Source organism: Pyrgilauda ruficollis, unplaced genomic scaffold, assembly GCF_017590135.1.
Source record: "Pyrgilauda ruficollis isolate IOZ18807 unplaced genomic scaffold, ASM1759013v1 scaffold1, whole genome shotgun sequence".
Classification (NCBI taxonomy): Eukaryota; Metazoa; Chordata; class Aves; order Passeriformes; family Passeridae; genus Pyrgilauda; species Pyrgilauda ruficollis.
In genome coordinates, this window is record NW_024508100.1 from 15,930,654 (window position 1) to 16,074,832 (window position 144,179).

Consider the following 144,179-nt stretch of genomic DNA (forward strand, 5'->3'; position numbering starts at 1 on the left):
AGGCAGCAGACAGCAGATGATGGCAGAATCAGGTATTGTTGTGCACTGAGGCCTGGATTTTAGTAAAGCAAGAAACAGCAGTAACACTGTGGCAGAAAAAGGTTACTGATATTTTATTTTGGCATATCATGAATAAATAAATGTGAAATTGAAAGGAAAAGGTACTATCAACTCAGTGCCTGTCCCCCATCACTATATGAGTTCTTGCTCTTGGTGTGTTTGCTTGTATACTGTCTTTCTCCTTAATCCTCGTCTGGCTTTGAATCTCAGAAGTAAACTTTCTTCTCCAAGAAGAATATTTAAATATTTAGGAAAAAGCTCCCTACATCAGATGTTAATGAGCATTATAAATTATCTCTAAATCTTATTGCTAATTTTAATCTGAAATTTTTTTGCTAATAAATTTTCAGCGTTTTATTAGAGAGTAAAATTTACTGGTGGTCTATAAAGTTTGCAGATGTACTTATGTTGTGGGGTTTTTTTGTCCTTTGGGGTGGTTTTTTTGTACATGATATATTTCCAATACACTTACTAGTAAACAGCACCAGTAGCTCCGCACATATGACCAGAAAAAAAAAGAATAATATTTACCATTTATATAACAGGATGTGTTGGCTCTGCAAACAACCATAAACTTGAAGTTTTCAGTCCTGTGGAGAATTTAATCTTTAACTACTTAGATGCTTTTTATGTGAGGTTTGGCTAGGTACCAGGAATTTAATTTTCCCTTTCCCTAACATAATGCAATATGTCAGTTTCTGCTTATCATACACCTTGATTTCAAGAGTTCTATTAAAATCTCAAAGAAGCAGTACAGTAATTTCTCTGCAATTTAATATACAAAAGCGTTGTACACAGAGTCTTAACATCCCTTATTTGCAGATAAAACACTGTATTGAAAATTTGGATTCAGAAAGAGCTGTGGTTCCCTCAGAACCCCTCAGATGTATTTGTATCTACTTCACAGCTGTATGAGTTAATGACAGACTGACAGCAGGAACACTGAACTCTATATCATTGCCTCCAACAGAAGAAGGAAGGGAATCTTTTTGAACAGTGTATTATTTAAAGAATTTTTTTTTGAAACTAATATAGTGCTCTGATGTGTCTTTTGGCTCACTTAGTGTAATCCCTCTGCTAAAACATGGCACTGAAATCATATTATGTCATGTAATCATACCAATACAACCAGCATTATCCTAAGTTTTCAGAATTCACCCTAAATAATTCACCTTTTCTCAGCTTATATTTAAGATATTGATCAATGCAGTCCCTATAATATTTCATTAGTAATTCCACCTGTAATTTGCCTCTTATGAAATGCGATATGTTAGAAATACATCTTAGCCTTCAGATTGTAGTCTGCAGTACATGCTAATAATTCATAAATGGGACAGAGAAATTAGCAGATAAGCTTTTATGAAAGGAGATATAAAAGTATGGAAAAGTAAATACTGATAATTAGTTCTGAAAGCAACAATTGCTCTCTGGTTTGTATGATCAAGTATGATCCTCCTGCTTGTCTATCAAGGTGTAAAAATGAAGCATGGGATGATCAAAATGTGCTTTACCAGCGGTTTTCAGATTAGAATTTCCTTAGTAATATCTCTGTATTGATGTACATGTCTCCCAAGTAATTTTATTTTCCCTGTGTGATATAATATTTTCATAGTCTGTTTGTCTCTCACAGTGAATGGTAACCACTGCTCTCCTTTGCAATCTTTCCATTAAAAATGGAAAATCAGACAAACATACAACACCCTTATGAGCTTCTGACTAAGTCATTAACAGTGATAGCTCTGTCAGAGATTTCTCATGTTATAAGAAATGTTCTCATGAATCTTCACTATTAGTCTACCTAGACTGAAGTCTGGTCACTCACATAATCAATTTTTACAGACTATTGTTATTATATTATTTCATAAGAAAGTTACATTGAAAAGTTAATTATGGTAGTTTATGCTGCTTGCATTTCATTTACATTTACCTGTCACCCTTCAACATAGTACTTATAAGAGTACAAATGGGTGAGCTAGGTTTGTTAGTGTCAGTATTATTATAAGCAAAAGAGAAATTACCTTTATTTAAAAAAAACAAAACTGCAAGAACAACAACAGACCAAAACAAAACAAAAAAAACCCCAAAAAACAAAACAAAAAAAAAAAAACAAAAAAATCCCCACAAACCACAGAAAAAGCCAAATTGCCAAAGGTAGTTTTCAGCTACCTGAGAGAAAACTGTGAGAGTGCTTCTAACTGAAACTCCCAGATTAGCAGTATCTTTACTTTTTTTTATCCTTTGGTTAGTATACCTTTCAACTGAAATCTTCCCTGGAACATTTACACATCATTCAGATTCTCGTGGGAAGGCTGAATCATTCCATGCCCTAAAGAGATCAGTATTTGGTAGTCTAATTCCCCATCCAAAACTGATTCTTTGAAGTTTTCCACACACCAGTCCACTCAGGTTCCAGAGCTTCAGTTCCAAAGTTATCTCACTATCACTTTCAGAAGCAACAGTAAAGCATTGAACAAATTCTGTGAAAAAGAATTTATTGGATATCCAGTCCTTTCTTGCTGTGTGTAACCTTGACAGAAAGAAAATGATCCATCTTGTGCTCTCATGATCTTCTGATTGCCCTTTCATAATCAGGAAAGTCTTCCTGTTATTAGAATGAAAGACTAAGCTTTCATCTTAACACTGAAAGACTTCTCAGGTTAATTGCTAACATTCTCTCTGCTTTTAAAAATGTCTAATGCCACTCTTATGGATGGAACAGTAAGATCCACAAAGACAGAAAAGAAAATTTATTTAACATATGAAAATTCTATGTTTTTATTGTCCCTTGTAGGGATTAATTCATAGTAAAGCCCTGTGAAACTGGAACTTGTTGCAGTACCCTTCCAACATTTTTTTTCTATTATGAAGAAAAACATTATTTTTTAGGCAGTTTACTAATAATATATTTAATGTTTAGGTCTTCAAAGAATGGTCAGATCACAGCCAACTTGTAGTAATGAAACGAAGAGCTAGGATTGGATAGTAAATACACTGAACTCAAAATTATATTTTTACTCCTTAGTAAGGCAGAGATCTCATTTAATGGGTCAGAAAAGAATAACAGAAATGTTGCTGAGTTCAAGATCTCCAATACAATGAAATTGACCTTGAAAAGTGAACTTTCAACATTTAACAAAGCCATGGAGACATGCCACATATACTGTTCTAAATAAAGAATGCATTTTAAGCAAAGATAGTGTATCCACAACATCTTTTTGAAACAAACAAACAAACAAACCAAACTCTTTTTTCCCTGTTTACTGATTGTTTGCAGAATATCGAATGACATTCAGACACAGGTGATTTAAAAACAGCCAGGCTAAGGGTACTTCAGGAATGGAAGCTTCTAAAGCAAAATAGAGCAGATTGCCATTAGTATACATGTGGAAAATGAAAATTTCATGAGTGAATCAGGAACCCAGAAGTATGCAATATATAATCAGTACACATGGAAAACTGGAAAAAAATATAGATATAAACTGCATTCCAAAAAATGAGCCATTAAATTCAGCATTAGTTTCTAAAAAGGCAAAATTTTTGCCTTAACAATGAGAAGTCAATTTAAAGGAAACAATTAAGGAACAGAATTTGAAACAACTGTGAAAAATATAAAAAAATAAGCAACCTAAAGACTGCACTCCTCCATGCAGTCCTGTTGCTGTTTGTCTGATTACTTATATGCGGACAGACACAGCTGTGTATTTAAATAGTATCCCTATTACAAATTTTATATCTTAATATGAAGGACTTCATTTCTACCACACTTTTTTAATGCGTATTTTCATCTTCAGTTGGAAGATATCTCCTCATTTTAAATACCAAGTTAGAGAAGTTTAGAATACAATTTCCAGAACAATACTTATCATTAAGTAAGCATATTGGGTATTCAATATCAGGATGCTGTTGTCATGTCATAATTTTCCCTTAACAATCTGCTTAAGATGTGAGTGCAAGCCCTGAGACCCAGAGGAACTCTTCAAGAGTGAGCATTACACTAGGAGATATATAGACATACCAGGGAGGAGAGGACATTGCATTACTATTTCATTTTCCTGTGAATTAAACTTTCCATCAGAATTGAATAATTTGATCTATTAGAATGATTTTTAAAAGGATAGATATTGTTCAACAATGAGTCTTTCACTCCATATGTCTATTTCCTTCGCCCGTATCAGGATTTAAGTGCAAGTTTCAAGATAACATGCATACTTATAAAATAAGTAATTAAAGATGCTCAAAAATCATTCAGCAAGACAATGTTTCCTCAAGGGAAGATGCCAATTAAACCATTTGGAGATTATGTGTATCTCAATGACATGGAAAAATTAATAGGTTGGTTTGGGGAAGTCAGCTATGAAAGAGTGTAGAACAGCACTACAGTCTAGTAGATCTGGAAGTCAGTGCTAATACTGTTACCAGAGATGTTATAAAATTAGGTTTTGATAAGCACATTAGTTGCATTCTGTCCATATTTTTCCACAGTACCTTCAGTAATATAATTGCTAAAACCCTACTTAGAAATCAAATTAATATTTAATTCTATATTCTCACAAGTCTAGAGGGACCTTTTGTCTCTACCGAAAACCTGGGTGCTGGAAACATTTTGATGGCCCTCACTGTGTACAGTCTTAAGCCAATATGAATTTAGTAGAAACTGTAATGCAAGTGCTAGCTTTTGCCTGATATTGACATATTATGAGAGATGATTTAATAATTTTCATAAAGGTGGAATGCACAGACATAATGAGCAGGATATGCTTACTAAAGCTTTTAAGACATATCATCTTTCTAAATAACTTAAAATCACTCTTCTGTAAAAAGCTGAAAAATCAAGTACAGTAGGCTGCTTGAAACACTGTGATACACTCGTCAGTCAGGTTCTAGGAAGAATTGTTTTTGAAATGGCTTTTTAAAATGTGCAAGTGATCTGTGTACTGTCTATATTGTATGTTCTGTTTTACATCTTTTTCTGGAAATAATTAAAAATAATCATTAATGTTGCATAAAAATAATTTCAACATTTAGTTAGCCATTTAGTGCTATGCTATTAATACCTACTATAGACAGGTACTGAGTAATAAAAAACTGCTTAAAAATCTGAAATCGATTTCTAAATGAGTTTTAATTTTTTGATTGTATTTTTGGTTTGGTTTTTTTTTTGTTTGTTTTTGTTTTTTTTAATCTTTTCTATTTTTTCGGTATGGTCAAACACACAGCAGCTTACACTAGGCTTTAGGAAAGTGTTCCATCAATATGCTTTAGAGGTCTCCAAAGCACCCACTTTTCTGAGCAGCTAGTGAATGGAAAGCAGTTATATTTACAGAAGTGGGTCAAAAAGTTTCCATACTTCAAGAAAAATCTATATTACCCAGTTTATTCTGACATAAGAATATTTTGATGTTAAGGACTGCAACTGAAAATTTTAATTAGCTTTTGTTTACCTTCATGTTAGAATAGCTCTTAAGCAATTAGTGGATACATTTCCATAGTGGTGAAAAGATGCATCAGAGAAGATGCTAAGGATACCTTCACTACATTTCTTCTTTTTAATTCTCTAATGAGTGTGAGACAACACAGAACATTATAGTGCATAAAAAGACATTCTTTTGAAGCATTTCACTACAAGTTTGATATCCTGAATTATCTTTTAGCAAAAATTACCCTAAAAAGCTAATTTAAATATCCACTCTTTTGCTTCACGCTTACTCTTAGAGACAGACAGAATTTAAAATAGCTGAATGTGGTATTGTAGGAAATCTGTTGTCTGTGCAGTTCCATAGAAAACTAGTTATTCTTGACAACTAAAAATGAGACTATGTCTAGAAAAACAGATCTAAGATGTAAAAGTAGAGAGGTCCTCTTGTGTCATCCTATAATATCAATTGTGACTTGTTGGGTTTGTTGTCTTTTCTTTTTAAATTTGAATATGATCAAAGCATTTATGAAATTTTGAAAGGTCTTTCCAAAATATTTTAAGTATTTTTTTTCTTTTTCCTAAAAGTGCATTTCAATGAGAGACAATGAAAATAGTTTGTAAGTCTTCAGTAAAATAGGCACTGCATATTAATGGCATAAGAGTAGACCCTGCTGTATCACAGAATACACCACTCAATGATCACAAACAAAATAGCATTTACTTCGGATTAAATGCTATCACGCTTTATTTGGTCTTAATTTATCATTAAGTGTCTGCGTGTCTGTGATTTTTAGTATTGCTATGATTTCTATTAAAAAAAACACCAGCACATATGTCATATCAAAATAAACATTGCAAACATTTTTTGTAATATATAAATATTTAATCTATTTTTTTTACTTATTAGATAGAAAAAGAGCAGATAAAGCATAAAGGGAACCAGTCTGCCTGTGCTACTGTTTTCCTTTGCAATAACATTTGAAAATTACATCATCTGCATCTGTCTCATTGTAAACATATATTATAAGAATTAGTATGGTCTCAGAGTGTTAAGATATTTAATTGTTATTAATGACATTTTGGGGAAAATGTAATTGGTTATCATTGTTATTGTTCTTGTTACTGTTGCTCATTTATAAAAGGGGAAAAGAAAAATAAAGTAACACAGGAAAGAAAAATAAAGTAACATAGAAAAGAGCATTAGTTGCACCTCTTATACGTAAAAATTTTACTCTGATCTCCATAAAAAAATTGTTGCTGACCTTACCATTCTTGTAGGATACACTCCCTACAGATGGTAGACCCTGATGAAGAGAAGTGGGGTGGAAACAGAGACTATGAAGTTCAGAATTGTCTGTACTTTCTGCACAGGAAGAAAGCCTGACGTTACTTTTATCAATGCTTCTCCTCTGAGAGCAGAGGTGCGGAGGTGATATGGAACTTCCCAGATTAAATTTTACAAATCTGACATGAGTAGAGCTCTACCTAAGAACCACTAGTCTGTGCTTTTTGTATGTGGGGTGCTGCACTGCAGATATTCAGATCATTCTGCCATTTCAGATCATTCTAGCATTTCAGTGTTAAGCTAAATGAAGATGAATTGGAAAATTCTTCATTAGACTTAATGAAAAAAAAACCATAAACAAATAAAACAAAAGCAGAATGCTTGACTGATTCTAAGAAGGAAGGAGAAATTAAGAGGATTTTTTACATGTAGGCCAATTTTGTGTCTTACATTATTATTTTTTTTTATACATAATGTTTGAAGTCTGATATGAATATGCTATTTGCTTTCTAGACCATTCCTCATTGGAACCTCATTTTATTTCCTGAAACATTCTTCCATGTAAAGCTATCAAATCTATTAATTTTTCTTTTAAGAATATTTTGTTATAGTCAATTATTCAATCAAGAATTTCAGTCCTAACAGTCACATGCTATTGTATGATCAGTATGTATTGCAATGGCAGGAAAAAAAAACCCCATTTTTTCTGATACCTTGTTTTCTGTATAGTGTTCATTTGGAGGAATATATAAATATTAATAATGCATCATGGGGTAAAAATCAGTCAATTAATTCCAAAAAAAAAACCCCATTTTTTCTGATACCTTGTTTTCTGTATAGTGTTCATTTGGAGGAATATATAAATATTAATAATGCATCATGGGGTAAAAATCAGTCAATTAATTCCTACATGTTGATTAGAGAAATTAGGGTTTTGACATTTATATACTTGCTTCAAAAAACAGTTTTGAGTCTTGTAAACACAGAGTATCTTCACCTACATCCATGGTGTCTAAGAACCAAGGCAGACAATGCAGTTCACCTAAAATTAGATGTTTGGAAGCCAAATCATGAGTGTAACCTAAAAAACAACCCATATCTAGATAGTAGAGAAAGAGAGAGAAAAAGAAAGAAAGAAAGAAAGAAAGAAAGAAAGGGGAAGACAAAGTATTTCAGAAGTCCAATCATCCCACTGTGAGACTGATGTCTTTAAGAGATGGAATGTATCACCTTCTCAGTGTCATTTACCAGGGAAGGCAGGAAGCCAGCATGACTGATTGGATGTATGTGACTAGCTTTAACACCGCTAATGACAGCTGAGATGAAGCTCAGCACAATAGAATTAAACTACAAAATATTGCATAGGAGTAAAGAAGGTGTACTCTGTAGTCACTACATCATAGGCAGAAAACAAAGTAGAATCAGTTAGAGAAGAAGAAAGAAAACTTGGGTGAAGTTTTATATGTAATACATTCACCAGGGATATGTGAAGAAGGAAATGTTAAAGAGCAATTAGTTAAACAGAGAGACGAGAAAGGTTAAGAACGCATATGGATTTCAATCAATTAATCACCCTTATGTGACTCATACGAGTTGGCACTGGAGATATTTCATGCTTCCTTTGACATTCACAGGGCCTCACTGAGGAGGGCTTTCAGCATAGCTGAAAAGAGCTGAATTGGTTTACTGACATATATTCCCTCATCCTTGCTTCATTATGGTTCTGTATCTCTTACATTCCTATCAGATTGTTTATTCAATCCAGCAGAAAGAATGGCTTTTTAGCAGAATATCCTTTAGTATCTAGCTACTAAATACAGAATGTGGCTAGGAACACCACACTGATACATCTGCAGAGGGATTTGGATGGGCTGAATTGATAGACAAAGGTCAGTTGTTTGAGGTTCAACAAGGCTTGTCACAACATTCCCATGAAGCACTACAGGTTTTGGGAAGAGGATCTGGAAAGCTGCCTGATGGAAAAGGACCTGGAGGTGCTGGTGAACAGCAGCTGAAAGTGAGCCAGTGTGTGTCCAGGTAGCCAAGAAGGCCAGTGGCATCCTGGCTTGTATCAGAAATAGTGTGGCCAGCAGGAGCAGGGAAGCGATGATCCCACTGTACCTGGAGTGCTGTGTCCAGTTCTGGGTCCCCCACTTCAAGAGAGACATTGAGGTGCTGGAATAAGTCCACAGAAGGACAATGGAACTGAGCAAGGGTCTAGAGAGTGAGTCCTATCAGGAGCAGCCGAGGGAGCTGGGGCTGCTTAGCCTGAAGAAAAGAAGGCTCAGAGCCTTATTGCTCTCTACAATTACCTGAAATGAGGTAAACTTCCCAAATGAAGTGGGGATTGGTCTCTTCTTCCAAGTTAAAAGCAATAGGATGAGAGGAGGTGGTGCCAGGTTGTACCAGGGGAGTTTTAGATTGGACATTAGGAAAGAAATTCTTCACTGAAAGGAGTGTCAAACATTGGAACAGGCTGCCCAAGGAAGTGGTTGAGTCACCATTACCAGAAGTATTTAAAAGATGTGGCAGTTGCAGATGTGGTTTAGTGGTGGGCTTAGTAGTGTTAGGTTTGCAGTTGGTCTCAATGGCCTTAAAGGCCTTTTATAACCTAAATGATTCTGTGATTCTGCATCCTTTCCAAACTAGATGTGGTTTGAGAGGATAACGGAACTAATACTACTCCATCAGTGAAACAACAGAACGCTGACATTTTCAAATGTTTTCTTGGAAGCAGATGCCTAAATTTCAAATCCATGAAGACATCAAAATAATATTTCTAACCTTTTATTTTGGAGATAATGCACAGATTACTAGATACATGTGTCTTCACAATTTCCACTTTCTTCAGAGTTTTGGGGTATTTGACTACTTTAAGGTATCAGGACATTCACAGCTTTTCTTTTTATAACTTTTTATAAAGTTATATAACTTTGGTTTATAACTAATTGGACTAGATCCTTGATGCTACCAAAGGTTCTGGGGTTGGGTTTATTTTGTTTTTTAATGTTTTGAAGTTTCTGAAATAGCTATCTTTGACTGGTTTTAATTTTTTTTTTTCTCTAAACTTTAGAAGAAAGCTTGTCAGATAGACTTTGCAATGCCATTAACATAAGTCTGGTCTATTCTACTAGTCTCATTATTTTTAACAATCAATTATTATTACTGGTGTGTCAAAATCATGACACCACGTTATAATACATGCAGCAATATCTAGTTTAGCAATTTTCAGAGCAACAATCTCTCAACACCCTGTCAGTGTCCAAGCAAGTTATTTAGGTAGGCCACACAAGGAGGGTTTAGTGTCTTAATACTAAATTTACTTATTTAAATTTATTTGACATTACAAAAGATTTTGTCAGAGTCACACAGAAATGTAATAAATCAGAACACAATCACACGCAGTTGGATCACAATAGCAACCTGATTCTCATCAGCAGTCTAAAATATGCTCATCATTACGATACTGGTTGTCCCCAGTGGGAAGGAATACATGGGTTGAATAAAAATGAGGTCCATTGCTGTCTTCAAAGTTAATTTTGTTGTTTGCTCAGTTTCTATGCTCTTTGTTGGGCTCTGATGTATACATGTGCCTCGTGCTGATTGGGCTTGGTCAGTGATACTTACTTTTTTCCACCCCCCCAAGTACTTCAGAGGTTATTTACACAAGTAATTTGTCCACTCATGTGATATAGCCAGTTGCTTTACTCAACTTACACAGCTATGTATCTCAATCAAATCCTATCCCCTCGTCTCCTGGTCCCCTTTATGTTGTGATGTTTGACTTCCTTTACAACAGTTGTGGTCAGCATTGCATTCTCTCTTGAACTTCATAGGTACATCATTTGTGCTCAGGTGCTCCAAGGTAGAAATCATATGAGGAGTAGCTGAGGGAGCTCACATTGTTTAGCCTGGAGAAAAGGAGGCTCAGGAAGGACCTTTTTACTCTACAATTACCTGAAGGGGAGTTGTAGCAAGGTAGGGGTCAGCCTTTTGTCCCAGGCAGCTAGTGAAAGGACTAGAGAAAATGGCCTTAAACTATGTCAGGAGAAGGTTAGATGAAATAATAAGAAAATTTTCTTCAAAGGAAGGGTAATAAAGCATTGGAGTGGGCTCTCTAGGGATGTGGTGTAGCTGCCACGCCTGGAGGTGTTCAAGATATGACTGGATGTGGTACTTAATGCCATGGTCTATTTAACAAGGTGGGCATCGGTTAAAGGTTGGTCAATGATCTTTGAGGTCTTTTCTAGCCTAATTCTGTGATTCTGAGCCTTCTTCCATTGTTTGGGATTTCGTTGGTCACACAAATACAAGTTGCCAAGTTTTATCTGGTTTCACAGTTTATAATGAATAAACTGAATAGTCCTGAATAGGTATGGAATATACAAAGTTCAAGACACTGATTGATTTTCCAAAGCTGATTAATCAACAGGATACCAGCACGGTGCAGAAATAAACTAATTTTTGGTTCTCTGCACCATTTCCCGAAATTCACTACCTTATATCAGCAGAACATGAAGAACAAACTAGTATGGATTTTTAAGAAGTGTTTATAAAGTGTTATAAAGAGACTTAAATGAATACTACCATAAAAAATGTGATGCAAAGTTGTGATAAGGGACAATTAATTGCCTCAAAGGTTAACATAATGTTTTCACTCAAACTAGTAACTGAGATTGCAGATTTATGTGCCAATAATGTGCTGTTCTCGTAAACTTTTTGGGCTGGATCTTGACAGGAATGATGACTATTTTCCCCATGGCTTTATTTCAGAGAGGAAACATTCAGTTCAGTAACTGCTGAGTGCTCAACTGCTCAGTCATGCTGTCTAGAAAATTCCATTTCTGTCAGGACATGTGTCAGTAACTGTCAGAGCAATAAGCAGCTAGAGGGATAAAGAATCCAATGCTAGAAAAAAATACACACAATTATCTCGTGAAGTACTGTAATTTATTTTTATTTATGTTTTTTTCTGCTTTAGCTTTTTACTGCTATGCTGAACCTTGAAAGTACTATGATAGTGTCACAACTGGTGGCAAAGAAAAGAGGATACCTGTTTCAAGATGCATAAAGATAACGTGCATGACAGAATATGATTGTTACAACTTTATGTTACTAATGACAAATAGTGTAAATGACATGTTATTTCACACAGCACTGCATTTTCAATAGGAAAGTTGTTTAAGTTGCTGCTAAAACTGGTATCACACGATCATAGAACGGTTTGAGTTGGAAGGAACTTACAGATCATCTAGTTTCAACCCTCTCACTGATACAAAAATATCAGAATACAAGAGTTCAGCAATGACAATCCATTGTAACATTTCAAACAATATGTTAAGCTCCTATACAGAGATAGCTGAAACATTAATAAATTTCATCAAAGGAAATGAATTTTTTTCTAGTTTATAGGATTATATTTGTACACAAGAATTCTCTCAGTCCTGTTTCTGTCAAAGTTCTTTGCTTACTTCCTGACAGGAAACCTTTTTATATTACTTGATATATTATTACCCTTTGCTTCACACCCCATGCAATGATTATTAATTTTTCACAGCAGGCAGTTACAGTGCATTCTCCCAAGAATGGTTTGATACATAGATGTTAATAAAGTTCCCTGGCCCAAAGGAATTTTCCATTGCCCATATCACTACAAAACAAAAGCTTCTTGATAGAAGTATTAAAAGTACGTATGCAAAGTTGTAAATTACAAAGCGAAATAATTCATTCTTTTTTGCTGCACTCCTAGAAATACATACTTTTCATATTCTAGAATACAGTAGAAGTATATGCTGACTTTGCTGGTTGTAAGTGACAGGTGAATAAAGTATCATTTCTCAATCTGAAACTAACACAGAATTCCCTATTGTTTCAAGAAAGTAATACAACAAATACAGAAATAATCAACAAAAGGAGTTCTTCTCTTTCTGTGCTCTTTTATTCATAGATAACAATAAAATTGTGTTGTTTTATATAAATTTTTATTAATAATTGCTTTATTTTGGGGGGTTTTTATTTGTTTCCACTGATTCTTTCATTATAAGTTGACAACATGCTGATGATAACATTTTAAAAAGATCCTGTAACACTTTTCTTCAATTTTTTTGCAGTCTGAGATACTCTGTGTCGTGACTCACAAGCTTCATCTTATCTTCTATATCTGTTTGAAATATTGCTGAAGTGAGAGGCCAAGGGGAAGACACTAGTCTGAACTCTGATTTTGACCAAATAAGACCTCATACATTTTGGAGGTGAAACCTACTCAAGAGTATTTCTGAAATAAAATGAGACTTTTAGAACACCTGCACAGCTGTGATTCATTAGATGATTCAGTTATGGGTTGGCAGAGGAAGCAGAAAATAGATAATGATTGTGTGAGAGACTTATCTGAAAGCTCTAAACTACATCTGCCCTCTCTAATAGTTTAGGTGCATTTGGAAAAGAAGCAAAGAAGCACAAATGACCTACTAACAATTTTACTTTTATTTATTTGAAGAAGGATCTACCAGGTAGTGCCCCAGATAGAGACCACTGATCAGCTTAAATAGGGAGAAATCGACTCGTCTGTAAAACCTGGTGGTGTTTTTACCCATCTGAACTGGAAGTGAGATGTATGGATGTGGATACTCTGACACCTCAGTGTTAGTGTCTGTTTCTCCTGAACTGCTGGTGCTGGTCACAACTACAGCAGTCCTGATTTATATGTGTTCTGAGCAGTACCTCTGTGTTGTTGGATAGACACCATAAACTAAAACTTGATATCCTCATGTTGTATACATCCCACTTAATAACTAAATTTTAGACTTCATAGGGCTAATTATTGTCATTCTGCCCTTTAAACTTGTGAACTGCCAGATTTCCCTGTGACAAATTCATAATCTGTTGACAATGAGAAGATTACAACATTACTTTACAGGAACATGCTAAAATGCTATCTTTAAATCCATCTGAATTAAATGTTCCTGGAAACAATGTCCTATTGCATCTTTTCAGGCTAAAATCTGTGTCCACATAGTATTTTTGTCATTATTTTTATTAATCTTACTTCTCATGAGAGAAACTCCAGAAGTTCTCAGTATCAGAAATAGAGATTCTGTCTCCACAAGTATTCAGTGGGACCAAGATCTCACAGAAGACTTTGAGCAAGAGGATGCTCAGCAGATTTCTTGCTTACTCTGTAACTCTAGAAGTAACAATGTATGTTTATCTATTCACATAGATGATAGAAACCATTCAAAGATCATCTCAAATATTTTACCTTATCAAATATCCTAGGTTTTCTTTATAAACACTAAAGTTCTGCTTTTGTGTATTGACAAATACACAGCTTTCAGTACTGCTGTAAAACTACTGTGCAGTGCATGTTAAAGTTCTGCTTTGGACCCACTTTGACAAATACACAGCTTTCAGTACTGCTGTAAAACTACTGTGCAGTGCATGTTTCAGAGAAGGAGTCCATAATACATTCTCAGGCTGAGTTCAACTGGATTCCTACATTGCCCTTCTAATTTGCTAGGTCAGCTACATGGATTATTAAACTTATTTCAGTCAAATGCTTCCACAGGACAGCAAAACATTTTTAAACTATTTCAGTTCATGTAATTATTTTTTTACTAAATCTCAGAAAGTTTCACACAAAAGAAAAATAAGTTAGCAATTGTGAAGGAACAGTAATTTTTATTGAGTGAAAAGAGTAACTTATAAACAGTTGGAGGAATGACAACCTCTGTAGCTTCAGGAAGAAAATGATGGTTTTAATCATGGAATTGAATAAAAGAAGAATAAGTTTTTCCCTCTGTTTAGCATCATGTAATTAAATCATAAAAAAAAGTGATTTATCAAAAACCAAGTCTCTAGCATAGTCAAATGTTAATTATATTCAATAACTATATATTCAAGAGGCTGTACAAATTCTTTAGTCTCACTACCAGAGATGACTAAGACTTTTCAAAGACTTATGGTTTTTGGTCAAAAAAGGAGATTTAGTCAAAAATTTAGTTTTTCAAGGGAATGCTGATAAAATTTTCACCAGGAAAATCATCTCATGTACAGGAGTGAATATCCTGTGATACAGCCTTATAGAAGAATGGTGAATAGGACAATGCAGGATTGAATGCAGACATTCATTTGAGTCATGGCAAAGCAGAGATGTGGAGATTTCCCAATTTAAGTAATTGTCCATAAAACACAGAGAGACCTTATTAAATTTTAATGTGTTGTGCAATATTTAATAAGTTCTGTAGGTGAAAGAAGTCAGTTTTAGCATTTCACTAGAATGGTACAGAGGTAGCCCGAGATGATCTGTGTGTTCTTTATAGCTGCTTGCAGTAGCACAAGCACCTGCTGTTCTGTCTGTGAGATCAGCAGGGGATCAAGCTGTACAGAGCATCTGTTTCTTACCTTTACCTTTTTTCCTCCATCTGCCTCTTAATCCAATAGAGGAATGACCTGGTGAAACTGTTAGAGACGCTCACAGTGATTCCCAAGGAAGGTAATAACATATGATTTACTGTTTCCCTCTTTTTTTGTCCCATTTCAACATTTCTAGCAGATTTGCTCTTCATAGAGCCATAGTGGGTGACATAGCCTTCGGTTATTTTTCAATGTTATCACAAACCAGAATCAGAAGTAGCTCCAAGAGTTAAAAAAGCTGCACTAAGTTTTTTCCCCAGAGCTGCTTGGATGGTTTTGTTTGTTGTTCATTGTTTATGTGTAAGGTTTCACCTTGGCATAAGAATATCTGAAATGAAAACAACATTTAAAAAATGAAAGTTTGTCTTTTGTGAGCAGTTGGACAGTAGCAACATGCCTGGTCAGGCAAAATAATGAGATTTTTTAAAAATTATAGAATTAGAGCAGCGTTAAAGTAAACACTACCTATGTGAACCTGAAGTGGTCCGGCATTTGGACTGGATTAGTGTATGTCCCTTCCAACTGAAATACTCTGTTCTCTATTCTATTCTATTCTATTCTATTCCATTGAAGTGCCCTGATGATATCAAAGACTACTTACTGCCTGAGGAGGACAACAAAAACGAAATAATGTATTCATGTCAACAAAAAATTTTATAATTTTTTAAAGTCAAAGACATAGATTTTGAATGTGGGGTTGTTATTTTGTTATGGTTATTTTTAAAAGTGAGCGGAACTGAAAAAAAAATGCTCTAGTTTTAAAATGCTGGGTTTATGTAATTTCATCAAGACTGATGACAAAATTATTTTTTCACCTTACATTACATGCATGATGGACACCTATTTATTGTCTCTCACCTCTCTTTTATATTTTTATTGGCCTTACAAAAATTTGTTTTCTTTAGAATGAAAAAATATTTTCCCTCTTATGCAGACATTGACTGCCAGTACTTTTTTTATTAGGGTTCCAGAATTTGTTCTGGTTTAAGAAAAAATTTGTGTCTTTTCCTACATCTATTGAGCATTTAGCTGTGTTACTTATGTTAAGATTAACAGTAATGAAAGTATACTATTAGTTGCATAGGTAATAGAAATTATTCTGAGTATATAGTATAGCAAAACACAGACAAAGATACTGAATTTCAGGAGACTACATGGATAGTTGTCTGTTTCACCTTGTCTTATTCTCTATAGACTTAGCAGTTTAGCACATTCTGTTTTGCATGCATTCCTTAAGCTTTTAAAATAACTTTTTTTTTTTTTTTTCCATTAAGAGATGTTTATATTTTTCTGGTGGGGAAAAAAAAAGCCTATAACAAACAGCAAAAAACAACATTCCAAGCAAACTGATAATGTCATCTATGAAATTTGTTTTAAAGTTTGTAAAGCTTTAAACAAAGTGATTCAGATAATGAAGACAGACATATTCACATATACATATTTAAATGTGTTGATTTTATCTTGGCAGACAAGTTTAATTAGTTTTAACCATGTGGAGGTTTCACAGAATCATGGGAAGGCCTGGATTGGCAGAGACCTTAAAGATGATCTCGTTTCCCTTGCCATGGGCAGGGATGCTACCCACTAGATCATGTTGGTCTGGGCCCCATGCAGCCTGTCTGCAAACACTTCCAGGGATGGGGCATGCACAACTTCTCTGAGCAAATTGTTCCAGTGCCCCACCACCCTCACAGCAAAGAACATCTTTCTAGATCAAATCTAAATCTCTCCTCTGCTAGTTTAAAACCATTACCCCTTGTCTCTCAATATTTGTCCATGCAAAAAAACCTCTCCCTCTTTTTTCATAAGCACCTTTTCTTATAAGCACTGGATGGCCACTGTTAGGTCTCCCTGGAGCCCTCTCTTCTCCTGGCTGAAGAGGGGAAGAGAGAGCTCCATCTGTCTCAATCTGTCTTCATAGGAGAGGTGCTCCAGACCTCTGATCATCTTAAAGTTTTGGATTGGAAGCAGTGGCTCCAGGTGTGACCCTAAATTTTTCAATTACAACAGAGAAAGTATCTGATTGGTATGGTAATCTTTTTTATTCCCTGAATGCACAGGATTAATATTATATCAGTGGTGCCCTTCTCAATGAATTACAATGGTGATAATATTCCGCTACAATCCTGAATCCAAATATATGGGATCCATAGGTATGTACTGTTTATTTTCTGTGTTGTGTATTCTAAGTGACTATGAAGTTACGTCTAATGGGAATATGATCCACCGCTAATCAAAGAATGACATGCCAACATATGAGAAACTGTGAAAATCTAGATAAAGAAAATACCATTTAGAGGTTTAAAGACTTCCCAACCAACTTTAAGTCTAGCTAATGCCCACTTTTTCAATAAATCGCACAACAGTAAAATTTTTCTTTATGTTTGACTACAAGATGTAAGACTGACTGTAGTCAGTGTCTAAAGTTGGCCACTTAATAAGAATAGCAAAACACAGAATTATGTTTATTTTATCCTAAAATGATTTTTAAAAAGTGAAGTCTCATTCGTATAAATATGAATTTTTAAAGGACTAAGTGAAGCATCTTTGTAATTTGACTAAAGATGTAACAATATATGAAAAAAAAGGTGGTAGAAGCTTGCTTATACTGAGATACTGGAAGGATTTATGGTAGATCCATCTCTCAGTGATATTTTCACTGATGAAAAAGAAGTAAAGGAGGACTTTTAATATATATTATAGAAAACCTGTGGGCATTAAGGAAGTCAGGATGACCAAAAGCAGACAGAATATAACAACTATCTTTGAAATTATAGGATACTGAAGAAGAATAGGCCTAAACCAGACATTTTCTGGCAGATAAGTAATTCACGTATTCTTGGTATCTGGAAATCTCACAAAGAAAGAATTCCTGAGGTTTTCAATAAAATAGTTGTATGTGATTACACTGAGGTGTAACAATATTGTTCATCATATATTTGTTCTATATACTATATAGCTATATTCAGCTAGAGCTGGTGAGGTTATTTCTCAAAAGGTTTTAATCAAGAAAAATACCTTTCTGAATGGAATTGAACGGTTGTTTGGGAACATGTAGATTTTGTCAGAAACACCAATGAAAATCAGAAATGCTGATAGCCTGAGCAAGCAGCCAGCTGCTAGTTAATCTGATTTTCTGCCACTATGCTCAGCCACTGTCTTGCCAACTGGACCCCAGGCTGGTGGGTTGGCTAGAAATGAGGCAGAATGCTTGGCTTCTCATATTGCCTCATACTCAGCTGTCCTCCTTGGCTGGTGTGAAACCTGGATATCTCCTCAAGTTACCACCTGCCCAGACAGCTTTTCTGAGCAGTCCAAAGAGTTCCTTCAGTTCTGCTGCTATTCAGGACCCTCAGCAGTCTGACCTCCTTGTTAGTCACCCAGTTGTCTTGCTAAGTAGAGGAAAGGTCTCTGCTTATCTGTCCCTTAAGTGTCTGTTTTCTCTCAAGATGGAAAGTTGTGCTTCTGTCTGGTTGAGTATCTGGCCTGTAATTTGTCTAACTCTCCAGCTATCCAGGTGGGGAAATGTAGGCTGGTAGGCATTGAAAGAGATTGCTCCATTTCACCAGAAATTCTGTAACAATGGCATGTTTCTTCCCTGAGTAAAAAAAAAAAAAAATTGGCATGTAAATTTCCTATAAAATAGATGTCAGTTATATTTTTTTTTTCTAATATCTATAGTATATGTTATTACATAACCACTGAATGGGTTAGGTTAAAAGTGGAATGACAGTAGGACATGTCATCCAACCTCCCTGCTCAAGCAGGGATGACCTTAAATCACATTGCACTGGATTGTGTCCAGATGATTCTTGATTATCTCCAGTGAGGGAGACCCCACAATCTCTCTGGGTAATCTGTTCCAGTGTTCAGTCACCTGCACAGAAAACAGTTTCTTCATCATGTTCAGGTGAAACTTCCTTTGCATCAGTGTCTGCCCATTGCCTCTTGTCCTATTGCCTGGCACCTCCGAGCAGAGCCTGCCTCCATCATCTTGGACACACTCCTTTCAGATACTCATACACATTGTTGAGATGCCTTCTTAATCATCTCTTCTGGAGGTTGAACATGCCCAAAATATATATGTATATACATAAAGTACAAATAATAATAACAATAAAAAATCTACTTTTTATCAATGCAGATATGGTAAGATATAAAAAGTAACTCTTGTCAAGCAATACATTAAACTAATAAAAAAAAATAGAGAATATAGTCTATAAATTGATTATTTAAATATTAATTAAAATAGGATGAACAGTGATTATGAGCTATACACAATTATATGTGAAGGATTATTTATCAAAATGGTCATAAACCTCAAAGTTAATGCAGTATTCCTGATGCCACAAAATATTTTAAAGTAGGTGTGCTTAACTAAAAGGTAATCTGTTTATTGAGATAAAAACTAATTTTAAAAATAAAGGGTTTCTTACTTTGAAAATAAAATACTTCGCCAATTCAAAGAATTTTTTCAATTCATTCTTCAATCCTGTTAATGGCATTGCTTTTCAAACACATGCATTTTATGCATTTCTGCTAAGGAGTGGTAGCTGCATATTTTTTTATGTGTTATATTTACCATTTGCCATTAATTTTCTCACTTACCAAGGAAACAAAAGTAGAACATAGGTTTCCTGTGACCTTCTGTGAATAATGCAGATGTTGAGGAGTCTCCACTGACTGGAGTTCTGATGGCAGTTGTCATTTCTTTTTCATCCTCCTTGATTCCTCTTGAAACCAGTGTAACACTTGGTGAATAGAGAAAAATAGTGCACAGAGCTATAGCACAGATTTCATAGAGCTGCATTCAAAACAACTGAAATGTACAGAAATTAATACAATTAATTCCGTAAAACACTTAGAGAATTATGTGTAAAGATCTAAAGAATTAAACACTGAATTTGTGACACAACTACTGAAAAGTATAGAACAGCATTGAAACACAGGCATTTGGGACATAAAAAGTGAAAATATCTAAGTAAACTTTTTCCTTTCCTTTTTTTCCAGATATCTAGAACTTTCTGAAGGAAGCATACGTTTTCTCAAAATCATTGTTATATGTTATAGGATTAATTTTTCAGTATACTATGGCAAAGGTTTTAAGGCTTCTCTGAAATTTTAAAGTTTGGATTTCTTTTCCTCAATACATGAGCTGTTACTGAGGAGTCACATTCCTGGAGGAAATTTGCATACCATGGCTTTAAAGAAAAAGTACATGGCTGATGTCAACAGATGTTAACAGACTAATGAGAGATGCCTCTGCCCAAATTAAGGTGCAAACAAGACCATATGTTGAAGTCAATACTATGGATTTTATTAACAATGAATTTGAGACAGAGACAGAGAGAGCAGCGATAGTCATCCCCGTGAATCCAGCAGCATCCTGTTGGTCCTTCCTCACCCTGGGCTTCTTGGTGGAAGAGCTCCTGAAGTAGTTCACTTCACTATTTATACATCTTAGTTACTATTAGTAACTTTTCACTATTTATGCATCTTAGCAAACAAAGGAATTGGCTACCCAGACTTCTCATTCTATTGGTTAAATGATTCACTAAATTTTAATACTGATTAGTTTGTGTGCTTGGTCTTTCTCCTTTTGAGATGGTGCGTTTGCTGGGCTGGTGGGCCATGATTCAGTGGTTATGATCCCCCCGGATGGAATTACCTTTTGCCAAGTCAGTAGGAGCTGATTCAGCAGAGGTGACACCCAGAAAATAGCACCAGCTCTATCTTATCTCAAACTCCTGCTGGAGGGGCTTAACTCACAGTCCAAGTTCCAGGTATCTACTAAGGTATATTTGAGGTGGCTTTGGTAGTCATTTGTGGCTGCAGATGTCATCTGTCTGATAACTTGGGCTGATCTTTGATTGACCGCTGAAAGGTGTAAGAGCAGTTGCTTCATCACACAGTTTGACACAATGGGAATTTTTGTCTGGATGTGTTAGCCAAGATGTGCTAACAAGATCTCTGACAGGCCTAGTGTTATCTCCATTCTGTCTCTCCCTTCTGCGCTTATCTCATGGCAAAACCCTTCTGTGGTTTTAACAGTGTTTGAGACAGACAAGTGCTGTAAAATTTTATTCAGTGGATATTTGATAACTCATAACACCAGATAATTTATATTAGTGCCTTACAACATCAGTCATTTCTTTGCTAAGTTTTCCAGATGTGAAACTATTGGGTAATGGAGAATTAAGAAGAAAAAAAGAAACAACTACATAAAAAGAAAATTTATAGTAGATTAAAAGATATCATATAGAGACTGCAAACTGCATATTAAAAGAACTATTAACTGCATCCATTGCAATAACTCATTAGAAGTATTTTGTTCCTGCTAGCTCCACTAGAGTAACTGAACAGTTCTGGGTTTGCATTTTATGTGCAGCTGAAAGCTGGAATGTTTTTAGAACACTTGCTTTTGGATTCCAGGAAGAATGACTATCTGAGCTATAATGCTTTCCTGTGTAATGCAACCTCAACCAATTTACTTTCCAAAAGTAGTTTGATTTTTCCCTTACTGTAGTGCTATCAGATAGCAACATGCTCTCTGGGGACTCCATTCATGCTGAGATTGCACCAAACAGTGATTGCACTGCTGAATCAGTCTGTAATCAATCTTGCATCCTACAGATCTCCTTTAGTATTTTTTTCTTTGATCACTGTCTAATGGGAAACATAACACGTTTAGGAATAATGAAACTTCAATCTAATTGTATCTTTTCTGGAGAGTCTCTAGGCATCCTTTTGCAGCCTCTAATGAAATGACTCCAACAGTGAATGTTTAGCCACATAGTCTATAGAAAGGATATACAACTGAAAAGTTTTCTCCCAAGTGTGAGTATATGTTAACTATCAATAAGTTGACACCTTTCTTTGTGCACTTATTTCTCTTGTTTCTACAATTTTCAGAGTTTCTAATTATTAGTATTTTCTTCTGTCTTATATAAGAGGAACTTGTATTGTTCTTTTACACTCTTTTGTATTTTAGTGCTGTTCAATGAATGCATTAACAAATTTTTTTCAGAGCATTTTCACTGGACAATGAAAGTGAAAGATAATTCTAAAAAGCATTCATATATCTCTAAGCCATAAAAATCTTTCAATGAACCATATATGTTTTGATTCCTGTTGTTTGTTATTTTTGATAAATTTCCTACTTTGGCAAAGTATTAGATGACTAAAAAAAAATGAGTGATAAAGTAAGTAGTTAAATGTGTGTCAAAATCTATTATTAATTCAGATTCATTTTATTTTAAGTCATAAATGACATGCAAATTTCCAAACAAATCATATGATATTCAGTTCAGTGACAACACATGCACCATAGCATAAGGCAAGATAACCAAACTTTAATAAATATTCAGTTAATTTTCCAGTAATGGTTATATTGAATTGTCAATTTAGGGTAGAGAAGAAATATAATTTAAAAGAGACTATATAAAAAGTAGTTTCTCTTTTTCTCTCAGCTGAAAATGCAGTATACCTGTGTTCAAAGTAGACAGTTTTCAATGCCTTTGGGTTTTTTAGTGTGTTTTTGCTGTTGCTGCAATATGTCTTTGAGAGACTACTTGTTAGGATTTACAATAACAACACTGTTATTGTTTTTACGTCCCATCAGATTTTTGCTTCTTCTTTCTGATATTGACTGCTCCCAAAACTGATTTTTTCTTATTTCTGGCAGTTCAGAATGTACATAGGACAGATGGTAAAATGTCAGGGAACATATCCACATTTATAGTTATCTTAATGGAAAACGTACGAAGACAAAACTTTTAAGGTGAGTGAAAAAGCAAATTTCCTTTTTTGTGCTTGATGTCTGCAGTTGTGGGGAAAACATTTCCCTTCAAAGCCAACATTTCCAATGAACCTTTGAGATATCTGATTCTTATTCTTCCAGCAGTTTTCTGTGGTTTAATTTTACTGTGTACAAACCTCCAGAGCTAGTCTGTCTAACTATATAAAAATGCTTGAGGACATCTCACATCTGAAAAATTTGAGCACAGCACTAAAAATGTTGAGCTCTTCCCTGCTCTAAAACAGGTCAATGGAGTTTTGTTGATTTTACAAGCAGAAGATCTCAGAATAAATTGCAGAATTTATTAATAAAGAAAACATTTTGCATGTTTCAGACTTGAAAGAAATACCATCTGCACCAGGAAATTGCTTTCAGTAAGGTTTTATCAACTTTGCATAGTTAGTTGAGACCATCTATTTGAAACACTCTGAGGAAACAAGTCGACTTCAAGTTAACTGTTAGAAGTTGCAGTAATGGTGCTTTTTTTTTTTTTTGACATGCATTTGTTTGAAATATTTTAAATCTGAAATATTTGTCAGTAAAACACAGACTAATAAAATATAAATGTATATATATAGGTATGAATATGAGCATACATTTGTGTATATATATATATATCTATATATATATATATACACACACACACACACTCTTGCTTTTCCCCTCTCTAATGCTTTGTAAACATGTCTGATCTTAATATAACTTATGGAATCCTAGAATGATTTGGGTTAGAAGTGATGTTAAAGATCATTTAGTTCCAACCTCCCTGCTGTGAGCAGGGACATTTCTCACTAGACTGGGCTTCTTAAAGACCCTCCCAGCCTGTCCTCAAACATTTCCAGGGGTGGGGCACAGAAAACTTCTCTGTGCAGCTTGTTGCATTGTCATATCACCCTCATTGTAAAAATGTTTATCATCTGTCCAATCTAAATTTGCACCCTTTCAGTTTAAAGCTGTTGACCCTTGACCTGTCACCACAGGCCCTACTAAAACATCTCTCTGCATGTTCCTTCAATCCCCCCTCACTTACGGAATGGCCTCTATAAGGTCTCCAAAGAGACTTTTCTTCTCCAAATGGAAGAACATAAATGCTCTCAGCCTGTTATTTACACTTCCCTGTATCCACTCCCACGCCACAGATATGTATCTTCCCAACATTTCCAATTTTAAATACCTTCATCAACCTTCCTCTGCCACTGATTAATGTACATCAGTGTCTGTGATTTGGATGACCTTGACCAGTTTACAGACAGCACCCACTCTCACTCACCCTCCTCAACAACACAAAGATACAAAAGCTTATGGCTCAAGATAAAGACAAGGAGATGGTTTACTGTTTACTGTTACAGAAAAAACACAAAACTTGAGGAATTTAAGGCAAATTCAGGTAGATTTTGACACTAAGACACAGCTCCACATTTAAACCAATACATTTCTTTGCCCTGTTTGTCCAAACTTAACTTCATTTTGAACACATCTAACATCTCTCTTGTCATTTGCTCCTGGCATGGAGTAGTCTGATCAGATCTCTGCCCTGTTTCTGAGTAATCTTCAAGTAGCGGTGACATAAATGAATGCAGACCACTTCCAGGATGATCATACTCTCTGAATCAAGACTAAAATAAGTACTGAAAACTTTATTTATGCAGATCAATATGTAGTTTAGGAAGAGTGCTATTTTCTTTCTAATATCTATAATTAATCTGAACATGATATATATTGTATGAACATTAGTATTTTAAATAAATACTAATGGGACAGCACTGACTTCAGAGATTTTTATTCTGCTTCTTTTCTAGCTAAATATCTAATTGAAATGCTGTACTACCCTTTGAAAATATCCTCTCATGTCCTCCTCTCCATCTTACTTCAGAGACTGTACTGAATTTTCTTTCCAAGGGTTGTACCACAGAGTATTTCCCAGCTGCATGACATTCTTTTTGATAGCTCTACATGTTTTATATTGCTTAAGTAAGAAATTAAAATTTTTCTGCTGCATTAGTAAGGAATATTTGGTTTTTTCCTTGGCATCTGTGTTATAATTTTTTGGAAAAAAAGAATAAAAAAGCACCCACAAAAGCTCCTACTTTTAATAAACCCATTGACAGTCAGTTTCTCTAGTTCTTTTAAAATGAAGATGTTACTGCAATTTCCCTCATACTGTAACATAAGGGAAATGTATTAATATTATTAATACTCTGCAATACAATCTGTACTTTTTATATACTGCATTCCTTCAGATCAGTTACATTAACTTCTAGTTTACAACACATTTTTCACTATTTTTTGAGTCTTGTTATCTAAAAATTTCAGTAATATTCTTAAATACAAAAAAGAATCCCCCCCGTCCCCCATCAAAAAGCACAAAGAGGATTTTTTTTTTCAGCTTGCACAAATGGATGAATTCATGCCTTTGAAAGGAAATTCTTTCTCTCTCTGTCCCTCAGTGAATTACCTGAATCTCTTACTTAATTGAAACCGTTCAGATGCACTAAGTTGCACTTCCATCTGAATCAGTATAATTGAATGCTAGAAAAGATTGCTCTATGATGAAACCATTTCATTTATTACTGTAACGCATTTAACATTTCAATGCAATCGCAACATCTCATTTACTATATGCCAGAGCACTGGAAAGGTTTTTAGCTTGTTTTTGTTTTTCCTACTTATAGCAAAGTTGGATAGGAAAAAGTTTAGAGTCTTTTACAAGATATTAATGTTATTTATTCATAATGAAAACGTGGAATAATATCAAAGAGAAAAACAAAATAAACCTAAATATGGCTGGCTGTCTTTCTTTTTCCAAACTAATTGCCAGTATAATACATGCCTTGTTTCTGGAAATTACATAAAAGGATTGCTCTTCCAGTTAGGTGCAATTTCCTCATTGTTTCAATTTATCAAGAAATATTATTATAAAAAACAGGCTTCTTCACAGAGTTACTGATCTTCAGTGTAATCACAATCTTTGAACCTGATAAAGGACCTCACAGGGGACACAGAAGCCAATGTTTCTCCTGATTACAACTGCTTGACTTCTTTCATTTTCTTTCACAACTCTTGCATCCATTTGCGGTAGGAGAGTAAACCATGACAGAACTATAAACAAGACAGAAATATTTTAAACTGTAACTAGCAGGAAGATTCTTAGCAGGTTCTTCTGGAAGACCATAATTCAATTATGTTATATTGCATACTGAATAAATATATCTAAAAGAGCAGTATGATTTTTCTGATCTGAGACCTGATATCATTGTAATGCTCATTATGTGTAAAGCTATTTAAACTTCAAATTAGAAATTCAGAATTGGAAGTGCATGAAAAGAGCAGCTTTATATACTATACATTTCATCTAGAAACACTTCATTCTAAAAATAAGATATGGGAATACACCACCAAAAGAATTATATAAGAAATTGTTTTCTGGAAATTCAGGAAAAGCTTCTTATTTTATTTTATTTTATTTTCATATTCTACATTGCTTTTGGTTTTTTGTTTTTTTTTCATTTAAATAAGTAAAATTTTTTATAAATTGAAAATGTTACAAAATAAAATTCTGCATTAGTGTTTTTTTGAAAAAGGGGATGAAATATTTTTTAGTCTTTTATTTCTTAACTCTGCCATTAGTAGTCTGAGCAAACCATAATTCCCTTGCAGTGAGAAGGAGTAAAAGTCTGAAATAGATAAAATGGTACTTAGATATGTTACATAATTTGTCACAATTTTTTGATGATTTGACTGTTTCAGTTATAAAGTATGTCCAATATAAGGTAAAAAATGAAGTATTAAAAGTCACTGAAAGATATGTTAAAATATACCAAAAAAAACAAAGCATGAAAGAATTCTCAAAGTCTAGTTACAATTAAAATCACATGACAAAATGATGGCAAATTATTTTCTCAGCAAGAAATATTCATCTTGAGCTAGTACCCATCTAAAAATAAAATCATATTCACAGGATGTTGAGGAATATAGTTTTGTCAGGATCTTTTGGTTTTTGATTTTCTTAAACAAACAAGGCCTCCAAAAATGCACGCTAACATTATTTCAGCTGTTTTTCTTTATTAAAAGATTGCTTGTAGGAATAGAACTGATAATCACAGTTCAGTGGGGTTTTTGTCCAAAATCCTAACAAGTGGTGAGTTTCTGTTTTTGGTTTGGTTTTTTTGTTTGTTTGTTTTGTTTTTTCTTTCAGAAGCTGTTTTAACAGTTCTAATACTTAGCAAGAGATTAGAACATTAGATTTTGTAAACTAACCAATAATGTGCAATAAAATTAAGACAGCTTCTGACCTTGCAGGTGGAGATTTAACTACTTGAGAAGTTCATAAGCTTGATAAGCTTGAGGGCTGATCATAAAGATTTGGTTTTTTTATCTTTGTGAAGCCACCAAGTAAGAACTGATAATAACCTTGTTATTTGTAGATGAGTTGCCTGCTATGTACTTTTAATATGTAGACCATGAAAGTACTATGAATTTACAGTTATCAAAAATTTTCTAAAGAAATCTCCATATAGTTTAATTTGCAGTCTTTCTCTTATACACAAATATTTATTTTACTTTTTGCAGTCCCATGTCATTATTTCTCCACTTACTTTCATGTCCATTACAGTATAATCATGTATGTTTATATTACTAGTTTGTTTTCCCATGAGTACTTACCCCGAAAATCAAATTGGTTAGTAAACCATTCTAACTACTGGGTTCTACTGGTGTCTTCTGTTATTTTTCTTACCATTTACTGTATATTATGTTTTCCAGATATATTTCCAGCCATAAAATTTTAAGTTGGTTCATGTATCTTTTGACGTCACATTTATTTTTTGACATCATACTGAAATCTGATCAATTTTCCTGTATTTAAAATACAACAGTAATGCTGATCTTAACTTTGACAGTTAAAACAAAGTGTCTTTTTATTTCTCAGATCAGCACTGTGCCCAACAATCTGTTCCCTTTGGCATTTTCAATCCTTATGTCAAAGACTGTTTCAGAGTAATTAATGTGAAGTTTAACAGAGAACAGATTCATGTACCAATATATCCCAAACTTCTGAATATTACAGACTATAGGTTTTGAATATCAATCTGTACAAGGATTGTAAATGACTATTTATGATTTAGCCAATTAAAATATTTTATCTATGCACTAATGCAAGTCAAATAACTGATCTGCAAATGTCAATAGTTATAATAATGTAGAACAGCTACCATGTACTTCTGGAATAGAGATACCATGGTTCTGACATTTTGTACCATGTGATCCAAGTTCATGTAGTTATTGCAGAAAAGGTTTTAAACAATTGGTCTGTTAGGAGGATATGGGCAAAAAATGTCCCAGATTTTTATAGCTTAGATATAAATCACAGAAATAAAAATTAATATTAATAAGGACCAGATTAATGCATTTGCTGCTGGTAATGATTGTGTGTATTTGTGCAGAATATTGTTCATTTATCTTATATGGGCATGACTGCTACAAAAACCAAATGTTAATGTATTTTAAGCACTTGCTTTGAATAATTATTACTCATCAATAAAAGAAAGATACATATTTATTTAGCCCTTTTTTCTCACATTCTTTGGAATGTGCTATAATCACATTAATTTTTTCTAAATATGCTATTAAGAATTAAAATGTTGCATTTCCTTGATTTAGAAACACTACTGCAGTCACATGTTTGTTTAAGCTGAAAACCAGTGCACAAATGCAGTGATATGCTAGACTTTCATATTCTGTGGAATCCCAGGGCACAGGGAATATTTCTCTCTCTGCTCTGGGGTGCCCTGTCCCCCAGGGCAGCACTGACTTTGACCCTCATTCATGGAGAAAGTTTCCTGGACTTCAAGATAGACTAGATTCCACAAGTTTGAAACAGATTATAGAGAGTAGTGTAGGTGTATCACTTGGTGAGAAATTTAGGTTTTGGGATTTTTAGTATGTTGTGGAAGGAAGCAAGGTGGAGGGCACAGGGTGTTGTCCTGGGTTTCTTCTTCATGCTTCTTCTTCCTTCTTCTTCATGAGTTTGGGTGGCATTTTGTACCTGGGCGGAAAAGTCCACATTGTGTCCACATCCCATCTTTGGGATCAGTTATTGGGTTAAAAGGGAAAATAATCCAGGTGTCAGTTCTTAATTGGATAGTTTAGTCTTAAAAGACCTCGTAACAAGAGATTGTTAGCCATTTTGTGCCTTCTAATGAAAAGCAGCTGAACTCGTGGTTCTGAGAGTGTTTTACTGATAAGAAATAATAAACACCTGAGTCTGAACATGAAACTACTGTCTTAAGTACCTTCAATCCAGACCCAGAGAAACTGATAATATTCTGCTCTCTAGAGTTCTTGGCTTCACCTTGAAAGAGTTATGAAAGCATTTCTTTACGAGCTGGTACCAAAGATCAAGAAGAAACCCTTGTGTTGCCTAATGCAGACACTGTTTTGAGGAAGTAAGAGAGTGCCATCCAGAGCAATACCAAGAGAGTTAGGAAATAAATACGCTCAAGTGAACAAGGAAGATAATAGGGTCTGTGTTTGATGATCATCTGTACATTTTGAAGAAGAGCCTACATATTATGAGAGAATGTGTGCTTTTTCTGATGAATAAGAAACACAAATGGAAGCAAAGTTCTCTTTTCTAAGTTTGAAAACGAAGGGAACTTCAACTGCCACCTGGTGCAGACAAGAAAGTCATCTGTTCCTTAGGCAGTATTTCATAACAAAAAGCTCTTGGTGCCCTAGTTAGAGGCTATTCTTGATCTGAATTTCCAGTCATGTACCTGTGCCCTTTGCTGGATTAGACACATTCCTGGATAAACAGTCTCTGGGATCAATTGATTCAAAATATGGGATGTCTTAGAAATAAAAATGTGGAAAACACACTTTATTCTCCATAGCAGCTAAGAATAGTAAACACTCATTTCACCTCAACCACTTCACAGATTTTTTTTTACCATGTGTTTGTTTACTGATAGCATTAAAAAGAAAAATAAATACTTCAGAAAACATACAATTTGCAAGGATTTTCCACACAAAAATTATGTCATGAAATTTGAAAGGAATTTGTACAAAAGAGTACATTTCCACATTCAGATGTTGAATGCTGGTCTTTAAAGATGTATCTTTACAATTTATATTATTGAAGGACACCTCCTACTAAAGTTTCTATATACCCCAAATTTGGATTTAGTTTCGGACACACTTTGTGTTTGACTCTTAACCCTTTACAGGAACCGCAGTTTAAGCGGTTAACCATATTTAGACCTTTCATTGTAGCATGAAAATTTTCTCTCTAGTTACTGAGCTACAGCCCAGTGCTTTCATTTGAAGAGCCCTGAGAGAAAGCATAGACTGTGAGTTGTCCAGACTGGCTCTTCCTTTGCACAGATGTGGAACCATGCAAGACAGAAACCAAATGAATAAAAAAGCTAAAACAACAGAAACAAACTAACAACCCCCCAAAAAACCCCAAACTCAACAATGTCTAACTACAGTGATTTTTTTGCAAAACTATGGAATTGCATTACATTTTTATGCAAGCATACTCTATGGAAAACTAACCATAATTGTTAGCAATTACAAGATTTTGTGGTTTGTTTTGGGGTTTTTTTTGGTTTTTTGTGTTTTGTTTGTTTGTTTGTTTTTGTTTGTTTGTTTGTTTGTTTTTGTTTTTTTGGTTTTTTGTTTGTTTGTTTGGTTGGTTTTTTTTCCCACAGGGGAAAAAGTACTCTTTGATTGTAAATCTCCTTTCCAAGGATGACGAGACCTCATTTTCACTCTCCAGAATTTCTGTTGCTAAAGGAATTTATTTACTTTTCATTAAGGTTTAAAGGGTACTATTTCTTAAGAAAATTAGAACAAAATTCTAATTATGTAAGTTACTATGTTCCAGTTTATCTTGCATGGAATGGAAACAGGCTTTCTTTTCAAATATCATATTTATAGCAAAGTTTAATGTGGAAAAAAAAGGGGATGCATTGCAATTATTTTTTTTAAGAACTGCGTTCCTTATTTCTCAGTCATAATCCTTTCTGAAATAAAGTGATATTTCTTAAAGCAGTGTCAAGTATGTTTTTAAATGAAATTCCTTTACCCCACATTATACAGGAAATCAGACCAAATACTTTTTATGTTATAGAATCCATAAACTTGGAGGGGGAAAAAAATACCCACTAAAAGAAAGAGAATAAAAAGACATAAAATTTTGTAACAATATTGCAATCTTAATTTAAACATGCAAGTATAAAGACAATGTCCAGAAGCTACAGAGAACTGCAAGTGTGCCTAGACTTGAATAAGGTAGATTACATCAGATTTCTCTGTCCTTGCCTCAATTTTTCTGTTATGAACATTTTTTTTGTCCCAGTCCATTTAATACTTTTTTTCCTAGAAATTCTTCTAAAAGAACATATATATTTACATTCTTCTAAAAGAAATGTGAACTATGTACTAATAGAAGTCCAATGCGATTTCAGCAGATGCATACACAAAACTGGATGTCATAACAGTTTCTTCTCCTATCTCAAATCTTCTCTCCAGACATAAAATCTTGGCATAGCCATAATACACACTGGTAATTTTTATTATCAGTTTATTTGGTTTGTACTTGTCTGTTGTGATAAAATGTGGGAAAATAAAGTGTTCCAGATACTCTTCTGGCTTAAGCTAAATTCTTGCTTTATCAGACTGGGTACAAAGCACTCACTTTGAGAGCTGGGGATGGTTTTATTCACAGTGGTGCCTTGTCTCATAAAATTAATTGCTCAGACATGTTCTGCAGTACACTAAGCAAATCCTTGATGGCTTCTAGAGGCTTTACAATAGCCTAGGAAATGTCACACTCTGCTGTGGTATATTACACTTGTAATAGTAGCGTCAGTAGTAATAGAACTATAGCTGTAGTCATTATAATCAAACTGTAAAGGTAACGACAGTGTGGAAATATATTTTCTTTCTCCCCAAGGACAGTTTCAGAGGACTGTTCTACAAAGGTCTCTATGGATGTATCTGAAATGACTGGTGAGCTTCCTCCTATAAAATGTTGTGACTATCACAGCAGAGAGCTGAATAAGCTATACACAGTGTATGCTTACCAAGGACTTCTGGAATCCGTTTCCTTACGATGTCTGTAGTCTCTACAAGAAGACAGAAGTTCAAGCACAACATTATTTAAGGGAGGAGTCAACAAGGCTGAAATACAAAGCCCAACAAAACATGATTTTAAACAATGCTCACACAGACTGTAAATTAGAACTTTAAAAAATCAGTCTTCCCAAAACAAAGAATATACCATTCTAGCACGGGTTGGATCAGGTCATTGTCTGATGTTTTAGCTAGAGTATTTGGAGCTGACTCGGTATAGAACACTCCCCTAAGTAGTTTTGCGATTTTTCTTCCAAACTTACATTTATACAGTGCACAATCTTTTTATTTTTTTTTTTTTCTTCTTCAAAAGACAAGCTTGAATACATAAAGATGGGTAAGTGATTTTGTGAAAGCCTATGAGGTGAGGTTCAAAAAGACTCTCAGGCATGAAGATGAGCAGTCTCATAATGATTAATTCTCTGCCTGGCTCAGCAAATTCTCAAAGCTGTTTATGGACACTTAAGTTTCCAGCTGTCACAGAAATCTTACCATTTTTTACATGCACAGTGAAACAACGTCAACAAGAATGACAAAGAATGCTTTTTTCTTCAGCCTTGCCTATTTGTGATTAACTGCTTTTTTAGGAGATGTGCACTGATATAATTTCAGACCAAAAAGAATCCCAAAGTTCAAGATGTTGAGTAAATAGTTATTGATTTAGCACAGTCAGATAGCTCCTATCCTTTCTACTCATGTCTTGGAAGCAGAGGTATGTATTTTGCAGCAAGCATTTGGCATGACACGACCTCATTTTTATTTAAACCAATGAATCTTAGTTGGCTTTAGATGAAATATAGATCTAAAGGTGCCTTACTCTGACAAAATGACTTCAAAAAAAGACAGCACTTCCAATGCTGAAGTGACTTTACAGTCAAAACCTCTTATGCTTATAGACTCTCAGGTACGCAGGCAGCTCAGCAGCATTGTTGCCAATTTTTAAATGTGACTTAAATTCCAAACACAATGAAAACTCTGAAGGGTCCTTTTTTTATCTAGCCTTACAGACTTGGCTAAGGAATGAATGAAGAGAAGAAATTAAACCCATAAAATAAGGTCCTTTACTTGTGAAGATGAAAACCAAGTAACAATGCCTTTGACTTAATGTCCTGAAGTCCAAAAAGGAAAATATCAAAACATAGAATAAAAGAATAAAAGAAAAGTAATTAACAAAAAGGGACATTATTAATGAATTTAAAACAATCAATCTACGTGCCTAATTTTAAAGTGGACTATTTTTCCCCTTATTGTAATACAGTTGTTTTTTTGGGTTTTTTTTCTCCTGGGGACTGAAATAATAATAATGCATTATGTACCAAGCACTAAAAAGATCTTATTGTTAAATATATAAAGCTAGCATATTTGGGCATCTTTAAGAATTCATGCTCTAGAAATACAGTGATAACTAGAATCTCCCCTGCTATTTTTGAGATTTTATCTGATACAGAACACAGAGTAAAAATTAATGAAAAAAATTATTTCCAAATTTGCAAAAAATGGCTCAAACCAAAGTCCTCTTCCTACTCTTTCACAAGTAATATTGGACATATTCATTATAAATCTAGGTTTCCATTTTCAAAATACACCTAATATAGTAATAAAAAATTTATCTATTATGAATTATTATCGTAGTATGTATTTTCCCTCAGCATTTTCAAGAACACTAAAAAAATTGCAGAGATGCCAATGCTTTTCTCTGTATTAACTTATGATACCAATTACGTGTTAAAGAAGTCAAATCTTTATCTGCTATGGCAGCTGTGCTGTTTTTGTAGCTGGGAGTGCTTACCAGTGCACCTCTGTCATCACTCTCAACATGTCATCCAAACTAATGGTGCATCAAAATACTTTTGATGATGCTGTATGAAATTGCTGTTTAAAGGAAAAAACCACTGATCTTTTTAAGGGACAGAACCTATGAACACTTGAAAACATGCAGGTTATCTCAAAATGGATTCACAAAATATTTCTTGTAATTAATAATGTGAATTAAAATCTTCCTTTCATATATTTATTTGGCAGAATAATGAGGTTTTAAATGGATCTATATTCAGTATTTCCATGAAACACGGCTGTAAAAGGGGAGGCTTGATATAGGCTTGCACATGAAGGACAAGTTGCTATAGCTGTAATCATCAGTATTAATATTTTCCTTTGGGACACAAATTAGTAGGAAGGATATGGCAAAATATCCAGTCACTCACCCACTTAGAAGTGAAAGGAAATGGAACTGATAGTATAGGGGTATATGTAATTGATTTTCTACTGCAGTGAAGAATAAAAGCAAAGAACTGATAGAGCCTGTTCATGTTTCTTGGTACTCTCATTTATTTTCAGCAGAACCAAATTTCACAGCGGAAACTGGATGAGAGGGACCAATCTGATTTTTCCTGATGCCTCTCCATGTGTGACACACGCGGTGACAAGTGGCCGCAGGGCTGTGCCCGCGCTGGGAGCGCTGTCCCCGGGGAGGCTCCGCCTGGCAGCCGAGCGGGGCACACAAAGCTGCCGCGGCCGGGCTGCCAGCGACCCCCCTTGCCGGCGGGGCAGAGCCCCTGTGCCCGGGGAAATGCCCGGGAAATCGGGCTGTGGGAGGAGCTTTAGCACATAAAACCAGCGAAGGCACCGCCATAGGCCGGGGTGGTTTTGTGGGCCTGTAGGAGGGACACGCAGCCGCCGCTGCTCGGCCATGGCGCCCGGCCCGGCCCGGCAGCGCCCGGCCCGGCCCGGGAGCCGCGCAGGCTCCGCGCAGCTCGCGGCGCGCACGCTCCGCCTGCCGAGCTGCCGCCCTCAGCGCCCGGGACAGCGGGGTCCTGACACCCTGCTGCGCTCTCTGTCTCTCTTTTCTCCTCTTTGCTCCCTTCTCTATCCGCCCTTGGTAGGAGCACTTACTTCCTTTTCAATAAACAGTTCTCAGATATAATATTGCCGCGTTTGCACTTTATTTTTGTCCGAGAAATCTATCGAGAAAAATCCTCCCTAGCTCCCCTTTCACAGCAGGGCAGGACACTGAAAAGAAGTTAAGATCAAAAGTCTTAAAAAGTACTGAGGTTCCCAGGCTATTAAACATTATCGAGGTCTAACAAGGTGCTAGTAGAAAAATGTACTTTGTCGTTTTACTTTTGCTGCCGTGTACTTTTTTTTTTTTTTTTTTTTTTTTTTTTTTTTTTCTGTAAAAAGTCTAGCCCAGCAACACGTCTTAAAATACATGCATTCTCCAGATTTCGCTTTTGGGTGTGTTAACACTGCTCTCAAGTTTTAAGACTACTGTCAAACTTCATGAATTTCCACAATTGTTTTCTGCAAGTTTCCAGATAATTGCAAGTATTTTGTGAAATGTTTGCCAGATAACTGAGACCTGATGACACAAAGACTGTATAAAGGTTTTCTGTAAATCTTTAAATAGGAGGTTTTAAATACTCACTGCCCAAGTTCATAAGGAATTTTTCTGCATGTTTGACCATTCACTTAAATACCTACATAACTTTTTTTTTTTTTTTTTTTGACACGTTCTTGACAGGAAACTTCCAGTGATGATAGAATAATAGCAACATTTATCTAAAGGGATGTTGCATGTACTACAATAGTGCCAGAATAATGATTACAGGTGTATCTTTTACTTTTGCCAGAGATCTCTGGTTTTGATGTTTTTGTACTTCTGATATGCAGGGTGTTGTTTTGTGAAAGATCCACAAACATCCATGAAACTGTAGAGAGGACTGTCGTAAGCTCTTTTTTACCCTCTGTGACAAATTTTCCTATGTGTGATCTGTGATGTAGGATGAGGCAGTTTGTGCAAAAAATTTATTATTGTGAGGGTCTTGAGAGCTCTTCTTCTGGAGCCAGCTCAGTACCAGCATGGCCATGGAGAGTCTGGTTCTGCTGATTGCTGAGGGGAGAGGCTCAGTGTTAGGCTGTGGTCAGAACTAAACCCCTGCCAAAGGAAGCCAGACCTGCTCCTGGCTGAGGCTGTGGGACAGCCCTGGCTGGTGAGGCACAGCCCTGCCATCCTCACGAGCATCCCCCACGGCTCCCAGGGAGCCTGCAGCTCCTGCTGTGTGCTGACAGCTGTTTGCCGTCTTTTCCCATAAGTCCTCCTTTAAATGGTGCTCTCAAGAAATCGATGTGCAGCAATGTTTCATTCCACAGCCTCTGCTGACATTAATATTCATTTTGTGACAGAGCTCTGACCTTGTGAAATGCCCTTCAGAAGGTTAATAGGAATCTCCAAAGCCTCTTTGGGTTTAAGTACAAAACCTGGGATTATCCCAGTCTAAATCAAGGCTGTGGATTAATGAACATAATTTGAAGTTATTAATTGTAACATTCTGGCATCTGTTCTCTTTTAATTTAACTTTGCTATTTTTTTAAAAAAAATGTTTCCAGAAAGTATATTTAAACTAAAAATAATTATCCTCTTTGCATTATGACTTCACCTTTGTAAACTGCCCATGTAAAATGAGAATAAGGAAATAATCATGATACATTTAGCTCTTTTTTCTTTTGTTTTTTGTTTGTGTTTGAACATCTTGCATCATCTTTCCAGCATTATTTTCATTCATTTAATGCACTGATATTTTTAATACAACAAAATTACTGTTTTTGTATTTTTGATCATCTCAGGAAGAATTTCATTGTAAATAAAATTTCAGTTCAAATTTAGTGTACTCAGTGAATTACATACTTTCTTTGCCTTTTCAGTTACAATTCCAATGTGTTAGGGAACGGGGTGTGAAAGTGGAACCAGTTGTATCCTCACCGATGCTGCAAGAGATATGCAAAAAATGAACGAAAAACCAAAGAGGAAACAGTGGATAAAAAAATGGACTCTTTAAAATAATTATCTGGAAAACAACATTATTAAAAAAAAGTGGGAGGGAAAATGCATATATCCATAATAGTTTTTACTTTATGAGTGATTTTGTTAGCAAACTCTGAAATAATAGTAACAAATAATGCAACTAAGAACACATGTTTCTATATAGTATTCCCACAGGAATGGCTTCCAGATTAAGAGAAACTAAGTAAATTTGAACTCTTCACATTGTGAAAAGGATAAATAAAACCAGATATACCAGGAGAGCATAAAATTATGCAAAGGAAGTGAATAAAAAAATCCTGTCCAGAACTAGCTAAAAAACTTTTCAGTTCAGTGGAGTTATCAGAAATTTGTTTAGAAATAAATTTTAAAATAAGGAAATATTCTGAACTGTGAACTGCTTGTCATAGTTAATTATGAATTCATCAATGACTATATCTCATTTAGCAGCTGTGAAACCTTAAGCTTAGAAAATCCCTAGGTCATTGGCTACAGTACTCTCAGATGTTATCTCTGAAAAAGTATATGTCATATATTTAATGTGCTTAGTTCTGTGGTTGGTTGCTAAGATTTTTTTGTGAACTCCACTCCATTTTTCTCATGTGGGAACTAAAGTATCTGGACAAGCTGTATTATCACAAAGCCTACCATACAGACACTGTATTTCTGAATAAAATTTCTTAGATTATGTGAGATGTCAGGCCAGATATATTATTTTGAATGTTCTCCCAGTTTAACACAGGTTCATGAAAAATCCATTCCGTTTTATGCATCTGCTCCTCTTATCCTTCTTTAAAGAAATTTAGGATAAAGTTGATGGTAAGCAAGTACTAACATACTTTCCTTAATAAAATAAATGAATAAATAAATGATAATGAAAGGTTATGATTGAGTTTCAGGAATACGTCAGTCTGGTGTAAAGAACTTCATGCTTGCTATTAACTAACTGGATGCATGGAGAAAAACAGTTTTCAGCTCATTACCTTACAGGTGTCTTCAATTTTAAACCCCTGTGAGTAAAAAAAGTTAAGACCGAGTCAGAGACTTTTCAAGCATTCACTCCTGAGCTCATTGAAGCACATCTGACCTAATCTGTCACCACTCTTTAGGCACAATAGAAAGATAAGAGAATTACCTCGCTTTAAGTGTTTTAAACTTTTACTGTATTTGTGGTCAACTTCTGTGGTCTGTGGTCCTTATGATAAACTTCTCTATATCCTTCTTTATATAGTTGAACAGCCTCAGAGATATGAAAAAACCCAACATTTTTTTTATTCCTTGCACCTCCCTCCCTGCCAGAAACTAGAAGCACTGAAACTGGGTTACAGGATACCATTAAATTAATGGTTAATAGTATGGAAAAATCCAAAAACTGCATTAGTTCCATATGTAGTTGGGATATGTATATTTTTTATTATAGATTTGTTATTAGCATTGTTTTAGGAGGTCACAGGTCAATGAGATGTCAATGTAAGAAAGGATGACTAAGTACATTTTGTAATCCAAGTTTCATTGTACTGACAGCTATTCATTCCACATTATATGGATACCATAGTATCCATAGAGACTTCCATTACCTAGTGTACCTGTTGTTACTCAGTTTCCAGAATACATAAATTATGAAGCAAAGAGTACTATAATAATTCAGGGTCTGACAGTACTCACATTATGAAACTCTGTCATGAGAGGACTATTAATACTTCCATCAAGTTTTAATCTTGTTGAAATTTACCACAGTGTTTCAGCCTGTGTATGAGTATGTATTCACTGAATTTGTTAAAAATTCAATCATTAGAAAGAAATAATTCTGAAATTAACAAAAACTTCTACCCAGTTTTCTAAGGATCAGTAATGAAATATTTCATTTAGAAAACACTGATTTTGTGAGAAATTATGAAGGTTGGAAAAGAGCAGTTTATATCAACCGTATGTTTAATGAGTGGTAGTTTATCTAGGTTTGATACAGAATCTGACTCTGCTTTTCTGTTATTTCCAGTGGGGAAATACTTTTCTTTACACAAATAATTTTTCTTTCACCAAGGAATTGGTGTAACTTCAAGATCTCCTAATTGTTATTAATTCTTATTTTGCAGTGAAAATGTTTTATGTATTTAGTTTTTACTTCTTATTGGCTGAATAGTCAACAATGCTTTTTTGAGAATTTATTATTTTTAATTGAAAAAAATAAAGGAGATCCACAACTTTGCCAGTATGACAATTTAAGTAAAAAATATAGCCGACCAATTATCAACAACAGCAGCAACCAAAACAAAACAAAACCTCCCCCACACACACAAAAAAAACCCAAACAAACCACCCAGCATTTAAAATGGCAAATCATCCTGGTTCCCTTTTAAATTTTTAGGAAAGAGTTTAAGGACACTAAGAATCGGCAATTTTAGGTTTTATATAGGGCAGCAAGAATTAATGGAATAGTTTAAGTGTTCAGAATGATTTGGGATTATGAGACCAAAAGGTGATAAAAGGACCTTTCTATTGCAAAAGGACAAAGCTGAACCAGGAAGATGGTACATTTATATCAGCATTAAGAATGCATCCCATTAGTTCTAAAGTTTGTGAAATCACTTTCCTTTGAATCTCTCAGGGATAATTCACCTAAATTAGCATTAGCTTTAGGAGAGAGCTGTGATCTGAATGCTCCTCTCTTAGTTTACTCAAAGAGGAAAAACCTAGGTTTAATTTATTTAGTGACCTTTGTAGATTTCAAACTTGAATGATTTTCTTTCTTTACAGTCCTTGGTAGACTCAAGGCAGGAACCACTACTTTTAAATGGTGATTGCCTTATTCACAGAAATAGACATAGAGCCTAGGGGCTCTTTTATGCTTTTCTGACAGACACTTCAGCAAACATAGTGCTTTATTAATGTAAAATATTCCTTGAATTCTTGAAACAAGTAGTTCTCTATTTTCTAAATCATTTGATGTGATGAGAGCTCAGGGTAGCCTAATGAGGTAGACCTATTAAAAATGCAATGATAGCTGTCAAATTCTTTTAAAATTACTCTGAAAGAGAAGATAATGATGACAATTCCACTTCTGAATACCTGTATTCGATTAATTTAATGCTGTTTTAAAGTAAAATGCAGGGTAGTCTATGGATTACTGTACTGTTGTCCTCATGCTGCTGACCAAAAATCCAGTTACTAAGCCTGAAGATGATCTTAGTTCTCAAGCTTATGTATCTCAACAAATTGGCCTAGAATTCTTTTTAAGTCAACAATTTTCAGATGATAAGTGGTGGATATAATCCTTTCAGAAATAAAGCAACACATGTCTAGTCTTCCTGAGAGACTCACTCTTTCTCTTTAACTTCTGATGATAACGAGTAAATGCAACTTTCCCATAACAGACAGGTTAAAACAAGGGTAAAAGAAAGATCTAAACCACAGTTTCACATTGCCTTCCTAGTGCAGACTTAGACAACTAAATTTACAGGATTTACAGGATTACTTTTTACATGAAGAGAGCTTCTATGGCTTGTCTTACCATGTGTTGGGTTTTATTTTGTTTGTTTCTGAAGTCCAGACTTTGGCACTAGTCTTTGATCAGGCCTTCTTAAAGGCTGTACTCAAATCTGTGTACTGTTCTAAAAGATAAACATTTCAGGGCTCAGGATTATGACACATAAATCCACCTTTTGATTGGATACAAACAATTGGAAAAAAATATCCAACTAATTGATCTTTAATAAGAAGTCTGAGTCCCATAGAGATGTATTCTAAACTTGCAGACCCTTGCCAAGAGCATATTGTGAGCTTACTTGGTTCCGGCATGTAATATTAAGAAAATATTTATATAGATGTATGTATATACATGCATATATATATGTATGTATGTAATAAGCTGCTAAAACAGGAGAAAGAACAAAATAGGCTGTTACAAATATTTATTTTAAATGTCCGCAACAAGGTGCGACACCTGTGGTGAGACTCATCACATTCTTGTCATGTATGAAGTACAGTAACATGGAAACAATTAAAGCTTCATTTTTTACTTATTTATAATTTCAAAGCGGATCTATGTTCTGCTACTTTGATAAATAAATTGAAACAATATAATGACAAAGAAAATGCATCGATTATAGTATTACTAAGGAAACAATCTCAATTTTCTGCTAAAGAGGAAACTTTATGCTTTATTCACTTACAAAATACAGAATGATTCTCAACTCAAGAATCTTTCAATTTTTTTAATCACAAATCCTCTAAACAAAATTTTATTGAAGAGATCAAATCAAACAGCAAGTGACAAAAAGTAAGAGACTACTCACTGGAGTTTTTGTTCAGCAGTGAATTAAAGCTCGTAATTATCAAACAGTAGGCAATTGACTTATCTTTCTATTAACTCATTTTGTCAAACAATAAATGAGATATCTCTGATTTTTCTTCATTTATTTTTGAAATCAAATTTTTTTAAGATGATGAAACTTTTTGCAGGTAAGATTCCTGTAGCTCCTTGATTACCAAAGCGCTGTCATTTCTAGTTCACAGCCTTTCTTTCTTACATCTGAACTCAATCTGTGAAAGGAGTTTTTTGCCTTTCCCTACACCCCACCACTATTATTGGCTTTATCTGCAGTATCTGTAAATACACTTACTTGCTTGGGTAAGAGAATGTCCTTGTTTAAGCAATATATGATACACGAAATTGCAACCTTCCAACAGTCTTCAGAAAAATATGCCTTTTTGAAAATATCATAATGCTATATATTAATTACTTAATATTAATCAATATTTCTGTATTGGAGAAAGGATTTAGTGAACAAGAAACACAGTTATGTCATGTGGGTTTCAAAAATATATTGCAATTGTTGGGTTTTACCCAAGTTTTCATTAAAAGATGTAGAGTGGTCATCAGATGTAATTATTTTCCTTTTCATAAAGGAGTGTTCTCCAAACTACATCAGGAATCCTCTGTGTCTGCCTAGCTTTCTGCAGCAGATAACAGGAAATGTAAAAAGATGACACAGAGATGGTAATTGATACTTCAGTGTCCTGACAAAATGCATTCTGCAGACTGCTGTAAGTGAAACTTCACAGTTTTCTTTCACTGATGTTGGTGTGAATATTTTCTTCAGGTCTGCTCCATGTCAGTTGGCACCTCCTGTCCCACTATTTCTTCAAGGATCACTTTGAGTTTCTGGTTCAAAGAAAAAGTAAAAAATGGAAAATGAAAATCAATCAAAACCATTGAGTTTCTTTTGGTTGCATGGCAAAACTGTGAAGCTGGCCTGATGTTTTTCTGTAACCACAGATCATCTCACTTTATTTCAGAGCTGGAAGTAACTGCATGCTAAGTAACAATGAGATTCAGTAAATCCCTAAGTATATAAACCCAAATTGCATATCATACTGCAAACTGATCTAAGACTATGTTTCCAAAAGTTTGCATTTCTCTATGTTTGCGGTGGCACTTTAAAGGCCACGTCCTTCAAAAAATAACCCTGTAAGAATAACACATGTTCAGAAAATATGTAATAAACATTCAGCAAAGAGATTTTTGTAATGAAATGTCTGCAAAGAAAAAGTTAACATCTAATGAATATGGTGTCACTTGTATACACAATACCAGAAGAAAGAGGAGATGCTAGAATATCACTGATGTTAGAGCAGTAACAGTTATATTCTGTTCTTTCCAATAACATGGAAAAAACTGTTTCAGGTTCCTAAGTAATCTTCTGCAGACTTCTAAAGCCCAGTATGGTTTAGATAGACACTGGGATACAGGAAACACCAGAAATTACCCATCTTGCTCTATACCTCATTAATGAATACTTTTCTTGGTCTGATAAATGTTAAGTTTTAATATATATATTACAAAACATGTTTTAATAATATAATAAAATGCATATCCATAACTAATAATACAGTATATATGATTGTACTAATAACATGAAACACTTTGTAGCCATTAGGTCTGATTTTAAGTAGTTGTTATGATAATTTAATTTGAGATTTTCAGATAGGAAATTAACTTTTTTTCCTAGCATTCCATCCCTGTCATGATTATGTTGTACTAATCTTTTCTGCAGTTTTAGCTAGCCTCAGCTGATAAGTATTTAGCTTAAAGAAGTTATTATTCTTATATGATGGATAATTTTGTATCCAAGTTAGAAAGTTATGGTCTGGATGAGCAGACAGCTGAACAGATAAAACATAGCTTGGAGGACCTGTCTTGGAGGATAATAGTTAATAAGTCATTTTCTATCTAGTGGTCACCAAAAACTGAAGGGGTTTGTCTTTATCAAAGACGTGAAAAAGGTAACAATGTGTACTCATCATTTCTAGATGACACCAAATTGGCAGGCAAGGGGTAAAGAGAAGAGGGGAACCAGTTGATACTCTCTATGGTAAGACTGCTGTGTAGGGGAACCTAGAGACGCTGAAAGAATGGGCTGCCAGTGAGTAAGCTCATGAAACTCACACAAACTGATACTAAATCCTGCTGCTGGGTAAGCACAATTCCCCCTGCCATGTCACACGCTGGGGCCTGACTGACTGGGCAGCAGCTCTGTTGCCCAGGAAGAACCTGGTGTGCCCTGGCATCAAAGCTGGAAGGGTCCTGGGCTGTCTCTAGGAACCCAGCCAGGAGGTTAAGAGGAGTGATTACCCACTTTCCTCATAGAACTTAGCCTGCATCTAAAGTCCTGTGCCCAATTTTTGGGCACCCCAGCTGTAATGAAATTGATAGACTGCATGAATGCAGTAGAGGGTTTTCAGGAGCTGCTGAGAAAGATGGGATTGTTTAGCTGAAAAAGACAAAGCTTTGAGGGGTCCCTACAGAAACCTGACTGTTGCCATCTTATTGCAAAGGTTTTGTACAAAACAATCTGTTCTGCACTCAATATGTTATTTCTCATTGTGTCCCCCGCGGCTCACCTGTACCTCAGGTGTCAAAATCCGTCAGGTCCAGACGAGGCAGCTTCTCCTGCTGCTCTCAATGCTACGCTGGGCTCCATCTCCGGCTGCACCTTGCCCTGCAGCCCACTCCCAATCACATCGGGTAACTGTGGAGATGGCCACTATACAATTTTAGAGGGCTTCTTTTACATGTTGTCGGTGCAGCTCTGACTCTGCCTCTCAGAGCTCCATGTTGCTTTTGTTCCAGTGCTCATGTAGCAGTGACTTAGCAAACCTCCCCTCGTACTCCTCAGGAGCCATGCTATTGCTGAGGCACCGGCTGCTGCTGTGGCCATGCCATGTGCCACTTCTGTCACGCAGCTTGTGTCCTGCTGCACACACTGCCATTCAGGAGGAAGCCAGCACCATCCTGGGTCCTTGATCGCATCAGGATCACCAATTGTTGCCATCTTATTGCAAAGGTTTTGTACCTTCTTGGCGATTTCTCATAGGCAGCGCCTCACAGCACTGACTCCTTCTTCTTTTCAGCACAGCCAACAAAGCCCATTTAACTTCTCAACCAGCCAACCTACTCTTTTACAATACCCATTCTAATTAGATCTAGCTGTGGCCTATTAAAGGCAGGCCTGTTCTTAATTCTTGATAATTAGCGCAGCTGTAACTCCTTAGGGGTGAGATTACCTTCATCACTATTTTTATTCTCCTACATTCCATCCACCTGCACCTGTGGAAGGGCTATCCAAAAGAGAACCAGGCTCCTTCACAGTGGTGGCAAGAGGATATGAGAAATTTGCAGAAATTGAAACAAGGAAATGGTCCAGCTGGACATAAGGAAAAACATTGTCCTTAAAAGAACGAGCAAGCAGATAACCATACCCCTCAAAGAGGTTCTTCAGTCCCCATCCTTGGGGGATGTTTGAGAGACAGCTGGATCAAGTACTGAGCAATCTTGTGTTATCTCAGACTTGGTCCTACTTTATGGTAGAGGTTAGAAAAAAAAGTTGTCCTGAATTCTCTTTCAGACTCAGCTCCCTTTCAACTGAATTATTCTATAATTCCATTATTGCTAAAGTTTTTCTAGTGAAATATTATTCATGCTGAACTTAACTGGATGTCTTAGTTTGATTTCACTGGGGCTAAATGCTGGAATGGTTTTATTTTATTCTAATATGAAGCATTTGTGTGAAACCAAAACACAACTCTCCTCCCTCTCCTTCCCATTCATTTCTATAGAAATACTTGATCCAACAAAAGTAGACCCTGTGGAACAATGTAACAAAAATGAAAAAAATTGCACATAGAAAAGGCAAATTTTATTAGAATTAGTCCCATAACTCAACAAGAGTTGCAGAGGTGTCTACAATATCTTGCTTTTTTGTAATAGTAAAGTGTCTTCGCTGTATGACAACACACAAAGCATACTTTCATGGTTATGAAGTAGAATTACTTCTGTGGGGTTAGGAACAAACTGATAATAAATGTTATGTGCCTACAGATTATAGTCAGTTCTTTTCTTGACTTTATTTTTTATTTGATTTTTTCCTCAGTGAAAATAGATTCCTCACAATGGTGTGTGTAAATATATGTGTTTTATAGCTTATTTGATAAAACCTGAAGATTTGTTATGATTTAGTAATCTGACCTCCTGCAAACCATAGGCATGTTTACAGTAATAGATGATAATATGTAATACAAAATTGAACTAGAAAATGGATGCTTTTTTTTTTAATACAGATTTGCCGGATGTACTCCCATTTCTTCACATCCTTAGTACCTGACATTTCTGTGATGGTAAATTTTATGTAGTTAGCAGCCTCCTTTTCAAAGTCTTGCTGTAATGGGCAACATCTTCAAAATACTTTGCTCAGCAAGCAGGTAATCTAAGATTTAAGGTTCCTAGCATAGGCAGGGCTAAAGTATCAACTTTATAGGCTTCTTCTGCAAGTGACCACAAGACATTAAATAGCCCATAATCAACTGGTGAAGAACACATTAAGTTTGAATATCAATCAAAGTACTACATATAGGGTGACAAGAATTAATTTTATTCCTATCACACAAAAGTTTATGACAGATGCTGTATATAACAGACTCAAAGCCATCTATGTGTAAATAGCATTAAAAAAAAAAAAAAGGGGAAAAGAACTTCCTCATCAAGCAGGATGAACTTGTCACAGCAGCTGTCACCAGATTCCTGAGTTTTGTGATTTTCCTGAGGTCAAGTTTTCATAGTCATGGCTTCTGGCATTCTGTGATTTTTGCTTTGGTTGGTGGAATGAGCTGGTGTACAGTTGCACACTGCAGGCTTTACAAGGAGCTTTCAGATAACAACCTTTAGGACTGAAATGAAGGTGAGCAGAGAGCAGCTTCAGTGACAAGGCGGTAGAGACTCAATGGCTCAGGTCAGTGGATTCTATATAGTAGGCTATTGTGGATAACAGGGAAGACTGAAATATAAAGAATGTAGGCACATATCACATTTTAAATTCCAAATATGTTTGCTATTAGAAGATTTTTTATAAAAAAAACCATCCTGACATCATGATGTGGTTATATAAATATGGGAAGGAAATACAAAACTTGTAGAGTTGATAGATTAAAGAAATATTTGCAAAGCTGGGACTGAAATTGAAATATGTATTGGAATATTTCTAATGTTTCAGTCATGTTTGTTTTCACATTGTTACTTTTGGTCTAATTTTCAGATACAGACATTCACTTCAGCATACAATTTATTTTCAGTTTTGCATCTCTGTATTCATGAATACTCTAGATGTGTGCATTTCTTTAAAATCAATAGGTTTGAACATACGTGATCATCTTGGAGGTTTTAAAAAAATGAACATATTTTCTTTTAGAATAAAATGTATTCAAGATGGTGTTTTAAGAAGCTTCTGAAGTTCACATTTCAGAATATAAAAAGATCTATATAACTGCATTTAGTAAAACAGTAATGTTTCAGTACTTCTGGTCACTTATGGAATTTGATTTCCTTGAAGTTGTATTCACTCAACTATTCATAAATAAAATCAGTGGTTATGCTTTCAAAATTTTGTTTCACTCTGACAAATAGACTACATCATGAGTTTCAAACATTAGTATATGTTGGCATAAAAAGTTGTCCTATATTAAACAGATTAAATTATTTGAAAAGCAGCTATCTCTAATAATTCTTAAAACTAGAATGCTGGGCCTGTCACAGGATGCCAAATACTTCACAGTATACCAATATATTGGGGTACCTCAAGTATCTGAAATTCAGGAGCTGCATGTGATTTTATTATGCCATTATGTTTAATAACAAATATTTACCAGGAAAATAAATTCCACATAGCAAGGTAGTACATTTGAGTCCAATAGCTAACTAAAAGAAATCTCAAGACTAGCTGCAGCTTTGTTCTGAGCACTAACTTGTGAAAGAAATCCTTTTTATCACCAAAAATTTTAAGTATATCAGATACAAAGGATCAGCTTTATTTATTCCTTGTTTGTGGCCTGATATACTAAACCTTTATTTTACAAAATTGAGCCAATTACAGAGAATATATTATTATATTCTTAGAAATCTTTGGGGGTTTTTATTAAAAGTACAGTTGGTCAATGAGTTAAAATCATATTATTGTGTGTCATAATATATAATATTTTTTCTTGAATTTTTTTTAACTCAGGTTCAGTTAACCTTTGTAACTTGTTCAATGAGAAAAACTAGTGATCTGTATCACCATACACAATTAATGGTTGAGCAGCCTATAATAAATGAAAATGCCATCATAGCCTAGCAATTAGTGCATGGATCATCTTCAAAAGCTTACACACTTTTCTGTCTGCAGCATTTAACTTTGCTCTGTGACTAAAATTGTATTCAAAGTGAATGGCAATATTCAATTACCATGGTAGCACATTATGGGAAATTGTCACAATTGTGAGTAATAGCTCTTATGGAAAACAATTAATTTGGTGTCCTGTTGCTAGGTCAAGTATAAAAGCTAATTTCCTGGAGGAAAGAAAGATGTTTATCACCATATCTTCTTTGATGTTTTAATCTGAAACACGAAGTGCTTCTTTTATTGTAAAAAGTTTTCTTGCATATATTAAAAAAGAATTATGAGATAAGAAAGAGGTAGTAGCAAAAGTTTCACTGAAAATATGTGTGAGGAGTACAGGAGAGACAAGTGCAAGAAAAGGTATATTTCTTTCCAGTTTTATCACAGGAAAATTTTCCTACATGCATAGAAATTGACACTAGGCAAAACTGGTTGAACTATACAATTTTATTGAAATAGAGCAGTTGAACACACAAAGAGTGACATTTCCCTTTCCTCTAAAATACAAGCCAAAGTAGAGCTCTTTCCTGTGCCAGGAAGCACTAAAAGGAACAGCATTTTTTTTTCTATTTGAGTCCAAGAAAAAGGAAGAAAGAAGAGCATTTATTCTCTACCACCATTCTACACTTTAGTATATTTCTTGATATATATTTAGTATTTAGTATGTTTCTTTCGTGTATTTCTTTACTCTGATTTCCATTCCTTCTTGAAGAGACAGTTGAGGGCTTTTTGCTGTATTTTTACCTCTTGATCGAGCCACTGATCTGTTACCATTTTCATGAATGGGCATATAGTATCTCTAAGTTACAAAACTCAGGGTGTTTTTTGAGACTTCTATTAGTGTAATACATTACCCATTTTGTTTTCTTTAATGTTTATAAATAATTTATTCCAAAAATACAAATATGCAGGATGACATATTTACATGATTAATATATTCATGAATATTTATACCACATAATTCCAGATGCCTAAGTTATATGCCTGAATTAGGATAAAAGTTTCCAAACAAGCCCATTTTTATCATTTGAGCAAAGCAGGAACTTTAGACAAGCATTCTTAATAATATCTCTCTCCCTCTCCCTCCTTCTCCCTCACTGTTTTACACCTAAGTACTCCTCAATACATTAGCTTACTACACAAATTATATCAAGCTAGTGGAAGGAAAAAAAAAGAGAAAATAATTACCACATGGTTAAAGGTTAAAAAAGTATTACCCCTACTTCAAATTATAAGAAACTGAATGTTAGGGAAAATGAGTCTAAATACCTGGATGACATCCCCCACAGCTATGATATAACAATTGTGTTAAGATCTGAGTTTTTTGTTTGGGATCTTAAGGCTTAAAGGTCTTCTTTCTCCTTAGAATTTTTGAAACGACAGAATCTACATTTAGATTATTTTCTCATATCCACATGCTGTAATAACTTACCTTTGCATTCCTTAATTTATTGTGACATCTCTTGTTTTAAACTTGTGACACCAAACTAGGCCTGACTGTACATTTGTGAATTTCAGAGACATGGAGTTCAGACAAGAAGTAATCAAAACGGAACTGGAAAAACAAAGTGATTTTTTTTCCCATGGCATTTGGCATAACTAAAATAAAAATTTAAATGGCCCATATTTATTAGTGTCTAGAAATTATATCTCTAAGTGAAGACATGCAGCACTTTGACAATCACATTTTCATGATTAAATTTGACATGTTCAAGTTTAGCAAGTGCAATAAAGCAGTCATTCTTCTAATATTACCTGATTTTATTTTCACAAACACTTACATACTGGGAAATTTTTACTTATTCTTACAAAGCATATAGAACCCAACTGTGCAGGGTCTGGATGTCTGCGGTGTCAGAATGTTGCGCTGGAATGAAGTTTAAAATAATTTTCATATTTAAATAGATTTTTCTGTCACTATTTTACCATTTAGAATGGTCATATTATTACATTACCAAGGGATACAATGGAAAATGTTACTTTGCAAATTTGCCTGCCCATCTTGAAGTTCATTTAGTGCCTTTACATATCCCCTATTTAATATCATAAATATTTAAAATAAAAATCAATAAACTAGTAATGATTAATATCTATTCAAAACTATAAAATGCAATTTTATTTTATTAGTTAAGTATAATAAAAGTTAACTTTTCGCACTAAATAAAAATAACTCTTGTTGATTCATAGAGTATAGAAAAAAAACACCTCATTTCAAAAGTGGCCAGCTATGATTCAAGCACAGATTTCATGTGGCTTCTGCTTTGCTCTTTGTAAATTTAGTTAAATCAACTTTCTGTTTTCTGTATAACATCATTGCTTCTTGTAAGTTTTGCAGAAAGTGGACAATTTCCTTAGCAGAATTTTCTCTTGACTCCAGAAATTACATCTTTCAGTCTTTTAGGAAAAAAAACTTGATACCAGAAAGGTTTTACTTCATGTTTTGGATTTTTTTTTTAACTATAAGTGCTATAACAAAATGTATTGCTGTGAATCTGCATTTCTCTCAAAACCAAGCAATTTAAAAAGAAAAGTATTTAAAATTTGAATATAATGGTCATATAATCTTCTTTCTGCTAATATATATTTATTCCAAAAGGAATAAAAAAATCTCAAAATTTTCCATGTGCATTGTAGAAGAATTCTAAACAATACATGTTATTCCTTTAAAATATACATACTGCAGTGAAACTTTTTATCCTAAATTTCCCTGTGTTTTCAGAAGAGAAGTGATGAATAATGCATTATTCTTCATGTGGCAATGTTAGTAGGCCTCAGAAAATATGTAACCATTTTATTACTATTCATTTATGCATACAGTTAATCATAAACTACAAAGGATTGTTGGTTTCAAACCCTTAAGAAAAATTTATGAGGTCAGTTTTTAAAGAATTATTCCTCTGGGCTGTAATTAGTATTTCGTAGCATGTGCAATGTGATGTTATCGTAGGAGGCAATTTGAACATCTGTATGTATTATTTGAAAGGTTCAATCCCAAAGAACCTTCTTGCTTAGTGACGTTAGGATGCACATTAGACAAAAAGTGGATAAAGCAGAAGGAGTCATTTCTATTGCATTGGAATACTGAGAAATATACAACAGCTTTGTTTTTCACTTTGCTTCTTAACATACTAGAGCATATAGGACCATAGGAAAAGGCTTTACAGTGAAGCCTCATTTACTCCAGAAGACAATTTATGTCTTTAATGAGTTTTTCACAGCTATGGAAGGTTACAATACAGATTTTTTTAAATAGCTAAATATACCTGTGCAAAAATACTTATCCACACCTAACATTCAGGATTAAATATATTGTACATTGACGTTGTAGACCACTGCAAACAGATCTATTTTCATCTAAGTAAATTCTTAGGAATTGAAGATTAAAAATAGGGCTGGTGCATTTCAGAAATTATTTCTTCGAATAGACTATGGAAAAATGTTAATAATTTTATTTACTGAAAAATATTAATTTTAAGAATACAAAAAACCCATAACCTGTAATGACAAAGTTGTTAAGAAAGTCCAGCAGTATGAAAATTGTACAGAACTAGAGTCAATCTTTGATAATACTTCACTTGTTTAAGTACAGATCCTCACAATACATAGTGTTGGTAGAAAATGAGTCAAGTCATCTCTTCTGTCACTCCACAGCAGGAAATTTTATACAGCAAAACAGGACTCAAATATTTGATCCTTGGAGATAATATTCTGGGGTTCAATAATTATGTCCTGTAGAAAAGCATTGTAATCACAGTTCCTAGTCCTGCAATATCCTGGGTTCTCCCACTTTTCACAAGCTTAAATGCTCACCTTATTTTAGTTTAAATTACTACTTCAAGTTATATAATTAATTATATTAAGTAATCAGTTATTGGATTTGTTTAATTTGTATCACTACAGTTGTTGGGTTTTCCCCCCACGGAAAGAGTTGTAGGATGCCTTCTTTCAGTATACAAATGGCAAAATACTAACCAGATTTCATTTATAGGTATTCAAATTCATCTCCAAAAGTCCTGGAACCCTTTTACTTCTATAGTGCATTGACCCTGGCTGGATACCTGACATCTACCACAGCACCTCTACCACTATGAGAGGGGAGAAAATATAACAAAGGGTTCACAAGTTGAGAAAAGGACCAGGAGACATCTCTCACCAAATACCATCATAGGCAAAACAGGCTTGAATTTGGGCTATTAACTGAATTTATAACTAGCAAAATCAGAGCAGGATAATGAGAAGTAAAATAAGACCTTAAAAACACCTTCCCCTCACCTCTTCTTTTTTCACAGTTCTATCCCCTCCCCAGCAGCACAGGGAGAGAGGGAATGAAGGCTGTGGTCTGCTCAACACAAGTCATTTCTGCTGCTGCTCAGGGACAGGGTCCTTCCCCTGCTCCAACATGGGGTCCCTCCCATGCGAGAGAGTTCTGCATTAACTTCTCCAATGTGAGTCCATCCCATGGGCAACGGTTCTCCACAAACGGCTGAAAGGTGGGACAGTTTTTAGAAGTTGGAGTCCTTCAAGGACAAGCTGTTCCAGTGTGGGTGCCCCATGGAGTCACAAGTCCTGCCAGGAATTCTGCTCCAGCATGGGCTCCTTTCTCCATGGGTCTGCAGGTCCCTGCCAGGACCCTGCTCCAGACAGGCGTCCCACAGGGTCACAGCTTCCTCTCAGGTATCCAGCTCCAGCCCAGGGCTTCTCCATGGGCTGCAGGTGGATCTCTGCATCCCCGTGTTCCCCCATGGGCTGCAGGGGCACAGCTGCCTCACCATGGGCTGCACCAGGGGTTGCAGGGGAATCATAGCTCCGGTGCCTCTTTCTGCACTGACCTGGGTGTCTGCAGACTTGTTCCTCTTACATATTCTCACTCTGCTGTTCCCTGGCAGCAATTACAGATGCACAGTAATTTCTTTCCTCCTTTTTAAATATGCTATCACATAGTCATTACCACCATTTCTGATTGGCCCAGCCTTAGCCAGCAGCATGTCCATGCTGGAGCCAGCTGGCATTGGCTCTGCTGGACATGGGGAAGCTTCTATTAGCTTCTACTCCACCCTTTTTTCCCCCACTACCAAAACCAGGCCATGAAAATCCAATACAATATTAATAAAGATGGTAGATAGTAAAGAAAGAAAAGAGACTGTCAGGTGTTTCATAAACTTGATAAAACAAAAAGCTGTTACTGTTTTCAAAAAATGTACTTATGGTATTTACCTAAAATCTGGGTTCAATTTGAAAATGGGTTCAGTATAAAATCACAGAAAATCAAAAATCATTTTCTCATAGTGATGTGAGAAAAACTCTGAATTTTTCTTTTCTGGGAACAGAAAATTCTTTCTGTCGAATAAAAATAAGTTGTGTTTATGGGCACCACTGAAAAGAGTCTGGATCCATGAAACAGCAAAAAGCTTTGGGAAAATTATAGAATTCAAAACTCTTCTTTTTCTAGAAGCAATCCTTCGTATCCTCACTCTTCACATATGCTTACAAATACTGTCAGTAGGGATAAAATTATTGGTTGCTGATGGGAGCTTTTAAAATCAACTATTTAATGTGACTAACATGTGTTGAAAAACTGTTTATTCAAGCACCTCTTTTCCTTTCCTCCTCAGCCTCTTTTACTCCTTCCTGCCACAAATTAGAAAACACATTACTTCCAAAATTCCTACATATCTGAGACAAGCATTATTGTCTGTGTTGTGATGAATGTGTGTATATAAACACAAGCCTCTGCATACATGTGTAGAAGGAGACATTTTTGTGTGTGTCAAATATCAATGTCTTAAAAGATTGATCAAGTATTTAACACTTCAAAGACCAGCTGCATGTGTGAGCACTTTGTTGGAATGTACTGATTATGAAGTGGCGTGTGACGAAAGCAAGCAGCAAGGTGCTACTTACACACTTACTCATATTTCCTAGGCTAGGTTGCAGAAAACAGTTTTATGGTCTCAGTCATTCTAAAGAGCCAATGCTTATGTCCTTCAATAAAAACTGCTTATCCCTGTGGAAAAGAGCTGTGCATTTCAGTTACATATGAGAAGGAAGGTTTTGTTTTGTCTGCTTGCTCTCTTCTTCATGGAGGAAAGAATTCACTTTGGGATGAGCTGATTATCTATAAGAACATATAAATGAAGGGCAAAAGTACAGTTTTATAAATAGAGAATTTGGGACACAGATTTTCCAGAGTATTCATTACTATCTGCAGTTACTCTTTACAGAGAGATTTTGCATAGCCAGTCCTGAAACCTATTCACACGTTGAACAGAAATTGCAAAGTAAATTTCAGGTATTTTTTATTTAGTTGTAGGATATCAGGACAAGCATATCCTCCCTGTGAAGCTAGAAATGAGTTCTACTTATTTTATTTGCTCCTTATCAAGTGTATGATTTCATTTGATTCACTCTGGGTTTTTTACCCAGTGGAATCCCAGTGGAGCACTGCTGTTAACTGACATGATTGCCCATAATATCTCAATTATACCTGTTATACTTATCATGTCAAAGACTTCTAGCAGAGTCTTTAATTTGTGAATCATTGACAAAATAGTCCTTAACAGCACCTTGAAGTGTTGAGCTGTTACTGAAGGAGTAGTCTTTATCCTTAGATGACAAGACAGAATCATAAAGGTCAAAATCTTTTATAGAGGAATAAAAGTTGTTCTTTTTGCCATTAGATGAAAGACTCAAAATGAAAACTTAAAATTAAAACAGGGATGAGGCTTCATAACAAGGAATTACCAGGACAATTTAGAAAAGAAAACAAGAAAGAGGTAATAATTATTTTAGAAAGCTGGGTGAAAAGCTATTACAATGTATTACCTTCAGCAATGTCCAATAACTGTAGAATTAATTTAACCACTTTGTAAATATAATCAAAGGACATGCCTAGGAGAATGAAAGGTGAGAATAAGAGGGCTTCCCAAACCACCAATATAGCCCAACCACTAGTCTGAATAGCTCATTGTTAACTCTTGCCTGACACTGAGAATAAGTGTGGTGAATGGCCATAAAATATGTTATTCAGTAACTATTTTACCTATAAAATTTGGTTGATTTAAAAATTTATCATTAGGTTTTGTTCTATTTTCCTTTTCTTTTGTATTAGTTTACAGATTTTATTGATTTTTTTTTAAATTTTTCAATCATGGAAAAGTCACTTTCTACTTGTTTTGACTATGTTCTATTGAGCTCAATCCTTCATTTCCAAGTATCAAAAGAAAATATTTTTTGAAAAAAAGCTTTAAAATTTCTAATGCACCAAAAAAACCCTTTCTGAAATAAATCACATATTCATTGACAATGATGAAATATCAAAAGCCATGGAAGTATGACAGGGTTCAAGTGAGCTTAAATTGAATGTTCTGTCAAGGTTTGCTGCAAGCCTCTAAAGCAAACCTCTAATAAATCAGCAAGATAAGAGCTGGAAGTACTTTCTAGAAAGGCAGAACAGAAAGTAAATAATAAGCTTAAAACAATAAAAGTAAATTGTCTGTTTTCAGGTAAAGAAACTATCCAATATGTTGTATGCAAAAGCGTAGAAAAAACATCTATAAGTACTGTTGAAGTTTATAGATACATTTGTACTCTGTCCTTAAATACTTTCCTTCAAATATGTGAGCTAATCCAAAGAAGTAGAAATTAGTAATTTGATTGAATATAATTAAGTCACTTCAATTTTATAGTAGCCTCAGAAGACTCCAAAACCTCTCTGGAAACATGTGCCACTGCTCAGTAACTCTCATGCTGAAATAGTGTTTCCTGATGTTCAAACAGAACCTCCTGTGTTTCAGTTTGAACCCATTGCTTCTTGCCTTGTCACTGGGCACCACTGAAAAGAGCCTAGATCCATCTTCTTTACTTCCTCCCATTAGGGACTTGGATCCATTGATGGCATCTACCCTGAGCCTTCTCTTCTCCAGACTAAATGGTCCCAGCTCTCACAGCCTCTCTTAATTTGGCAGGTGCTTCAGGCCCTTCACCATCTCAGTGGCCTTTTGCTGGACTCCAGTATGTCCATGTGTCTCTTGTTCTGGGGAGCTCAGAACTGAGCACAGCACTCCAGGTGCTTACTAGGGCTGAGTAGAGGGGAAGGAATATCTCACTTGACCTCTTCGTAATGCTGGGGTTGCTCAGTGTGCCATTTGACACCTTTGCAGCAAGGGCACACTGCTAGCCTGTGTTCAACTTTGTATTCACTAGAATCTCCCCATTGTTTCCTAAAAAGCTGCTTTCCAGCTGGTCTGTCCCCTGATCAACATGTATTAGTGCTTGGAGTTTTTCCTCCATAAGAGCAGGACTTGGCTTCCCATGCACAATAACTTAATAAGGTTTCTGCCAGCCCATTTCTCCAGCCTGCCTCTGGAGGGTAGCAGGACCCTCTAGTCTGTCACCCACTAATCACAGTTTTTTGTCATCAGAAAACTTGATCAGGTTACATTCTGCTTCATTATCCAGACCACTAATGAAGGCCTTTTGAATGGGATTGGCCCCAGTGTTTAACTCTGGGGTATGCTGATAGTTACTGGCCTCCAACTAGACTTCATATCACTGATCCTTACCCTCTGTATGTGGCCATTCAGCCAGTTTTTAATACACCTCACTTGTTTGCTCACCCAGCCCATCCTTTATCAGTTTCTCTATAAAAATATTATGAAATGCAGTCCTGAAAGCTTTACTGAAATCAAGGTAATCAATATTCTCTGCTCTCCCTCATCTACCAAGCCAATTTATTTATTGTATGTTACCAGGTTGGTCAAGCACGACTCTTTTTGGATCCATGCTGACTACTATCATCTTTTTCTCCTTCACTGTCATGGTTTTCCAGGATTAACTACTACATCACTTTCACAGTGACTGAGGTGAGGCTGACTGATCTGTATTTCCCATGGGTCTTTCTTCTTGCCTTTCTTGAAGATATAAAAGATAAGGCTTTTGCATTCCTCCAGGTTCTGGTTAACCTTGGCTGGCCACCAGGTGTCTACTAAGCCAGTCTAACATTCCCCTTTCTCAGCTAGACAGGGAAGAGAGAGTATAAAGAAAGACTCCTGGATCAAGAAAAGGATGGGGAGAGATCACTCACCATTTGCTGTAAAGGGCAAAACAGACTCAACTTGGGGGATATTAGTTTAATTTATTGCCATTTGAAATTCAGACTAGGGTAATGAGAAGGAAAGATGAATCTTAAAACATCTTGACTTCCTAGGGTCAGCTGCATTCCTGGCTTCTCTGCCTCTTATCCCTAAGTTGGACAGGGGAATGAGGAATGGGTGCCATGGTCAGTTCATCTTTGTCTCTGCTGCTCCTTCCTCTTCACCCTACGCTTGCTGTCTGGCATTGGATCTTTTGGACTCAAAGGAAGCTTCTGGCACAGAAGCCACCTCTGTATCTCCCCCACCCTCCACTAAAAGAGCCTTGGACACAAACCCAATATTCCCAGTTCTCAGGCATGTTTCACACTTGAACATCTTTCAAAGATGGCCAAGAGCAGCCTCAGAATGCATCACAACTCCCTGTCAAGCACAGTTAATCCTACTACTACCTCCTGTGTTTTGCTGAAGCCTGACTGGATTGATGCCTTCTAACATAAGCCTTTTCAGTTCAAGTGCTTGTGTTCCATACTGTTTTACTCCTTCTGACTTAATGGTAATATGAAGAATTCACTTTTTTAAGAGACTGATCTATATTTTAGTCCCTGTGTTGCAGATGTATTGTTGTATCAGCAACAGAAAGTTGTCTAGGGAAATATGTAAAAATAAAAGGCAAATGGAACTTGGGAGAAGGGAAAAGGGAGACTGAAAACAAATTAGTACAAAAGTGATAGATATTGACTTGATAATGTAAGTGCCTTGCTGAAACCAGTCTAAAACCTCTGTGACTGTGAGGTTTTCTTAACTTTAGACAACATGGTAACCATTACAAGTGTACTTGTTGAATACTTGATCTTTAAAGCATGTTCCTAGCATTTTGAATTATGTTATCCATCAGGTTGATCAGGAGAGAGAATGAAAAACCACTCAAAATATTGTCATTTAATGCAGTTACTGTAGCTGTGATCATCTCTGAATCACTTGGCAAATTAATTCAGTCTGCCCAGAATGATCTTTCGGCATACAAATCCATAAAAATTAAAACAAAACAAACAAACAAACAAACAAAAAAAAAAAACAACCAAAACAAAACCAAACCCAAAACCAAAGAAACAAAAACCCCCAAAGCACTGAAGCCAAACCAACCAATCAACCAACCAACAAACCAAAAAAAAACCATGAGAAAACCCACAAAGTTCTTTTCTATAGTCTGGTGAATATTTTAGCCTGGTTCCTAAACAAGTAAATAATATTAATAGGTACTTTAAATTTTTTTTCTGTATTTCTGTCAAAATATTTTATACAAATCTTTATTTTGTCTCAGTCTGAAAAATTAGGGCAGGATTCTGGAGGTGTAACTCTGCCCTTAAGATCTCTCTCCACAAACTTCATAAATGCATGACTGAAGTGGTATAGGCGAGATTTCAATCAACAGCATCTAACTTGAAAGTTATGGCTAACGTTTTGTAGCAAGTGACACTGATATATAAACTTACTAAACCATTAAAGATTAAAAAAATAAACTTTTTCTTTTCATTAAAAATTAGCACTTTCCTAAAATATCAGCAATGTGTCTTCAGCAATTTAAAAATGCACAAGTGCTTTACATCTTTTCTATGACAGAGAAACTATTGCGAATTAAGAACCCAATTCCACAGTATTACTTAGTATACTAAATCTGTTAGCAACATCAATTCTTTATTATCACATTGATAAGCATTGATTTTGCACCAGATATTTGAGAGAGACTTCTTTATGTATCAGATTCTTTGTCCAAAATGATTATTTGCACATTTCAAAGGTTGAAAGGTCATGTTCAAATTGAGTTAATGAATTTGCTCTTTTACTTGAAAAGTAAAGTATTTTGCTATTGATCTTTAAAGAGCAATATTTTATATCTAGTTATTTGGTATATTTATGGAGGAATGTATTCTCATTTTTGTCACTCATAAGAAAGTAAATTAATTGATGGTATTTCTCTACCTTGAACAAATCTGAATATCTAACAGTCAAGAAAACCAGCAACTGAAAAGTAATTTCACTACACACATGGTGAACATGGTCAGTGTGTGCTGTCTTCTTTAGGGGGTTGGTTTGGTTTTTGTTGTGGGGTTTCCTTTTTGTTTTGTTTATTGTTTGTTTGTTTGTTTTCATTTTTAAAATATTTTAAAAATATTCTAAAATATGCATAACTATCTATATCCATCACTCTTCTGTATCCAACCCATTATTTTTATTAAAAATTTAAAGCTACAATATTGCACAGAGTCACACAATATGAAGAGCTCATATCACAAGATATTGCATTTCTCCAACTGATACCAAGCTCAGTAAAGTATATTTTGTGACAGTGAAGCTCTAGAAAAGTGCCCCCATTTCTTTGAATATATGGAGTAATTAAGGTGTTAATATATTAATATTTCACTTAACTTTATTTTCATTGTTCAGTACTTAAAATTTGTGACATATTTTATGTGAAAATTAGTTGGATCCTCCCTCCATACAATGGTTGACATGTTACAAGCTTCTTTAAGAAGCAAAATGTGTTTTAAGACCCTATTCATATCCAGTGTAGGGTTATTTTACTGCATTAATTGATTTCTTTTCAATTATCAATTACATTAACTAATGATAAGATAATTTTTTGTCCTTCTTACACATTTTTTTACAGCTGATAAGTCAGTTTTTAGGGGTCTGATATTCAAAATACTATTATAAAGTAGGATTACATCAAAAATGTTTTTCCTAGATACTTCTTAACTATTGATTCACTCAGAACCCTGCTTGAAGCATCCTATTTAGATGTGATTCCATATTAATCACTATCTTAAATTTAAGTCTGTCAACTTGCTGTTAATTTAGTTTATATGTTTTTTTGTCAAATCACTAAATACAGCAGATTTCAATGACTCTGTCAAGGATTATCACAGGTGTATCTTTCGTATATCTGTACTTAATACCGCCAACCTAGTCTGTATATGCAATGTAAGCTTTGATCAAATTAATTTTGTTCCAATCTTTTGTTATCCAAATAATTGGATTTATACTTTTTTTTTCCCCCCAAACTTTTGTCTTTTCTTTCATGTACTTAAGTTGGAAATAAACAAAAATGCCTCCTCTTCTACCATGTGGGATCAGGATGTATATTTTGCACCAATGAAATAGCAGCAGTATGAAATTATTCTGATTGCTATCAGAACGACATACTTATGGGTATTTTGTTTATTCTTAATAGAACTTTTATGTTACTTTTTCTGAAAACACATTTATGAATGAATATGATTTAACAGATAGATAGGTGAATCCAAATCACAACTTTTTTTTGTGTTCTTATGAGGAAGACCACTTAAAATAGCTAAATCCACCAAAAATTATTTTAAAAATATGCAGGGGTGGTTAACTAAATCTGTGGAAGCATTTTAACTTGTACCTCCACCACTGAGAAGAGGAGGAATAAACCTGTAATTTTACTTACCTAAATTTTTTGTAAACAGCTTGAGGACCTTCCACAGATAGCCAACTGCAACAGCTTGTAGACCTTCTGCAAGAAATAAAATAAACCAACCAGGGTGCTGTAGAGGAAGTAATGTTGTAGGATTTTTTTTAAGCTATTTGCCTCTATTTCTGCTTTATTTATAAGGTTTATATAAGTAAATTACTTGTCTGGAGTGCTGCTCTTGGAGCACACTGATTCTCTATGGGAAGAAGCCTATCAAGGCATTTTGCTTTTGTAGAAAGCATTTGAGCTTTAACTCGGGGGATGAGATCTGCAATGTTAAAAAGTTTTGCTTTCTGAAAGAAGAATCAATCTAATTTAACAATAGTGACAAACAAGCTGAAAGAAATTAAGTGCTGTGGAAATTACCTGGTCAAACACTGACTTGGAATAAATAGGCATACCCAGAGTAGCTGTGGTTTTGTAAGTGGAGGTAAACTTCCTTCTTTAAGCCATAAAAATCACAGTGGAAATACACTCCAAAACAGCTCAAAATTATCCTCCTTGGTGAACTCATCACATGTTGTTTCTGTCACTGCCAGGGAGAGGAGTCCTTCTCGTGCTCCAACATGGGGTTCCTCCTGTAGGAGACAGTTCTCCATGAACTTCTCCAGTGTGAGTCCATCCCGTGGGCAACAGTTCTCCACAAACTGCTGCAATGTGAGACAGCTTTTAGCAGGTGCAGTCCTTCAATGACAGGCTGTTCCAGTGTGGATGCTCCATGGAGTCACAAGTCCTCTCAGGACATATGATCCAGTGTGGGCTCCTCCCTTCACAGGTCTGCAGGTCCCTGCCAGGAGCCTGCTCTAGCCCAGGCCTCCCACGGGGTCACACAGCCTCCTCTAAGGCATCCATCTGCTCTGGCTTGGGTCTCACCTGTGGGCTGGATCTCTGCATCCCTGTGATCCTCCATGGGCTGCAGGGGCACAGCTGCCTCACCATGGTCTGCACCAGGGGCTGCAGGGGAATCTCAGCTCCTGTGCCTGGGGCACCTCCTGCCCCTCCTTCTCTCCTGACCTTGCTGCAGAGTTGTTCCTCTCACATATTCTCATCCTGCTCTTCTCTGGCTGCAATTACATTTGCACAATAACTTTCTTTTTTTCCTTCTTAAATATGTTATCACATAGTCATTGCCACCATTTTTATTTGGCTCAGCCTTGGCCAGACATGGGGGAAGCTTCTCAAAGCAGCGATGCCTGTAGCCCCGCTGCTGACAAAAGTGGCCATGCAGACCCCATATAAAGGATGCTGCATTCACAAGATCACAGAATTCCCAAATAAGCTGAGTTGGAAGGGGCCCACAGGGATCATCAAGTCCAACTCCTGGCCTTGCACGACACCATCCCCAAGAGTTATAACATGTGCCTGACAGAATTGTCCGAACATTTCTTGAACTCTGTCAGGCTGGTGCTGTGACCTGGGAGCCTGTTCCAGTGTCCAACAGCTCTCTTGTAAATATTTTCCCATGAAATCTTACTTGTTACCTCTTTATGTCCTCAGCTATTACAAGCTCATTACTATTAGTGAGAAAACACTTAATTTTTTGGGGTGGGTAAAGGGCTGTAAATATGTCACTTTTCACAGGAAAATCAACTTTTTAAAATCCAAATACTACATTTCAATTACTTAAGCAAGTAATTTAATTATATTAGTTCCTTTCAATATTTATATGTATACCCTCAGCTGCCAAAATGCCTCAGGAAATCATTGTTTGTAAGCAAGGTACCTGTCTAATGGTTAATATCTGATTGCAATAAAACTTTTCAACCAAATCCAAGCATTTAGAGACTGAGAATCAGTGTTAGCAATCTAATGAAAAACATTCCAGGAACTTAGCCTACAGACTTTCCTGTCAAATTTCAATCTTAAATGAGAATCTTGGCCATTTTTAAGTAAGAGATATGAATGAGGTGGGAAAGATATTTTTGGAACTTTTCTGACTGAAAAGTACACCAACAATAAAAGAAAAGGGGTTACTGTAATTTTACACTAAGATATTCAATCTTTTCTCAACTACTCTCACATTTTTTTAAAAGTAATCATATTAAAATCAATGCTCAAAGATCAGTTTTCCACCATATACTTACATCCCCTTTTGAATGGTAGCAATCATCATCTTCCTTCCTTTCTTCCCTCTTGTTTTCGTACTACAATAATTGATTCCGTAACGAGGAAATTTCATCTGTTTTACTCACTGCGATCTAAAAGACTGAAAATTTAAACCTAAATGTAAAGAAAATATTGCTCTTGCCATGGTTACTCAGTCTTCTGGATTTTGCTGAAAAATATTTAATGTAGGAAATAGCAACAGAAATCATAGATAAATAAATCAGCTCCTCTTCCTTTAGATAAAATCTAGTTTTAAGATGTTCAAAATTGTAAATACTTTTAAAATAGTGTCAATAAAAATTCAGTTGTTTGAAATGCAACTTATATATGTGAAATCAACAGTAAAAATTATAATGCTATGTGAAGATACACCTTAAAATATAGTCTGTCATGTAATTCCAGTGTAAACATAAAGCACTCTACATCCTTAGCTGAAGATGTTTAGCCTAATACTTTAGCCTAATACTTTCCCACTGTTATTTAAAATCTCAGCTCTTTCAGTTTGTATTCAGGATGCTTAATTTGTAGAACTCATTTGAAATCCTAAGAGTTAGGCTTGCAACATTGCTATTTAGGATTCTATTTAAACATGGAGGATAGTAATTTAATCTGCTTAGAATGGGAAAACATTTGTAAAAATATACAATGAATATAAATATATATATATATATATTTAATAGCTAAAGTTTCCCTGTTTTGTAGCTTGGTTGATGGAAAATCAGTCAAGTCAGATTGCCACAGTATGTTAGCAGTCACACACCATGGGGTTTTTTTCCCTAAGTGCATTGTGCCTTTATTTACTTCTGCAGAGCAGTAGTACAGCACAGAGTCCCTGTTGTTGCAGGTTTTCTCAAAGACTCTCAAGGCAGTGGTGCACCATCCTTGTTATAACAGATGGTCTTTAGCTGTAGCTGCGCACTTTGTGGAGCTGGTACCACAGTGGAGGGTTTGCCCCGAGCATGTCCTTACAAGACTTCGATGGCCTACCTGTCAGCCATTCACCATGAGTTTAATGGGCATAAAGAAAAGGCTTAAGGCATTCATGTTGTTCATCGTATCTGCCAGATGTCCAGAGCAACGGAGCTGAGCCTGCAAGAACATTGCCGTAGTATTGAGCACTTGATACTGATGTAAGATAGCAGTATCCTAGACTGACAAATTATTCAAAGACTAAACTTATTCAATATCTCAAATCTCACTTTTTTCTTTTTATCAAAAAGTTTAATTTAACATTTTAAAATGCAAATACATATGAATATACTTATACTGATATATTTTAAGATTACAATATTATTTACAGTAATATCCATTTCTAGCAATAGTAAAAGGTAGTTAACATTATGCTTTTGACACAGGGAATATAAAATGACATTGAAAAATATATTGAACCTAATTTTCATACCTGCCTACATTGCCAGATTTAAAGGTATATGTTAGCAATGTTCCATTTTTCTCTGAATGACTCAGAGTAAAAGATTTGTGGTTTTAAAATTCCAGTTCAAAAGTGAAATTAGAATTCAGATTTTCTTATTCTTCTATTTCAGTTGTTAAGCAGTTGTGTGAGCAATTAACATGTAACATGTTAATACCGTACTGCTTAATTGCCTATTTCTGATAGATTTGGGCACCTTGAAGGTTTAAAATCCCTGTAGAGTTGGAAGGGATTTCCCATTCTAGTGATTGATTTAACAAATGGGTGAAATGATTTCTGACTGTGGGTAAGTGTGCTGCATCAGGGAGTTATGCAGAGTCTAGGGTTTTTTTCAGACCGCACTAAGAAAAACTGGGCAGTAAATAGCAAAGTAGAATTGGAAGCTGGAATAAAAATATAGATAGTGAGTAAATCACAGGTTATCAATTGCTGAGAGCCCCATTGTTTCCCAGCACCAGACAGAATCCAGATTAATTCCCATGATACACTCTACATACACCATCCATGGAAAGGTTCTTTGTCTCTCCTGTGCTGTGATCTTGTGTAACAAACCAAACCACGTGTCTTCTACTGACAGGTAGGAAAGCTCTCTCATTCTATCCACTAGAGTGCAGTGCAGTCCATCCACTATGGGGTTGTTGCCTAGTAACAAAAGGAAAAAAACCTTACAGCAGAATTAAAGTGGTAGGATAAAAAAGCAATTATTTCAGGAAAGCTTTCAGGTGCACAAAATATGGCATTGCACATGCACAAAATCAAATTAATACAATTTTTATAAGGTTAATTAATTATTACATCTAGCAGGTAGATCCAAGAGGAGATTCAGTTGCCCCCTTGGGTCTGCCCCTTGAAATAGTTCCAGGGGCTTCTTTACCTTATTTCTTGTTATGTCCTCTAAGATTCTCGTTGCAAAACAAAATATCCTTATTAGAGGTTCTCTTCTTGAAACTAAGACTAAACAGAATTTCAGCAATGTGTTAGAAAGGAATTAGATAAACTGTGAAAAAGGGTATGAAAAGTGCTGGAAGTTATATTACTAAATATTAAGAATCTATAGAGCTACAAATATGAAAAAGGCTTTAAATCTTTAGGCATCAGGGTACTCCAGCATATTCCAGAGGAGCATATGTGGATGTAAATATCAGTTACTCAGGCTAACATATGAGCTTCTCAATATCAGATTAGATTGTAGAAAAAAATTCATCACCCAAGGTTTATAAAGCATTGGAACAGAGTGACTGGGGAGTGGTTGAGTTACCATCCCTGGAGATATTTAAAATGTGTAGATGTGACTACAGGGACATGGTTCAGTGGTGAATTTGGCAGTGTTAGATACTGGTTTGACTCAATGATCCTAAAGGCCTTTTCTAGCCTAAGTTGTTCTGTGATTAAATATTCCCTCTCAGGTCCTGCATAAATGCTCACAGCTTATCAAATTTGCTTTTTTACTCTTAAAACCTTTCTTTGATATTCAGATCTGGTAATATGGCTACAGAAAAAAACCTAAACCTCCCAACATGTATTTGTCTAAGGGAATATGGACAAAGAGGACAAAACCGTAGTTGTACATAAAGAATAAAACATACATACAGCACAAATTTTTCTATGCTTATAGAAAGGAGGAGAAACTACCATGAGGAAAAAGTATTATTAAATTATTAAACATTAATATTACCAACATATTTTTATAATTTTACATTAGTTTTTAAACCAATGTAAATAATTGCAATATTAAAGGTAATAATATTGGAGCAATACAACATTACAATTAAATGCTAATTCAAATTTGACTGTAATTAGATATCCCTTGTTTTAAGCAAAGCCTTTTTTTAAAAAAAAGAAACATGCAACAAGGAATAAAAAACAGTCTTCATTTTTCATGGTTGCTGCAGTTTAATTTCTCAACAATAATGTCATTATTTGAAAAAATTAAATTATAAGACTGAAAATATGAAACAATTTTCCTCAGCCTGTCAAACTTGAAATAAGAAAAACATTTAAGAACTTTTCAATAAAATCTAATCATTGATATTCAGAGAGGACACATAAAAGGGCAAAAAGCACATTTTAAAAATATATTTTAATATTAAAAGCCCTGAGTTTTAAAGGAATTTACATTTTAAAAAAATACTTCTCTTATACCAATAACTGATTTTCTGAAGGTGGTTAATATACATTGACTTAAGCAAAATTTAAAATAATAGCTGAAAAATCTAAGGGTTTTTTTTTTACATACTTATTTTTTTACCTTCTTTTAGAATGCAATTAAATGAAGGCATTGACTTGTATTATCAAATGTGATTTGAAAGTCTCATTTCTGCACCAAAGGAAAGGTCTATAATTTAAACCTTATACTGTAGAAAAAATCTGACTAATTTATTCATCAGAAAGAACTGTGACCATATCTACTTAAAAAGACACAGCATCTTCTGAAATTTCCTTGGGAACACACATAGCAGTTATTTCATCTTTCAAGAGCTCTGTTCTTAGGCTTTGGTCTTGCAAGACAATGGGGGGCTAGTTACATGAAACAAACTGACTGAATCATCTTCAAATAATTTTTATAATTCTCTTACAAACTTAACCTTAAACAGTGATGTGATTTTACAAAGAAGAGTGGAAAATTGTGTGTCACACTTCCTTAAAACAGCTGAAGGCTTACTGCCAGCAAGAACTGTGATCAGAAATGTTTGACAGGCTCTGTGGTTAGGGAGCATTTGCTAAGCTGTGTTTCCTTCCTTCAGCGTTGTGTTTCAGTATTCATAAAGTGACAATGCAGAGGTGGCTTTGGGGGAGAGAGAAAAAAAGATGGAAAAAAGACAGTAAGTTCTAAAGAAACAAAATGTAAGAGAGCTTCCATATTTCCTTCTACAAGAAACAGGCATTTACATTTACACACATTTTTGTCTTCATGCTGTAATCAATACTGTGCTGAGAAGCTATTAATAAATTAGCTAATAAGTCAGCTGATCAACTTGGCAACATTAAAATGTGTTGTTATAAAGAATTTTAGTTGTAGAGAAAACATTAATCCAAACCTATTTTAAAAATAAGATTTATCTTTACATGGGTTTAGCATAAGAACCATAATGCTTCTGAATGCTGTCCACAAGAAACAAGATAAAATAACAAGGCTCATTTTTAATGAAAATTGTTAAAGGTTGATCTATGTTTTGGTGGTTTAAAACTATTGTATTTATTTATTTACAGAACTTATTTTATTTCTTCTGAGTTCCTTCTGTTTTCACCCTCAGTCTTATGGAGAGGGCTCCCTTCTGCTCTCCCCCTACCTAGTTTCCACACTTTTGAGGTGGTATTCTATTCTAGGAAGGTGTATGGTGTTTAAAATGCTCAATGAGTGGGAGAAAAGTGTCTGGATTGTTTGGACTAGATTTGGGGAGAGTTAAGCAATTCATGACAGAAACACAAAGCACCCAATACACATGACAGTGGGCAGCCTGTACCTACACAGTAAGGCATGTAAAGTCAGGTCATCTCCTGAAGACTGGGGTTCTTCCATTTAAGGTAGCTCTATGAGTTATTTTGCTGGCAGAAGAAAGCTCGGTCTAGACTTCCAAAGCAAGCTGTGTCTGCATATCAAGCTGGTAGTAAGTCTGTGCAAATACACTGGCTCTCAGTAGGGCTTGTTATTGTAAGCTTCCAGTTGCACTGCCCACAGTTAGATTGTGCTGGTGTACCCTGAAGCATCAAGGTAGCAAACTCCTGTCCATTTAGAATTCATAGCGTAGAATCGTCTCCTGAGGATGTCTACAAAGTAATTGTTAGCATACATCAGGTTGTTTTGATCAATTTGCCTTCAGATATTTTTTAAAAGGAAAAGGCTGACTACCTTTTTGTCAGATGGCAGCGTGTCCTTATGTGAAAAATTTCTTGCTTTTTATAGCACTATTTCATTGTTAAACAGATAGAGAAGAAAAATAGTTTTAGATATGGCAAAAGAGAGCCGCATCAGTGAGTAAAAATATAACAAAAACTTAAGAAAAAACAATGAAATTAAAAAAGAAGATGTAGAAAGGAAACAACTTTTGTTATATTTGAAATGACAGCATAAAATAGACCTTGATAATTCATTTTTCATATTAAATTGAAGGGCTTGAGTTATACTAACATTCGCCTGAAATAATGCCAGCTATCTGGAAAACATTAAGATCTCAATATTGCAGCAAAGCAAATAAGGAAGATTTTCAATGAACGACAAAACCAGGTATATGGTTTTTTCTGCCCATTTTTCAACTATCCCCAAATTACAGTTTTTGGAAAATAAATTGGATATGTCTGCAACACCCTGAAAAGATGGCTCATTTAACTTATATATTGAATAACACCTGTTATCCCTAGAACAATTTGGGTATAAAATTTGTGGGGATTTTATGGTTCTGTTTGGTTTATGGGTTTATGCAAGGCTAAGTGGTAACTATAATACTTCATGTAGAGATGTAAAGTTTTAGTCCTGTTCTTTGTAAGTTAGCATGAGATACAGTTTATTTGATATCTGGAGCCTAGCAGAATGTCTTTGTATTTTTTTTTTTCTTTCAACTGTACTTCTAAATTTTTTTATATCATGCTTTGCTCATAGTATGACATCAGCAAGGAATTATTCTCTCCTTGTTTCATCTCATAAAATATAAAATAGTTTATGAATTTTGTTGGAGTACATATTAAGATATACATGTATTGGTTATAGCCCTCATCAAGAGCATGTTCTTAACTCATCATCACAAACTTTGAAAAAAAAACCATGGTGTTTAAAAGGCATAGAGATTTTCTTTGAGAAATAGACTTTTTGAAATATGTCATATGGAAATAGTAGTTTACCTGTTATTTTCTTTGGGGGTCACAGTGCTTTTTAGCCCATGTCAGTCTCATTGATAAATTTGACAAGACATTCTCCTTCAACCTTGGAGAAATCGACATGGGAAGAAAACACTAAGTTTCAGATTATATTGATTCTATAATTTTTGGGTGTACCAGGATGTGTTGACTTTATTTAGAAGTATTTTATTTCTGTCTTATTAAACTCCATCATTTATACTAAAGGGGAAAGAAAAAAAAAAAAGGCTTTTAAAGATTAAAGTTGATGCACAAAAATCAATCAATGTCATTGTGATATGATCTTTCTTGAATATCTGAATCTGCAGCTAAAATATAACTTGAAATAACATCTACTATATGCACAGCTTCTTCAATGTTTAGGAATTGGTACAATTACAACTAATACAGTGATATATATGTTAGCTGCTCCACCATCAATTCAAGAAATATTATTTTTTAATACTAGAAAACTTCTAATGTATTTATATTCTTTAAATAATTATATGAATGTTTGTTTTCTCTGAAAGGTTGCAGCATTATAGCTAGTTTAAAAATATAACAAAAATCTCTCCAAAGGTCAGCATGTCATTTTTATTCTTTTTTTTATGCCAAGTGTCTGTGGGTGCATTCCCTTAAGGGCCAGTTCCTATTTCTTTTCTCCAGCTTAACAAGTGTTGGGTTTTTTTCAGCATAGATACTTTATATATTATTGATTTTCAACGAAAAATATCAAGTGAACTGGCCATTATATAGGTTTTCTGCATCTAATTTCTTCAAAAGAAAGGAACAGGGGAAGAAAGTATAACTAGAGACAAGGGTTTCAGAAGTAACCGGTTTCCTCAAGCAGTTCATAGAAAATATCCAGCATGTCACAGACCTAGTCTTATACAATCTAGGTTCTCTGAGGTCATCTGAGGAATATCTCTGCTGCCTTTGTATTGAAAGTTCCCAAATAGGACACCAAGTTAAAAGCAGAACACACGTCTGATTGATTGCTCAAGAATTGCTAATCAGGCAATTCTTAAACTTTGTTTATAATGGATTTTTGATTTATTAATAAATATTTGATTTCTTAGTAACATTTTCACAGAGCCACCACCAGCCTGGCTGAGGGATTGGTCTGTGTCCTGTTGTGGGTCTCTTGAGGACAGTTGGAGCCAGCTGGAACCAGCTGTGCCTGGCACAGGGCAAGCCCAGCCTCTCTTCACAGAGGCTGCCCTGCAGCCCCACTGCCAGGGACACCCAATATACAATCTCCAAATTAAAACTACGCTGGTTTTCTATAATTGCTACTGCAGTTTTCTGTAACATATTATAAGTTCTTGCTTCATTGGATATGGGACTTTCACATACAATATCTTTAGCTGCTGGTTTAAACAGGCAGTGGTCTTTCTTATACACATTTCCAAATGTTCCCTACTTTTTTTTCCAAAATAAGTATCAGATTACTTAGGTCACAGGGAAAGATTGTATTCTTCCTAACCCACATATATACCAAAATTGTGATTTTACAAAAATTGCTATGTGGCTGCCACCCTTCTGTTAGACCAATAATCTAGAAGGTAGCTAAACTATTTCTTGGAAAAAAAAACTCCATTAAAACATGTGCAAAGCTTCCCCATTAGAAAGTAGGGCAAAAGTTCAATAGTGTTAGAAATGCTGGAGGATTTTAGGAATGGTAAAGGGTCTGCTAAAGTTTATTTCTTTATTGGCTTGTAACAAGAGTATTAACTCTACAAGAGTATTAAATCCTCAAGCCTTAGGTGTGTTGAGTACTCGCTATAACCTACTCATTAGTACTCTTTTTTTGGTGTGGAAAATGCATGATCCTTTCCTGATTTGTTAATTTATAAACTTTTTTTGTAACATTACCTCATGAACGTTCCCACAGATTAATAAGGCGGAAAGATTAAATGTGGTAATCTTGGTCCTCTAACATGCAGCAGGAATGTATTTCCATGTTAGTTGGCCCTAGGCTGTGAAACTTGCAATGCTAATTGTATTGCATGGATGAAAATGTTAACTTTCTAGCACTAAAACTGTATTTCTGACTTCTAACATTCTTATTTATCTCATGTAGGAGGACTTGTGTCTCATCAAACATGAATGAGGTTTGTCATAAGGTTCTGTACTCTCAAAACAGAGAGGCAAGACACAACAGAGCTGGGTTAAGGCCAGACTGAAAGAAAGAGGATAACAAAAATTAGATTATTAATCAGGAGTGATGACTTTAAAGTATCAGATTAATGTTTTATTTTGTTTTGTTTTGCCTTTGAGGTTTTTTAAAGTATTAATATGCAGATCATAAATAAATTATATAGCTAAAACCTTAGTCGGAAAAAAGTAAGTAATAATTAAATTTATATTGAAATTATGAAACCAGATAAATAGCTACTTTTCCCTAATAATATTAGGTAAATTTACTACATTTATTTCTTTCCAGTGCCCATAGGAAAATGATGTGAAGCATGACTGGTCTGTTAAACAGATCATGTCCCAGAGTGGGACATCCTTCTTTCAGTGTGAGCAATATATCAGCTAGTTACAAGAATTATAATACTCATAAAAACCTCATGAAATTAGAAGTACTGGTAAAGGCAATGTTTTTTACTGAAAGCCTATATTAAAAACAACTGACCTTTGATTCCTAGATCCTGCTGCAATAGGTATTCCTGCTGCTATTACAGCTTATTTTCTAAGAAAATTAAAATATCTTGGAAATATAAATTAAAGCTGGTCATATTGAAAATCTGAAATTCATCCCTAAAAAAACCATAAATTTATTTTAATTGATTAGGTTTAGACTCATCCTTAAGACTGATTTTAATGAAAATCTTAGCACTTGTTTCCAGCCATATCTGTACACAAGTCTGAGTAATGTCCTTTGTCCATATGAAGATATCCTAGCAGACAGCATGTTCTGTGCTATTCTTGGACTGTGTTTTGTTCACCCATGAGTTTAGCCTTGGTTGAACACAATCATTCTTGCTGACATGGACCTGGCTATGGTGCACCACATACAAGCCAAATTTGCCCAAATTGTGGAAGTGATTTGATTTAACTAGCAGTTGTTACCTTTCTGTTCTTTCTTTTGACAGGCAGATTTGAAGCTTTATAAAATACTCAAGATGGAAGGATCAGGGCCTACACTATGCTGGATCACCCTGTGATAGACCTAGCAAAACAAAAATGTTATCATTTCTTTGTCAAAATTGTGAGTTCTGAGAGGACTTGGAGGGACAGACTTTAGGTAAGCATGGTCTTTCCTACAATTAATAATAATATATCTGACTCTAATGTATACAAATGTATTTTTCAGGAATGCTGGCCAGAAGCCAACCAACAGATACATCTCTGAGAATTTTTAAAAACAAAGTTTAAAGCACACAGTTAAATCTTATGAACAAAAATGAATATGTAATCCCAAAATAATAATTATTAATGAATTATTCTTTAACTGTTCAGTAGTTTTGTTGACTGATGATGGCCCCTGTGAGTTAACAGGAAAACTGACAAGTAGATCTTTGATTCAACTAATGCCATGGGATACTAAAGCTGGGGATCTGAGGGATGCTACTAACTAAGAAATTTAGAAGCTCCTCGGACTTCTATATTAGCTGCTGTGGGGGTATCTTTCTTTGTAGCAAAAGACCCAGTTAAAGTAGAATAAAAATAGTAATGAAAATTATTGAATTGATTTTATGATTTAATTATAAAAGACTAAACAGGTCTTAAAAATGTAATTGTCTTAAAAGAAAATAAATTATTATTTGCCACTCCACACAAAATCTTCAGATGGTTTAACCTCAGCCAGCAACCAAGCCCCATACAGCCACTCATTTTCTCCCCACCAGAAGGACTGGGAAGAGAATTGGAAAGGTTAGAACTAGAAAACTTGTGGGTTCAGATGAAGAAAGTTTAATAGGGAAAGCAGATGTCGTGCACAAGCAAAGCAAACCAAGGAATTAATTCACTGTTTCCCATGAGCAGGCAGGTGTTCAGCCATCTCCAGGAGAGCAGATCCCCATCCCATGTAGTGGTGACTTGGGAAGAAAACACCATCATTTCAAATGTCCCCCTGCCCTTATTCATTCTTCCCCCCAGTTTATATACAGAACATGATGCCACATGGTCTGGAATATCCCTTGGGTCAGTTTGGGTCACCTGTCCTGGCTGTGTCTCCTTCCAACCTCCCATGCACACCCAACTTCCTCACCAGCAAGGCAGTGTGAAAAGCACAAAAGGCCTTGGCTGTGTGAAAGTCTTGTTCAGCAATAACAAAAACATCTCTGTATTATGGGCCCTGTATTCAGCACAAATCCAAAACAGCCCCATACTAGACACTGTAAAGGAAATTAACTCTACACCAGTCAAAACCTGAACAGTTCTCTATCCTCAGTGAAGAATTATTTTTTGTCAATTTTGTATCTATTCATTTAAGAGAAAAACAAATGTTTAACATTGGAAAGCACTGACTTCCTTCACAGTTGCACGGAGTTCTTCTCTAAGTTCTGCTTTCCATTCTCACTGTAGCATGTAGCAGGTTTTCCAAAAAAAATATAATCACTTGTGAAATTGTGGGGATTGGGAGTGAGAAAGCTAGCTCAGGAATGTCCTGGGAAAGTACCACTGTCTTAAGTCAGGGAAAATTAATTCCTTTCCCATGATCCAAATGCTGTACTCCCTTTCACGCCTTTCCTTTTTTCTGTACCCTTTGTATCTTTCGTTAGTTACTCCTGTAAAAACTTTTCCCCTCCCATCCGCCTTGACGTGTATCATGCCACCTTTTGCCCTCCCCACGAACTTTCCCAGTTGGGTCATTTTGTGCCCAACCCCTCTTACTTGCTGCTGTGCATAAAAACTGTAACTTTCCCCAAAGACAGGGGACTCGCCCTGGTGTCCTTCAGGCTAGTGGTTACCCTGTCCCACTGTCCCTCTGATTCACTGCCCATTCCTCAGTTTACCCTCCATGCTTTCCTATCACTTTTGGACCTTGCAATAAATCAGTTGAAATTATCCAGGACTCGAGTTGCCCTCCTTTCATCTGGTGAAGAGAAACATCTATCCGGGGTCTAGCGGGTGGACTTCTGGCATGAAATAGTACTTAAGGCATGTTCTACTTCTGACAAAAATCTGTCACAAACTAAACATAGCTAACATGTCTATATCCCATCCTTGAAAATATAATACATTTAATGTGAGTTTAGTACTCTCTTTGTCTTGCAAGATGTATAAATTTACCCGACATGAGATCAGCTGGGACTCATTAAAAATTACTTTCCATTAAAGCATTATTAAGATCCAAAGAGTCTGTTTCACTCTCAATAAATTGTCAGTTATTTTCCTGTCATGATGCACATTGTCTCATCTTGGAGTTTATCTGGGAGGAGACATTCAAGAACAGTGAGCTGCATTTATTTTTATTGGAGCTAAACGAAGGACTGTTGCAGAGTTCTGAGTGGTCCAAGCTTTGTGTAGGGATTCTTCTTTATTCAGGACAACATTCAAATGAAAACCAGAAAAAAAGATTCAGTGTTTGCTTCTAGCCTCATAAGAGCAAACTGTGTTGGTTCTGTTTTGTTTTTCTTCATCTTTGCAAAATTTAAAATGCATGTGAGATTCTACTACGAGTAAAAGGTAGAAGAATGTCAGCAACTGATAACAAGAAAGGGATGCCTACACCCATCTATTCTGCTAATTTAAACTTACTTCCCAATAGCTTTAGCAGAATATCAGAAAACTGTTGCAGTCTAGACACCCATAACAGAGATGCACAAAAAATACAATGCAAAGAAAAGGCAAACAAAACAGTCAAGCATAAACATGCCATAATTTTTTATTGCTGGTTTTCAGAAAAATAGAAACCACACAAAGCAAAGCAGCTTAAAGTTTTCATACACATAACTATATGAAACTTCACTGACTGTAGTAAAATAGACAAAATAGATAGAGAAAGAAACATCAGTTAAAGTATTTTCCATATACATACATTTCTTTGAAAGGTTCAATGAACAGAGGTAGAACACTTCTCAATTGCTGTGAATATTTTCTAAAATATCTCTGCAAGAGATCTTGATGGCATTATAGACTGAAATACCTGACATTCAAAGCTAGAAGCAGTGTAAAATAATAATGTGAAATATAGAATTAATATATATAATATTGAGATCTAAATTTTTGCCATATGTAAGTGTCCTGTTAATTTTACTTTCCTTGAAAAAAGGGTGAAATATTTAGATTCTTTTAGTCTTCTGATATTGGTACTGCATACACACTTTGTTATTGTAGCATGCTTATAATTTTCTTTTTATTAGAAAAACAACCAAAAAAAACAACCAAACAACCCCAAAGAAAATCCAAGAAAGCAACAAAACCTTAGGGTACTGCATACTATGGGAAAATTATTTACTTTGAAGAGTGAAGTGGCTTAAAAATGTATCCAAACTTTACTGCTTTGTGGGTTTAAAACATTTTCAAACCATATATAATTAGGCATCTTAGGATAGAGGTTGTATATTGTCTGGACAATGTGATTTTCAAATATCAATTTGTTTTGGAAACTACAATTGTCAAGTTATTGATCTCATCTATATAATATTAACTATAATTCTCTTGAATGAGAAATTATTCTGGGAGTTTTCACTGGTAAAAAATATTTTAAAATTTTTATCTGTGTTTACTTGTTTACTATTAATTAAATCTATGAAACTAGATCTATGAAAAGGGGAATTGGTCTAAGTGTTACACACTTGATTTCTATGACGTAGTCAAATTCATCACAAATGCATCATAATCAGGATCACAATGTCAAGGGAAAAAAAGGTACTGTCAAGTGAAAGCAGTTTTCAGCCTTGTTCTAATAAGGACTATTTATTTTACTTTATACCTGAAGGATTGGATTTTGTCCTGGAAGTTGTTACAAAAGCTCATTGATGTTAGTCAAGTCATTCAAGATATTTTTAACAGTGTAGAGTTAATTTTCATGCTTTCTTGTTAGGCTTCAATTTAGAGTTTGATTTATTGAAGTGTAAATTTTGCAGAAACTTTGAGTGAAAATTGTCAGAGCTTGTATCTGAAAACCATTGGTTAGAGCTATAACTTTTAAGCATTTCTTTGAATCTATGCTATCTAATCTTCATTTTGAAAGGATGTCACTTTCTAATATGCAGCATTTTGAATGGCATGTTAGTTAAGTAAATTTTCTATGCAAAAAAAAACCCTAACAATCAATGCTCCTCCACCCTCAAGATAAAAACCCAAAAAAACCTGAAAACAAAAAACAAAACCAACCAAACAAAAAAAAAAAAACCAAAACAAACGAAACTCCAAAGAGAAAAGTGCTCTTTCTTTCTTTCTTCCCTCCTTCCTTGCTTCCTTGCTTCCCTCCTTCCTTTCCTTTTGATCTGCATTAAAATGTGTACAGCTTAGAGCATGAAAGCACATTAACTCTGTTTACTTTCTTAATTATTATCCTGACTGGAAAGAGAAAAAAATTCTTCTGAGAACTAAATCTAAAGAACTTGACAGGACAAGATATTGAAATATCTTTGAATGAAGCTTTTGTTGTATTTGAGCCTTTTTTTTTACATCTGCTTTAAGAAAGGAAAAAAAAAAAAAAAATTCAGTAAAACAGCAAAAAAAAAAAAAAAAAAAAAACCAAAAAAAACCAAACCCTGGCATATTTAGGGAGTTTATGTTTTGAAACTTTTTCACCACACATTTATGCATGGAGCTTTTTTCACTTTATATCCTGGAATCCAGAATTTAACATATGAATGCAAATAACTAAGCTAAAAGAGAATATTTCTTTATTCACTATCTATAATTGAAATCATGTCTAAATGTGCAAAGTGGAAGAGTTTGTCTTTGACTCAGCGGGAACTTGAACTTTGGAGAAAAAATTTCTTAGTGGTTAAAAGCAAAACTTGTTATTTATTATTAATCCTTTTTTATCAATTGCTTTGACCTCTTAAGAACATCTGCCCAAACTCTGAACCTATAGCCTATCATTAAATATTTCATTTTGGGGAGTTTTTTCTTATCTTATATTAGCTGAATTTTTAATTAACAGCTGTTTATATCCTGCAGCTTCAATATTCCCCCTGAATTGTTTTGGTGCAAAGCTCCAAAATAAATTATTAACAATTTTTAATTGTAAATTCTTAGAGAAAACTGTGTCACGTGTTGTCTCTGTATCATTGCAATTCTTTGAATGCACTCTATGCAATTCATTCCTTTCCTCAGCTCTTCCATGCTAGGTAGTTGTTTCTTAGTAATAGGTTGGAAAAGACCTCCAAGGTAACTGAGTCCAACCTTTGACCAAAACCATGCTGTCAACCAAATCATAGTGCTAAGTGTCACATCAGTCATTTCTTGAACACTTTTAGGGATGGTGACTCCATCACTTCTTGGGAAGTCCATTCCAATGCTTGGCAATAATTTCAGTAAAGAAATTCTTCCTAATGTCCAACCTGAACCTCCCCTGTTGCAGTTTGAAGTAATTTCCTCTCATCCCATCACTGGTTGCTTGGGAGAAGAGGCCAACCCCCACCTTCCTACACCCTCCTTCAGGAAGTTGTAGAGACTTAAAATGTCTTTCCTAAGCCTCCTATTTTTCAGGCTGAACAACCCCTGCTCCCTCAGCCACTCCTCATATGACTCACTCTCTAGAGCCTTCACCAGCTTCATTGCTTTTCTCTGGAAATGCTCTGGCACCTCAAAGTCTTCCTTGAAGCGAGGGGCTCAGAACTGGACACTAGACACAGCTCTCAAGGTGTGGCTTCACCAGTGATGAGTACAGTGAGATAGTCACTGCCCTGCTGTTCACAGTGTCTTTGATGCCTTTGGACTTCTTTGCCACCTGGGTACATTGCTGGATGAAATTTGATTGTGTCTGTTTACCATGTGGAACATTCCATCCTTAAAATAATTTAAATGTAAGGAAAAGCAATCAAATATAGAATTTTTACATGTTCCTAAGAATATCATTGCTGTTAAGCATGTAAAATATTCACTGAGAGAAATCTTAAAGAATTTAACTCAGTTTCTTGTGAAGCCATTTTTCTAAGCCTTTACAAATTATATGATGGAAATTGTTTACAACAATGTACAATTCTAAAACCAGTAAAAGAGTTTTACTCTATCCAGGCTTAAAATATAAGTGCCTCATAAATTCTATGAGTTTTCTTACTGAAAATTTTTCTTATCATTTTGATGACAGAATGCTCAGTTTGAAAATTTCTGGGTGGTATTTTGAGACAGAATGTCAAGGATCCACCTTTATTTTGTTCTCTGCTTGGAAACTTTAAAACACCTCATGTCATTCTGCTAGTGCCATTAGGACATTAATACCTTGAAAACAAAATTATCTTCATCTATCCTGATCTGACTGATCTATAAGTAATTTGGTCACCTAGCTGTTACTCAGGGCACTGCCTTCCTTTTCCACAAGAGCTTTCCACATCTGAAAGCAGTCTATGCAATAAATTCCTTTCATCAGTTCTTCCATGCTGAGTGAGCAAATATGTACAAGAGCTTTCCACAACAAAAGCAGGAAGTTTTTAATGGACTTTTAAAGCATCTGCATCTAGCAAAAGGAACTTGGAGATTTATATTTTATTTCCACATAAATATATTGCATTGTGGGGCTTGGGATTCTTTTTAATGGTTATTCTGTAAGGCCTGTTGTGGGTGACATCAGTGGAAAGGTCAAATATCACATGCTATCACCATGATTGTCAGTAGCAGGAACAAGGGAGGTTTGGGCAGCAAATTATTCAAAGCTCTCCAAAGACTATAATCATAGTAGACACAAGCTCTGATGTGGGAAGCACAGTTCAGTGAACATGCTTCACAATAAAGATTTTTTATTTTAAGATACCTTTATTGGTGGAGAGACAAACAAAAAAGACTGTTTCCAGATAAAATGTTTTTGTGACACTTCTATTAGTTTTTCATACATGTCATAGCTAGAAGGTCATTAGAAATTGCCAAAAGATTATATTAATTTAACATGTCAGACTAGACATATTGGATTAGAAGGCTCCACCACTCCTACCTCTCAAATAACTTCACCAAACATTTAAAATACTTTAAGAAAGGTATTGTCACTAAAATAGATTAAATCTCAAACTGCATTGTTGTCTGTTAAAGAGGAACATCTAAATTACATGTTGCACAGTTAAAATTATAAAGTGTTTCCTTCCAAGATGAGCATAAAAGACAAGTAGATACATTGCAATGATTTTTCTTTAATTTGGATTGTTCATTAAAAAATTCTTCAAATTAAAATGTACCCCTTGAAATGTGTTCAGGCTGCACACTAAAACATCATTAGTGATATGTGCCCGTTTACAATCTTTTTTGTTTCACAAGTATTTATAGTTGGCTTGGGGTTTTTTACTTTTTCCAAATTTCTTATATATGTACCATGTAACTGCCTTTTTTCTTTGATGTAACTTGCTCTTTATGAAGACTATAGACTGCATAATTAATTGTGAAAAAGTTTTTTGTCACTTAACTCTCTAGATTTTTTTTTTATTTTTACAAGAGCTAAAAGTCACATAAACTGTCTTTTACTGATAGTGAAAAAAAGATTGCAAGCCAAACTACTTTTTGTCACTTCACGTCATTTTGGATTTGTTTCAGGACTTTGCAGACCAAAATTGAGTGTTGCCACTAATTTACAGAGTTTTTAGAGAAGTATAGATTCTGTTGCCTGGAGCCATACATTCTAATTCCTTTTGTCATTAGGGGTTTTTTTGGGGGGTTGGGTTGGGGTTTGTTGTTTTTTGTTTTGTTTTGTTTTGTTTTATTTTGTTGTTTGCTTGTTTTGTTGCAGGTTTTTTGTGTTTGTTTTTTGTGGGGTTTTTTTGTTGTTGTTTGGTTTTGTTTTGGGTTTGAGTTTGGGGTTTTTTGAGCAATACACTGTTTACTATTACAAGAAATTGGAATCTCAAATGGAAAAGTAGAGTGATCTTTCTCTGTCAGACCTGTGAAGTGTGAGTCAATGCCATGCATTTGAGGAAGATTAAAGGTTGGGTATGTCAGACAGGCAAAGTCATTTCAAGAGGATAATCCTGCATAATTTATGAGAAAAAATGCAAGACAGGTTTTGTGTATATGCATAAACAAGTAGTTAGCTCAATCTATCAAAACAATTGTAATCCCATTCATCAGAGGTGACACAGTGAACATACACTCAGGTTTACTGTGCAGCATAGCTCTGGTGATAGTGATTTTAAACATCTGCATTTTCCATTGATGTAGCAGTACTGGCAGAAACACTTTATGTAAATGCAGTTAATCTAGAGAGGTTGTATAAAAAGTGATTTGGCTGACAAGAAACAAGCTACTTGATTTAAAAACCCAAAATTTGTTCATTGTAGCTGTTAAGCTACAGGATGGGCAAATTTTGAGAAACAAAACAACATTTTGTTTTGTTTAAACAAAATAGAACAATCACAAAGAAAAAAGAAGCCTACATGAACAATGAATACACCTTCATCAATTTTCTCTCTTTTCCTTTGTGAAGGAAATATTGTAGAAAAGCTGTTACCTCTTCAATTTGTCATTTTTCCTCCTTGGCTGGTAAGCTCTTGCTGACACAAGAACAATTATGAAATCTGATTTAAAACCTCAGATTGTCCATGGATAGGATTTCATATGTAGTCAGTACAGCAATAGCAGGATTTCTAATTTTTTAGTGGCTATTTTATGCAAAATATTTGATTGGCATTATTTCTTTTCCTTTTTCTTTTTTCCGATATCAAAATTATTTTTTGTCTTCTGTGTCAGAGTCTATCTTTAGTCTCAAGAAGTCTAGACTACTTATTTAGTATAGTTCCCAGTTTGGCATACATTGAGAAAAGGCATAGACAGAAATGGACATTTCTGCGTTTGAGTCCTCTTTGTTTTATTTTATAATTGTGATCATTTCTTCCCCACACACTTCCTGGTACTAAATATTGGTGATACTCATAATAGGGTGTTTTTTCGTTTTTTTTACTGATATCTCTCACATCGTCTTGTAGCTGCCTGTGAAGCACAGCAGTCTTAGACACAGTGTAGGTATGGTAATATGTTGCTGCTGTAGTCCATGACAAGAGGATCAGATGTCACTGCACCTTCAGGGTGCTACAGCACAATGTTATCCATCTCACTCGTTTTCTAGCCTTAGAAGCCCAGCAGAGGTTTGGCTTCCACTGTTCTGCACTGATTGCAGCCCATCAGTGTCCTATCCCCTGAGCTGCTTGAGACAGGGAGAGGAGGCAGAAGAGTTAGGAGTGAAGAAGTGGAGTTTGATAAATGTTTCCCAGGGGAAAGGTGTTGAAGTTTTTGTCTTTGTACCTCACCATTCTACGTTGGTTTTAATTGGCAATAAATTAAACTTACTTTTTCCAGGCTGAGTCTGTTTAGCATGTAGTGGCAATTGATAAATGAGGTCCGTGTTTATTTTTGACACATTTGCTTCCTTTCTTATTTTCTTCCCCTGTGCTGTTGAGTACTTGTTGAAGCCAAGTGTAAGGTCTTGCACCTGGGTAGTGGCAATCCCAAGCACAAATACAGACTGAGTGGAGAATGGATTGAGGGGAGCCCTGAGAAGCAGGATTTGGGAGTGTTGTTTGGTGAGAAGCTCAATATGACCCAGCAATGTGTGCTTGCAGCCCCAAATGCTGACCTTGTCCTTGGCTGCATCAACAGCAGCATGGCCAGAAGGCCAAGAGAGGAGATTTTTTTTTCCTCATGTACTTCCTGCAGCATGTATCTGCCCTATTCTCCCTTCAATCCCAAAACCATAACTAGATTTTAAGTATATTATAGTGCTTTCAGCTATTCATTCGGCAGAGACATATTTAACCTGTAAAACTATTTTCAGAATGATGTGCTAGGTACATTATAGCAAAATCTGGTTTTGCAATATATATTGTAGGAACTGTAATTTTTATCTATTTTATTCTAATAAACAATTAATTACAATCTTTTTGAATTAAAGTGACATAGTACTTTCTCATCCTGTCCTTAAATTCAATTGGTTAAAAAAGAATATTTAAATGTAAGATTTTAATTATTTTTAAATCTTCAGCCTCTGTAGTACATAACAGAGTAATTTTGCATTCCAGTACAAAGACATTTTTAACTTCTGAAAGGATAGAAAAACTAGTGAAAATATACTGGTTGTCCCCACAAAGTACTCATTTCCTTTTCTTCATGCTTGTACTGAAGGAAAATAAGAGCTAATACTCTAACTGGTACTAATTAGAAACTTTTAATAGGTTTTCACATAAATAGAGGCATTGAGTGTATTCATTTGGGTCATTAGCCTTGCAAGTTTAAGACAATAACTTCAAGAGTCTCTGGCCAATATCACTCACAGTGTCTTGCTTCTAAGTAGATTCAATAAGCTGAGGGAAACTGAAATTTTGGTTAATTCTTTTTTTTTTTTTTCTTTTCCTTATGTAATTCAAGAGCTAACACAAATACATTATTTTGCAAGGTAAATTACCCTCTCTGAACATTACAAACATTATACATTGAGGATACTGGCTGATGGCAAATATAAAAGCCCTGTGAGATGCATTCTGGCTGCTGGAGAGCAGGACCTAATGATTTGGGGGCTTGTGTGAAATAATTTAGTAATACTCTAGGTCACACGGTGTGATTCTTGGGGATGGTCCTGTGCATGGCCAGAAGCTGAACTCAAATGATCCTTGTGGGTCCTTTAAATTCAGCATATTCTGTGATTTAATGAGTCTTTGCTGTACCTGAGCACTGGTCCACAGTATGACCTGACTGACTGAACTTAATATATTTCTTCACTCTTCTAATAGGTTGCAAAATCTAATCTCCAACAAGGCAGATATTTGTGAAAAGATAGGGAAAAAATAGGATAATTATTGTGGGAAGTATTAAGGAAAATTAATTTGAAGTCTGACTGGTGATTAAGTTTTGCAGTGCCTAAGGCCAGTAAGATCTTTGAATGTTATTCTTTTAGATCTAAGAAAACATCATTCTGCTGGGAGATTTTTTTTTTGGAAGTTACCTGCAGCATACTGAAAACTATTTCTTTTTAGCATAAGGATTTTCTCATCCATTCCACCTACCACAAATTGTGTAAATTAACTATTAAAGTCTTCCAGTTTCCACAGAGTTTCTTTAAACATGCCAAACTAGTAACTGCAATACCTACAAAACACTTTTCCATCATTGTGTCTCTTCTAAAGAAGGCAAGAGAACCAATAAAGTAAGTAACAGAAGAAATTAAAGTCCCCATGGGGTGGGGGAATCTTACCTGATAAGACCACATTTGGAGGTTGCATCTAGCTAGCACTCAAGATTAGTTTAAGCCTTCAAGGTGCTGAAATAATTCTCAGGTTAAGTTGCATCTAGCTAGCACTCAAGATTAGTTTAAGCCTTCAAGGTGCTGAAATAATTCTCAGGTTAAGTCCAACAATTTTGTAAGTGCAGTAACAACAGGGATAAATCTTACCTTCCAGGTTTAATATACCATATAGAACCACTGATTCATGTCCTTTAGAAAGGGAAACTAGCAGGTATCCAGCAGTAACTAACTGCTAGTAACTAGCAGATACCCTCAACATAAAGCAGATCCAGTTAAAACAGGATACTCAATGTCAAGTTCTGAAAATCTCCAAAGTTGGAGATTCACAACCGCTTCAGAAAACATGTTCCCACGTCCGACCATTCTGAAAGTGCTGTCTTTCCTTTTATTGACCCAGTTTGTCTCATGTTCCAAGATGACTTTGATGGTCCTTCAGTGAAGTTTTTCAAGGTGGCTTTCTTGTACTGGGGAGGTCAAAACTGGACACAGCACACTGCAAACAAGTGAGGAGATGAACACACCCTTTGTAAAATAGATTATTATAGGATTGGCCTTTCTGTCTGCAGGGGCATACCGTTGATTTGTATTCAATATGTTCGCAACAACATTCAGATATTTCTCTTCAAAGGCTTTCTAGGTTTTCATCTCCATGCCTATACTCTTTCAAAGGATTAGTCCATCCCAGACTTTTGTGTGTACCATTGTGGAATTCTATATATTCATTATTGAACTTTGTCAATGTCTCCTATATATTAATTACATAGAATGATATATTCTTTCTGGAAAAGGGATTCTGAACTACATTTTGTGGATCTTTTTGTAGTATTGTATCTTAATTTTATTTAAATCAATCAAAGTGAAGTGTGGAAGTATTTTAAAGGGATTATGTAGCAAATAATATTTTTTGTGGTATTCCTGAAAGATATTTCTGTTCCAAAGTCAAACATGTAACAGCAATTTGCCCATAATGATGTTCTTAACCAAAAATGCTGATTGAGAAATATTATTTGTAGAAATGGAAAAATGTTCATTTACACTTCCAGATGATTTTTCTCTATGAACAAGCATGAAAGAGATAATCATTACATGAACTGGCACGAAGATATTTTTAGACAAAATTAACTGGTAGGCCTTGTTGACGGGTTACATGATGTATTTGGTTTGTGTGAACACAATTTTCTTGGGTTTTCAATATTTTAATTAAGCATAAGATGCTCATATTATTTGTGACCTTTTAGGTATTTATTCAAGATGAGAACTAATCTGTAGTGTCAAGGAGATGTTTAAAGAGGATCATGAAGATTATAAACATAAGAAAACATTGTTTTTGCTTACATAATGTAGTGGCAATATCTCTTCAATTAATATGGCTGGATACAGTAACACATCTCCCTCTCTACTGTGCTCTTAGGGAAAGAATTATATCCTTCCTTCCTTCCTTCCTTCCTTCCTTCCTTCCTTCCTTCCTTCCTTCCTTCCTTCCTTCCTTCCTTCCTTCCTTCCTCCTCCCTCCCTCCCTCCCTCCCTCCCTCTTTATTTTCTTAGCAGCAAGGTGGAATCTATTAAATTAACAATATTCTCTCAAAACCAAAGCCCTGATTTGTTTTCAAATGCCAGCCATCAGTGTCTTCAAATAGCTTTTCTTGGACAAAATTCAGAAACAAAATTACAAGTGCTGGGCTTTGCATTTTGATGTTAGGTAAGATTTCAGTTCATTAAAGTCTTTTTCTGCAAAGACAGGGCTCTTGAAAAAGAATCCAGTTCAGGCCTCTCAGGCCTCTTTACTCTCACTTCCATTTCTTTTTCAGGGAATATAAACATTCTTCTCTAAATCCAGTGATCTTATTACTTTCACCAAGCTTTTTGATCTTTCCCTGTGGTATTTCCCTTTAGTCTTCAACCGTATTTAAACAAGTCTATTCAAAAACTTATGCTTATATGTCTGGATAAATCTTGGGCAAACCCTCTATCAGGGACACTGGCTTGAAGATATTTTCGTGTTAACTCTATTATCCTATTTAAGAAAAATGACAGCTCATTTAATGTATGTTGCAGTTATCATTCCAAATACTTTTGACTCCAGACTTGTGACTTATTACCTGACTCCAGACTGTAGCAGAACTCTTATTGACAACAAAGAGAGCTGTATTTATAGACTGAAAGCAGATGGCAGGTTTTATTAGGATTAAATATCAATCTGAACTCTATGGTAAAGTTTGTCCCTATTCCAATACAAGCTACAGTTAATTTACGAAATTCAGTTCAAATTTTGCAAGAAATTATGATACTTAGGTGTTGGAATAAATCAGCTGAGATTCCATTTTCTTCATGCAGAAAGCCAATTCTTTATTCACAAAACTCATATTTATAGGAAATGTCAGAAGGCACCGCATTAAACTTAATTGGTCAGCAGTACAGTGAAACTCAGTTCATTGGACAGTAAGAGGCTATTGTATATGTCTATCAGATTTTCTTTCTCTAAATATATTTACATTTTTCCTTTGTGGATACTCATGGGACAAATCTTATTGTTTACACTGGTGCATTTGTTTTTCACCCTCAGAATAGATTGTTGTATTAAACAAACTTCTCATTCTCAAAATAGCTTCACATGGGAACTTGCAAATTGCTTGTTAGCTGCACTTAGAAGAAATGACAGGCTAGCTTTGGCAATTTTAGCAGAGTGAGGCCTGATAACGTCAGGCTTTTCTTTTATAACTCTTCTATCTGTCTATGACATCTCACCCTTTTCATTAATTTAAAAGGGCTCATATGTTCTGATGCTAAAACAGCTCAGTCTTATGAGGGTATTACCTTATTAAGGTTATCACTGGTTATCTGTTAGACATGGGATAAGATACAGAAAAGACTAATTACAATCAACAAAACTTATCAAATTCTATCTTGTCATTGACACAGGATTTCGCAGCATGAGAAAACATAAGAATAATATCTAATGTCTCTTAAGGAAATGGAAATAAATGACCACTCTTTTGAGCTCCAAATAGTTGAGACTCAGGAGAAAGTTCATTAGCTGGAAATGTTGGTGTTTGACATCACTGAATGTCCTCCTGGATCCTGGAACAGGGAATAACTGAAGAAGGTTAGTAGGAACACTATACCATGCTGATAAGGTAAGGTTTTTGACAGCAAATTGCCTCTGTAGTTTGCAGACACAGCTATGACTCAGCAGTCCTACTCTGTTCCTGTTCTGGCCACGAAGGCTGCATGGTGATTAGATTATTTCTCTTTCCACTGAGCCTCATTTTCTTTGAGGTGATTGGTGTCCAATTGAACGAACATGTGACCACTTCAAACCTGCTGATGATAAAACACAAGCACACCCTCTCTTCAAGTCAATAAATCAGTTAGGCTTTGCTGTTGCACACTCAAATGGGATTTAGATTTGATAGTCTTTTTTCCAAATTTCTAATGTAAATATTGCATTATTCAAAAATTTTTGTTGTCTAAATTTCTAATGTGTATATTACATTATTTGGATGTTCTTGAGGCACTAAATTCCCCTTCTTTTCATTTTTTAAAAATTGGATGCATGTCTTTGGTTATGAAGAAAGAGCATGAAGAAACATCAAGGCAAAACAATACATGTAGCAAACAAGAAACTGACAGTAATCAGGAACAAGTCAGGTACAACAATTAAGAATATTTCAGATAATACACATAATTAATAATACATGTGAAATTAGGTAATAAGGAATCTCTGAAATACTTTATTATCACCCCAGAGTCTGCGAACATCTGACAAACCTCAATTTAATGAGGGCTTGGATAATTATTTCTTTATAATAATTCCCAAGTTCACTCTAAAAATAGGTTCAGCTGTCATATAAAAAGGGCCAAATGGCCAAATCAAAGTGACTTGAATCTAGCTTTGATGCAGAAAACATCTGGGTTTATTGGCAAATTCTCCATCCAGGTAGAGCCAAGGTCTGGCCACTGCCCAAGCTCCAACTGGGAGGGAAGTCCCTAAACACATTTTAAAACAAGGATCGTAAGAATAGCAGTTATGAGCAAAGGCCTTGGGGTTAAAGACTAATCAAACCATCCTGTAGCTGGATCCCTCCAAAGTTTCCTTCAGGATAGAGATGCTTCAAACCCAGCAAACTGCTGGATTACTTCTGTAATAATAATTGGGGAAAAGCACTAGACTAGCAGTTTGGAGGAGGATTTCAATGAAGCTCAGATATCTTTTCTTGGAACTCTGAAAAATACTTAAAATTATGAGACAGCATTGGGTCAAGCCAGAGAGCCAGTGCAGGAACTAGCCAGAGAGCTACCCTGGTCTAAGAGATGCATAAGCAGCTAGAGAACAAAAAAGAAGGATCCTGAAACAACACGTATCTTTTAGATAATTACACAAAGAGATGTTAAAACATATAAGAAGCTGGCTATAAATACAATAATAACATCTTATGAATAATGCCTATTATAAAATCATTAAATTCACATCATGTAATCAATATATCAGTGGTAACCATCTTAAGAAGTTGAGATAACACCTTTCTAAACAGTCATGTACCTATGATAGTAAAATGAAACAAAGGAAAGCAGCTTGACTAAAGCAGCTTGCAGTCAATAACAGCAATAATGTAGAATCATCACTGACTCTTCTGTGTTATCTATGGAAGATAAAACAGCAGAGATTGTAATGAACAATGCAATCTTCTACAAAATCGACAGTGAACACACTGTATCTTTTTTATCCACAAACAGGTGTTTGTCGGTGTTTCATCACAGCTGTTTTAGTCTGAGTTGTCTTATTTCTTAAAAAAAACCCCACTATATATCTTACAATGTAGTAAAGTAATATTTAACTGTCTTAGATTGCAATGCAAGGTGTAACCAGATGTATTCTATCAACACCTGGAGTCATCCTCTCTGCAGGAGATATCTTCTGTTCATGGGCCATTGAGTGTCACTGCCTGACTGATAAAATTACATCATCCCATTGTGAGATGCTGCAGGGGGAGCATTCCTACCTGGATATAATCTGAGATTTGGAACACCACAGCAGCCTTTTTCCACTGGATTCCCAGAGGAAGACCAGACACTTCTATGCTACCACTGGGCCTTCAGAGAAAAAATACATCCTTCTACAGGATCACTGCTACAGCAGAACCACATCTGTTACTCCAGGAGGGCTGCAGCCACCATTTATTCAGACTGCTACCAACACCCTGACCCGCAGGGTGCCAGGGTGTACTCTGACTTTGTCTGCTTGAGCAGTAAAATTCTTTTTCATGAGCTAATTATTTCTTTATTTCTAAATTTTAAAGAACTCTGAAGATAAAATTCAAGGTTATAGGACTTAGTTAAGAACTTAAAATTAATTGCTTAAATAATCTTGGGAGAAGAGGAGAGCCAAGGACTGAGGCAGGGGCAGGTGGAGCAGTGGTGATGGCGATGATGGTGGCTGGGACTGGCAATAAGTCAGTCCTGCTGGCAGTGCACAGGAAATAAGCATTCAGCTGCTCACAAAAATGAAGATGCTGCTCAAAGAAAAGCAGCTCTGGAGGCTGCACAGAAAAGCAAGATTGAATGTGAGAAAAAAACAATGTCTGTGGTTGAGCAGGTCCTGGAAGAGGACATTACTGAAGAGTTCCTTCTAAGTTATGGAAAATGTATTACTCTGTCTTATTACAAAAACATTGTTGATGAGCGATCTATCATCAAACTGTGTGGTTATCCTCTATGTCACAATGAATTGGAAAATGTGCCAAAGCAGAAGTACAGAATTTCAATAAAAACGAACAGAGTTTATTATATCACTGAAAGAAAGTGCTTTTGAAGCAACTTTTGCTATAGAGCATCTAAATATTTTGAAGCTCAAATTTCCAAAAGTCCAGTGATGAGAGAAGAAAAACCAGAAGACATAGAGCTGCTGAAGGAGGATGGTCTTCAGAAGAGGATATCTTCAGATCCATGTGAATCTGGTTCTCATGACACAGCCAGTGACAGCAGTGCTGATACCGAACAAGGATTTTTTAGTTCTGTTCTACCAGGATGTCAGTCAAGTTCAGCCAATTCTGCACAGCAATTGCACAGAAAAAGCATCTTCAAAAAGAAGCATGCTTAGAAAGCCCATGCAAACCCTAAAACTGAAGATGCAGGTGTCTTATATCTAAGAGGCCACTGAACAACTCTCTCCTTGTAAATTAGACACTCAGGAAGAAAGACACACTTGCTCTGTTCATAATGAAGTAACTGCACCACCTTCGGACAATACTGCTCCTGGGAAATCAAGTGCTTCAGAAATCTTTAAAAGTACTTGTGCATCATAGATAATTTTTCTAGTTGTGGGCAAAAGAGGAGCAGAACATCTTAAAAGAACACTAGCTAGCTCAACATAAAAAAACCCTGAACTGAGGCATCCTGTTAATTCCAAAGGCAGAAGTGATTAGGCAAATACTTATGGAATGGAAAACTGAGGAAACTTTAAAATTTCTTCACGGCCCAAACTATACTTTGTGCTCATCAGAGTGCATAGCATCTGTCAACGAGGAGACTGAAGAACTTGATGAGGATGACTTAGATACAGCTGATGATCTCAACACTGTTGCTGCAGGGGAGTTTGAAACAGTTTGAGCTACTCTTTACCTTTCACAGGCTCAGGTGGAATAGTCAAGCCTGTGCCTAGTTCTGAAAAGTTAAAAGAAGTTTACATGAAAAGAAGTTTATATGAAGCTAAAATAAATTTCTATGAAAAGTTAAAAGAGTTCCTAGAACTCTGAGTAAAAGAGTTCTATAAAGGAGGGTGCATTTTGGCTGAAGAGGCAGCAACACAAGCACAAGATGGGGGAACATCCAAGCAAAGACAAAGATGATCAACAGGAAGATCTCACCTTCCCACTTGTTGATTCAAATGCACAAATGCAGATTGGGAAGCAATTCATCCTTAAAAACTAAGAAAAGAATTATCTGCAGTTTTGGGCCCTGTTCAGATTGCTTCAGGTGATGTTTACGCAGAGCTAAAGAATCTTATCAAAACTTTCCAGTTAACAAACAGAAGTATTAGTCACAAAATGCCTGAATGGACTCTCACTGCTATTGTTTTGTTATCTGTATTGTCACAAACAACTCCACTTTTCAAGAATATTCAGACAAGCCCAATGTACACACAGTTCCTGACTACGTTACTGGAAGAACTGCATTTCAAAAATGAAGATCTGGAAAGTTTAACAAGGATATTTAGAATGTAACTTGAATTGTCAGTCAGCTTTAAGCTACTTTGTGTGTCTTAAAACCACGCTGTTTAACCATGAGTTTAATTTTCATCATTTTGTAAGTAGGTACAGTAACTACAAGTTGTATCAGCTGGAGCAGAAAATGTGTGAAGCACATTTCATCAGGCCTTTCTTTTATAATTCTACCTGTCTATGACATTTAGACCTGTTCATTTAGGTCAGATAAGCGCATCTCTTGTCTTACCAGCAGCTGAGTTACGCAAGTGCTTTTACAGAATTATTAGTAAGTTACAGAATTATTAGTAAGATAATGCCTAAAAAAACTTTTAGGTCTTGAATGTATATAAAATAAGTAAAAGTTAGCAAGCAAAATCCAAGTACAGTCCACATAATCTAAAATAATAATTAGTCTATTGCCTGTTCATGACTGAGCATGTTTTAGCTATTTATATTTTTAATGCTCTCCAATAATGTACAACAAAAAGAAATTACAAGAGCTCTTCCACGTATAGAAAATGAAGTGAAGAAGAAAAATACATAAAATATGTTATAATATTCTTTAAAAGGAGGCATAAAATATCTCCAGGAACAAAAAATTAATAATATAATCAAATAATAAGTACATAGCTTTCTCGAGGCTATGTTCCGCTACTCATATTTTATATCATTTGTGTTACACTGGTAAGCAACATGAGACTATCAACTCCCTGATGGCTGGGAGTAAGAAAAATAGACCCAGACTGTTTTAGTGCCAGGGCAAGAGACAATGGATATAAATTGAAACATGCTTAAATGGAGAACAACTTTTTCATTCTAGGAATGGTCAAACACTGGAACTGGTATGCCAGAGAGGATATGGGGTCTCCATCTGTGCTGATTTTCAAAACCCAATTGAACTTAGTCTTTAGCAGCCTGGTTTAGCTGATCTTTGAGTGGCAGATTTGAACTCGACTGGACCTCCCCAGAGGTTCCTTACTACTGGAACCATTCTGTGATTCTATGAGAACTCATTGAAAAAGAAAGGGAATGAAAGTATAAAGCCATTACCTCACTTCAAAATAGACCTCTATTCTAACATGAAGGCAATGAATGAATGCATGGCTGTATCCATGACTAGTTTTGGAGGTCATGGTGTTTACATCAAGAGTAATTCCAAGATCTTCAAATAGGTAGTTGAATTTAAGTAATAAACACATGCAAATCTACTTGAATATAAGGTTTCCCTTTTTTTCCTCCCATAATCTAGGGGGGGAAATAAAGAGTACAAGACCATAACTATTGAACTGAGCCTCTAGAGTTCAGAATGAAAACACATTGAAATAAAATACACATGCTGCTGATACTAGAATTATCTATAATAATTTAGATTAGAGTGCTATCTTCCTGAGGCAACAGGCTGTTTGTACCAACTCTTGTCAAAAATCAGGATTCATTTGTACATTTTTGATTAGTGACACATACTAGAGTTTCGTTTTATTCTTTGTACTTAAATTGCATTTTGCCTAGGGCATTCACTTAAGATAGAGTTCATTAAAGTATGTTATTCCATTTTGTCTTTTGTGTAGACTGCAAAAAAAAAAAGCTATGCTCAGAAGTGAAAGGCTTTGATACGTAATTTATTTTGACAACTATACTGTTATAGCAGCAAGGTAAGAAAAGCTATTTTAACAGGGGTTACACAAAATCAAATTTTTCCGTTTGCATTACAACAAAGATTGTATATCTGAAAATATTTTGTTGATCGTATATTGAAGCAATTATTGTAACACTTGGGCATATATTTGAAAAATAATTTAAATTTTTTTGGATAGTTTTTCAATATGCATTATTTTTAAAAAGCCAGTTAAATTTTTTCAGTCTGGAAAAATTTGGAGGGTTACAGTTAATTACATATTTTTCAGATGGCAAAATTCCTTAAATTTGGTCAGAAATGGTATGCAGTGTAATTAGCCTATTCAAAGGAAAAAAACCCATTTGAAATGGTTCTGAAAGGCAGAAAATTTATGTTTGTGAAGCAAAGTGGCTTTTATTTTTAAAATGTACTCTCCTACAGCTTGTATAATTTGATTCTTAATGATCTGAAAAACCATTGTGAGGTTACGCTCCATTCACCACATTCAAATGGGGAATTAAGTACAAACATTCAAAGCCTCAATGTAAAATTCCATTTGGAAAATCAGGAATAGGAATACGTATAGTCTGTGATCTATTTTGAATATTTTTTAATTATTAAGGCACTTAATATTTTGTTTAGTTACTTTCCCCAAAATCTCTAAACTGATAGGCAATATGACAGACTGGGCAGATATCCTGGAGAAAAATACAAAGAATACAGTTCTGGGTGTCATAATTTCAAGTTATGCTAGAGAGCCCCTGAGGGAAAAAACTCCTCGCTAATACACGGGTCTCAATAGTGGTAAGAGTTCTAGAGCTGCTTGAAACAGTGACCACAATATAAGTGAGAGGGCCACAAAAAGAATCAATAAAAAAAGCAAGCAAGAAACCTAAAGGTCATATCAGTTCATATATGGGGCTTTCAGGCCATCACTTAGAACTAGAGACTGAGCCTGTGAGCCTTGATCAACCAGAAGGAGATGAGGTTAAAGGCTAAGTGAGGAGAAATTACAAGCACAACATGGTTTTAAGCCATGGGCAATAGACACAGGTTACAGTTTGGGAGCTCAGGTTACCTCGAACGAAAAGGTTTCTACTGGGGTGGCAGCACAGCACATGACACAGGGTAGTGCAGAATCTGCGTTCTTTGAGGTTTTTAAGACTCAGCTAGCCAGTCACAGTGACAAGATCTCATGTTGACAACAATTCTATTAGAGGCTGGGTGTTGCATCAAACAACTTCCAGAGATTTCTTACAAACGATATGCTATGATTCTGTGAAGGAAATCAAAACTAAAACAAGCAACAAAAAAAAAAAAAAAAAAAAAAAAAAAAAAAAAAAAAAAAAAAAAAAAAAGCCATGGATGGATAACTTAGCTGTAAATTAAAACAAAGGAGACTCTCTCATTTTAGTGACCTGACAGGTCAGGTCAGGCAGGTTGTTAAGGTTAGTCTGGGATTGCCTTGGTTTCAGCTGGTTTTGTGTTTGGATTGGTGGCTGGTGGCCAAGTGATCTGTGAGGCCAGCATTTCCAGCATTTTATCTACAATCCTCTAAGGTTCCTTGACTATTTCTTTCAAATCCCAAAAAGGGGAGGGAGTAAAGCAAGTAACAACAGTATCTATCTTGTATCACTGCTGGGCGGTAGGCATTGATTTTCAGACAGACTCTGTCTTTTTTACAGGCAGTTACAGAATGCACAGTGGAGTATCACTATCATTAAAATGATTAACTTCTGTAAGATTCAACCGATTTTTCTTTTATTTCTAATGAATTTCACTTTTTCTTGGCAATTTGACACAAATCATTGTATCCCTTTGGCAGTGATTCTTGCTTACTAGGTTAATCATTACAAAGGTAAGAAAAGCATTGTTACGATTACACTTGCTACTCCCTTTCTAACACAGAGAGGAACTTGTTTCTTCTCTGTTCACCCATGGGTCAATGGCTTTATACAGGAAACACTAAGTCTCAGTTCAAACTTATTATCTTACAAAATTGTTCATTTGAATGAACAGACAGTCTCAAAATGAGCTTATCAGAAGCAATTGGTGAAAAGTGACTGTGTAAGCCTGTCCATCTGGCTGGAAACACAAAGTAAACCTTGTAACAGCATTTATATCTGATTTACATCCAGACGGACTTCTCTTGTACTGCATTAGGTAAGAACTAACAATTTTAAGTATATGCATAAACAAGTCTTAACTAGTGAGTTTAAAACCACTCAGCTTGTGTTGTTTCCTCCAAGTCTGCCACCTTAATTTCAAAGATAAAAGTATAGAGTACTTCAACCATGAAATGAGTGAACTGACATCAAGAAATAAAATTTTCCATTCAACTTCTGCTATGAATAATAAAGTGATTGAATTTCTTTTGATGTAAGGTACGAAATTGCAAGACTGAAAAGCCTTATGCAGTTATAGAGGTACCATTCCTATTTTTATCAAAAGATGGGATTGTCAGAAAAACTGAGTAAAATTCACTGAGCAAGTTTTTTGGACAACTTACTACAAATACTGTTATGGTGCCCCAAAATCAAAGAACAAGTAGGCATCTAGATCTACTTACAGATATAATCAGGAATTTCAATCTCTTCTATCTGGTGTTGGAAGATGCTTCTCTCACCAAAATTTTTCTCATCATTTAGCAGTTCCAGAATGCATAGAAGAGTTTCTCTGAGTGATGATTTTCAATGTAGAAAGGATGAAACCTTGAAAAAGTGTCTTGAGGTGCATTCAGGTAGTACATCTTTAGTGACAAGAAACTTTATACAACATTGCATTACCAACACTATTTGAAGCACAGATAATTTAAAAAAACCCCAAAACTATGCAAGCTATTACAAAGAAATTTATCACAAATCATTTTATTAACATGCCTGAAATAAAATGTGTCATACATGTGTACAATACATTTAAAGGGATTTTCTTTACTATATGCATTTCTGTCAGCTAATATTCCATGTCACTAAATTCCAATATTTATTTGTAAACAAACTGGTCTTCAACTGATCTATTAATAATAAGAAAAGCTAAATATAGGCTCGTGAAAAACCCCAAAAAATACATGTTTTTTTCACAGTATCTTGTGTAAAATAATCTCAATAAATATAAATATTGCAATATTAGTTAGGTTTTTTTGCTCATGCAGAAGCAATAGAAAAATTTCAATATGCCTTTCCAAATTAAAAAATCTTTTTTTCTATAATGATAAAATACCTCAAGTTGGCAGTGCTTGAAACATTCTGAAAAATAACAAATCAAAACTGACATAGTTAATGCAAAGAAAAGAAGCCAAAATGGGATATGCGGATATGCAATTTCTTTTTTGCTGACTTGTACAGAAGCAAACATCACTCTGTAATGATGCATGATGACACAAAATAACAGGGGATGAGAAAGAGGAAGAGGACAAATGCTGGGATGGAATTCCTCCTGCAGCATTACCAGAAGATTCAAAAGATTCAACAAAAGATTCAAAACCACTCACCACTCAGTGATGATTTTTTTTTTTTTTTTTTTTTTCCTAGGAAGCACAAATCATCTTAACAGCTCAATTGCCAGTGTTAGGGAACATGAAAATGATAAAGTAATACTTATTAACACAGTGAGGTACCATGAGTTGAATGAGAAATGAATAAATAAATATATCGCAAAAAGAAGCAGATTCATGTACATATGTTAGATTGGTAAGCAAAATATATAAGTAAAAATTTTGAGAACACTCTATCTCCAAAGCCAAAACCAACTTAATTTTAATAAATTTTTACAGGTCTTTCAATATAAATTTGGCCATAATTAGGGGTATGAATTACATGGTTATGTTCCCAAAAGCCCATCCTTGTATGCTTTTTAAGGATATTTTACAAAACTGTGGAAGTGACTTTTATGAAAGAATATTTTCCTAGCAGAATAGTTTCCTTCCATGATTTGGAGGTAATAGTTAAGGACATTTGTTTGCAGGTTTTCAAAGCAGCAGAAAATACTAGAGTTTTGCATCCTTTGCTTACTTGGATGCAGCTCTGAGGTCACATCTACAATTTCAGATGTACATCAATTGGTAAACAGCAGACAACAAAGTGAGTGTGTTGTACTATATAGGTAGAGGAACTATCCAGATCAGCTGTTGTGATAACATGAGAATCAGGTTAATGTCCTACATTGCATAGAAACTTTTATTTTATGTGCTATATGGATGTGAGTCCAAACTACGCAAGTAAGGTTTTCTTTGGTACTCACTTATATGGGTGAAAATTATATCAGAGGAAAGTTTGTATGACAATGAAATTAGAAAGGTTTTAGAACTATAAAGAGAGTCACTTAGTAGTGTACACAGTCACATATTCTGTGGGATTCTAGTATGACATATGAGCCCTACCTTAAGCTCGAAGTAAATTGTAGAAAAAATGGGGAAAAAAAAGACATGTCTGTTTAGTAAATTGTATTTAGAAGCTTGATCCAAATTACTCAATTTCAATTTACATCATGGCATTAGTACATTTTATTGTTTAAAACCATACAGAATTATAAAAATATTTTTGTATTTTGAGATTTTTCCCCAGAAAGAAGGCTCAACAGAAGTTCTGTTAAATTTATGAATATAATGTCCTTAAATCCTTGAAAATTGATGCAAAGTTTTAACACATCAAAGAGTGTTAAATAATAGCTATTAATGATAAAAAATAGATTTTAAAATAATTTTTGGCAAATTAATAGAAAAATATTTTGACCTATCAAAATTAATTATGATCACGTTAGATCATGTTATAGGATCATAGAATCAAGATATCAGAGAACTTTTGAGATAGATAGGGACCTTGGAAAGGGACGTTCTTTGAGACAGAAAGCTAAACCTTATAGTTCAGACTCCCAGCTCAAAGAATGGTCAGCTAGCAGAAGCTGGTGAAGAGCAAGTTCAGTTGGGTTTTCAATGTCTCCACAGACAGAGATTCCACACCCTCTCATCAATGCCTGAATTATAGGTGCTATACATGCTCTGATTCCAGACTGGATTTATCCATTTGGTTTGCAGTTGCAATAAGATAACTAGATTGAAGTTAAAGCTCTCTTACTTTCATTCGAAGTAAAATAGCCTCAAGCCTGCACAAATTTCTTTAGGTACAGATTTCTTATTGATCTGTCATCATATTTTGATGTACTAAAAAAACCAAACTAAAGCCCAAATTATTTATGGAGTCTTAGAATTGCGTGCCCATGATGGAAACACTTTATAAAGTGCTGTTATTTCCCTTAGAAACTGATATTCATGAAACTGCCTAGAAACTGATTCCTGAAATTGCCTATCATTTAACTGTGGCAGAATTGAAAAAGAAATTAATTAAATATGTTGTGTAAAGTTAGAAAGAAATAAGAGTGATGAAGATGTCTTTGTTTGGGTGCCTGTAGGGAATAATCAAAATGAAGAATATATTAGAATAAACACCACACAGACTATAAAATACATAATTAGCTCTTCCAGAGATACAGTAAAAAAGCAACCTGTCTAGTCAAATTCTTATCTATTTTAAATGAGATGAACATTGAAATATTACTCGTTTGGATCAGATGTACAGGATTAATTTTAGTGTTGCTTTTAAAAAAAAATTCAGTCCTACCTAGAAATAATTGTAATTTAATGGTTTGAATTTTATTCTAAACTTATTTCAAGAGTCCATTTTTAATGAAAGCCAAAGGTCAATTTAATAATCTTGAATTTGAAGAATAAACAAGACAATAAATGGGTGCCTGGAGTTTTCATGCTTCACCAGATACAGCTTAGAGTGATAAAGGTTACCTTTAGTGTAAATAAACCAAAGTAATTGTGAAATCATTGACAATTTAAGGGAGAAAAAAATACAGTAATTAAAGAACTTTTATCTACCTTTGACGTTTGCATTGATTATCTATTGAAAACACTCCAAAGTACTTGGGAGAAGGAGCAAGGAGGTTTGTTTTCTTCATGTTTATTTAATTCATGAAAGTGGTTTACTTGGAGTCAAGACTTCAAATCCTATATTCACCAATAGACATCACTCTGTCTCTCCTGCTACTCACACTTCAACATTTACTTAAGTAAAATACATTTTCAGTAGGTTCAGTAATGGCTTTGCACAGACAGAATTCAGGTTTCATGGAAAAGGAAGCTCATTAAATGAATTAATAACACCCAAAAATAGTAATTAATATTTTATAATGAAATTCCTATAGATAATTCAATTGTAAAAATATACATATGGGAAAAGGTCACTAGATCACCAGAAAAAAAAAAAGCACCCTTTGAACCTATCACACTAAGTGATGAATGGAGTATATAAAAAGTTAGTGAGACGAGCAGCAGCAGCAGCAGCAGCAGCAGCAGCAGCAGCAGCAGCAGCAGCAGCAGCAGCTATGGTGAGTTCTGGGGAGTGAACACTGGAATGGGTTGGGCACGGAGTTCCTGGAATTTGGGGAACCTGAGTGGAGAGCCTATCAAGAGTCAGCAGCACTGGAAAGTGAGGCTGGTGTGGTGAGGGCATTGCCAGGGGCAATGAGAGATTTAAGTGAGATTTAAGTGGCTCCTGGGAGCACAGGACAGGCAACCAAGGTGGGGTGTGTCAGTTCTCTCAGGAGGGGACAGGCATCCTCCCGCCCCAGACAAGCTCAACTAGTGGTCATTACCCACCCAGCTAGAGCAGAGCTAGCTTTGTTTTCACCTGGGGGAAAGCTGTCATCAGAAAGAATGTGGCAACCCAGAGCATTTTAGATTGTTCTGTTCCTTACTCAGAAAAAAAATCCACTTTCCCGAAGTTTCTTTTCAGAAAGTTCATTAGGATAAAATTTGTGTGCATCAGAGTTGTCAAAAACCTGATGGAATACCTCTGTTTAAGTAAAAGAAAACTCACCTCAAATCTTTTTGATCCTGAAGGGGTTCTTCCCATCTTTTTGATCCTGAAGGGGTTCTTCCCATGACTTAGGAGGGTAGTGAGATCAAGTCCTAAATGTTTCACTGGAATCAGCACAAACAGTGAAAATTTCATCTAGAACTGAAGGCTTTGAGCAAGAAGAAATAATTTCAGTTTCTATTAATATTCAAGTATATTTGAATTAGACAACACCAGCATAGTAGAAAAATTATGTGTAAACTTTTATTTTTCATTAACTGAGACAGATAAATCACACCTATAACCATGAACGTTTCTTTTATCCTTGAATAAATTAGCAGATGTTTTTCAGTTGTAGAAAGAAAGCTTATTTATAACTGTTATTCTCTGCCTATATGAGCTCATAAAGCTTACAATAAATCTATTTTTTCCCTTGCAAGATATAATTATCAAGCCATGATATCAAATAGCTTAAAATTTATAGAATATTTTCAGGCAATGATAGGAAATACAATCATATTTTACAATCCAATAAAAAATAACTAGGCAGCATCTCTTTTATAGATAAAACATTGTATCTTTATTGTAATATCATTACCCCAAAACATGTAAACTCTATTTTACTAGCAAATTTTAGATATATCCCAGAACAATTATGCTACTTGGATATATGGTTTTGAAATTGTCTCTGACTTTCTGCAGCAACTCTCTTCTGATTTAGAATTCTAGGGCAAAACATGAAAACACTACTAACCAGCACCATATTTGATAGTTGTGCAAAATGTTGATGTTTAGCTAAACTTTTGCCTCACGTACTGGTACTATATACCACTGTAAGTGAAGAACAGGTTTGAGACTAATGAAATTGAACAGTCACAAGTCTGATGGCATGCATGTATCCAAGGGTTCTGATGGAACTGGCTGATGTTGTTGCCAAACATCATATTTAAAATGTTATGGCAATAATATAATGTCCCCAAGGAGTAGAAAAGGGGTAACATACCTCCTATTCTTAAAAAAGGGAAAAGGAAGATCCAGGGAACTACTACTCAGTAAGCCTCATACCTATGTGTAAGATCATGAAATATGTTCTCATGGAAAAGGACATCCAAGACAAGGAGGTAATCTGAGACAGCATGGCTTTATCAAGGGAAAATTATGCTGACCAGTAGGGTGCCCTCCGCGAAGAAGTGACTGCAATGTTTGACAAGAGAAGACCAACCTAAAATTCTCTAAGGCCTTCGACACCGTCCTGAAAGCTTGACTGGATGGACACAGCCAGTGAGCTGTGGTCAATGGCTCTATATCTGGAGGGAGGCTGGTGACAGGTGGTGTCCCCCTGGGCTCTGTCTTTGGGCCAGTGCTCTTTAATGCCATTATCAACAACACAGACAGTGAAATTAAGTGCACATTCAACAGGTTTGCAGGTGACCCAAAGCTGAATGGTGTACTTGACAAAGTAGAAGGAAAGGATGTTCAGAGGGACCTGGACAAACTTGAGAAGTGGGCTTGTGGGAACTTCATGAAGTTGTGGGAAATTCAAGAAGTCCAAGTGTGATGTATGGCACCTGGTTCAGGGCAATCCCAGATATGAGCACAGGCTGAGGAAAAATCTCATTGGTAGCAGCTCTGTGAAGAAGAATTTAAGGGTTCTCATGGATGAAACACTGAACATGAGCCAACAGCATGCCAGAAAGCATGCCAAATCACACCCCAGAAAGCCAACTTCATCCTGGAATCCACCAAGAGATGAATGGCCAGCAGGTTGAGAGAGGTGATTCTCCCCTCTGCTTGTGAGATCCCACCTGGAGTATTGCACCCAGATCTGGGTCTTTAACATGAGAAAGACCTGTTGGAACAAGTCCAGAGAAGGTCAACAAAGATGATCAGAGGGTTGGAGCACCTCTCCTGTGGAGGCAGGCTGAGGTAGTTGTGGTTGGTCAGCTTGGAGAAGAGAAGGCTCTGGGGACATCTTATAGCCTTCTAGTACTTAAAGGGAGCTTATAAAAAAGACAGAGTATGTTTTTTTTTTTTTGGTGTTTTTTTTTTGTTTTGGGGAGGTGAGGCACTGACACAGGCTACCCAGAGAAATTGTGGATGCCCTGTCCCTGGAAGTGTTCAAGTCCACATTGGATGGGACTTTGAGGGACCTGGTATTCTGGGTGTTATCCTTGCCCATGGTGGGACAGCTGGAACTAGATAATATCTAAGGTACCATCCAACACAAACCATTCTATGTTTCAGACAAGAGGGTATGGTTTTAAATGGTAAGAGGAAAAATTTAAATTGGAGTTTAAGAGGAAATTCTTTACTATGGGGGAGGAGAGGCACTGACACAGGATACCCAGAGAAATTGTGGATGCCCTGTCCCTGGAAGTGTTCAAGTCCACATTGGATGGGACTTTGAGGGACCTGGTATTCTGGGTGTTATCCTTGCCCATGGTGGGACAGCTGGAACTAGATAATATCTAAGGTACCATCCAACACAAACCATTCTATGTTTCTGCAGGTAAGTGAGCTGTAAGTGACCCACCAAAATAGTTGCAATATTTAGGCTCTATGTCACAAAAATACAGGTCTTGCATATTCTCCCTCTGCCTTTATTTTACTTTTTGTTTGTTTTGTTTTAAGACAAGTGTCCCTCTTTAAGAGTGGAAAGAAGAAAAACTGTCACCTCAGTGGTATTTCCTTCTTTGGTAAAACAGTTCAACATATATACATAAAAAATTGTCCGCTTCTGCATGTCCCTAAGATCTTACATATGTATATATTAAACATATATACATATATAAACATACATATGTAAGATCTTATGGGCATGCACAAGCAGACAATTTTTTTAAATAACAACTGTGACACTGTGAAATGAGTATCATGAAAGAAGATGGAGAAAAAAAAATCATAACAGTTGCATTTAAGGAATTAGAAGCTATACTGAATTGTACAAGGATTATATTAAAAGTCACAGACAATCAGTAGATATCAGTAGGGATCTCTTGGATATAATACCATGTAAAAGGGTCCCACTGTTTCAGAGAAAACTTTACGTTTTGTAAAGGTTTTAATTTTCTAGATTTTTCCTATTCCCAGTCATCAGTTTCCTAATTTGTTATCAATTGCTGTTCTTATAATAGATCACGAGAATTAGCATTCTACAGCAAACTTAATTTCATTCTGTTGTTGCACTGAAATATGATATATGTATGTCAAATGATTATCTGATAGCTGTTGACTATTCAGTAGACCTAGCTCTTCAGAATTTTTCACAGCATTCTATATCAGTTCTAAAAAGTTTAACATGACATTTCAAAGTGCTACACAACATACTACTAGCTTAATGATCATTAAAAGTTTGCTGAAATCCTTCAAAAATAAAATGATATAATAATTTAGACATTATTTTGAATAGCAGTACTGCAATGTCTGCTTGTTTTTATTAGATACTGGCACAGTAAATGATGCTGTTATTAAGACTGATTACATTCTTTGCAGAGTTGATTCTGCTAAAAATATTTATTGATTAGCAGAAAAGAGTTGGGAGAAAATGGCAGTAAAAAGAATAGGAAAGAAAAAACAATGAGTTGATTCAGAGTTTCATGTGTAAAAAGATAGAGGGAAATATTTGTTCACTTGTCGGAGATATTTTTTTCTTAAAAACTTCTCTAAAATTCCTCTCTTAAAGTCTGGGATTTCTAAAAGTAGAAATGTCCTGCAGCAATGAGTGGAGCATGATATTCTGAATCTCATTTGCAGTGAGGATACTCCTTAGTCCTATGGACTAAGGGAAGATTCTATTTTAGATTTTATTGTAGCTTCATATTTGCAAAGAAGGTTAAGAAACTCTCATGCTCATGAATTTCTGCTCTTCCACATTGGAAGCAATAGCTTAATATATTCTTAAATAGTTTTAGGAATTCCATAAATATGCAAATGGAACATACATTCTTCAAATTAAAAATAAAGAAAATATTACTTGCAGCTAATGCTAAATACTAAGATACTGTGGAAAATAAAGAAACTGCAGAACTCCAACATTATGCCATTTGATTGGTTCTATTTATCTCCTTTTCATAAGAAAACTATCACTAAGAATTGTAATTTTGCAAGACCAAATAAAATGTTAAGTTACCATCATTTCAGAATTTATTTTCAGATTCTCTTGGCATTACTGAGAACCAAAGGACCAACTAAATACAATTACTACAAAGGGAAACCCGAATTTTATACAGTTGTGGCTCCATCCTACAGAATTTTAGGATACAGATATATTTCATCAGGTCACTTTTACTAAAACAATGATGTTAACTCACTGTTAGTGCATAAGTTCCCCACTGTAGTTCTGTGGATCCTTAATATCCATAATACTAATGAAATGAAGATGATAAAGACAGTTTCCAGAGTGCTGGTACATGGATAAGTTTGTTTTGATTATGTCTTTCTATGTTTAGAGTATTGCCTTCTCTTTTCATACCATGCAGTATGGAGAGGTTTTGGTAGCAGGGCAGGCTACAGGGGTGGCCTCTGTGAGAAGCAGCCAGAAGCTTCCCCCATATCTGTCAAAGCCAATTCCAGCCAGCTCTAAGAGGAAACTGATGTTGGCCAATGCTGAGCCCATCAGCAATGGTGGTAGTGCCTCTGGGATAACAGATTTAAGGGGGGAAAGAGCTACCCAACATCATCCAGAGAGAAGAATGAGTATATGTGAGAGGAACAACTCTGTAGTCACCAAAGTCAGTGGAGAAGGCGGGGGGGAGGTGGTCCAGGCACTGGATCCAAGATTCCCCTGCTGACCATGGAGAGGCAGCTGTGCCCCTGCAGCCCATGGAGGATGCAGTGAGCAGACACCCCTCTGCACGCTGTGAAGGACCCCGTGCTGAAGACTGTGGAAACCCAAAGGAGGCAGTGACCTTGTGGGAAGTCCACACTGGAGCGGCAACCTGGCAGGACCTGTGGGCCCATGGAGAGAGGAGCAGATTTGCTGGTAGGACTTGGGACCTTGCAGGGAAGCCATGCTGCAGCAGTCTGTTCCTGAAGGAGTGCACCCTGTGGATTGAATGCATGCTGGAGCAGTTTGTAAAGAACTGTCTCCTGTGGGAGGGACTCACATTGGAGAAATTCATGGAGGACTGCCTCCTGTTAGAGGAAACCCACTCTGAGCAGGGGAAGAATGTGAGGAGGGAACAGAAGTAGAGACAGAGTGTGATGAACTGACCACAACCCCCAGTCCCTACCCCTCTGAACCACTTTGGGGAAAGAAGCAGAAAAATCAGGAAGGAAATTTAGCTGGGGAGAAAAGGAGGTGGATGGGAAAAAACATGTTTTAAGATTTTTTTACTTCTCATTACCCTACTCTGATTTGATTGCAATAAATTAAATTAATTTCCCCAACCTAGTTTGCCTGTAACTATAATTAGTGAGTGATCTCTCCCTGCCCAGGGATCTCAACCAATGATCATTTTGTTACATCTTCTTCTTCTGCCCAGCTGAGGAGGGCAATGACAGAGCAGCTCCACCAAAGGTGGCCCCTGATATCCACCCAGGGTCAGCACACCACGTATGAATAATTAAACAATAAATGATTAAAATGAAATTCAGTTAAAAATACTTTTAAAAATAAACAATGACACACACACACCAGCCCTCTTTCCTGTCACTCCCACCCCCCTTATTATAAGAAAATACAGATTATGGCAGACTTCATTGTCATTGGGCAGAATAAGGAATTTATGGATACTGTTCCCAGACCTGATCCAGATCCTGTCTTTCTGGCCCCTCATCATGGATCCTTGGAAAGCAAGGACAGTTTTCTGTACCGCTTTTTGTGTGACTCCTCAGCTTCCCATGCAGGGCAACCAGCCCTTGCTTCTTACTTCAGTTATAGCAAATTGCCATCATCTCTCCCTCATTTGGTGCTGGAGGAGGAGGTTGATGGCATTTATGGTGCAGGTTCTTCATCCTTAGTCCTGAATTTCACCTGAGAGTTTTTCGTATGTTTTCTCATGAATCTTCTTACTTATCATCATCTCTCAGGTAGACCGGCAAACATTAGCAAAATCTTTACTATGACATTTATAGAACTTCAGCTGAAGCAGATGAGGCCTTACTGACCACTTGGCCACCAGCCACCAATCCAAATAACATAAAACCAGCTGAAACCAAGGCAAGCCCAGACTAACCCTAACAACCTGCACTGTTAGGCCAGTAAAATAAATGAGGTCTCCTTTGTTTTCATTTACAGATAAATTGTCAAACTGTGGGGTTTTTTGTTTGCTTTAGTTTTGATTTCCTTCACAGAATCACAGCATATTGTTTGTAAGAAATCTCTGGCAGTTGTTTGATGCAACACTCAGCCTCTAATAGAATTGTTGTCAACATGAGATCTTAGATAGCTGTAAGCAGTGCTCCCCTTAACCTCATCCCCTTCTGATTGATCGAGGCCAGCAGGCTCAGTCTCTAGCTCTAAGTGATGGCCTGAAAGCCACTGACCGTTCAGATGTGACATTGACATTTTTTGTTCCTTTTTTTGTTTGCTGGTTTTGGCCCTGATAAATGTTTCTCACATATACACTATGGTGACTGTTCCAGAGCAGCTCTTGAACTCTAACCCTTTTCATTGGAATGAATAAATCAAAGCCCCTGAGACCACCATGGCAGTCCTCCACTGGACACTCTCAAGTGTCTTGAAGTTCCTCTTCAAGCAGAAGATCAAATATTGTCTACTTGGGAGGGACATGGAATATTTATTTTTCATTCTGTTTTTTTCATGTGAACATGCCTCATGAAGGCAATTTGCCTTCTGTGTCCTTACAAACAATGTCTTTCATTTCTTGATCTTCTAACTGGCATATATTAGACAATTTGTGGGCAACTTCTTCTTGAACAGACCAAGCCTAAAAGCATTCCAATGCGCTGGAAAGTGATAGTGATCGCTAATGCCTGAGCATAAAGGAACATTACTGCAGTGAGTAACCAACAGAAATTTTATATAATTTCAAAATCTTTTCAAAAGGAACTTCATAATTATTGCAAATACTAATTTAAAAGAATATTTTTCTGAAATATTGTTTAAATTCTTAATTTCATACAAATTTATGTTACAGTACAGAGACCTCATGTAAAATTTATTATATTGGTTAACTTTATTATATGTGATTTTTAAAATTCTATATGTCCAAGCTTTGCTAATATCTTTTCATTTATTTGAATTGGTAAGAAGAACAAATGTGCCTCCTAAAAGTAACTGCTGTTTTCCTCTATGTCCATGGACACTAAATTTAAAAAAGAATGCCTGGATACTTATTCTTGTAAGTTTTATCTGCATTTTAAATTTGGATTTCCAGTTCTTTACAATTTGCTCTCACTGATTTCACAGAAAAAAATAAAACAGTTTTATCTTGGATTGTTGGATATATGTATTCACATAAAAAGCCCCTCCAAAATCTAAAATCATTGTATGCTGGGATATAATTTCAGTATTTTAAACTTCATTATATTTACAATTCCAGTGCAAAACATGAAAACACTACTAAACAGAATACCTGATAGTTGTGCAAATGCTGGTGTGTTGAATTAAATTTTGTTTCTCTTGTTTTTTAGTGTCTGAAGTTTTACCCTACATATAAATTTTTGCTTTACTATATAAACAAAGGTTTCAGTCCCTGCCCCCAAACCAGCTGCAGTCAGATGAGAAGGATTAATGAGTTTCAAAACATAAGAAAACTAGTTTTCTGACAAGTGTGTTAACTTCTCTTTCAGTTTTGTGCTACAAGACCAAAACATGACCAGATCATGTAATATTACTGGTAGCAAAATGACACATTGATTAACTACATTCATACATGAAAAAAATTAAAATCTGAGGGCAGGAAGATAAGGTCTCTTTTTTTTTTTTTTTTTTTTTTTTTTTGCATGGGTCACACAGTTTTTCAGGATTGACAGAGTAGATTTTTTACAAGGTTAGTCTTTCACTAGAATAGTACAGTCCTGTCTTTTTTAGTCTATTATTAGAAACCTGAAAAATTAATGTGCCTCAAAATGTTATTTTCTAATAGAAAACCTAATCAACCTTAAAAAAAGAATAATGTAAAAAGCATCTAGTTTTCTTGAAAACAGAAGAAAATTACAAAATCTGACTCATTAAAAATTTGCCTGAAGTAACTTCCTATCCTGCCTTGTCCTGGAACTGTATCAGGGGCTGTAGACAAGAGTTCTGTTTGATTGACTTAGCATCATCAGTGCTGTAGAAGTGCCCAGAGGAGTTAACTGTGTTCATTAGGTGCTTGAAAAGACTAATGATCAGCAATATTTAAATGAACTTCTGCATGAATAAATGCAAAACCCCTCATTTCTCAGGTCTCTCTATACCAGAAAATGTAATTAATAAAATCCCATATTCTTATATTTTAAAAATTTATTTTTATTACTAAGATGCTGTGGTGGATTTTTCTCACCCAGCAGCTGAGCATCCACAGAATGACTTGCCCACTACCTTCTCCTGTGAGTTGAAGAGAAATTAGGAAAAAAAAAAAAAAAAAAAAAAAAAAAAAGGGGAGAAGGTTCATGGGTTGCAAAAAAACCCCCCAAAAAAAAAAAAAAAAAAAAGGGGAAAAGGTTCTTGGGTTAAAAAAAAACCCCCCAAAAAAAAAAAAAAAAAAAAAAAAAAAAAAAAGAAAAAGGCGAGAAGGTTCATGGGTTGACAAAAAACCCCCCAAAAAACAAACAAACAAACAAAAAAAAACAAACTCAAAACCAGTTTAAAAGGTGGAACAAAAACTACATGCGCAAGCAAACTGAAGAAGGAATTTATTCCTCACTTCTACCAGTAGAAAGATGTGAGCTACATCCTGGAAATCCAGGCATTACACACACATAATAGTTAACCATGAATATCCACACTTAGTCAAGTTTTTGGTGAGCATACCATATGGTATTAAATACTCCTCGGTCAGTTAAGGAGCACAGTCTGTCCTCCTGGCTGGCCTCCTGGCTGCTTTGTTGTTCATTCTCAGCCTAATTATTGGATGAGAGGGCAAGCACAGCGAGAAAAGTAAAAAGCATTTATTGTCAACAGGTATACTAATAAATACAAAACACAGAGCTATATAGGCTGATAAAAAGAAATGCAATCCTACCCTGATCTAGTAAAGTCCACACCTTTTTTTCGTTATCATTTGTATCATTTTCAGGTCCTGTACAGTCTAATACATGAACCACTACCATTCTCCCTGTCTTTGAGGTGATATTCTCTTTGTCTGTGGTCTGCCCCCATGGAATAAATGTGCATAAAAATTGAGTCCATTTAGTCCATGACTTGAGCTCCATCCATTATGGTGGTCACTTAGGACAGAAGAAATAGCACAGACTAGATTTTAGCATGAAATTCTTTACTGTGGGTGTGGTAAATGGTTGAGCCCACGGGGGCTCCCAGGACGACTGAAGAGATCTGAATCTTGACTCCATGTTTCAGAAGGTTGATTTATTATATTATGATATATATTATATTAAAATGATATACTAAAACTATACTAAAAGAATAGAGAGGAAAGGATTCATCAGAAGGCTAGAAAGAACAGGAATGGAATGATAACAAAGGCGTGTGACTCTCAGAGAGTCTGAGCCAGCTGACTGTGATTGGCCATTACTTAGAAACAACCAACATGCACCACAGATGCACCTGTTGGCAAACAATGTCCAGACCACATTCCACAGACACTGGATAGTTGCTGTTTACATTTCTTTCCTGAGGCTCCTCAGTTTCTCAGGAGAAAAATGCTAGCAAAGGATTTTTCATAAAATATCATGGCTACAGCGGTAGACAGGAGGAAAGGTTTTCTAGAGATGTTGTGGATGCCCCAACTCTAGAACTGTTCAAGGCCAGATTCTATGTGGCCTTGATCAATCTGATCTAGTGGGTGGCATCCCTACTCCTGACAGGGAGGTTGGAACTAGATGATCCCTAACATCTCTTCCAACCTAAACCTTTCTGTGCTTCTGTGATTAAAGATGTTATGTCAGTTTCTCCTCTCCCTGTTTTTTTGTATGGAGAAAGTGTCTAATGTTTATTTATAGCTGCTTAAAAATAGGTTGGCTCATTGACTTCAGGCCCTAGGTAGATAGTTTTCCTTTTAAGTAGGTTTTATTTTTTATTGTTTCAAAACCAATAACCAATTAACCTATACTGAAATATGGGGTCCACATTATCCCTCAAATTAGTGGCTTAAACCTATAATGTTTTAAAATCCATTTTAAATTACTCTGATGCATCTCTTTGAAAATAATAAGCATTAATGAACTTCATTAACAGCTTAGTTATTTTCAGATTTTTTTTTATTTTCCCCAAGTAAGAACCTACACAGATTATAAACAAGAGATCAGTGAAAATCTCTGAAAGTCAGAAAATAATTTTTCTTCTGTTTTGAAGGGGTCTCAGATACAGTCATACTGTCAATAAATCTGACAATCTGCAGAAAGTACTGAGAGAAGACGGCTATTATTCAGAAGTCAAATGACTGGTGATTAAAACAATCTGAAAGAGCTTCCTTACAGATACTGGAAAACCTATCTGATTATTTATCTTTCTGCAGTCTCCTTACCCTACAAATAAAATAATAATAAAAAAATATGAAAATTAAAGTGTAGAATATGTATTTTTTTAATAAAAGAGAAACACTGGAAGATAACCTGTAGGCATAATAGACAGCTTACAAATAAGTGGAAAAAAGGCCTCTAATTTAGGACAGAGAACACACAAACAGGAATTACAGAGAAGATATACAAAAATCCTTGAAAGACTTAAGGATTGGAACAATGTTGCTATGTCTGTGTTACATTCAGGATATTTTAAAAAATTAAAGACTATTTTTGCTTCTCCAAATTAACTGATACTGTATCTTCTGAAGTACTCATAATGGTCGATATTGTCAAATGCCTCATTTTTGCTAATAAGTTAAACATAAAAAAAATGCCCTCAATTCTTCTGATAAGCAGGTCTATCCAAGTCACCTGTACTGAGATATGTGAAAGCTACATCAAAGTGATCAGTATTCATTAAGCACTTTCTGTAGTCATGCTGTTCTATATTTCTGTAGACTATTAATACACTGAATAATGGTAATTATCCTTTTAGTGTAGTATATGGATATGATAAACACAGTGCTCAAGATTAGTAGAGTATGATCTGCAATTCTAGGTCCTGGTGTGCCAGTTGACATCTCAGAGTAGAGCTCAAACATTTTTCCTTTATTTTCTGTTCTTTTGGGGTGGTTTTATTTTGCTTTTCCCATCATAGCACATCTGTCTTCACTTGATACCTTACCTTATATAAGAAAGCATAATATGACACTGCTCAACTGAAATTGACACTGGTCAAACTGAAATTTATGCTTAGAAGCAACATTCTATTATAAACAGTTAGTTGTTTCTATGCTAGTTTTTTTGGGTTTTTTTTTTTTTTTTTTTGCCTTGCAATCCTAATAGTTATGCAAATGAAAGAAACAAAGCAACAGCTAAGTTGACAAAACTGTGTCACCTTGTCATTAAACACTTCAGTCATTCAAAATGTAAAAATAATAGTTCTTGGCAGAGTCTTGCTAAGCAAATAGATTTCAAGGTATAAATAAGTATAAGCTTTTTTTTTTTTTTCTATTTGTAGACTGTAATATATACTAATGTTCCATTTTATCCTACATTTCAGTTTTTAAAGCATACTAGTGCTGGGCTACAGTTGCTTTTTTACAGAAATAGCAGACCAACCTAAAAACATCTGTAATTTTTTATGTCTTCTACAAGCAGCAAAATAAAACTACATGGAAATAAAAAAACCCCACCCTTTCAACAGAATATTGTATTTATGTTCTAAAACTTTTTGCTGAATTATTTTTCAACTTGCTTTTGTAGTCAGTTAGACTTTACATTTGTTCCTTTTGGATAGAAAAGCACTCACAAATGTTCCCACTGGGCAGCTGAAATATTTCAGTTTTGCATAGTCCAATGACTGAGGTCAATAGTGAAGGGGCCTAGTCTCGAACTGGACTAAACCACTTAACACCAGCTTCAGGTTTCCTGAACCAGTGAGGTCCACTGCATTTGAAATGCTGCATGTGGCATTCTGATCAATAAGAAAAGAAAAAACTTTCTGTTCTGTGTAGTGTTCTGTAGAAGAGATTCTGAAGTACATGTTGCTGTAGGAAAATTGTGTCTCAGTGTTCCTTTTAAGCAGTTTCCTTCTCAAAACCTGTGATTTCACCCTTTACTATTTCTAAAAAGCAGGGTTATAGGTAAATTTTTTGCAATTCTGACACAGATATTGTTGTAGGTCTGCTGAGGGAAAAAACCCATAACACATTGCAGCAAAAAGTTCATAAAGATGGTAAAAAGCAAGAAAACTTGCAACTCATTAGCTATAAAACAAGAAAACACGTTTCTAAAAATAGTAATTTAACCTGGTATTATGACCAATAAATGTAGTAGATTGGGAAGAAAAACATTTTGAGAGATACATATTTTTATTTTGTATGCAACCTTTCAGATAATTTTACTATTTTGCTCTTTGTGCATTATTTGTAATAGAGTTGGAATTCTATGTGAAATATGATCTTTTGAAAAAACAAATAACCATAATAATTGCAATTTTTTAACCAGAAAAAAAAACCTGTTTTCTAGAGCTGTGTTCATTTCTGAGACTAGCTTTTTTAAGCAGCACTATGCTGATAGACTTTCCTTCTGCCAATTAAAGACTACATTGCTGCGCTGAAGCGGCAGAATTAGCTCACAGAAAGGTCCCTAGTTAATGCTTTTCATCAAGACGAAATATATGAGATGCAATTTTTTAAACGTCTTTGGGTTTTAATTTTAATTTTTATTTTTGTTCTTTATTTTCCTGCCCCACACATTAAAAAAAAAAAAAAAGAGGGGCTGTTCCAAGCAGCATCTTTTTTTTCATCAATCTTTTCCTTCTTCTAGACTTGAGAATTCTTATATTGTTTAGGATCCTTACATTGCAACTGGTGTTGCATTCAACACCATTGTACAGGAAAAGAGAACACACCACATATACAGAGCAAAGACTATTCTCAGCCTAGATGATGCTCTAATGTTGTTGTAGAAGACTATTGTTGCTGCCATCAAAATGGTTATACTAAAGCTTCTTGCTATCTGTTTTGGAATATTCCATGGGAATGTCCCTCTGGGTGCTCCAGTCCTTCTGCAGGTGCTGATAAGTCACTGAGAAGCCTTGTCAAGAATCAGCAAAAATCACATTCCCCAGGGTACACGAGAACCAGCCACACACCCTAAAGACCAGTAGCTTCACGTTAACTCCAGGAAAAAGGATCAGGTAGGAATTGAAAACAGACCATTATCCAAAGTGTTCAAATGAAAAGGGGGTTTTCAAATGAGTATAAATCAATATGGAATAAAAGAAGGAATCATCAATATGAAATGTACCAGTTTGCTCCTTACTGGTTTAAAATTGGTTTGCAGTTTCTATTATATTTAGCTAATATTGTATTCAGCGAAGTAACCTTTTCTGCCTCTGTGTGTTTTCAATATTTTTCTGTGTTGTTGGAGTTGTTATTTGTTTTTTTGAAGATTACTAGGACGAAAGAGGAGGAACATGTATTTGCAAAAAAATCAGTTTTTAAATCTTGCATTTATGAAAGGACAACTCAGGTAAATGCCTTTTAAAAAAGAGTTGTAATTGGAATTGTCTTTTGACATCAACAGCCTTCTTAGTTAATAGCTCGGGTTTCTTGAAGATGCTATGTGGTCCCTAGAGAGGATTTTAAAGGACATTTTTCAAGGACATTCTATAGATATAGCATATAATGGTCACCTTTTTTCTGTATTAATGATCCAAAATATATAAATCTTTTGGTTCACTCTTTCAGAGAGTTATTAATCCGGAGCACCAGTAAAAAAGTTGTATGTGATATGACACACTGGAAAAATATTTAGTAGTAGAATAGAAAAATTCACTAGAAGATACATGCACTTCATTTTAATATATTAAGTACATGAGTACTACTGAAATCTGTGTGACTATTTGCATGCCCAAATTCCTTGTGTATTGTCAGTATTTTAATGTTGTAATTTATGCAAGAGTGTTACTCAAAGACTCAATGTCTAAAGTGTTTGGTTGTTTGGGATTTTTCTATAGACAATGAAAATTAAGAACAAAGAAACCACATTAAATGTATTATTAAATGTATTATTAAATCTAAATCAAAGTTTTTTGTCATTAATTCAAATTCTTTTACTTATTTTGAATCTTTTCAATGTATGATACTTGTGATCAAATTTAATAGCTTACAAAAGACACTACCTCAATACGCTTATTCAAAATAATGCTCATAAAATAAAATCTTCCTGTTTGCTTATGTGAAGACTTGTACACATAAACAATAACATCAAAAAACCCCAACAAAACCCCCAGTACCCAAATCCTACAAATATGAGAATGAGCAGGTTAAGGAAACCCAAAAACCTAATCAGAGCAATTGGTGTGTAAGTCACATTTGGAGCCAAGTTCCCTATGGGACCCACAGGGCAAATCAAAGGGAACAGCTCTCAGGGTCTCTTTTCAAAATGAGGATGGTCATTTCCTGGCAGTGTGGGATATTTTATGAGGGGCAAGGGAAGATCATCCTGGGATTGTATAAGACTTGTTGTGAGAGGTTTAGAAGAAAAACCAAAGGTGGAGAAAAGGAGGGATCAAAGTGGTTTGGGGAGGAATACAGATGGTGAAACACAAAGAGATAAAAGGGACTGGGCTGCAAGTAAATGTGGCTGATCAGGACGCTTGTCTCAAGGCCATGCTTGCACCTTTCATTGCAATCTGTCCTCCACTATTAGCTGTTTGTCTGGATCTTTTTTGTGTATGCAGATGCATGTATGGATGTCTGAGAGTCAGTGCCACGTAATAGACCACAGGTCAGAGCCTTGTGTCTCTGTGGTGCCAGAGATCAGGGTATGCACATACTGTATAGGTAGATATCAGTGCATATTCACTAGTAAAAACCACACCATGGTAGCTGACAAATAGGATAAGAGACCTAGGAGCCATTTTATTGAAATTTTTATAAATCTATGTTGGGTACTGGTGGGAATAAAGTCTAGGAGTTGGTTATCAGAGTGGCCAAGAAATCCAAATCAGATCATTGGTCTCATAGTCAATGGAGAGACCTGTTTACAAATGTGTGTCTTTGTACTTGGTGCATGTGAAGATGATAATGTAAGAAACATCTATGGAAAATATCTTTTTTTACTGCTAAAAGCCATTCATACCACAGAGAAGAATGGAAAGAATATGATTACTGCATATGCGGTGAGTCTCAGCTGTGAAATGGCAGCTTTCCTAGTATTAGAAATGGAAGACTGAACTCTAGGTAGGTGTGTATGTAAGTATGTATTGATGCATTCCATCAGCAGAAATCTTACAACTTTTACATCGTTCATCATATACTAAATTAAACATCTCAGGAGGCTGAGATGGCTTTTTGAGAACACATTCTCTCTTCACTCCTTTTTTTCATCAATGACTCCCACAGGTTGGTCAAAGGTACTCATTCACAGACTTGGCTAAACTGGATGTTAGACTGCTTAAGTGAATCATATCTTAATGCAAGGAAAATTGTACCTTGGTGTATGTTTTTCTTTATTTTTGTTCACACGTTTATTATTATCAATTTAAGGCTTATGAATTGATATAGAGTACAGAAGATTTTAAATCTGGAAAAATTGTGAATGTTTTCTAAAATTCATTCTTCACATGAATATAAATATGTGTAATTGTTAATAGTGATAGTCTAAAACTTTTTTACTAATAAAGAATTGGGGGGTTGGTTTGTTTTGTTGTTGATTTTTTTTTTCCTATTCTCAGATTTAACTTCTGAAGGTCTTTCCAAGAGTTTGAAAACATTTGGTTGAGTTTGTGCTCCATATCTTTCTGAATCAGGTATCTTTTCTGTACTCTACTGCTGTTTAAAGATCCATAGATTCTTAGAACACTTTCTTAAGAACCGAGTACTAAAATAACATGAATTCTCTGGAGTCATAATTACCTGGTAGAGTGCTGGGCAAAAGATTAATAAAAAATAAAATGTTGAAGCATACCCTGCAGATTTTCAGGGTAAGAACTACCAAAGTCAAATAGCTTTTTTCCTTTGTGTTTCCAGGAAGGGGGTGGAGGTGTGGGGACATCTTTATCTTTTTTCTTTCATGATACCTTTGCACTTTAAATTCACAGGAATATTTGATGTGATTTTAGTGAACTGTGAAGATGTGTATTTGTATTGCACAGTATTTGTGGTATCAATATTTGGAAGACTTGCTAGCAAGAAGATTTTTACTATATATATATTGCAAAATTATGTAAAGCAAAACTATTTCAATCTCTTACATCTAGGGACAAATGCAACATTTATCTAAATGGGGATGCTGCATAGGTAGCAAATGCATCATTGAATGTAAGAACATTCACTGCACTGATGAACACAAGGGAAAATTAGGATTTTGTATGTCTTCTTTTGGCTGATATCTGGAATCAGATCCTTGAGTCCCAATGAAAATACCAGACAGCAAATGAAAATATAAACATGTGAAAGGAGACAGTAAGGAGAAAGATAATACAGAATTTCTGTTATTTTCTTCTTTGTTGGTCTTTGGTTCTTTTTGTCTCAAAACAACATTTTGCAAAAAATCTGGAAATGATCTTGTTTTGACTTTATTCAGAATTTTCAAGTTATGTTGTGCACAAGTTGAAGAAATATAATTGTTCCAGAGTTTCACCACCCTCATTATTGATATTTCCCCCCTTATATCTGGTCTAAACCTACCCCTCTTTTAGTTTAAAACCATTACCCCATCACTACAGGTCCTACTTTATAGTGTGTCCCCATGTTCCTTATAAGACACCTTGAATTATTGAAAGGCCATAATCATGTCTTCCATACCCAAATGATTTGGACGGTTTGGACTTGATTTTTTCTGTGAATGAGTGAATAAGTATGGGCAAGATGGTAATAGAGACTGTTGGGTGAACTGGAAAGGGGTGAAAGAAAACAGAAAAAATCTCAGTGGTTTTGTCTTCAACAGTATAATAACGTACTGTCTGAAATTCTTTGAAATTGCATGTTTTAACAGAACTAATCTTTATGTTAAAAGTATTTATGTGGTCATGTATATTTGTAAAATATGTCTTTGAGGAAGAATCTTTCGTGATGCCTAGAGTTATGTGAAATACTTGTCCTATCCCATGGAACCATTCTCTTGTCTTTAAACAGTAGTCATGATAATGTTCTTGGCAATCTAACACCTTTTAATCTTCTTAACTGGTTTCAGCTTTCCAGGTACTGGTGACCTGGAGTTTAGTTGGTTTTTTAAATTATTTTTAATAACATTTAAATATTTTTAAATGTTTTTTATCATTATTCTCAATCAAAACATAGCAGAAACAAGAGAAAAATAATATTATCAGCATTTAGATTTATTCATAGCATATTTTTAAAGTATTTTATTAGATATTTGCTAGTCAAAAACGCCATTGCAATTGAAATACTCCTATCTCTTTTGAAGACAGGTCAGAGCTTGTAGGTATGAATGGAAATCTGGAACTACTGCTAACAGTTCAGTCAATCTATGCTCTCAAAGAAAATTTCTGAAAATAAAATTTTTTTCAAAAAATATTTTACTTCATATGAAGTCTGTTGTAAATGGACTGAGTAATAGAACTATTAATAATAAGAATTATTTTAATATCAAATTTTCTCATTTGCATAATGATGTAGTTGTAAACTAAATAGAGACATCACATTTTTTTGCAATTATTGAATAATCACAATAAAGCTTTGAGAAGAAAGTAAATTATGCTTGCTATTTGTTCTGTGACTGTTGTTATCTGTTTGTTGTGATTGTGTTACAAACTCTATTTAGAAGGTGAAAATAAGCATTAATTCTGAAATAGATAGTTCTGTCATGACCAACATGCAAAATGTTTTATATTCTAAAATAACTTCATGAGCTTCAAAGTCATAAAAGTACTAAAATATTTTTTGGAAGATGTGAGTATTCAAAAATAGTACCTAAAATCTTACACAGGTTTTCTCAAATCACTTGGTTTCAAGAATGAGACATGAAGTAGAAAATATTCTGCCTGTGTTTATTATGGTATTTTTACAAATATAGAGTGGAGAAAAGTTACATAATTTTACATAAATACAGGAATGAAGGAAGCAACCTATTTACACAGCAAAACCCCCCACTATTTAATAATTTCTTTTTAAAATCTTGTCCATTAAGAATAAAATGTTCTTCATGTTTTTTAAGGTCATTTGCAATGAACATCTTGCATACATAAGCTGTGGGGAAGTACAGGTTAGAATCATTCTCATATTTAGGTTTCTCAGTTGGACTCTACCTGAATCCTAAATACCTAGATAATAATTCAGATGTGAAAAATAAAAGGATATTCCATTGAAGCCAATGGGGAATTTGGAATTGCATTTCTATGTGGTAGAATTTTATACAGGCTCTGTGGTGTTAAATTAACCCCTAATTTTATTCCACCAATCAGAAAGAAGAACGGTCTGTCATACAACCTCAGCAATATGATGAATGGCTATATTTTATCCTGCAATGATATTGCAATTCATTTCACTGAGATGATGAAAAGAATCACTAGAAGGGTCTATTCCTTCAATGCGTTCCAGTGGAAATGCTGGAAATAACATAGGTTTGTGGGACAATTCAAGTTGGACAGGGCCTCAGGATTCCCAAAACACAGTCATCTGTGAGGTAAGAATTAGGGTTTGATCTGTCTAGGTCTCGAAACCTTCAAAGATAAAGATTGCACATACCTTCTGGAAGCCTCTTCTAGTGCCTGATTGTTCTCAGGAAGAAAAGTTTCTCTTTTTACCCAGGCTCAATTTCATTTGTTTCAGAGTATGACTCTTATTTCCCATTTTCTCACCATGCACTCTGTCTTGATAAGGTCTTCTTAATAACATTCTCCCTAGCTGGAGGGCTGCTGTTAGATCCTGCTGTTGTCTTTTCTCCAGGCTGAACAAGCCAAACTTCAGTAGCTTCTATTCGAGGGGCAGATTCTCCAGTACCTGACCAGCATGGTGTCCTTCCACCAAATGTGCCCATGTTTGTAAGTGTATTTTCTCTGTTAGGGCCCCCCAAAACTGTATGCAGGAATCTAAATGTTGTCTCACAAGTGGTGTGGAACTTGCCTTGATCTACTGCCTATGTTCCTATTACTGCAGCCTGGGTTGCTCTTGACTTTCCTTAGTGCCAGAGTGGCACTAAGAGCCAGGGCTGGCTCATACCCAGTTTGTAATCCACTTGCAATCCTTGTGGCTCATTCCTTTGGCCTGGTTAGGTCCCTCTGGATGGCAGACTTGCCCTCAAATATTTTGATGGGTCTGCCCTTCAATTTGTAGCCCTATAGAAACTTGGCTGCAGGAGTTAATTTGCTTCCAATTATGTTTTCCTGAGTCCCTCAGCTGGTTTTGTGATAAAGTACATGCTTTGTGAAATAGAGAAATGCATCCCTAGTAATTTGAGTAACTGAGAAACTTTGTGTTTTGGAAACAGGTTGAGAAAAGCTACAGGGAATGAAAAAGTCCAGCAACGAAGTCATGTGTTACCCAAAGCAATGACTTTACATGGAATATTAACGAATATAAAAGGAAACAACTCCCCCACCTTCCCCCATTACCACTAAATATGTTCATTTTTACTCTTGATTCTAGACAGAAAAAACTAGGATTATGTAGCTCAATTTGTAATTAATTTGGGGATTTTCTCAGATCTTAGATGACAAGCTTGGTTTGGAAGGGTAAACTTTTTTCACTACCCACATGCTCATTAGTAAAGACCATTATTTGCTAGAAGAAACAATTTATTTATTTAACTTTTAGTTGGCCTGTTCTTCAGTCTATATTCTGGAAGTTTTATTGACTTGCTGTGCAGTCATCTGTTGCTAAAACAGGGGAATAAAGCTGATTTCTGCAGTGGTTGTGGCAAATGTCTTTAGTTAAGATTTCAGTCTTATTCCATAGTAGTTCTGTTACAATTCTCAGCTTTTTCTTACAACGTATTGTATATGCTTGCACTTTGTTCAGACACATTCAGGAATGGATTGAAATTCTTACATTTAATGCAACTTTTCATTCACTTCATAGCTGGCTGTTTTCAATTATTTTGCTTTTGATTTGCTTTTTGATTTTGAAATTAAGAACTTTTGATTCTCTGGAGAGTTCTTTATGTTCCACACTCAATTCAATAGAGGTCTGACATAGCTACCCATTTATATTTTTGCATCATTACAAGGCAAGTTTCACATTATTGCTTGATAATATGGAAAATTATGGGTATCCTAACCAATCACTATAAAATTACATTATAATCATAACTATTACAGCAAAATGAAGACTATTTTATGTAAATGAGAAGGAAGAACGCAACTGAGATACCTGCTCCTTGAAGAAAATACTGTTTATCACTTTGCATTCTTCACATAGGGTATCACTTGAATATGATGCTCGCCTACTGATATGTGGTGCTATTACTCTTTTTCTCCTGTTCTTTTTATTTGGATTAGTGTAATTCTCTCCTTCAAAAGCTCTGTTACAAACTGCTTGTAGAGGTGATGTAACGAGCAGTCACCTAATATATCCCATTTTTCTCATGTCTCAAGGTATTTACTGTTAAGTTACACTACCTGTACAGAAGTTCTGTATCTCAGAGAAATTATGAAGAAAAGCAGGGAAGTAAGAGTTTACAATCATTCCTTCAGAAAGAGACATAATTTCTGAAGAAAATAGTCTTCTTTATAAATTGTAACTTTAAAAATATTACTTTACTGCAGAACTGGAAATACATTTGTTTTCTAAACTGGTTTAATATATAATTCAATGAATGACTTTCTGACTCAGACTTTAAAGGACCAAAGCACAAATATTTTTACCTTTTCCATTAACTGAATATCCATTTTAAATTGCTTCCCATTAATAAATTTTTATTAGCAGAATAATTTCAATGAGGAATAAAGAGAACAAGAATATTTTGTGTACTGAAAATACTGTAGTGATATAATTTGATTGAAATCATTCACATAACCTCACAGTGTTCAACAGAATTATTTCACAGAATCACAAAATATGTTACACCTGAAAGGACCTTTGAATGTCATCTGGTCTACTGCCTAGTTTAAGCAAAGTCAGCTACAGCAGATCATCCAGGAAGCTCAACCAACTCCAGACATGGAGACTCTCCATAACAATAACAGCTATGTAGTTACCGAAGGAGAGATCGTGCCACACTTTCAATATCAATGACACATGGTTTATATTTTTCCCTTTGTGGTCTACTTTCATATTTATTAACTGTGCTTTTAATTGAGCATTTTGTATGAATGACATCTAGACATCTAGACCTTTTTTCTTTAATTTCACCTACTTTGATAATAATAAAATTACACTCTTACAGTAGCTCATAGCTCATATATATTTAAAAATCAGAGTACATTATTACCCATAACTGCAGAAAACTCTTCAAAAGTATGACAAATGTAATGTTTTGCAAAGGCAAAACCACATCTTTTTAAATACATTATTCTTTAAAATAAAAGAAAAATATACTGACAAATACACAAGAAAAAGACTTAAACCAAAGTAATTGCAAAATACTTTTTGATTCAGCTACCATGATTGACTAAAATCCCTGTTTTACCAGATTTTATTATTAGTATTAGTATTAGTATTAGTAGTGGGGCATGCGTCAGTGTTAACAGAGGAATTCTACATGCTGAGAGCTTCATGAGCTCTATAGTGTGATAAAGGTTTGTTTTCTGTAAAGTTAATGGCTCTATTTACTAAATATTTTCATATTTCTTATGCATTTTGGATGATTAAAAATTAGGCAATTTGCAAGCTGAAAATATTTCATGCATCAAATACTTACATTTTTTCTTATTTACATATGTTATTAAAGCAATATGCAAAGCAAAAAGCAATAAGCTTGTATAGCTTTACATTCAAGACAAAAAATGGCAAAATTAAGGTTATGCATACAAGTCATTGCCCTCATGACTAGCCCATAATTAAATTACAGTATATTAGTATTCACATACTAGGACATAATATTCAGTCCTTATTTTCAAAATTTTGTGTGCATATGCACATCTGATCACTGAGTGCAAAGCAGCATTTGACCAAGTTCCAGTATTAATATGTTGAGGAGCACTAGCATTACAAGAATCTGATAAATTCTATTTTTAAAGTACTAAAGGTTATCAGAGTTGTAAACTCTATGAGAAAATCAAAGGGATCTGGCCAAGTTACATAGATGCAACTGGATCAACAGCTTGAGGCTCAACAAAATCAAGTGTCAGGTCCTAGACTTTTGCCCAAATAACCCCATGCAGTGCTACAGGCTGGGGGCAGAGTGGCTGGAAAGCTGCCCAGCAGAACAGCATGTGGAGGTGCTGGCAGACAGGTGGCTGAACATGAGCCAGCTGTACCCAGGTGGCCAAGGAGGCCAGTGGCATCCGTGCCTATATCAAGAATACGTGGCCAGCAGGAATAGGGAAGTCATTCTTCCCCTGTAGCAGCACTGCTGAGACCACACCCGGAGTATACTGCATCCTGTTCTGGGCACCTCAACTCAGAAAGGACACAGAGGCGCTGGAGCAGGTCTAGAGAAGGGCAAAAATGCTGGTGAAGACTCTGAGGCATATATCCTGTGAGAAGTGGCTGAGGAGCTGGGGCTGTTAAGCCTGAAGAAGACTTCCTATTAAGGTCAGGAGTGACCTTATCACTCTACAGCTGTCTGAAAGGAGGTTGTAGTCATGTGGGGATTAGCTGCGTTTCCCAAGCAATTAGTAATAGGATGAGGACAAAGTCTCAAGCTGTACAAGGAGACGTTTCGGTTGGACATTAGGAAGAAATTCTTTGCAGAAAGGTTGATTAGATATTGGAATGGGCTTCCCAGGGAGGTAGTGGAGTCACTGTTGTTTGACTTCAAGGAAAGACTGGATGAAGCGCTTAGTGCCATGGTCTGCTTGACAAGGTGGCGTTGGGTCACAGGTTGGACTCAATGAGTTCTAAGATTTTTTCCAACTTATTTGATTCTGTGACTCTGAAAATGAGACCTTTTCTAAAAAAAGTTTATAGTTTACAATGTAAAATTAAACCAAAAACCAATTGTTACTTCAAATATATTATAATTCTAAATAGGTTAAGATTAGACATTTGTGTGTTCAAAACAATTTCATGTTCACCTATATGAGATCAGATAAACTACAAATTCAGATTCTCTTGTGTGGGTAAAACCTGGAAGTAGCTCTTCTGCTATATTTTATTTTAGAAACCAGATAGCAGAAGTTGTTTTTCTCTAAGAAATGTTCTGTCATTTGGAGACTTAGAAATTATGTTGTGGTTATATCTTAAATTTTCAAATTTTGCTGCTACTTGAGAACAAGCATTAGAATACAATGCAGTATTTTAGTAAAAGAAATTATATATTTAACAGGTAAAAGGAACTGATAATTTACTTAGCTTTTAAATAATCAGACAGAGGTTGAAAACTTCATATTAATCTCAGTTGTTTCAGACATATTACCCATTTGGTTTTATCCCTTGATGCTTCTGGTGCCATTCTAACCTAACTGCTGTTTAAGTAGTTCAAAAAGAGTAGATAAAATAGCATCTCACTTCTTCATTTTGTAACTATATGAAGTTCAGACATTTTGAAACTGAATTGCATTTTATTTCTTGTCTGGATTTTATGGTCTCTGGGAGTTACACATAATAATGTTTAATCCTTTCCACTGCTGACTCAGTACTATCTCAGTGTGGAGAGAAAGCTGTTTCTCCTGAGTTTATTCTCCAGTTTTCCCTTTTTTAAAAACTGCAGGTAAGTAATCTATATTTCAAAGAAGAATGACCTTTGCTTGATTTAAATGAAATCTTTCTTTCAATACCTGAAATGAGAAGGTGATTAAAGTTTTGGTAGATAGGTAAGATGTATTTTAAAAGCAGATAAGCTTAAAGGTCAGACACTGTCAAATGAAGGATTTTGACTTTTTAATATTTAAATACTTCATAAGAATCATGGTTTATGCATGCCTGGCACTCTTTTTAAGTTCTAAAATAAAATTGTTCTGCATTTTCATAAGATTCACCCTTGAATGTTAGCTACATTTTGATATTGCATGAGCAATTACTTTGCAGCATTTGCTCTTCCTGCTTCATCTGAGACAGGAAGTTTTCCTGTTCTGTCTGTGAAATAATTTTAAAAAACAATTTTAAAACATGAAGTAACACCTGAATTATAGCACTGGCTTCTCTTTCTTATATTAATTTCTTATAGCTAGTCAGATGACTTAAATTCAGGAATTTTTAATGTAACTTATAAGCTATTGTCAAAATGAAACATTTTCATAGTGTATGGTTTTGAGGAGTGTGAATTGTGTGTTTTAGCAGAACATCTTTTTTGATGTAGAACATGAGATTAAGAGAGGCCGTTTGAGTTATGAAGCCAAATTTTTTTTAATCACAAGGAAATAACTAATAATTTTTAACCTATGTAAGAGACCACCAACCATCTAGAACTGTAAGCAACAAGGAAATTTTTAAAGATAAGAGATTTTTAAAAAACTCCAACTACTGATATTTTCTTTATTGTCATAATCTTAATTTCATAAAACTATATCTGGATGATTCTAGAAAACAAGAAATTTGCTTTTCTATGTTTTTTCTATACATACCTCTTTATTTTTAGTTTTTATCTATAGCAATTTACTCTAAGGTATGGCAATGTCGTAGTTATTTCAGATGTTTATGACTGATGAAAAGTAAAGGAAGATTTATCTCCAAACTTCAGAAACACAACTTTAGTGACATTAAGGAACAATTTGTCCTTCCTCCTTTATGTTGAAATACATGCATTTTGAAAGGATTAAGACAAAAAAAAGTATTTAAAGAATTTGACAGATGAAAAAATATTATGAATGTATAACATACCCTCAAATTCCATATTTCCTTTAATTTTAAAAAGAGAAACAATTTTTGAAGTTTAATTTGCCCTGTTCAACCCCTTTCAAAAGGAATCATGTTAATTATTGTCAATTTCTGTCAGCCTTGCTACTTGTTTCCTAGAGTAATCGAAGTTTTCCTTTCTGCAACACTGCTAACAGAAGTGGACTGTCATTTTGGACTAAAATGAGAATTTCATTATCATCACAATCATTATGATTTTCAGCTTTGATATAAGTGAGTAGTGTTTTCATCAGATACTTACCACTAAGATTAAAATAGTAAGCCTTGCAGTTGTCAGCTGGTTGTTTTAGAGAAAAAACTGTTAAAGATTGTTTCCCAGAACAACTATCGATCAATTAGATGGGACCTTCTACAGGAAATAAAAGTTTTCAATTTTCATACAGTTTCACTTATTTTTATTTTTGCTTCTTTCTCCCATAGATATTATTGTTTATAGTCAATACGGGAGATCTAGAGCAGATTTTCCGTCATGGAAATTTAAAGTTTTTACTGTCACAAAATAGGTGTTTCACATAGTTTTTAATCTATTATTGTTACCTTTTTTTCCTTTAACACTGAGACACTTCTTTCATGTACATTACTTTTCCCCTTATATTGCTTCTTCCTAAAGAATTGAGAATTCAACATCACTGGTCCAGCTGTTGTTGCTGTTATTAATATTTTCTGTAAAGTCTCTTTATATCTTGAATCATAATTTCTAATTCTCCATTTTATTTCTCAAACTAGGATAGAAACATCTTATCTCACATTCCCAATTTACTTGATTAAATGTCTTCCTTATTTGTGTTTATAATTTTCATTCTTTCCCCTTAAAATTCTATTGTCTCTCCCTCTATGTCTGTGTTTCCATGGTTTTTGTTTTCTGATGTGGGATTTTTTATTGTTATTATTGTTTTTAACCCCTAGATTGATTCCTGAAAATATTCCTTCTGTCTACTCACTTGGAGTTCAGTATTTGGCAAAATCAATGTTGTCAGGATAAATACATGAGGGGGAAAATATAGGTAACTTTGTTTTTCAACCATTTGTTACCTTCTATATTTTACCAAACCCCCTCTTTCTTCTATAATCTGAGAATAGGAAAAATCCCGCTAAGACTATTTTAAGTTCCTTAAGTATTTTCCCAGGTTGTGTAAACTTATTCTTGACCCACATTAAAAAAAATTTTAAAAAATCAATCTGAATTCACACTCTGCATGCAAAGTTGTTTTCTTTCTGCCACCAGGTTTCTTCTCAACCACAGGAGGATGCCATAAATAACAAGTCCCATGAGGCAGGGAGTAGTAATTTCACCTACTGTAAAATGTTGAAAATTTGATGTCAAAACAAAGTCGTAACTGTGAACAATTATCTGCTACCCAATTAAGAATTTTAATGGATCTCTAGTTCAGTCATTTCCCACATGGTCTGTTTAATTAACCCTTAACAAAAGAGACCAGCACTTCAGAGTCTCAAATAAACAGAGAAGGAAACAATGTCTGTATAAACTGTTTTCAAAGACATTAAAAATGGCATATGTATCTAGATCAAACTTAGCTAATGGACTTTGTTTTCAATTCTAAACTTGCATTCAAAGAGTGTAATTAAATTAGCTGCTCTTTAGGCAGCAGGCTGAGAATGAATCTCTGGTCAAAGAGAGAACATTGCACTATAGCAAGGGAAAAATGTCTGATTTCTATTTATACTTGTGTGGAAGCATAGATACCACTCTTCATCAATCTTTTTTCCCTGACTGCAGGTGAGCAAAGAGCTTTCATTTTCCTAATAGAATTGGATATGCTAAATTATTAGGGTTGCTAATAATCTATGTTTCAGGACTTGACTCTCCTCTAGAACTGCAGCATTTAAAAGATATAGGAGACAGTAAAATATTTGTTTGAAGTGGTGAACTTCAGAAATGTTCATGAAGCTCATGAAATCTGAAACTATGGAATGAGTGGTGTGCAGTAGAAATACTAAGCTTCTTCTCTATTACCAGATATCTATTTTTAAGTAATATTTCCTGTATTTCTTTTCACCTTTTTTGATATTTTAAAGCCTGCACAAACCACTCCAAGCCTCCTGTACTGTTTTTTCCACCTTTTTTTGATATATATATATATATATATATATATATATGAGAGAGAGAGAGTGAGTATTGTGTAATCAAAATTCATGCCATAAATTTAATATACTGAAGAATAGAGATCGAGGTTACCTACCTTTTTCTTTACTCTCAGTTTCTGACAAAAACTGTAAAATAAGGGGACATTATTAGTTGAACTGAGGAGAATTGAAAAAGTCTGGGATACTTATAATGATTAGCAGAAAGCTTTTTCTTCAGGTATAAAATTGAATTTTAAAAGAAGTGAGTAGTCAGACAGACACTTCAATAATAGAGTATTTAACCTTTCCTGGAGGGTGATGGCTTAGCGGTGTGAGCAAGTACCTTGAAATCTGCAGTATCTCTGGAGCTCACAGAATCAACTTTAGCCAAGTTTAGCTGAATCCTTCATCTTTATATCTTCAAGGTAAGTAAACAATTTCAAGCAGCTTGATGTACACACTATTTTTCCAAAAAGTCTCTAACGTCAAGGCTAGACTTGAGGGCTGCGTGCGTTTTTCCACATCCATCTGCATTCATGCCACAAAGGAAATTATTAAAAAATTTTAAATATTACTGGCTATAAATAGGTGACAGGTCTAGAACAAGGGATTAACTGGGATGTCTTCTGAGAAAATGATTTTTTTGGTGTTCTAGTGGACAATTATCTTCATTCTCAAAAGAATGACCAAAAAGTCAGTGAGGGAAATACCCATTATCAAATGTTCCATGAAATTTTAGTAACTTAGTCAAAAAAGTGGTAAGGATTGCTAGGTATACATTTGATTTCTCTGGATTTTTTTTTTTTAATGTGCACTAATTGAAGAAAAAGGATAATTTTTAAAAAACTTGAAAAAGGATGTTCTTGACTACTGTAGTTTTCAACAGTATGAATTAAAATCATATTTCTAAAATCCCTCAAAAATAATGCATTAAAATTCTGAAAACTTTCTTTTTTCTTCAACCGATACTGCAGCTTTTATGGAGATAGAGGTATCAAAATAAAACTTCATTCAGTGTTTGCCTTTGAGTCAATTTAAGTCAATTGAGCCAAAATGTCTTTAAGTTAATTCCAAATGGAGTTAAAGTAAATCAACCAAAACAAGGACACTGTAACTTTGTGAAGACTTGATCTTGATGTTGATTGGTGTTGACATTTTATCAATGTTTCTGAATTTTCTTGTTTGCCATCTTTTCCATCTTGTTATTTTCTTTCTTTATTGATTTCAATTAACATTTTTTCCAGGAGTTTCCACTCTCCACAAACATATGTCTATAAACAAATAAAATAGTAGAGACCTTCATAATCCAGACCTTCAAACCATTTCCAGTCATTAATAGTCACATCTAGATATTAGTCTCTATGAAAAACAGCTTTTTTTTTTTTTTTCTTTCAGTTTGTTTTGGTGTCTTTGGATCAATCAGTGGATACACACATGAATATCTAAAATTAAAATCAAATGGAGACACATTTTAATAGATATTAGAGTTCCTGCCCCAGTTACTCCAATGCTTAATCTATTTTTTTAAACATTTAAGTGGTTGGAGTAAAGTGTGTTTTCTTCTTTCAAAATTAGCAATGATAATTGTTTTATTAACAGGAAATGAATTTCCAAACATAAATTTAAAATTAGAATGAAAATTAAAAATAAAAAACAGAGAAACCTAAAATATTTCCAAATAGATCTACTTCAAAATCTTAGATTATCTCATAGACACTTTGGTTTTCAAAGTAAAGCAGGGTGAAGATCAGAAAATGTGGTCTAAACATTAAAAAAAATATTTTTAGAATGCTTCCAGTTGTGCTTGCACCAGCCTTCAAATTCAGAGGAAAAAAAAAATAAGATAATATAACTACTTAAATGAACATGTGTTTTGCTGTACTTTGCGTTACTGTGTACTGGCCATTCTATTCAGATTTGCAAGACTGAGTCATAAAAAGACATTATCCATGAGGTGTCTCAGAATGGTTGGTTCAATAATCAGTTGGCTTTAAATCATCAAAGAAAGATGTTATATACTCAGCTGGGACACTGACATCATCCTAAAATGCTCCAAGAATAGCCAAGGTTTAAAGAAAGGAGCTCTTTCTCTAGAAGGGAAAGGTTTGACAGCTATGTAGCTGCATTAGGGACACTTTTTCCAAAGATTTATGCATTTTCAAGGAAATGTCAGGGTGCAGAGGATCTGAAATTGTCTTCACATTGATGTTGTGAGAGGGTGAGAATTCTGCTCTTGTAAACAAAAATTATTTCTATCATATTGCAAGAATCTATTAAAAAAAAACCTCTTATAAACAATTGTGATTCAATTGTGATTCAATGATAAAACATCAAGCTGGGTAACAGGAAATCTAGCTTCTTTTATTGTCTCAGGCAAGTTCTTCAGCAACCTTGGTCATTGAACTTCATTCCTCATGCTCTTGCTTTTATTATCTCCCTTTGTTTATGTTGTAAGGACAAGCATCTCCTGCAATGACTTGAGGCAGGACCTAACACAGGGAATCTTGCAAATCATCTGCAGCATCTGAGGCATAGTCTTATGTAAAAAATTAGTGAAAAATCAATGAAGAATTTTGACTTATATCTTTGAATACTTATTCTAGTGAAATGGTGTGATATAAAAAGGTATAACACATAAAGAGTAAACGAAACAAAGAAAAAATATAAAAAATATGTGCTGGCCAATAACAAAAAAGGTGAAATTTCTAACAGTACACTACTGCTTTACTTCACCTAAAACGGAACCATTTCCCTTTTTGGTGAAATGTTTTAATATTAGCAGTTTACATACTATCTCTTAATAATAAACATGTTTTTATTAATTCTCAAACTCAGCTAATGTCTTTTTTCAACACCTAAGTTAAGGTTGGATATTAGAAAAAGGTTCTTCACGCAGTGGGAACAGGCTCCCCAGGGGAATGGTCACAGCATCAAGCGTGGCAGAGTTCAAGAAATGTTTGGACAATGCTCTCAGGCACATGGTGTGACTCTGAAATGGTGCTGTGCAGGAGTGGGAGATGTACTTGATTACCCTTGTGAGTCACTTCCAACTCAATTTATTCTGTGATTATATTAAAATATATGTGCTGGAAATATGAAGTAATTTTTCAATTTCAAACTCAATTCTCAAATATTCCTATATGCAGAACTTCCCTTGAAGGCGATATGCTTTCATGTGTGAAATGGCCTGGATGATCAGGTCATTGATATTGCTTGCAAAGACTATTGACATCAGTGGAAAGCTGTCCACTGACTTTGCTGCAGTACTGTGGAAATCAAAATAACAAACTTGGATTTTTTTCATTAAATACAAAATCATTTCAGGCAAGCAATCAAACTGTTTAAATACTTAAAGGAAATCAAACATCATGAATTAATTTCTGCCCTGCTGAGAGATTTTCTACTTACCTCACTGTACTAAATTTTATTTTGAGGAAATGTACACTTTGGTGAAACATGGATTGAAATTATGATGAAGACAGAACAATATTTAACTCCCTAACTGTGCTGTCCTCGACTTTTTGTATCTGTTTTGTTCATATCAGGCCCTTTGCCTGTATCTGGGCAGAAGAATACTACATCTGCCTTTTGCACCTTCTTGGACTTTGATTCATGTCCCTCAGTTTAAGTTGTATGGGTATTTAATAACTCACCCATAATTCTAAACTAAACCAATTTAGCTTGAAATTCCCCTGATTGGAAGAAAGGTTAGCCTGAACAAATCACTTACTAGAAATGGCTATTACTTAGTTAGAAAATATTAATTTCTTCCTTCACTTGAATTAACTGCACAGCACCTTCATACATACATGTATCTTTTCTCCATACATTCAGGTTTGCCCTTACCATTCCAATGTGTTGAGAAAGAAAATTATTACAGGAGAGCAAAAACTATGATCTGACAGCTTCTGTATTAATGTCACTGAGTCTGAGAAAGTTTTATATGCACAAAAGGGTAAGAAAAGTATCCAGCTGCAGCTAAGTACAGTATTTCCTACTCTACATTTGCTATGTAATACACCAAAATTGAAGTGTACAAGAACCTCACGGGAGAATACTTATGGAAATTATTATTGTGTTTAGAGCACAGATTTTTATCAACAAAAACTTACCTTCTGTAAAATGATGAAAGAATTTATGCTTCAGAAAGAAATTCTGGAAAGGAAGAGAAAAGAAAAAGAACATGAGAATTTTCATTATCAGCCTTAAATTATCTTTTATAATTCAAGAAAAATGGAGGAAAACTCTCTCTTATATTTTGCAGATATAAAATATATTGAAATCAATGAAGTTGCTTTGGTATAAAAAGCAGAATTTATTTAAAATTTAACAGTTTTTCTCCTTTCTGGGGCATTAATCCTCTGAAATTCCATCATTTTGAAAAGGGTGCATAATTTCATAGAAATATAAAAAATACAAGCTGATATCTATATTTAAATGCTTGTAAATAATTAAAATTTTTGGTAAAATTATCATTTTTAGTAGAATTCAAGAATAATAGCCTTTTATTGCTAGTCGCATTTCCATTTTTCCATCAGTCTTCTCCTAGACCAAAGTTTTATTTCTTTATGTATCAATATGAACATTTTAGATAGCAATTTTTTAAAAGATACCCCAGTACTAGGAAAAACGTGGCCAAGAATTGAATGCATGAAAAATAACGTGAAATGATTCAAAGCAGTGTTTTACATAGCACATTTTTTGAACCAAACGCATCACTGTTCTACCCATACTTTGCAAATCTGCTGTGATAATTTGATTATAAATGACAGTGACATATATTACATTCTAGGACTGTGCAGATAAGACCATGAGCCTATTTTATCATCTACAGAGAACTTTAAATTGGAATTGTCCTGATTATCCTTTAATCACATTTAATTACCTATGACAATGTGTCAATTGTGTATTATCTCACCAAATTTTTGTTTTTCTGACAATGTCATGGCCCTGCACTTACAGTTGTTGTTTGTTATCCAAATTCTGTCCACTGGTATACAGACAATCCAGGCATGTCTTTCAACACATACGCTTCTAAGGAGTCATGTCAAAATCCCCTTACAACCTTCAGTCATGTGTATTTTCTCCTTTAGTACCACTTCATCGTGTACTTCTGGCCTTCCATTCCCATCCTTTAATGATCCCATGTTTAATTCCTTTTGCAGCTAGAAAGTCTATTTGCTGAGCCATCATCCTGGACACCAAGCAAATTTTGACAATCATTTATATGCTTGCAGAATTCTTGTGGAAGAAAGTATTTTGTGCCAAAAAAAAATCACCTGTCACTGAAATAATAACTTGACAACACTTTGCAATTTCCATACAATAGAACCTTGGATATGGTTCCATTTTTCATCTTTGCCAGAAAAATAAATTAATTTATAGACACCTGAAGGTATCTGTAACTTTGAAGGTTAATGGAGTCCTCTGAATACTTGAATAGACAGATATTTTTGATGCATGTTTTTAGTGGAGGTTTATTACTGCTCTAACATGCTCTACTCTTAATATTATTAAGCCTGCTTCAGCCTGGATATACCTTTTTATTCAGAGCATGACAAAACTTTTATGACTTATAATATTTTTCTTTAATCTTCCGAACCTTAAAAAAAAAACTTAAGAAACATAAGATGAAGTTAATTATTCCCATTAAAAGAAATATCCATTAAAAATGGCCTTGCTATGTAGATCTGTAGTGTAAATATATTAAATTAAAATTCAGAATACAGAGATTTCATTGCAATTACAATGATCATTTGTTTTAATGCTTTTCCTTTTTCCTTTTTATTTTATTTTTATTTCCAGGAGTCATTGACTTATTCAGCTCAATCTTAAGTTTGATGTTTTAATATTTTCTTGTTTCATTATTGATAATTAATTATAACTAATTTATTTCATTCAAAAAGTCTCTTTTGGATCATGCATATACCTCATCTCTCAACTCATCACAAAATAATAGGAAAAAATGCACTGGATAGAAGGAGAAAGAGTAGATTTGTATCTATATGTATTCAACCACAACTCCAAGAATATAAAATGTCAGTCACTTGTGCTTGAAGACATAAATATATTTATTCTTCACTCAGGTAATTAAAGAACTACACAAATTCTGCATTAGCAATTTTCAAATTTCATGTTAGTTATTTCTGTTGTGCTGCTGCAAACCAAAGGTCCACATCTTCAGAAGAATCCTTGCAAGTGAAAAATCAGTTGTTTTCTGAAAAAAACACAATGTTTTTTGGACGTGTTACCTTTCCTGAATCAGACATGGTCTACTGACATCTGTGGATTTTAGTAGTCTTTATATTTTCCAAAGAAAATTTCTGCTTATAAATGCTATTTCAGAATTGTGCTAGGTTGACCCCAGCCAGCAGCTGGAAAACCATCCTGATTTTTGCTCATTCCCCTCTCCCAGCAGATGGAAAGAAAAGATAGAAGGAAGGTGGAAACACTGATGAGTCAAGATAGAGACAGTTTAATAAGAAAATCAAAAGCTGCATCTGCACACAAAACAAGATTAGAAATTTATTCACTCCTTCCCATAGGCAGGAAGTAATCTCATGTCCTCGGAAGCAGGACATAACCATCATAAAACCACCTTAACAGGAAACATCTCTTCCTCCTTTCTCGAGTTTTTATTGCTGACCATGATGTATGTTCATACTTACCACTCGAGTCATTCAGCTCATCTGTCCCAGCTGTGCTCCCTCCTAAGTTCTTATCCAGCATACTCACTTTGAGGGAGGAAGGGAGGAGAGAGAGAGAAATTCTTGATGCTCTGCAGGCACAGTAGCAACCAAAACAATGGTGGTTACTGACACTGAGCAGCAAATGCAAAGTGCTGCACTGTATGGACTCCTGTGAAGAAACAACTTCATCCCAGCTACACCAAGTACAAGCATTCTTTCAAAATACTTCTCATTTGGCCTACACTTGATTCCAGCTAATAAAAACTTCTCATAGTGTTGAGTGGTTTGTAGGAGTAAGTCAATTTTTTTTGATCACCAGATTACCCTGCTTTAGAGGGATTTATTACTCCTTTTGACAATTTCATGAGTATTAATCAACTGATTCGAAGGTATAATTTCATCACTCTGTAATTATGTGTCCAGCAGTATGTCAGTCCGTCATGAAACTGATGACACTGAGGCAGGGAGCTATGTGCAGCTAAAAAATATGGGAACTGCAATTTTATCCAGATGGCCCATCTAGACTTGCCGATGTCCGGCACCAGTGAATCAGTGAAAAGACTGACTTGCATGTAGGCATAATGCCATATGAACAGATGGACACGAGTACAAATATCTAAGAGACCATCTATAATCACAAACTGTGTTTGTGAAGGACACAAGTTTAGCCAGGAAGTACCAGATGGTTGTCTGTCCTGAAGATATAGAAATGCAACTATTGGAATATACCATTCTTAATCCTTCTTTTGACTAGATAAAATCCCTAAAATTAACAAAATTACTTCATGACTGAGGAAGAAAAATATATTTTTTTTTACTTATTTTTTTTGTATACATGTTAATGTTTCTTTTTTAAAAGTATGTTCTCTCATATATAAGTGAAAGGTTAATTTTTAAGCAACAGAAAGTATCCCTTAGAATACTTAATAAAATTTACCAACAATATTGTTGGTAAAATTCCCATGAGGCAAACTCCCATGTTAAATGGAATTAGTGGGAATAACGGTGGCCTTTAATAAATGGATAAGAAATTCTGCTCTTTTAGATTCCAGGTACATGTAAATATTGCAAAAAAAAAAAGTTAAAATTCTCAGCACGCCCTTCTATGGGAGTCTGGGTTTATGATGCTGGGTTTCATGAAATTTTCAAATGTATTTAGTGACAAGGAATGAAAGAGTGTCATATCACTGGACACAAAATGGCATCATATTTTCTGTATTACTACGATCTTTCAACTCATACCTTAATACTCTGGACACATTCTAAATATTTTATACCTTTGTTTAGACTTCTAAGAAAATGTCCTCCTTTGAAAATATTATTTTAACTAAGTTAGGGCATAATTTACCTGCATAAAAGTTCATGCAGCCTTCTAGAATGAAGGATCAGAAATATTTTCTTTCCTAAATTTCATAGTGATGATGATGATGATTATGATGGAGATGATTTGTATGTTTGTCTTTATTGGACACTTCACTTTTGGTTTCTTTCAAACAAATTATTTCAGTTTTATTATTAATAACTGCATCTCTTCCCTTTTTCAGTAATATATCTGCAAAAATGCAAAGCAAGTTGAGACACTTATTTTTCATATTCCTTTTCAGAAGAAATGAAAATTAAATTTATAAACTGCTTTTCTTTTGTCCTGCATCATAGAGAGTGTTTTCAATAGCAGAAGAAATTACTACTACAGAATAAAATCTGAGTGGATTTCTCTCTCTGATAAATGTCCAAATTAACATTTACATGATGTAAAAAAATTAAAATCATGAACATCCTCTGATGCAAATTGATTTGATATTATTGAATTCAGTGTTTAATTTACAGAAACTTATATCATGTTTTTAGAACATGAATAACTTGTTCATGGTTATTTCGAACTGATATTAATTTGAAATTTTAGCAATAAGCTTGGAAAATCTACCTTTTCTCCCATGATTCTCAACATAAAATTTTCTGTTGAAAATTTGGTAAATGCTTAATTTTAATTGTGTTCTTGCACAAACAATGCATACATAAAGAGTCTAAACGTATATTTTATATACTTTTGATGTGGCACATGAAAAAAATCTCTTCTCATGTCATCCTTTTAAATTTATACACGTCCTTATGCTTTACAGAACTTAGCTGACAAATATTGTGCTTGTGAATATAAGAACACACTTTATTGCTCAGAAAGCATAGAAAAAGCATACAAAAAGCTGCTAATCTAAAAGTGCTATGAGGGGATCTTTAAGCTTTTTTATGGCAATGAATCCTCACTGTCAATGCACATTATACTGCAAAGTCAACAAGCATTAACCTTGGAAATAAATATTGTAGAACTTATGGTCCAATGATCTGGCAAGTAGTTTTCATTATAGTTTATGTATCTTAACGTGATATAAAATTTTGCTAGTTTTATAAACATTTTACCACTCTGTCAAAATGTCTTTGAAAGATTTTCATAGTCTGTACCATTCAAGGTCTGATACAACCGACAAGACAATGTCAGGGACAATTTTTAGCTGTTAAAGACCTTGCTTTATTAGATCCCAGTCAGTGCTGATATAGCAAAAGTGGAGAAAAGATGTTCATTATGTCAGGGAAAAAGTGTTAAAGAGAAAACAGGGTGCCAGTTCCTTAACCTTCACCAAGATAACCTTCCCAAAAATGACTGAAATGTGATGAATTAAAAAAAAATTATGAAGTATGAGTAAGAAAAGAAAATTATTAGTATGAGTAGACCACAAACGAGACAATGAAAATTAGACAAATTTATTCTTTTGAAGCAACTCAAAAAAAAAAGGCTTTTATATTTTTCCCTTCTCTGTCTTCTGCCATCAAGTTTTTAGTAGTTTGTGACAAAAAACTGCAATAACCTACCAGCAAAGATTATTTATGCACTAACTTTTGCCTCATGTACTAGTTATTTAAATTTATGTGATCTGAAAACACCAAATGATAAATCAAGCATATATAGTTACATATTTGCAACTTAGACTAGCACAATTTAAATTTAAAAAAACCAAACCTGCAAGAAACACTAGAGACAATTTAGAGCAAGTCATTATCCAAATAACCTAAATTAATAACTAGAAATTGTGGAGGCAAAAAATATTTGTCGTAGCTTTGGTTTTGCTTAAATCAACACCAGACAGCCAAATCTTATTACTACTGAAAATTATATATTGACTCAAAATCATATGAAGATAGCTAAATTTAAGCACTTTCAATTATTTTCTCAGACATTCAATGACAAAAAAAACCACTTTCATAACTCAATAGGTGTTATTTGACAGTCATTTGCATTGACATATATATCTCCATTAATCTAAGTAATATAAGTAATTTAATTAATTACTAAATTTAGATCCCTCTGGCTTGATTTTGCATGGCAACACATACCAGAACACTGTTAATCTGTCCACCCAAAGCACTCTACTCAGGAGTCTTCAGGGTAGGTATAATTTTGAAGTCTTTGATAACTATCTTTCTAGTAATTTTACAAAACATTTTATTATAACTTTGAAGTATAATAATGAACCAGGGTATTTTTCACAACTAATGTGGATTTGAAACAATTTTAATATCTCATTTTCTACTTAAGCTGTTTACTAATTTGGAATATTTAAATCAATGTTTTGTTATGAAACAAGGGAGAAATATTTTTTGACCTATTATTTGGAACAAGCTGCCTAGGGAACCACCAACTCTGGAAGTGTTCAAAAAGCTTATGGATGTAGCACTTGGAGACATGATTCAGTGGTGGACATGATGGTGCTACATTAGCTGTTGAGTTTGATGGCCTTCGAGGTCTTTTCCAACTGGAAAGATTATATGATTTAAAATATTTTCAGGAATAAAATAGGTCATGACTTTTTGGAAGTTCTGGCAAAACCAACACTGTTGTTCCATGAACACGGATAAAATAATGACCACTGTTGAGATTTTTGGTCCTCTCTCAAATATAATGAATAATTGTAATACATTTGGAATACAAAAAAAAATGCATTTTTTTCTAAATCTGAAAACATTCAAACACTTTCAAATCCATTTAATGTTTTGGGATATTTCCCTAACCAAATAATCTTTCAGGTAATATATAATATAAGAACATATACAGATTATTCCAATTACTGCATATAATTTAAATCTTACAGAAGGCAATTAAGGAAATGTCTGTGCTCATTTGCCATTTCTGATATCTTAGTCTCATAAAATTTATTTTTGAAGTGCTACATAACTAAAATTATATATAATCATGATCTATTCCAAAATTCTCTTCTCTTAAAACAAATAAATAAACAAATTACATTGTTAAATATATCCTTAAGCCTGATGTTTGCCTGATAAGTGGATTCAGCAGATGCTTTTCAAGTCCCATTTTTTTTGTTGTTATAGCTATCTCCTTAATAAGAAAATAAATATTTGAAAATTACAAAAGTGGATGAAAAGCTTTTTTAGAGAGGTTTCTGCTCTAGTACAGATGCTACACATTTATGGACATGGACAGTTTTTAAACAGTCTGGCACTTTTAATTTCACTGTAAAACAGAAAAGAAAAAAGCCCTACAAGCTCTCAGCACTTTAAGTATTTCCAGTCACAAAACTATGCTTATTCCTAAATTGACTTTGAATAAATATTAACATCAACCAATTTTTTAAAAATGACATATTCTAAATGGTATGTAGAGTATTGGGCTTGAGTTTGAATAAGACAAATGAGCATACCTGTTATAGGGAAATAATAAATGCATTCTGTATTTACTTCACCTCATGCTTTTGGGGCAAATCTTTGTTGCAAAAAACAATTAATTAGTATTAGGTTAAAAATGTAAGTGGTGTAAAAATAATGTGCCATTTTTATGTCTACTAAATAAAAATGTAACTGGTTAGGGAGTATGTCACTGTCTTCAGTAATCTTATCCTTTAGCTCTGTTTGAAGGAAGTCTTGTTGCCCAATTTGTATTTTTACAAAATACTAAATTTGTCTATTTGTCTATTACTAAATTTGTCCATCTTATGTGAGAAAAATGAGGAGACCAAGTTACCATCTTGTAATTTTTTCACACAAACTTATGAAATCTACTTCATGAATTTTTTTCATATTATTAATTCTCTTTTTACATTACATTTTTCTGTGCCCTTCATCCGTTACAGTAATGCAGAATTAATATTAATTTTTTCCCTGCTGAATATCAAGAAATAAGATAATTCTTCCTATCTATCTATTTAATTGCTTCTCGATTAGAAATAAAGTACCAGTTCTGTGACTAGAGTGGGCCATGGTAGCAATGGAGATCTGACTGAAGATAATCTGCATCTAAAGCTCATTGCAGCCTTTAATGAGTGATTTAACTTCTTAGATGACACAGTTAACTCCTCTTTAGCAACCCAGCCCTTTGGATTGTGGCTCCTAGGCAGTAATAAGATGATTTTCCCGTAGTAATCCTTCCCTGATCATCATCTAGAACAGAACTTTTGTAGTATAGGGCACTACTGGGCCAGATCATGAGAATTCAAAGACAGCACTAGCAGACCATGACAGACGTAAAATGCTAAACTGGCTTGACCTTGCCAATACACTATAGACAAAATAATTCCTAGACTGTGGAATGTCTTCTCTCCCCTCACCAGTTCAACCCAAACCAAGTTGAATAGTATCTATTCAACGTTCAGTACAGAGCATTGGCAAACAGCATTTTGCAAGTCAATTTAAAAATTTTCCCAATACTTATGCTAGTACAGGTTGTTATTATATCATTGAATTTACAAGTATGCAAATATCTCCTTCCCTTTAGACAGAACCAAAATAATTGTATATATTGACCTAGTAAATATGAATACTGTGAGATTTTTTCCCCCCAGGATACTAACTTTTCTCTGGCAATAACTAAGGGATGATAAAGGAAAGTGTGATGACATTTTACTGTGTATACTAGGGAGATAAGGAAAGAAGTAAGGAGATCTCAACAACAACAAAATATGAAACTACAAATTACTCTGCTGGCTTTTTATGCAAACAATATCAAAAGCACAGATTCAAACCATAGAAGATTTTTGCTTCTTAGTGGAAACTGATTAAATTGTGAGTGCTACTCCTCTGCACTAGGAACAGACCTTCTTAACACTTCTATTCAAAAAAGCACTTCACTTCTCATCAGGAAATCTGAGTATTTGATTAAATGTCTTTCAATCGGGAATGGTTTTGGTTGTTTTTTAACATTCTGGGGTTTTTTAAGTGATTGAATAAAATAAACTGAGAAAATGCAATACTAGAAACAAGAAACAAATATAAGAAACAAATATTTTTCCCCCCTTTTCCTCAGAATGGGTCATTTATTTTCATTTTAAAAGACTCCATGACTTATTTGGTACAGTTAATACTTTCGTATCTCTAAACCAATTATTTTAAATCTCAGTGGCCATTCCTTTTCTATATGGGTGTAGCTATATGCCCAAAAACATATTGAACCAGACTTCATTTAAGGGTTAAAAATATTTCCAGGCCTGTGTAATGCCAAACACAGGATATCTGAAGGATCTAAACTTGATTCTTAAGCTTCTTAGAATTATTACACAAATGACAAGTTTAGAGACCATACACATTTCCATGAGTTGCAAACATAAGTACCATCTCCACCATGACAAATAGTGGCCGTGATTTTTGATACTTGCATGCACAGACAAAAAAAGGAATAAAAAAAGAAAAGACAAACATGCCCCATTGCGTATACATTTACCTACTTTCAGAATTCTGGCATAATTGCTGAGAGAAAATATATTGTTTGAATTTGTTTCATAGTGATGTAGATATACTTTCTGTTTGTCTTTGCAACATACAACTTTATCAAAAGTTATTATTTCCAAAAGCTCCACATGTGTTTCTATATTGATTAATTTGTGCTTTTTAGCACAAATAAAGATTGCTAGAGCTATTTATTTTTCTTTCATATGTTTCTTTAAGAGAACCATTAGTAAACACAAAGAAATAAAAATATGCACACCCCTAAATGCCAGTGAGACTTATTTAGCCTTCAATATTCTAGAATTTTAATGATGTCATGAGAAATTCTAGGGCATTATTAATAAAGATTTTCTTCTTGAAGTCAAATGTGTTTTAGATGTGTTATTTTTGTTGTGTTAAGAAATTTGCCTGAAATTTCCACTTCAAGATCCATATTTGAAAAATGCCTTAAGTTTCACAAAAATGAATTCAAGGGGACATGAAATTTCACAATATGTACACTACTTTTGTCAGTTTCATTAATTCTGAGGCTATATTTGCCAAAACTAGCATATCTGAAGTAGACTCAAAATGCAAATGACAGATTGAGACGAGAAGTGAAGAGGGAAGAAAAAACTTGTTTTGTAGCATCAGTTCAAATGCTTTGATGTCTAGCTGATAGAGAAAAAATGTTCATGGAATGAAAACAGGTTACAAAACCTCTTCCAAAAGTCAGTGCAAAATTTGAAAGAATAGCTTCAAATGTGGTTCTGTGAATCCTAACATCTTTTATTGTTTAATGACTGTGCTTCAACTTAGAAAGTAGAAAAATATATCAGAAAATAAAGAAAAGGCATTTTATGTTAAGCAGCTCGTATGGTACCTTTTGTGTCTCTACTAGTCAAACTGTGTGCTATATAAAAAAATCCAAAACTATCTAATAGCTTTTTTTGCACTCTGGAAAAACCTATATAAGAAGTGATGGCGTTGTGATGGAATAAGATAAAGGTAAGAAAAAAATTGCTAATTGAAAACTGTAACTTTCAAAACAGACACTGGTGTGCAGAATTGTCTCCTTAGTAACAATTTAATCATTTGCTTAAAACTTTAGCTCACTAACTTCATAAAATTCAAACTATATTCATACACATCTAAGTTCTCGTATTTTTTGATTTTGTTCTATATATATTTATTAAAGTTAATTAAATTAAATCTATTTTATTACATATTATATATATCTATGTGTATGCTTATGCTTATATATTAGATTTTAAACCACAGAGGGAACAAAATATTTTAAATATGCTAAAATTTGATTTAAAATATCTACTGAGGAAGGAGATTTTTTAAAAAAGGAAAACGAATTACTGAACTTAATGTTTGAAAAGTATTAATTGAAACAATTATTACATTTAAAGTTTGAAAGATATGTGTTATTTTTTGAAAATAATCCTCACTGCTGATTCTTGAACACAATTTCTTTATGACTAATGAAATTGAAATATTTTAACACAATATTTCAAAAACAATTGAAAGTCTTGAAAATCATCTCCAGTTTCTCGAACATAAAAGAAAATTTCTGTATTTTCATATTTGCTAAAGAATTATTTCATTGACATTTCCAATTGGATAGTCTTAAATATAGTTCTATAATTTGAAAACCAGCAATGTTTCTGGTATATATATTATGCTGTATATATATATATATTTTGTAAATCACCTTCTTGTGCATTTGAGGGGAAGTGATTTAACTGGTGCATAAAATAGTATTTTTCCAGATATATTTTATTCTTATCTATATAAAGATAAGAATACTTATTTTTTTTTTACTTTCTTGACTTATTTTTTTTTAAAAAAACCTCTGCAACTATTATTTAAAATTGTGTAAATGCCTTTATTGCCAGATTAGGGTTAGGGTTTTCAAAAGTTTAAGTGAAGTATAGTTCATAATTGTAAGTGATTACAGTAGTAAAAGATAAAGCAAAGTAAAAAATATAAGGAGAAAATACGGCAACATGCAAAGATAGCATATTTGTAAAAATGTTTGGTCAATAACCTTTAGTTTCTCATCCAGTATTAGTATTAAAACCAATACTAATACTAGATGAGAAACTTGAGGTTATTGACCTGTGTACACAATGGAATTAGGATAGACTTGGTGGAGGACAGGAAATGCAGGTATCGTGAGAGTATTTAAGGTCAATATTATTCACAATATTATTTAATTCTTTGCTCCGAGATAGAGATATTTTCAGATATGTTCTGTATTCTATGCATTTTCAGATACATATTTAGTTTATTTTAAACATTTTCAACCCATTTAGCCAATTAGCAGACTATTCAATCAGTGTCTTAGAATATTTTGTGGATCTACAACACATAAAACAAAGCCAGTACTTTAGAGGAGAGGGATTCTCAACATAAACATAAAACAACTTTTCTCCCATTTCCCTTAGAAATAAGCCCAGATGCCATGTTTCTAGGTTTTTTTAATAATGACACCAAACTTTTGCAGGATAGATGGAGTTTCCATTGTAGGTTTGTAGGACTAAAACTACTTGTCTTGATATGTACTGAATGACTAGAAAGAATAATATTCTGACTGGAATTCTTCAGAGGCTGTAAAGTTAATGGTAAATGACTCAAACAATGGGCCCTGAGCTTTGCCAAGGATGTGTGAAGTAATAGCCCAGGTGCAGAGGGCATGGGCACAGGAGGATGACCACCACACCAAAACAAGGCTTATTGAGCAGCAAGCTGGAGTCTGAGCCAAAGGAAAAAGGTGGCTAAGAGGCAGATGATGTGAAGTGGGATAGTTCTTACCATGCCACAGTCTTCCCTTACACAATTGGCTCACTTGTAAAACTTCCCCCTAAGGGGAAGGTATCAGAACATTCATGTTAATCATCCCTTCTGATGGGACATAATTGGTTCAGTTATACTGACATGAGAGACAGCTGTCGTGTCTTAGAAAGTGTTATAAACCACCAAAGACACCAAAGTGTCCACAAAACTTACTTCTGGGGCCTTCCACCAGCACAATCCACAGTGTTGCAACAGGCAGTGTAAAACTCCCTCCAGGGGAGGTACCTGGGTGTTCCCATGTGAATCTAAACATACATCAACGCACTGAACTTTGTGTTCCCTGGGCTTCATCCACCCCCAACTGATCAAGACTGTGACTGTCATTTCGACCAATGTACATCTAAATTGCAACAATCAAGTCTCATCATGGGATCCACATGTAGTGATGTCTTTATTAATTCTTTCTCTTTCTTTTCCTTATACATTTTCTTAAGTGTTATTTTCATGCTCTTATACTGCTATTACATATTACTATTAATAATGATCAATACCTCCTTTCCACTGTAATCAAATTGTTGTAACAGAAACCCTACACACATATATACGAATATGTTTTTATAAACACAAATGATTCAGTGTTTTAGTATTTCACTCTAATTTGCCCCAAGGGATCTATTAACAGGACCCTGAGTAACTGTAGCCTTCAGGGGCAGATTATAACAATGAATAGTGATTGTGAAAGTACAGAAAGTGACTCTTTGTTCTGTCTACTAAATATAGCATTGGCTTTAAAAAGGAAAATGAATCCCATAAGATGGCCAAAAACTCTGCAAAGAGATTCACTAAAATCACAGTAAATTTTCAGGAATTCCAACAAAGATGCCAATATTTTCCTCAAGTGGATGCTGTTTTTTCTTCTTCTTGAGCTGAAAGCCAGTGTCACTCTGTTTCTGTTGTTAAAAACTCTCACCACAGTTTTTTGGAGTTTTCCTTGGAAGGCATTAATGCTTCCATTGTACTCTGCCCTTTTTGTAATGGATAAACTTTGAGATCAAAAAAGAGAAAATATGGGTTTCAGACATTCAGGAAAAAAAACCAAAAAAAAACCCCAAAAAAAACCAAAGACATTTTGGGAATGTAATTTCATCTGAAAGTTACCCTTATCTGAATGAATGCATCAAATATTTGAATCAGCACTTAATATGTACTGATGAAACAAGTGAAAAGTAAGTGAAGAAAAGCAAGTAAATCAATCTTGAAAATGTGTCAGGTTGTCATGAATGTACTGTAGCCCTATAATTTGAAATGTGTAATGTTTAACAATAGACATTTCTCACTGTATGAAAAACATCCTTAAACTCAAAAACTGCATGCAGTGTGACTTAGAGCTCTAAAGAATCAGCTATTTCCTAAGGATCTGTTGAATGCATGATTTCTCAAATGGTGAAAGCATCAACTAAGATTCTCCACAACACCTCCTGTTCTGTTTCCCAATTGTCTTTTTTAGTGTTCCAGAATCCTGTGTAGTGCTTGGAGTGACCATCTATAACATACAACTAAATAAAAACAATAAATTATATACTATAGAAATCTTGGACTTGCTCATCTCTAAAAATTATTTTCAGCTATTCCTAGTAAACATCAAGCCATGAAAAAATGTGATTGCAGTACAATAGAACCAATTTTAATATTTGAAATAACACATACTGAAAATGTTTGATGGATTAATTTCTAGAAACTAAGCATCTGCTTCAACTTAGCTTCTAAGATTAGAAAAACAAAACAAAACACACTTTCACATTAATTGGGCAGATGGAGAGCACAGAATTTGAAATTACAACACAGTAATTGATCAGGATTGTAATGATGCTAATTCCAATTAAAAGAACACTAACAAGACAAATGTTCACTTGAAATCAATATCATGGTAATGAGGGGGTCTATATCTTGCTGTCTTTGCTGATTTATTTCCACAAGCAGTGATTTTCAGAGTTTACCTGCCAAGAGAACTACTCAAAATAAATGATGATGCAGATAGATAATTAGAAGAATGTTGGAGGAGGACTATAGTTAGTAACTGGCACCACTTAAGATGATAAAATATCTGTTTTCATTGTAGTTCTGACTTAGCAGCTATGCAAAACACAGTGTTTCAATGTACAAATAATAATGAAAGTGAAAAATAATATTTAATGTTTTTTTTCTCCGAAGTAAGATAATCTT

The 144,179-nt window shown here is 34.8% G+C and overlaps 1 pseudogene; it reads left to right on the forward strand.

Moving 5' to 3' along the window:
• Positions 1–34,795: 34,795 nt before the first annotated feature.
• On the forward strand, positions 34,796–90,151 carry LOC121365212 (annotated as a pseudogene).
• Positions 90,152–144,179: the final 54,028 nt, after the last annotated feature.